We start from the raw sequence: 144,179 nt of genomic DNA on the forward strand, positions 1-144,179 counted from the left end.
AACGTAGCCATCCTCTCAGTTTTAGAATCCTTTGCTGCTCACAGTAAACAAGTAATAATTTTGCATAGAGCACTCGGTGGGCCATTTTATTGTTGAGGCCATGGTTTTGTCACAGAGGTCACAGATCATGTAAAATTAGAAGATATCTATGATGCCTTGAAAATTCCACCCGTAGGTCTACCATTTTAGGAGAGATAAATGTGAAGCTTTCATTTGTAACAGAAAGCTAAAAATCTGACCAAAAGGTCTGCTTTCAGCCTTCTTTTGCTGTGCTTGACTGCATAGCCAATATGATTATTTGTGCTTTACATTCTGTGAGCAGCATGCCATAGGTTTACATATCACAATGGAGAAACATTCATACCAAGGGGAAATGGGGAAATACCAATGGGGAAATATTCATACCAAGCAAATAATTTGAGTTATACCTAAATATGCAAAGTGTGAATGTGGTGCATGTGTGCATTTGTACAGCATGAAATTTCCCTCAGAAAATGTAAGCTGCAACAAGCACATTGAAAGTGCATTGTTTAAATAATCTTGCAAAAAAGCAGAGTCATTCAGTGATGCAACTGGCAACATGTTGGGCCATACACATTATACAGGCAAACTAATGGCAGAGAAATGAGTGAAAGAGCAGGCACATTGGTAACCAAACTGAAAGATCTTTCCCATGAAGTCAAAATACTGGTGAAAGTGAAGATGGTGAAAGGCAACCCATGTCTGTGAATTTATTATTATTTAGTAGTAGTAGTAGTAATTTTTAACATTGTGAGTGAATGCATGTAATAAATAAATTAATTTGCACATGCATGTCACATGGCTGACAACATTTGTTCCTCCTCCCCTTCAAATTCCCTCCAATATCCATTTTAGGAGAAAATGATGGCATCGCTTAGCACCACACTATCATTGTCAGTGAAACCCAGGCAGAGAAAAATCATCACGCTAGTACTTCTGTACAGGAGAATGAGCAGGAACAGTTGAGAATCTGTCAACTCTCAGACTAATGCAATTTTGGGAGCAATATGTCAGTGCAAGTAACATGAGTTGTAATATTCTCAGCTTTTGGCACAGACCCTCACCTAGAAGCCATGTGTCTCCACACTCACCCATTATGTCATCATGACATTGAGCTGTCATTGTAAACAACTCCGCCTTTTTGTATGTATGATGTATACAGCCCACATGAAAGCCCATCATGACAATAGCAATATATGTAAAACTGAGCTGTATGACTGAATCTTAGGTTTTATCAGTTTAAATATCTTCAACCTGCATGTCTGTTATAAGATGTTTTTAAAAGTCTTTTCTGTGTATTGGCAATCATAGCAATAAATTATAACACCAAAGTAGGTGGTGCATAGAATCAGTTCATTTTTACTCTGGAAAAACAAATCATTATGCAAATAATGATAAAGCTATGGCCATAAAAATAAAAGTTTTGCAATAGTTCAAATCACATTAAATTAATTAAAAACACATAAGAAATAAATAATTCTTTTTATTTCCATGACACTAAATATTGTATCTTTGCCACTACAAACATTTAAAGGGGAACATTTCCCCATGAGAGCCCTATCATACTTAAGAATTTACAGGGTGTCCTGTGAGTCCCATAAATCAATTTCAACCTGTACTTTCAAAATGCATTGGAATATATGCATTACAGTTAATGTAATGGATGGAGCCTGATGGAAACACAGATGTCATTGTTCATGGTGTGCATAAAAATGGATTCCACAAGGCTTCCAGCCACTTTGGCATTTACCATCAAAGACAGTAACACTGATCAAAATGCCCATCTTCCTGATTTGCATGTAATTAAAATGACACATATAAAGGACACTGCAACAACATCACTGTGCAAATTGAACACCTGGCCGTGGCTGGTCTTAAGCAGGCACAGGGCGAATAAAAATTGCTTATCTGGGGCACATAAAGATGACTTGTGTGTTACTGACCGAAGCTTTTCAAGATAACTGGTCATTTAAAACAGCGCTGCATGTAAACTAATATAAATGAGTAAATGCTGTGCGGTCTCACATTAATGGCAAGCACTGCAACTGTGGCAGATCACCCCTATTATTACACTGGAATATCCACTACAGGACAATTGGTGGATCTGCACAGCGCCTGTTAAGAACTGATGCATTTAAAGTTGACTGTGCCACCTACTCAATAGGAAGGGATGAAACTTGTAGATCTTTCTGCCAGTCATTTGTGGTAAGAAGTTTCACATAGCGTTCATTTTTAATGCGTTTTTCTCCTTCCTGCAATCCTGTTTGGAATCGCCAATTATACGTTAGGCCCATCTCAGGACGACAACATCTGCGCTTGTGCAGGAACACAGAAGTGAGACACATGCAGCCCCCTGGTATGCTTCCACGCATGCTCGTTTTTCCCCCTACAAGTCACTCAGTACTCCACAATGAAATGGCATAGGTGCTCACCCACTGACATCATCCTAAGAAACACACAGGCAGCTGACCTAAGAGTAGAAGGAAATACCGGCCCACCTACCCACCCCTATCCCAAGTGGAACAAAATTTGTTCTTGACCACTTTGCGGTCTTGTCATTAGTCATTATTAGTCATTAGTCATTGTTGGCAGTTTCAAACCCAGGCCATAGGACTGAGCCTTCAGTCAAGAGTGCTTTGCTGATTGAACCACTAGTGAGCCTGTACCACTCATTTGTAATGCAAAGGAAAGGAATGACTTATTTGGCCAGATATAGTAGGGTTTTACACGTATGCCCCATTGCCTCTTTTAGCAACTGTGAATACATGCTGTGGCAGAGCTAACAATTATATTATAGATAACAATTAGTATATCTGTGAAAGATATACATTAAAGGGACAGAAAATTAGTATATTAAATGGTCAAAAAGGCAATCTTCACTACGTGCACACAACAATAAAGTGGCTTTTTTAAAATGGCAGCACCAAATATAAAGAGTGTCAGAGTGTAATAAATACAGAGCAAATTCAGTAATGGCAAATACGTTCAGTACTGCCAATTCTAAAATTCTCACAAAAAATAAATGAACTGATTTTACTCCGTTTTATCTCCGTTCGAGTTTTTTTGGGGGAAAGAACTGACAGATAAAATTCTGAAATAACTTTTGAGTTTTTTCAGAGTATAATATGCTATGGACATCATGGCTTCAGACACATATGTATAAAAATTATTTCCGACAGATACTCAGGTCAAACGAAAAGAGAATAAGATCATTATACTGTCTAAAGTGAGTACTGTGTAATTTACATGTTTGATTACAGTAGTTCCCTCTGTTCAAAACTGAATGTGGAGTTGACAGAGACCAGAAAATTATTATAATTACTGAGTAAAAATGCATTTATTATATGATTCTGACTTATTATGCTATTTATGTGCATGCACATGCTTATTTCCACAATCAAAATAATGAAAACAGATTCTATTTGTTTCCTTAGCAAAACACAAAACACATTAAAATAGGTGAGCGTTCAGTTTCAGCTTCAGTTACTGTGATATGAATTTATTTGGACCATTCTTTCTGATGGCACGATTTTGCTTGCCGGGAAAGGTTTATTCTCTGCACAGGCAAAACCAGAACATACCCGAGGAAACAAGCAGCACCTTTGGTTCACATGCAAAGACATCCTATACATTCCAGTAACATCAGTACATTCCCCAAGTGATATGTACAGCCTCAGACATTTCAGCATTTTCCCTCTGCATTATTATTCTCAGTCTTTATAAATTTAGCTTTCTGCAGGAAACCTTTTTGGCATCTTACTTTGCTCCATGCTCGCAAGCATCCACTCTCCTCACTGGCGCAATGCCAGCATCACCTCTCTCTCTCTCTTAGTTGAGGAGTTGATGAGCCATTACTATATATATCTCTTTCACTTTCACACATTCACTGCCACTAAAATGTGTGGAGACCACCCCTCAGTACCAAGTGGGTATTCAATTCAAATTCAATTCAAAAATTTATCCAACCATAAACCACTAAACGCCATAGGAAAATGAGCCAATGCTTATACTGTATGTGTACAAATGGCCTTAGACACCTATATCATTCTCTACCAAAACAATGAAACTGTGATATCTGAAAAAAAGTGAACATTATCCCATAGCCTCAACTCATCTCAACAGTTGCAGAGCCATCGTATGGATAACATGTTAAAAAATGTATTATCATCATAATGATTTCCAAGGGAATTTTCAAATAATATATACAAGCATCTAAAAACATCAGTTATTAAAATAACAAAACGCATTTGCATGAGTAAAACCAATCTGATTTTAGAGTTTTTTTTATTGCTTATTAAAAAATGAGCCTACATACTTCCTTAAACAATTGTAGGCCAACAAAATTAATAACCTACAAAGCAGAGAAGAGGTAATTCAACTTTGAGTCAAATGAAAAAGATATTGCTTGCTGGTCAAATAAATAGTATAATGTCTGGATACAGATGGAGCAAGGCTAGAAGTGTTTTGTGACTTAACCTTTGTTAGTCACATTACATTGTACATACCTTTGTGGGCAGTAAAAAGAGTCATGTGGTTCCTTTTTGTCAGAAATGAATATCATGGGGGAAAAGAAATAAATGTGCACTCTATTCAAATTAATTTAGCAGCAAAATTTTCAGTGTAAAAATTATTCTTGCTTGTGAAGTTGTACAATACTTGGTCTACCAATTATGCGTGCTGTGATAGATTTGTTAAAACTATTGCTGTTTTTGTGGTCTGACTACTTAACGACCACAGTCAAAATGTTCAATACAATGTTTATATTTCATACCTATGTTTACATATTGCATTATGTTACATTACAGTTAATTACTGTATTTGCCTATTTCCTAATCAAAGCACAACTGCTGTGACTGTAAACTTAATGTCCCACATAATGCCCCTGTGATCATTGCCCATGGGCCACAGACATTTCATCGGAGCTATGCTTTGAAAATCTGCATGCTTGACATAGTAGTCAGATTTCCAATGCTGTGCTTTTGCAACCTGAGCAAAAAAGAGGCCTTTATGACAAAGTCTAGCATTTTTGGTTAAGGCGTAGTTGAGCAATAATCAGAAATCAATCATACTTTATTATTATAGAGCGTGATGTTTAAGCTATATTGTGATATGCAGTTTGGATGACAGAATGTACTGCCATTGAAATGCAATAAAACCAAAATGGTCTCCGTAACCAACTGCAATCAGGTGTTTACAGGAATGCATGCAAATCACCAACTTCAACTGGCTAGAAAGACCAGATTTTTGTCAGGGCACAAAAACACCACACAGACTTCAGTTCTAAGGCTGACATTCCAGCAACTAGCAAAATAACTTTCATATGAGAGAAAGGAATTTGGTATAACAACCATACGCAGACACAGAAAAACAAGGTACAAATAGATAGAAATAGATTTGCTGTACAGTAGATTGTAAAATCTCCACTACCACGACTGTAAAAGAGAGATACTTAATGCATTTTGGCTTCCTGTCATAAGATATGCTTGTTGTTTAATATTACTGACAAAGTTATAATAAATTATCGTGCTCATTTTTCAATAACATTAGATGTCCAATTTACAGACATTATTAAAGAGTGGTAACAAACTAGTGAGAATGAACATTCTGTTATCTTGAAAGCCACATGTGAACATAGAAATATCTCAATAGCTTAATAGAGTAATTTTAAAGTGTAAAACAAGTTGGAAGCTAATTCTTTTCCACATTAGATAGCAATCTTGTACAATATATCACAGAAACAGATGACTACAAAGGGAACAGTAACAGTAATTGTGGTGAATGTTTTAATAATTCATATTTTATTATTATCATATTTATTGGGATGAAAGATTTTAGACAGTAACAAATGGGAAGCTGAAAGTTTAAATAGTAGGATTTTTCCTGGATGCAGATGTTAACTGCTGACCTAGCCTACATGCACCAAAGGCTGTAGGCTAGGTATTTTCCATTTGCTGTATCTTTAGCACATGCAAATACTAAACATTGTGTGTTCCATCTTGATAGGACACCATATCCAAATTAGGATGAGGTGCTGACTCATCGCATTCTGATTGGTCAACTAAATGGGTGGTGAACAAACCGAAAAGAATTACACCATTGTGAAGTAGTTTAATCATCCACCTTAGAACAAGATCCACCATGCTGACATGAAACAGCTACTTGACTATTTTGTTGTAGTACATCCAACTATCGCTATTGCATCTCACTGAGTCTATGCAATGGCAGGGGCTGCAATTGCAAAAGTCTTGGCATCATGCACAGACAGCACACCATGGTAGGTGAGGAGAGAAATGCACATCCCGGATTTGTTTTCTTACTTTGAGAAACCACAAGATACAGTACTGTGCGGTGCATATGGTGGCAGCAGGTGGAGATAACTTTGCCAAGTGGTCTACACTCTATTTCAACCTGAGGTGACCGTATCTGCATTGGACAAAGTAGTTCTACAAGCCCATGTCAGGCTGAGGAAGTTAACTTTTTCAGTTGCACAAGAACAGTACTGCAATAATTATCATTTTATCATTTTATTTTATTGTATCACTATTTTGCTGCCTTAGCCAGGCAATTATGAAATGTTGCACCAAGCTGGCTGTCTTGTTTAAATTAAAGAATGGGTGTGTATCAGTTCATATTTAACTGTAAAACCTGGTGTCAATGACATGTTGTGTAATCCCATCTTCTGTTCATTGATCACTAAGCACAATTTACCTACATACACAGTGCCTGACCATGTCATCTGCATGATGTGAAATTACACCAGAAACATTACGGATGTGGTGTATGTAATTAACGGTTATAAATGATGTGCAACTTGTGATATAGTTGCATTCATGTGATTCAGAGCCTTGAACTTGCAATGATGCAACAAGGTATAATTTGTGCTACGCAGTCAAGTGGAACTGCGTGGTGGTCTCTGGCACACCTATGATAACTCTGCATGATGATGTCACTACACACTTGTCTAGAAATTAGAATTGCCTCACTAAATATCCAGCTGCGTAAATGGGTAACATGTAAAAAAAAAAAAAAAAAAAATTAACCTGCAAGGATAAGAGTGTCTGCTAAATGCCTTTAATGCAATATAACTTCATGTGAATATTCAATTACTATGAGAAGTACATGACAGTACAGAAAGAAAAAGGAAGGAGACAAGAACAGAGACCCATTAAAGGAAACACACACAAAGGCACAATGGCTACAAGAATAAAAGTCTTTCTTTCTAGGGATAGACACTTCCAAGTTTTTTTCAGGTACCATACACTAAGAGAAATGAAAACAGATAATCAAGAAATCATCAAAAAAAAGTAAACATTCTGCACTGTACTGAAGGGAATTTTTCAAAGATAATTTCTTTTTAGTGGTAATGTTCATACCATATGTGCAGATAAGCTGACAGCTAGTAACGGGCCATTTTTATTAGAATTTGCAAATTAAAATGAAAGTAGAAGTATATCTTCAAAATATCTGTTTTTCTCTATAGGTACATTCAACACTGCTATTATTAATATAAAGCCTTACATGCAGTTTGTATTCTTTCATCTGTGATCAAATATGAACGTTGGTCAATTATTGCCTTTGTAATATTTATGTCTCAGAGCTGAGGTCAAATGGCTTGCTAGCTAGGAAATTTCTGAATGAAGTAGCTACCGAAGCAGCGGGCAAACTAGCTTTAATTAATGGCCAGCAGAGGGAATGCCTGGTTGGCAGTTGCAGATTAACTGAAATCAAATCATGTTATTTAGCTAAATTTAATAGTCCCCCTGCTAATTCAATACCAGACATGAAAGAAGAATAAGATGAGGCCGCCACTCCCATGCCGATGTGTTGGCTCCATCAGTAATTTACTCTTTACACAAAGGACAACAACCACTTTCTAAACCAGGCAAAAATCTACTGTTGCTGTTGCTACGATTTGGTATAGGTGCTTTCTTCCCTTCCCTTCCAGCTGATCTTGGATCATATGCAAAATTTTACATTGAATACATGAAATTAGGTTTTGGGTCAGTACATTATTCTTGCATCTGTTGTCAAGGGCAGAAAGTATGCAGAGCCTTGGATTTCTGTGCAAAACAGCTTTCTTTTTAAGAGAAAATAAAAGAATCATGTTTGTATCTTTAACTGTGTGAAACAGATCAAACAAAAATGTTATCTACAATAATATGCCAATATCCCATATTATATTTGTATGTACAGTAAATTGGTGAGCAATTAACCTTGCCTATCCCCTCTTCTTTCTGCAGTATAGTCACACACCTATGCTATAATTCAGTAAAAACAAAATGCCTGTGTACCTCATTTTGTGAAGTAGTTCCATGGGGTCCCATACGTTTATTTTATGAGATTTTTTGTTAGCAGAGACATAGAAATGCACAGAGGCATGTATACTGTATACTGCAGGGATGCATTCTAGGATTTGGAAAAATGGGAGAGTAAGCAAAATTTCTTTAATTACAGCATCAGATGAGCCTTAACCATGAAACAAATTATCTAACACAGAGACAAATGCTAAACACAGATGAGAACAATTAGGTGTGACCTGACACATTACCTACAATAACAGAAACACACAGGAATGTTAGAATGCATTATGTATCAATAAATACAATGCACAACATATTACAGAAACATTATAGGTAAATAAAAATTACTATTAAACATACTGAGTGTATTTGAAGGTTTTAAAATACAGCAAATATAATATATAATGCATTAATCGAGACATATTAACGGTCCTATTTCACTCAAGTCCAGCAGTGTGATTGCCACTGCCTTAGCTCCGGCTGTTAATGTGAATAGTGAGTCTTGAACAAACACGCTTCACTTTTCATTTTCCCTGATTCTACTTTCCTTATGATCTGCTTTTTTGTTTATACAAAAATATGGACATAAATAAGGGCAGTCACTAGCAGTTTTATTAGATGTCCTTTTGAATGCCATAGTTACTTAATGCTATTAATTTCCCCACAATAAAGGCAGAAGTGAGACGGCCAGCGTTTATTTTGAAGGCAAAGTCACAAACCTCTGCTGGTTGCCTTTTGATAATGTAAGCAAACAACACTCTTTTACCATCAAAAAGTATGCTATTCTGATACTGAGGAGCTTCGTTCTCACAGGAGTCTTTAACTGAGGTGTACTGGATCCACAAAAAGGCCACTGGTTCAGCACTGGTCCCCTTAAATTCATGTATATTTCCTCATTTCTTCAGCCTAATTGTCTTCACTCAGTCTCTAATCAGTATGACAAGGATGTCATTGGTCAGTCAGAGTTAAATGTATTAAGGGTTTCTTCAATAAAACAATCATTGAAAAGCACTGATCACAGGCTGTGACTACTTTACTGGCCATTTTGCCAGTAAACATCGTTAACATCATTAGTGCCACTCACTGCAGAGGGAACCATTCAGTTTGTGAGTGAGAACCATGGGTTTTTCGCAGGCTACTTTGTCTGCTTACAGGCAAAAGAAACACCCTTCCTTAATGTATGTAGTATGGCACCATCCCAGGTTGGCTTTATATTCGTTTACATATTTACATTAGTTCTGCCATTAACAGCCGTGATATCAAAGCAATGGAAAGCTCCTACTACAATCGCTCCCTTTGATCAATATAAAGATCAAGTCAGCAGTATTTGAAACACTATGCTACCAAGTAGTGAAGTCAATGAAAACACATCAATCACGCATTTACTTTCTGCAGTGCTTTTTCCAAAGGACTTGCCAATGCAGTACTTCACATAATGTATTACTATATGTGAATGTAACACAATGGTAAAAGACGATGCACTAATAGTATACACAAAACATCGAGTAAGACAAAACATCGAAAACCCAGTAGCATGCCAACTTTCCTAATGGCCTGATAAATGCTAATCTTACAGAGGGTAATTACATTCAAATTTATACTCAGCTGAAAAATCAGATCAGCCAGTTCAGCTGATTTGTCTCCTTAGGTTCAGTCTGTGGTAGAATTATGCAGATGAATTCCAAGTGCAGAATGTAGAGTACACTATATCCAGAATGCTGACACATGAATATTAATAATTGCACATAAAAAATAAGTCATCGATTCACTTGTAGTATGAGAGAAACACACAGATGTTTTACACATATTAGCTAATCTTGAATGAACATTTATTAAATGATTATGTTGCATTATTAACAGCATTTCCTATTCAAATTATAATAACTGTACGTTTTGTACACATTTCCATCTGCTCTAGATTCTCATATTCTCACAGTAATGATCTACAAAAACTAGTTAGTATCATGTATGAATATTGAAATATATAGCCAACTATGGTCCTGAATTGCAGTGAAAATTCCAATAAAAATAAATGGGCAGTAAAAATGCACACAAAGTTAACTGTCATGGCTGCCTCTATCTTAGAACCTCATGACAATAGACATAGGTTTCATTACAGTTATATATAATAAAGTATGGAAGATGAACCAGAAGAATAAATTAAAAAAAAAAAACTATTGAAAAAATTCAATAGTTTGGATGGTACAGTGCCAGTTTTCCAGTAAGGCCCAAATCAAGCGGGATTTCCTGGTGAAATCTGGACAATGGCCATGCCTGTCATAAGCATACTGTATACCTGAACGTTAAGGGGCAAGTCAGTGGTTAAAAGTGCTTTGTTTTTCAATCAGACTTAAGGTTGTTTAAGTTATCTAATCATGCTTCTGCATATCAGACAACCAATTTAGAATGAAAATTAAAAACACAATCATTTAGTGTTGCTATGAATATGTTTTAATAGGCTTTTAATGACACAGCATCATAGAAAAGCATCAAGGACAAATCATATTGGCAGTACATATTTTCAAAATCCTTCAGAACTATATTACTATAATTTCCTGGCACAATGTTTGTAATAAATAAAGAAAGTAAGTAAGTAGGATTTTTTTTAACATAATGCAAGGCCTCATAGTGACTTTCTGACTGAATGCTTTCACATATTAACCTAATTATTGATTTATTTTGCTTGGGGACCAAGAGTTTTATTTCCTTTTGAAGCCACCTAGGCACACCAGAATGAACAATAGGAAAGTGGGCCAGAGAGTGAGTCAGAAAAAGAAAAAACATTTAATTCACCAAACCCGCACTTGCCTGTAAGCACTTCAGCAGAGGCTGGCGTATTTCAGAAAAACGTGTTGGTAAAGGCGGAGGGAACAAACAGTGTTTCTCTCGCTCCTCTTTGGGGGTCTAATTGAGTTGGCAGAGACCTTTGTTTCAGAAAAATGTCCCCTTTCATGCTTTTTTCAGTGGACTCTACACTTTCTGGTGAGTTTTACTTGAGTTATTCAGTTACGTTTCATTATTAAAATTGTAATTCACCAGAAGAATAAACAATTGAAATAGACCCATGAATATATAGTCTGACTTTCAATTACAGGTATGCTTTGAACATCACTACAACAGCTGGAGTACAATCCAAAATGCTTGACATTGCACATCAGTCAAGATAGAACCCTGTTTGATTTCCATCTGCCTCCTAGTGGTTGAAAATCACATTACACTCGCAGGGCATGTCCAGGTCCTGCTGTCCGAAATGAAGTTAGCACATCATATAGTCACCAATTCATCCTGCAGGAAACGTAGTCACCGGCTCCAAGACCACTGTAACTTCAGCAGGTCAAAGCCGATGCACCACCACCTCACTGGGTAGAATTTGGCAGACATCTCACTCCCTCACACACCACTCAACAAACATTAAGGCATCCCACACATAACCTTCTCAGTCACAAACCACCACTCCTTCACGAGGCCGCAAACCTGGTCCCCCTCTCAGCACGTAGTTCTGTTCAGTTTCCTCTCCTCTGGTCCTTTTTTTAAAAAGAGATGGACACTGTAGAGTACATGTGGTACATTTCTTTCATTGTCAGTAACAGAAGCAGGTCAGGTCAACCATGCAAAATGGAATGTAATTAAAAGTGTAGAGGGGAGGCTGAGAAATGACCATAAAACTGATAACTGGCCTGGACCTGCTTTTGTCTTGCACAATTACATAGCATGTCATTTTAAATGAGGCTTACCAATTTAGCAGCTGATCCCTTTTACATGATGGCACTCACTGTGATAACATTTCCTTTGTGTACTTCATATGAAAGGAGGGAATGAAAAAACTACAGGTTGCAAGTTAAAACCATTCTCCACGCTGTATTATAGTTAAAATAATGTAACCCAATCTCATTGGTATAACTACAATTATTCAGATGTGAAGTGCAAAAAGGTTCTGTAATGCTACAATATTAGCTACTATTAGATGAAAAGAAATCACCTTCATATGAGTGATCCTCTTTTAAAATGGGCAAATGTATTCATCCTGAAAATAAAATGGTATAAAAAATACATTTACAATAATTGTCAGTTTTGAGGCATGTTCTCTGCCCCCCTTACTTCTTGGTCAGGGGGCACCAATGATCCAGCTCATGCACATATGCTCCACATACATCCACTCTCCTCCCACAAAAGCTCCATGCATATGCATGTACACATTTTCACACAGTGATATACTTACCTGCAGTAGATATAGTACATAAACTATGCCATACCAATCCTATTAACCATCTCCACACAGCACCATGCCAATGGTATTGACCGTCAATTGACCATACAATGCCTACCTAGTCTTTATGGTAATTATTTCATAAAATACCTGAAATGTCAAACTAGTTGCTGTGAATAGAGCAATTCGGTTCTTTCGCAAGCTTACTAGAAAACAAGAAATTAGCCAGATTTATTGAATGACAAACAATTTTATATTTATTTATTTACTGTATAAGTTTCCCCTCCAAATGAAAGCTAATACTTTGTGCTATCATTCCCCTTGGAAATGACTTGGTTTGAACGCCTAGTGAACTGTCACTTAAATCAAATTATCTGGACAAACATTCTGTTGTTAACACTGGATTACACAGATATCATATGATATGATCAGTCCATTTCTATTAAAATGTTTATGTTTTGAAATGGGTCTTTTTAAATTTGCTATAGCAGAATATATCATTTGGTGAATTTTCAGAACCTTAAATGATATTACGCACATCATTAACTGCAGTTTGTGGTGCCAATTGGCATAATTGGCTAGTCCACAGATCAGTGCCTGGCCAAGTCAGATGCCTTTCTGTTTGTGTTCACTATCAGGAAGCCAGGCTGCTAGAACTGTGGAGTCACTTTTAAGTGTATAGTCAATTTAAACAAAATGTTCAGATCACAGTTATTACTCAACAATAAAGGCCTGTGTGCACCTGTTCAAATCCAATTCATATCAACAAAATAGCTGCTCTTAGCCATATGGCTACCCATCTTGTCGGCTATACATTTTCACTGGTTTCAACTGCGTGTAGACACTACAGTATTATTATTATGCCAGCATGTACGTTCCCATCCATATTCATAACACATCTTCAAAAAAAGGTTCACATTCATTAGAAACGCAAATTTGCACTTTAATACAATAAGGCGTGTAAAGCAGATAGCAGTTGCGCTATAAAATTTAACTGTAATGTATGATCATAAATAGCTACTATTTTTATAGCCGCTTTTATTCCTTTCGAAAAGACTAGTAAATGTGGCTTTTCTACAATATGTCATGCCAATCAGTCGTCTCGTGCTGAACTGTGCACCTGAGGCCCAACTTGTCCGCATTTGTTACAATCATTTTTGCAATGCCCTGCTCTCTAACCATGAAGTCTGCCGAGGAACGTGCCAAAACTGGTCATGAACCAAAATCAAAAAGCATGTCTTAATCAAACGCCTCTATATCTCGCAGACGAGTGATTTTTCTCAGCGATTAAGCAGAGGCGAATGCGTAGCGTGAAATGGGCGCGGTCATGGCGTTTGTCCTCATCGAATTTGGCACCCTTTTAAAGGCTAATCGCTATTTCAATTTTGTTTGATAAGGTGCATACGCTGGTGGAAACCAGATATATTCCGCGCTGAACACATTACTGTGTACACAACCCTCCATCTTGCATTTGCTGCGTTATTCAATTGTACGCTGCCGTCACGTGTTATGTTGGACCGTCTTGCCTGATGGTTGTCATGGAGATTCAGGCTGGATTTGATGCACTCTTTGCAACGCTGCAGAGAACTTGCTTAGCTGGGTAACTAGCCAGCTACCAAACAGTAGCCTAATAGAGTAATTTCTTCTTGGCTGTGCCTTTGGACCGATACCAACACGTCAGACTGATAGACAGCTGTAAGTATAGTAGCTCGTCGCCTGAATTTAATGAGCTGTTTCTGCAGAAGCCGTTCAGAAACCCAGTGATTTGTACTGGAAGAGAAAATAGCTAGCTGTCCAACTGCTAGCTGGCTCTTTAACACCAATGCCCATATCGATTTTTTTTTCTCACTCGTCCACTCGATGCTTACTGATTTAGGTAAATGGCATAACTTGTGATTTTCGTATAGCTAGCTCATTAACACATTAGCTGTGTTTCGCTGGATTTAGCTTTTACTTTTATGGGCTAACTTAATATTGATGTATTGTTACATTTTCTCTGATGCGAATTTCGAACATACAGTAACTGTTTGAACCGAATGTTTCTGCTTCATCGTGTGCTTTCCCCGCATCGTGTATTCGAATTGTATTTTTTTTATCCTCGTTAAGTCTTTTTTTGTTGTATGTGTGTGTTGGTTCCAACTAAAATCCGATGAACGACACAGTTGCGATAATTTTGAGACATGAAAACTGTATGAGCATCATACAGTTACGCCGGGGACGTTTGTTAAGTCAGCACTTTGCAGTCTCCTCCACGGCCAGCTTTTGAAGTCAAACATCTCATGATCTTGCCCCCTCCCTAGCTGGTAATTAGAGAACGACGAGAGCTAAAGTACTGAATGTATGTGTACAGGGCAGAGAGGAGCATGCAGTGCCGTGAGAAAGTTCAGGGTTATGGAAGTCGGAGAAAAGCTACCAAACTCAGTGCATTAGTACAGAAAGAGAGGTATTGCAGAGAGGTGGGACCCAGGTTTGACACACACAGACCGAGGTGAGGAAGAGTTAAATCGGGATATTCAGGGCATATGGTAAGATCTGATAGCTTAGCTGTGCCTGTGTCATGCAGTGCGGTCTGTCTTGTCCAACAGGTCTCGACATCACAGACACTGGCACATCAGCATGCAGGAGATGGCGAATGGGAAGATGCACTTCTCTGCACCAGTGAGCAAGGACAGGATCATATCCAAGTTCCCCAAGGTAGGCAGACGCCGCCAACAGCCAGCCAGATAGCACAAGTGAGATGAGGACAATTGTCAACTGTAGAGCATTCCATCTCCAGAGAGTCTTACATTGTGACCTAAGTCCCAAGAGGTGGTACAGATACCCAACATACGTTCATGTTTATGTTCATAGTTTACATAGGAGCTGTCTGTATTAATTTCCCCAATATAGATGCTCAGTGGTAGAAAAATTGGGTTATTGCTAGAATTTGCTGGTATACTGTGGCTGATTCTGAACTTATTCACTGATTAATTTGTTTAGATGAAAGGACGGTTTTGTGCCATTTTTAACATGAAATTTTGTGCCCAGCCCATGTGCACTGTTGCTAGGTAATTGCCTAGCCAGCAAAGCAGCTGTTCATTTTAAAACATGCCAGGTGTACCTCTCACTTAGATAACAGGCCTTTGGAATACCCTGGTGGCCAGCTGCTACAATATACAGTATGTGGTTCTATAAAATGCAACTCATAGACTACACAATGCAATGCTTAAGCAGCAAATATCACACAAAGCTAATTTATGTCAGCATTTATCACTCGGTGTTGAACAGTGTTAAATCAATTCTTGGTCAGCCCTTTGCTGTACTAATCTGCAGGACACAGTTACAAAAAGGAATACTAGTTACCACTGTTAGTACTGTTATGTTGCATATTGTTATGCAGAAGTGTTAAAGAAAACCTACTGATTGTAAGAATTGTAAATTTAGTACTAGTGTCACAATTATTTATATATATGTATAATTTTGGTTTTGAGTATGCATACTTTCACAACAGGGAGCTGATAGGTGACACCTTAAGGGTGTATTAGTGTCATATATTCAATATGGGAGTAGCAGCCATGAATATATTTATGAAGCACAGCAATACTTTAGGCACTCTAACCCAAATGTTGAAATTAGTCCACCAGTACTGAAAGTGCCAAAAATTGCTAGCAAAGTCAGCATCTTATTAATGTTAATGCTTGTCCTGTTAACCCCAGTTAGAGTGATCTTAACCTCAGCCAATAGCTGTGGGGCCTCTGTTGCCTTGGTTAGCGGACTCCATGTTAGAAGCCTTAGTTGAAACATCTGCTCCAACGAGGTGTCACTAGTCCAGCTAGACTTCACACGCAATGTACACAGAGAAAGCACACTGTCATGGTTTTGTGTTTATTCATCATAAAAATTAACCCAGTCATCCAATATGATAACAGACCACCCTCTAAAAGCTGGGAACTCTGCTGGTAGTAGAGAGCTGCTCCTACCTTGCCAGCACTGTACAGCCAAATACGCGAAGTGGTATTTTACTCAGACAGGTGCCGTGTGTAAACAAGCGCAATCATGGGGAAGATGGCATGTGTACTTTTTGTACATTTGGTAAACTACCTCTTTCACACACATGACAAGTCATCCATGAGAGTGTGGAGTGCACTGTGCAGATTTTGTGATTATACTGATACAACTACAGTACGTGCTTAAACTGTGCTAATATATTTGTAACGTTATCAGCAAAATGGTAAAAACATAGGTAATACACATAGCTAACAAATGACTCCAAATCTTACATTAGCTTGTCAATTGTAATGAGTGTCTCCCTTGAGACCATACCAGTGAACTTTCAAAATGTGTTTCACAATGATAAATCTTGTTCCCAATCAGACTGCATTTTTCCAGATTTTTGAATGTTCCTGTGACACACTGTCTGGTTTGGATTTGTGTACAATGTTATAATGTACGAAAAGACACATTTTTGTGACCACATTTTACCAGTTCTCTGCCACGACTCTCCAGAACAATTGATTAGTGCCACCCGTGATGACGTTTTAAAGGTGTATATGAATTTGAATATATGAATATATGATGTGAACATAAAAAACAAAAAACAACTAAAGGAATGTGAAACTCCACATCCATGACTAAAATACATGTATAAATGAGGAGGGGTCCTATTAAATTGCCAGTGATTTATCCATGTGTAGTAAAGCTCATTCACAGAAGTCCAACAAAATTATTACAAACATACATTTCAAAGTATAAAATACTTCCAAAGATTAACATACAGAAGGGCCAGTTCAACTATTGCTTACGCAAGCATACCCATATTTCCTGAAAGACGCCTGAATATTTGTTCTAGTGCCACATCAGATTAGGAGGTGTTGTAAAATGGCTGTTACACTTTGGGCCTGTAGAATGTGCTCAGATGGCGAGGCAAAGGGAGGAATAAACCGCTTATTGAAAACGTGTGACTCATCTTCACAGAGAGAGGCTCACAGTTGGACGTATGACTGGAAGATCACAGGACTGGAGCTAATTTGATGGAGGCTAATGTTTCGTTAGCTGTTTCCCACTGATCTGGGATCTGGATTTACACTGTCACTGTTCTGGACAGAGGAGTTTTCTGTTAGGTCTGTTTCACTGCCGAGAGAGAGGAGGTGCGAGTTATTACCAAGTGCTAAATGTAGTTGCAAATGTGCAGTACCTCAGTCATTTTCCCTGTAAACACTATTTCTCAAAACCAAATTGCAGCAATGCACCAGCCATTTTAGCTGAAAGTGAATAGACTTGTATTTATACAGGGACCTTCAAGCTTCATTCAGGGCTAATGTGAAACACTCATCTGGTTGATGCATGGCACACATTTTGCACTAGCAGCTTCACTATATGTCTGTTGCAGTGGAGGGGCCAGGATTTATACATTTAAATTTCTTTGTACTCTAGTTAAACATTGAGATCGTAAGATGGACAGTTTGTCACAGTCAGATTGGGAATGGGTCCAGAACACCTAGGAAAACCTCCTGCACTTTGTAAAGTGCAACAGGGTTTTAAAACCCAACAAGCAGGAATGTATGAGGTGTGGGCAACATCCATAGGAGGCTTTCAGAACCTAAGCAGGTTACTTCACTAGAGCAAACTTCTTGACACCCAGGAAGGATGACACAAGATTAAAAAGATATTGTTTTGTATTATTGCTAGGCTGTTTGTGCAGAATTTAGTTGGAGCTGTGTAATCATCAAATGATCCTTTTATAGCTTGGAATTGTAATATAAAACTATCTCATTCCATATGTTGTGTAATGTGTCTGCTTTGTGTAATATGTCTGAAATGTGGATGCTTATGTCAACGATCATGAGCCAAGTTTTGAAGCATCTTTTGCACTTGAGTCGAGTCTCCCACACCTTTTAATGAAATGATGGCCGCTCAAAGCATGTCTCACAATTCAGTGGTAAAATGTCAAAAAGGCTAAAAAGAGTCTGGGAGTGATGTTCTCTCATCAGCCGTTATAACTCAGTGCCTACCAACACTCTGAGCCTCAGATATGCCAGATGCATCATCGGCATCAGGAGGAGATTGTGTCCTGGGGCGAACGCAGCACATCCACTGGATGGATGTAAGTGTGTGATGCATACACTGGCAGTCAAAGGGAATTAGTCATGTATTGAAATGCAAAACTGTCTGAACTGCACAATTTATCCAAAAGCATCTGCAGAGATTATCATGGGCAGAACATTGATGGAGGGCTTAGGACATGTGTGCTGTTGGGGGCATAATATCACAGGACAGGATGACAGGACGGTGCCATTCATTTCTGTGGTGGCGATGCAAAGGTGTGGCTTGAGGAGGGACAGGTGACGAGTCCATAACGATCAGACAGCTGAAATCCCACTGTGAAACACTGGGGCCAGATTGCAGCCATATGATGTAATCTGAACCTTGAGCACCTGTGTGATTATGGATTGCTGTAAAGACTGAATGGCACTTCTTGTGGAAAGAATGCCCTCAGGCCTTGTTCAGCAGCATGCCGAGGAGCTGTGAGGTCATCTTTAAGATAAAGAGGAAAATCTAATGGGCTGTTTTACTGTGTGCGTGGTATGTATAGTAACATAAACATGTTTTCATTAATCAAGAAATTAACTTCTTGATGAGACATTCGTTTAGGCTAATACTGTATCATTCAGTGTTTCAAGTTACATTTCAGGTTTGGCCAGACTTTTCCTACAACTCCCTACAAACTTTTGTGGATTTATATTTGGATTTAGATTTTTAGATGTCTCTTCTTAACACAAATTGTGTAAATTATCTTCAAAGGAGCAAGTGCACTGCTTTTCATAGCTCAGTTATCTGTCTGTGCCCTGAAAGCAGTTCATCTTAAAATGCTGCTGCAGGAAGTTTAGTGCAGTTGATTAACAGGTCTTTTTGCTGGTTTGGACTTTGAATCATTTTTAATGCTAGCAAGAATAACTTGAATTGCAAGAAACTGTAGACAGCTGGTACAGGCACAAAAGTGGAACGCTCACAAACAGACCAGATGGGACTTAATAGGATGCAACTATTAAATTCTTCATTCTTGTTGAGTTTTGGCATGGTTTCATATATCAAGCGGTGCACAGAACCTGGACTTTGTGGACTATCAACATTTAAACCCAATTTGAAATGGTGATGGTAAACACTGAAACTCAATAAAAAAGTGTGTGAGCCATTTTTGAACAATACTGCACACATGCTGGACCTTGGTAACACTGTGTCTTTTTGCCAGTCTGAAATAAGAGGCGCCAGGACTGATTCAATGAGAAAACAGACTAGGGAAATGGTTGCTTTGACATACTTTGTATGTATATAAATTTCTATGCTAAGTCCAGCTTAACATTTAACATTTTCTGTGGTGGTCTAAGATATATTATATATAAAACTTAAAATGCTTCATAAAATAGCTTTGGCTGCCCATTAAGTGTTAGAAGACTGTGGAGTGATGGTCTGGGGAGCAGAGGTTAGACTATTAAAGTTGTAAAAAAAAAGGTTTATAGCTCAGAGGTTTATAAAGGTTTATTGTTGAATATTTTTCAGTGATGTCTGAATTGATACATCTGCAGGTAGGCTGTTGGAGTAACAAGCAGTTGACTTCTGACAGTGCGGTCAGTGGTTTTATGTAGAAGGCGACCGCTCCGTGTCTGCGTGTGATTCTGCTGTATGTTGCTGTATGTGGTAGTATGTTTCAGCTTGTGTTTGTGCGTGTGACCGTGTCTTGCAGTGGTACACCCCTCAGGCCTGCCTGCAGATGAAGGATCACTGGCACACCCGGGTGAAGACGGCCTGCCAGGACCGTACCACCCGCAACGTAGGGTGAGTCTCCGTCCGCTTTGAAACAGTGCCGCCATTAAGATTCTATGTGTTGACTTGCCCATGTTCCCATGTGGGGCTCGGGTAAGATTTTACCTCCACAGAGAGTGTGACGGCTGTTCTCCGTGTCTGCAGCGAAATGCAATTACAGCTCATGGGATGTTTTCATGGAGCTGTGCCGTTTACCACACAGAGACTCAATTCTTTCATCACCAGGATTTTAATTAAATCACTCTGCCGTCATAGGGGCAGGACAAGAGACCGTTGGAGCTTTCATTGCATTCAAGCAGTTGGTAGGTAAACCAGGCAACACGTAATGCTCTCTCACTGGGTGTTGTGGCAGTATTACTTCAGTTCACAGTAGTTCTCTAACAACAGCCAGCGTTATTTGGGAAGTAAATGACCTCTGTCTCTGTATGGCTGCCTCTGTCATGTAAATAGTGTTAAACCTAAACAGCAAGGGTTCATACAAAAGTTAGGCCTCTTATTTCTTACTTTCCATCCCAAGTGTCATAGGGAAACTACACAAGATCACAGCGAAAAGATTGTGGCTTCCTTCTGTTTAAAGTTCTGAGACACTTAGCTTGATCAGTATCAAGTGGCACCATGATTGATCAGATGCACACCAAACCTTCAAAATTGCTGCCTCACCAGATGTGCTTACAGCTCCAAGAATAGCCCACTTATCACACTGCATGCTACATTAAAGGATCTTACATATGAGTGGTCCTATTGGTTGATTTTCTTGTGTGTTCACTTACTGTCAGTTGCATCATTTGGAACATTGCAAACTAACTTTGGATTGTGTGCCAAGTATACCGTACCCACCTTATCACAGTGTGCCACAGAAAAATAACAGTTCTATATTTATCAGTAGAACAGTGTGATGCTTAGAAATGAGACTGTGCAACATCATTTAGTAACTTTCAATAATATACAATGGCATAAATGTGCCAAAGTTGTAACACAGACGTTAGCAAGGATGGTAGAATTTTTTAATAGCATTGGTGGTTACCCTCCATTTCTGGCTCAGCAAAGATTTCATAAGAAAATTTGAAAGTGAACATCTTGGGGTCTCATAACATTTGCTAGATTGGTTAGCTTGTCAGCTGTTACAAAAGTAAATAGTACCACTGTAAATTACAGCCCATCACACTGTTAACTAAAAATGCTGAGCTGTACTGATACGCTCAAGAACAGAACATTTTAGGGCAAAGATATTGTTTTAATTAATACATATTAAAATTCTGTTCATTATCATCTGTCACAAAACCACCAGTTTCTGAAATAGCCAGGAATAACATAAACTTAAATTAACACCAGGAGAGGCAAAGCATGATGGATTTTTGTCTTGTAGTTCACAAGGTCCCCAGTCAGTGCACATGTGTGCCTAAAGACAAGGCTTCTGACACAGTAAGCTTTAAAGGTGCTGGATTTTTGGCATAGGGAGAAACATGTTGAAAAGGTGACTAATAAACAAAACACTAGAGTCGTACCACCAACCATCACAAACACACATGGGACTGTTAGACAAGCTCTTCTGGAGGGCGGAATCTTGTCCTTGAATATCACTGACACATCAACACGAGAGTGCCAACTCAGTCAAGACTGAACTAATCAGGAGTACCATAGAGCAGATGGGTTTTATATCAGCTTCTGGTTTTGCTTGGGCTGGCACACTTCCAGTTCATTTGAAACCTGACACCTATGAAGGTGAGAAAATTGACACTAATTAAAAGTTATGGTGAGAAAAGCAGGTTGTGTGTGTTGGGGAGGGGGAGGAGGGCTCATCAGTTCCCCGAAGAAGAAAATAGAGAGGATGCACCTGAGGAGTTTTGTATTGAATGAACATGGCCGATGCAGCACAACAACAGCGCTCCATACTGTAATTTCACTGCACCACAGTGGCTCATTTTCAGCCATTCTGAAGTCCGTGCCCATTAGTCAGCAGGTACTAGCAGGGCTTAAGGGCACACCATGTAGCTCAGAGAAACAGGCCCCGTAGTTGGGGTGCCAGGAAATTACTGCAGGGAATCATGGGATGGCCCTGCACAAGTTCAGAAGCCACAGGCAAAGAAGGAACTTTGACAAAGTAGTAGCTTCACCTTTGTTTGACTTATAAAAAAAATAACCATATTTGGAATAATGTCAATGCTGTAACTTTTTTGTGTTGAGGAAATCATTAGGTTGGAGTTTTCTCAATCTTGCTGTGGCAACTCATACCAGGGGAAATATCTTGTACTTTTTTATGCAAAAAAAATTTAGAGACTTAAATGGATCAGAGTCAGACATGTCTACTGTAGTGTTTTTGTCTGTATTTCTGAAAAAATTAGCATATCAGTTTCATTTCATTATACATTTTATCTTCTGTATTGCTGCTTTCAACACTGTCATCCAGGTGCATTAATGTGTTTGAGGAAAAGGCATTTGTTACTTTTAGATGGTACCAAGTTATGGCCTGTTATGTATATATGATTATGTACTGTAGACACAAGTATTTGAGCCATATGACCCAACTACTACCCTGTCCCCCTATTCACTGGTCTTTCTTCTGACAATAGCGTGCAATATCCCAATGACACAGATCGTGGAGTTTACAATATCAGGATAATACTGTAAACTTCTCTTACACATTATACCTACAACCTGCATACAAGCTAACATCCATGCATAGAATTTTTTGACATGTTTCTGTCGGGACCTACACGTATGAAACTATCCAGATTATTATAGTCATTATTTTAGGTTGTCAGGTTTCATTGATCGAGGTTGGACCTTGCTACATTATGGCTGCGATGGACCCTAAATCTTACTCTCAGTAAACAAACCATGAAACGCAGTTCACAACAATGAAACAGTGAACTTAAGAGAACTTAAGTGAACTTAAAGAATCCCAAGGTAGCTCCGGAAACACTGAGTCGGAAAGGCATGTGACATGATGTTTTGGCCACATGGGATCAGAGTTCATTGTCAGTCAGCTGATGTTTAAAAAAATCACATAGGAATGAGTTTTTTCTGGGTAGTGTTACTGAAATTATACGTTTTAACAAATGATTTTATAGGACTTGATTTTTAAGAAAGTGAAACATGAATGAGGAGATGTATGCTCAACATAGTGTAAATCTTTTTAAAGAAAAGTGGACCGCCCCCCCATACGAATGTTTCATACATTTATTTTTCTCTTCCTGTGTTTTGCTTCCATCCATGAAGAATGAAAATGTCCAAAGTGGTGGTGGTTGGAGATCTCTATGTGGGAAAGACGTGTCTGATCAACAGGTAAAGCACGGAAGAGCTGTAAAACACCGACTGACACCTTCAGTAAGGGGTTGTTCTTTTCTTTTTTTTTTCCACCGCAAACAACAAATTTGCGTAATTACAAGGAAAACCGTCAAATGTAGAATATCACTTTAGATCTTCAGTGTGGTGAAGTTTGCAACAATTCAGTGTCCCCACGCAGTGTTTCGTGTTAAACGTTACATGTTAACTGCAACAAAAGGATTTGTGCTATAGCTATAAAAACAGTAAAACTGAGACTGGTGGTTTCACATGTGTGTTTGCTTTTGTTGTCGGTGCCCCCCCCCGCCCCCTTCCCCGGGTTTGTCCGCTCATAGGCTGTCTCCTTGTGCACTTCCACGCAGGTTCTGCAAGGACATGTTTGACAGGGACTACAAGGCCACCATCGGGGTGGACTTTGAGATCGAGAGGTTCGAGTTATCCGGGGTGCCCTACTCTCTGCAGATGTGAGTGTGCCTGTGTCTTATGCTGAGCATGCTGTTATGTCAGTGCATGTACCGGATCATTTCTTTCGGCTCTTTCCTTCTTCCTCCCATCGTCAGCATATGTAGCATGTGTTGATAGCTCACTGTGATGGTGCCTCTTCTGTATCCTTGTAGTTGGGACACGGCCGGCCAGGAGAAATTCAAATGCATTGCCTCGACATACTACAGAGGAGCTCAGGGTAAGAGAAAACATCATGCCCTCCCAACCCGCGGGTTCCCTCACTGCCTCCTAGCCATCTCTCCTTCCTCTGTGTCCTTCCTTCCCTTGATTTTTTAAAAGAAAGTCTCCTTTCTTTCCTCTGCTTACTCTCAGTCTCTTTGTCATGTCACACCACTTTTCTCCCTTTCATCCCTGATGCAGTGTTTTAATGTTAATAATTCAAAATTCACACAACACACTGGAATCCTGCTGAAAGAATGTGCGATATTTGGCTCGCCCGCTCACCCCTGGCCGCTATGTTCCGCTCTGTTTTTCGCAGTGATAATCATCGTTTTCGATTTGGCGGACATCAGGACTCTGGAGCATACGCGGTAAGCTGAGGGCAAGGCGTGGTGTGGCCAAGCTGCTTGACGGCAGTAGAGCAAGTCACTTCTCTCATCAAATGATTGAGTGCATCTGTCCAGGCCAGTGATTCTGAACTGGGCTGAAGCAGTGAAAGGCATGAAGTGTGAGCTGGGGAAAAAAAAGCGTATCTGTTCACTTCTTGTGTGAATTCAGACAGGGAAAACCTGCTGGTGCTATGTGATTGAGAGGAACAGCAGGATGAGGAGCATTTCAAATTTCAAGTACATTTCAAACATTTGTTTTCATTTGCGTTTTATTTTTATTTTATGCACTTTTACCTCAGCTACAGAGGCATAGTACACATATTTTGTGTAGGATGCATATATTGTCATGCTATAAAAATTTTTAAATGTTCTAATAAATTGTGTAGAATTGTTCTTAAATTGTCTGATTTTACATATATGATATACAATTATATTGAATAATTTGGAAATGTATATCATATGGCAATGCAGTGATAAACAACATATATAGCAGTGTTTCTCAATCCTACTCCTGCTGGCCCACTGTCCTGCATATCTTCTGTCTACCTTTGCTCTACCTACCTGACTGAACTCATCAGTGGCACTTTTGAGTAGCTGAGCACACCTGATTTAATCAAGCAGCAAGGATAGATAGAAGATACGCAGGACAGTGGGCCGCCAGGAGAGGTGTGAGAAACGCTGTATTATAGAAAAGACTGAATGAATATTTTTGTACCGTAGAAATGCCTTTTAAAGGGATGTTACTGTTGTATACTTGAATAAGCCGAACTGCAAATGTATGTTAAATGAATTTGGTTTCAAAGTAACATATGGAATCATAGTTTAAGTCAACTGGAAGTGTGTGTCCAGTTTACTTTTTCAAGATTTTAGCTTCAGAGCTAGTTGACTAGCTTCATAAGTAATCTAATTGCTATCCTGCACTAAATATGTATTAGTTGGTTGCCTAGCTGCTTCAGTTGTTAGATGCTTGCATTTGTGGATGAGTGGCACTGTTTGAACAGAGGAAAGCAAAGCTTTATTTCAGAAACACATTTTCAAAAAAAAAAAATAAAAAAAAGTTTGTGTCTTCTTTGAGACAAGGGGCTCCTTTGAGACAATAGCACAAGGCACACTGCTGCCACCTATGGCACTGAACACATATTACTTACAATCAAACGTGTGGCTACTTGTGGCTAGGAGAATCAGGTGAAATTTGGTGAAATTTCATATATGGCAGCACCAGTAATTTGTCATAGAACTAAAAATGTACACATGATTTCAATAATAACTGTTAGATGGTAAATTTGAGGATGTAGCCCTTGTAGGTGATTTATTTCCTCAGCACAGTATTTCCTTAGTGCTTTTGTAAGATTAAATGTATTGCCGGTGTCTCCTTCAGGCAGTGGCTGCAAGAAGCAATGAGGGAGAATGACCCTGGATCCTGTTTCATCTTTCTGGTCGGCACCAAGAGAGATTTACTGGTGAGAGTGCAGGATGCTGCTACGAGGTTCAGTCCTCACACATAAACACGTGTATGTACATGCACGCACACACACGTGTGCTCACATGCACAGTAAAAGCACTCACATAGATTTGCATATAGGTTTTCTGTGAGGCAGTTACATTCTCTCCCATAAGCACACGCACAGAGCTCTGGGGTGTTTGTCTTGCTTCCCTTGTGCCCTTGAACATGGTCACCTCCCTGTCCCCTGTGTGTACACAGTCCTCAGCAGAATGCCACAGGACCGAGAGAGACGCAGTAAAGATGGCATCCGAGATGCAGGCCGAGTTCTGGTCGGTCTCCTCCAAAACGGGTAATGAGAAGACACATTACATGACATGCTGTGACCCATTCGCTCCACACGTGGAGCTCCTACCGCTCCACAGTCTGACCCCAGAACAAATGCAATTAATGTGTATTCTCTTGGAAAACATAGTGATAAACGTGTGTGTGATGTTGGGTTTGAGTCTGCACACCATCACGGTCTGCAGCTGGGTGTGACGTGCTCTGTGGCTGGCTTCCAGGGGAGAACGTGAGGGAGTTCTTCTTTCGGGTCGCGGCCCTGGCCTTCGAGGGCTCCATGCTCAGGGACCTGGAGGGAACTGACACTCACTCTCACATCGGAGCTGGAGACCTCATCAGTAAGAGACGGGGAGCGCAAAAGTGCATGGCAGGGGTGAAAGAAAAGGGAGAGAGAGAAAGGGTGGGAGGGAAGCGAAAGATGGGGGGGGTGACAGAGCGGAGCGAAAATTGAGTGGAAGACTCATGAAGCACAGACATTTACAATAGACTGGAGGAAAGCAAAGGCTGGAAAAGATAGGTAACAACAGGAGAGAAGATGCTGCAAGGGGAGCAATATAGTGTACACTTAACCTCCATTCCTACTACGCGTCATTGTAGAAGGCTTAGGCCATACTGGTGTATGTCTTTAATATAACCTGACAGGAGCTGGCATTGTATTCCGTCACATGTGGATGTTCACCTCTCTGTAGGAATTGATCAAGGCACAGCTGAGGAGCCCAAGGCCAAAAGTGTGAAGAAGCTATCCTGCTGTTAAAGAGAGAGGTGTGGGGAGGGAAGAGAAAGGGAGTGAGAAAGCACAGCAGAGGAGAGACCTGCGGGGAAGACAATGATGAGAAGAAGGGGGGTGGAGGGCGACAAGGGCATCGGCTGAAATGATGCTGAATCGTGACCACGGTCCTCGAGCACAGCCCATGTTCCCCCACCCCTGAACCAAAGCAATCGGTCTGCCTCGGGTGCTCCATCAGCTCTGTGAACATCTGGGTGTTCATCCACCTTCCGTGACTCTTGACCCTTGACCACTGCCACTGATTTGGGAGCAACGGCCTAGACCTCTGCAGCATTTTCATTTAAATTCCAGGACAATTGGCAGTATTGTTACCATGTTGGAGAACCTGGTGTATTAATCACAATGCCCTTTTATTCAGTATGGCAATCTTACATGTAGTTTCATAGGGCGGAGTATTTTTAAATGTGTATAAAAATTGAATTTCTAAGCTTGGTTGTGAATATTCATTTCAAACAAACAAAGAAAAATCACCTAGCACAAATACAGGTCACTGAGGGTTAAATGCTGCTGAACCACTGAAGTTCTGATATGTTGTGGATTTGGTTGCTTATAAATTTAGTACACAGCTGCAGACATAAGTAATTCCCATCTCACATTCATACAGCTATGAAGAAAACATTGCCATGGTTTTTGGTTGTGACTACAAACCAGTCACAGTCATTATGCATGCACCATAGAGGGGTCTAAAGTATACAATCAACTGAGACCACCATTTTCTTTTGTTATAATCGGCTGGATTTGCAATGACCTCACTATGTTCTGCACAAATCAAACATGGACAAGATCTACATCTGCACAAGGCTAAAACAAGACTGGCTTGTCTGCTGTGTTGCTCTATCTGTTGTTCCAAACGAATCTCAGTTAAGATGGTACATAACTGTAGATCTTGTCTTCTCTAGTATACGGTATTTTAGTGCCATCTACTAGTCTCCCTCTAGGATAGATATGAGGTCTAAATTGAGACAAAGGGCAGGGCTGACGTAACACACAGGTGTTAAATAAGAACACAGGTGTGAACAATTTCTAATTAACACAGGTGAGACATTAACTAAATGAGACATAGAACCCAGGAAGTTATGTGGCCATCTGGTGGCCAACCTGGGAAGCAGGTGCTATATCCCTGACATAAGCAGCTTACTAAAAAGACTGGTTAGTCTTCAACATTGATCAATATGTGCTTGTGTAAGTGAGTTAATGCTTGTAGACCACCTCATTTTAGAATTCTAATTTGGACAGGCATATCCTGAATTTTTGAGTTTCTTGCAGCCTTTTGAAATGGTACAGCAAAAAGGGTTTGACACTGTCTGTCCACAAGAACAAATTAACAGAGATAAGTATCACCATATGTTTTTCTTTGCTTCTTATGTTTTTATGTTTTTCACTTTAACTCTGAAGTAACATGATGGCCATTTTGCATAGTTTTACTAAATTAAGGTGCTTTCCAAAAAGAATAATACTCAACACCCTATAAATAGATGAGTCATGCCGTTTCTAAATATTCTTCATGATGATTTAAATTAAAAATGCCCTAAATACTGGAGCCTTGAGAGGGAGGTCTACACCATTATAACCTCTGATATAGAAATGAGGAATAATACATTACATTATTACATTATTGTCATTTAATAGACACTCTTATCTAGACCGACTTACATATGTTACATTTTTTACATTCATGTTACCCATTCACATAGCTGGATATTTTTACAAAGGCAATTGTGGGTTAATTACCTTGGCCAAAGGTACAGCAACAATGCCCCAGTGGGGATTCAAACCATTTTTTTGGTTACAAGCCCTGCTCCTTACCGCTATGCTGCACTGCCACCCTAGTATTAATAATAGTGTTTTAGAACACAGTATTATTCAAGGATTATTACACCTATGCAACATAACCATCATTATCAAACAAAAAAATAGCATAACAAGACTGCTGCCTCATGCTATGCATGTAGACACATGTTCCACCGTGTCTGGATTTCATCCGTCAAGAATGAAACTAGATGTACGCACCGAAACATCCTTCTGTTCATTTCCAGAGCTTGATTTTCTACAGACAACGTTAGTAGAGTAAATACAGTATCCATGCAAAGTATTTTGTTTTAAAAACTATGAACACAACAGCCAAGTTACCAATAATTCTAAGTAGTCATAGGCCTTTTGCGTTATTTTCTGCCCAAGCAAAGCGGCTATTGTTTTACTTAAAGAGCTGGGCATCTCTGAAAATATTGTTGCATCTAACTGGATTTCCAGTAGACGACTTTCATCAAGCTATCCCCACAGGTTTTTCCTCATCTGAGTATTATCAATCCAGTAGGTGGGGTCACTACCAAATTTGCAATTCATTCATGCACTAAATAAATATGCTCAAGCAGACCAATTAAGTAATCGCCAACACCTGTGTACTGTAATAACACAGCCTGCCCTGAGCTTTCTGCTTAGCTCACAGCATGTTTGGTGAGCCATGGTTCTTTACCTCATTCACCTTTCCACCCTTCACATGTTGTCAACGATATCCACTTTGCTTCCTATGCAGAGCTATGCACATCAGCTGAAGGTACTACGTCTGCTCTCGCAGATGCAGCGCAGATTCAGAAGTTGAGGGAGACGTCCATGACTGTGGTTGTTGTGGGAAAGCTGTATGTAGCTTGCTAGAACACATTTTCATAATACAAAATGAACGCTAGCTTTAGCTGTTTCTGAAACAAATGTTTTTTTTCAATGTTTCGAATGATTTGTCCCAAGTGAACCTTGAATAGCCTTGAATAGCTTGAATAGCCGATTCTTCATAATCACAGTCGTTTTGGCCAAATGGTCTCTCCTCAAGCCACGAAGGAAATCCAGTCCTGGATCTAGTGATTTGAGCCCAAAAAGGAGAAAAATAAACTACAAGACACCACAAGTCATATTTAGACACCCCAAACCCAGGCTGGATAACTTAACTCTCATCTTTATTCACATGATTCGGCTGATTTCATTGGCTCAAATGATTCGATTCAATTGATTTCAGGCAAACAAAGAAAAGAGTCTGCCCCCCCCCCCCCCCCCCCCCCCCCCCCCCCTCCCCCCCCTCCCCCCCTCCTGTTCACTTGTTAGCCTTGATTCAAAAAGCCTAGTCCTTGACCTCTTAGTTTGTAGCAGAAAGTGTGTTGGGGCGCAGTTCCCCTCAGGGGGCGCTAGCGTTCATCTTTTCCACACAGCTCTCCCAGAAGCTGAGCAGTCGGTTGTCTTTGTTGGCGCAGAAGTCTGTGAAGTCCCGGAGCAGGCGGTCGGCCAGCCTCTCGTCCCCCAGGACGCCCGTCCGCCACGCCTTGGTGAGCATGGTGTTGTAGGCCCAGTTGTAGCCCACCCGCTCCTCTGTGCCGAACAGGCTCTGATTGGCTGATGTGGTGGAGTTGCGCCGACGACGCTGCTGGCCGCTGGAGTACTTCCGCTTGGAGTAGGGCAGCTGCAGGAAAACTGTTCCTGAGAGAGAGAGGAGGGCCAGAAAAAATGGATGAATGGAGATTATTTGGGTGCCGTGTATTGATAGAGGACACCTTGGTTTCCAACACAGAAGATGTGTATAACAGAATGTGCAAGCCAGCAAGCAATGCTTTAGCAATATAAGTGCAGCCAACACTAGACTTCATAGCACATGACATCAAGCTACAGAGAAGGGTGGACGTGTTTGGCTATGGGACCCTGGGAACCGTGAGGGTGAACAGTTTTGCAGGTGGGACTGAAAGTGACACTGCTGAGCGTTTCTGTAGAGGAAGAAATGCGGCGTGAAGGAACGGACGAGGAATGGAGGTGGAGACAGAGGAGAGAGGGAGAGAAGAAGAGAGGCTGGGCTGACGGGGGGAATGGCGGCCTCCCGGAGAGGACAGGAGTGGGAACAGAGCAGGGTGAGGAAGACAGACAGGACAGAAACTGAGGCAGGGGACATATCCAGGAGCAAGGAGATTAGGAGAGGTACGGTGGAACGGAGAGACATGCTCTGCTAGTGTCTGAAAGTACGGGTGGTGTAGCCTGCTGTCCGACCAGCAATCGAATATTTCAAAGGGAATCATGGAGAGTTTGATTCTGCTTTTGCAGGAATCACACGTGGTGAAAAAAAACAAAAAAAGTGAAAAAGTGCACACACACAGAGACACACACCTGTTACGTGGATGTACTGGGGCTTGTTCTCTGATGGGAAATTGAACGCAGAGGCTGAAAACTTGTCTTGAACAAAACCAAACCTGTGAAAAAGGGGGGGGGGGGGGGGGATTACAAAGGTAAGAAGCAACTCATCAATGTCCTCTGCCACCAGTTTTAGCACTACTCCACTCTTTGGAACATATTTCACATTTGCTCTCATGTAAGTCAGCTATTTAGATCAACACTGACCTGTAAAGTATGGCCTCCTGAAAAAGCTGCATTCTATCCCAGTATGTCTCTGGTTCAAATCCTGTCAGAATAGAGAATAGGTCACAAATAAGAGTTATGGGTGCAGTGTGTCATAAATACTCATTACTTGCATACAACACATTTAAAGATGGGGTAGATCCGAAAAGGGAGGACTGACCATTCATTCATGTTTAATGGGCATTAGACTGTGCATGAGAATACTGCAGCAAAAAAGACTGTAAGGAAGATAACTGCACAGAGGACAGTCATGATTAGAAAGTAGCTGAAACCCATCCTGGCATCCTCCACTTTAGACACATCATGGTAATAAAATTATTTAGGAGAAACAGGTTCTGCATTACGTGCACTAATAATTTATCTTGAAACTCATTTATAAAGGTTATGCGCGTGTGGCTGAATGGGCGTGAGCTCCTGACCCTCGAACAGGTTGTCGCTGCCGTCCCTCAGCAGACACTGAATGTTGAGCGGGATGAAGAGCTGGGCCCGCAGCGGGTCGCCGTACAGATAGGAGGGCAGGGCGAAGGGCACCTCCAGAACCGGCACCAGCAGGAACCCGCACGACGTGGCCTTCCTGTGCCAGCCTTGTACCTGCGGGAGAGAGGGGGAAGACCAGCTGGTCATAGCAGGTCCCCATTCTGTCCAAAGTCACACACGCCTACCAGCTATGTGTAATATTTCAACCATGGGAAAGTGAGGGATGCTTCTGCTGGAACTAATTGCTAATTTGAACTTATATATACTATAATACTTATAGTATTTTCAGTTGAATTGACCTAATGGGGTTGGTGAGGGATAGAATTTCTCACAAATCCCATCAGGTCTTATTCAATTGCACTGAAAAAGCTTTCATAACTATCAGCTGCAGCATAGATTCCCAGAGCTTAGAAATTCATAAAAATATCTGCCTCACTGTCTGTCTTTCCCAGCATGACTTCATGGCTGACATTTTTTTTTACCTTGCTTAAAAACTCACCTTAGTGCTGGTGTCAAATAGTAGCTGTGGTTTAAACCCACTTTAGCACAGTACTTAAGATAAATGCACTGCAGTGTCTCAATGATAAACTGTAATTGTCCCTAGAAAATGAACTAATAGAGTAATTACCTCAGTACTGTACATTTGTACAGTTGGATATGTTCTGGATATGTCATGTAGATTAAGCACCGTACTCAAGAGTACAACAGCTGTGCCCCACCGGCAACATGATCCTGTAACCTGGCAACAAGTCAAGCTCGCTGATCACTATGTCATGCTGCTGCTGCTCTGTACATTTATAAGGTGTATATTAACCCTTCGGATGCTGTCAATGCAGCATTAATACCACAATAATGGCAGACACCCCCCACCCCTGCTCTCCGCCTCACCATCTCAAAGAGCACGGCCGCAGTGACGGCCATCCAGTGCAGCTTGATCTCGAAGGCGGCGTTGGGCGAGAAGTTGCCGTGGTAATAGCAGCTGCACCACTCGGTGCGGTCGCTGCGGTTGTTGACGTCCACGTCCAGGGTGACCGTCTTCTGCTCCGGCACAGTGGCGGCTGCGGGAGGGACGTGCAGAGAATGCGAGAGAGGAAGAAACGAGACACAAAAAAAAAAAACCAGCAAGAGGAGAGATGTAAGGAAGAGAAGAGGGTGAGACAGAACGGAAAGCCTATGGGGAAAATGTGGTGGTCTGAGGTCAGCTCATGTCCCAGCAAATGCCATCGGTCTAGACCTTGACATGGAAAACATGCTTACTGTGGAAGGCATGATTAATCTAAGACCACTTACCTTCACAGAGGAAAGCCACAGCAAATTTAACAAGAAAAACTGGAGTGCAGTCAGTTTTTGACATAGCATTCTCTCTCTGATCAATTAGACCATTTACTTTCTCTTTTTCCTAGCTCAGAGATTTTTTAGAATGAAACTAACTGTAATACAGGAAAGGTGAATATCCTGCTCATCTTAAGATTAGACTTACAATGTCTAAGAATATAAACGTTGCTACCTGGCGTAATGTAAATTCAGAACATTCAAAAGTCACTTCAGTGGAACAACATCTATGATTCAGGTATTCACCGCTTTAGTTTTGAAAGAACATTGAAATACATATTGTATCAGACCCAAATTTTTAATTATAACCTGTTTAAGAAAAAATTTGGAAAAATACTTCCCAAATACCCACAATGACACTATGTCACTATATAGGCTCCAAAGTTCCAAGGTTAATTATTTTAGGAAAATAACTGTATTGCTGTGTGACTTCTGAAATGCTCCTGGACAAACAAACCTTTAAGGTCAGCGATTATCTTCTTCCTTATAAATCCATTTAATAGGATCATTTGTTCAAATTTGTCCTCACTGGGGTGCATACATCAGCGTTATATTTTCACTACAGCTGAAAAAAATAGAACTAGGACCCCAAGGGGCATCAAAGTGCCCATCACAGTTCAGTCACCATGGCAAAGGAACGGACACATGCCGCCCGCGGAGGATGTCCTTGTACCTGACGTGCTGTGACAGTAAAAGGCTAATGACATCATCGGTCCCCATGCTCCCCACGCCACAGAGCCAGGCTGCGCAAACCCGGTGCTGGGGATATTGGACATCCTAAAATGTGATGAATTAGCCCTCGATAATGACCTGCCCTCTATAATAGACTGACTGACAATTGGGATCACACTGGGGCCACCTGGTCCCCTGGTGTGGACACCTGTTTCCTGCAATTACACATGCACCTGTGGAAAAGGAGGAGCACATCGGGAGGCAATGAGCCAAGCCTACATTTAAAAAGACACATAATTACAGTAATATTTAAATTCATGTCTTCAAAAACCACAACTGATTAGGAGATGGGGGGAAAACAGTATACACACAGTATTGAGTCTATGAGGCCCTGTCTTGAGATGACTAATTCCAATCCCTACCTTTCAGCTCTGATCTTTCCAGCATGACTCACGTTTTATCTTTAACAAGGCATTGTAGCTTTTGCATGTTGAATACTCTGAAGACTCAAGATAAAGACTCATTGCATGTTCTACTGATTTCTACAACAAATGTTATTTTCAGCACACAATTTCTTCTTGATCATGCATTTTTCCCCTTAATTTAACTGCTGCAATTCTGAACAAATGACAGAAATGAATGGTTTGTGACTGTATGCAACTTGAAAGGTTGTTTAACATAAGGGACCCAGGCTTGTGTTGTTCGCAGACCTAATTTACTTTCTTTAGAACACCAAACCAAGCAGGAGGCAATGCCTTCAAAGCTCCTGAGATACAAATCGGCCCCCTCAAGGAAACTGGCTTAACCCTGGCCCAAGTGAAATCAAGCTGCCATTGTGCAGAAGGTTTAGAAATTTCTCCCGCTACGGCAGGCTCTCAGACAGCCTGTAAACAATGACCTGTGAACAGAAGCGGACTCTGTCACACAGGCAGACTGAGCAAGGCAGTTATGTAGGTATGAAAACTGGTCACAGTAGGGCATTCTGCAATAACCTATATAACCTAAATAAAATGTGAATATTTACAAGACGGAACGAGCAAACCAGGCTTGGGGCAGGGATGGGCAACTCTCGTCTTCCAGGACCATGGGGTGTGCTGATTTTCTTAGATCTCTGCTCTTCATTTTACTGTTGTAGCTGCTGATTTGACAGTTTAGTCTGAAAGGTAGCCCATAAACACACTTGTCTCTGGACCTAGAAGACTGTAATTGCCCACACCTGGTTTAGGGGATTGCCCTTTCTGCAATTCATCACACTTCCATATACAGTACCTGTCAAAAGTTTGGACACACCTACTCATTAGGGTTTTTCTTTATTTTTACTATTCTCCACATTGTAGAAGAATAAAGACATAACAACTATGAAATAACACAAATGGAATAATGCAGTGACCAAAAAAGTTAAACAAATCAAAACTATATTATATTTTAGATTCTTCAAGGCAGCAAAAAAATATTTTTTTAAATAAAATTTTTTTTGGAAAGAATTTCATACAGAAGCTTTGCTCTCAATGGTGAGCAGCTGGGCTGATGCAGAGTGATTGACGTGTATTGACATGTGAGTGATTGATACTATGTGAAAAGTGAAAGCGATACATAGACAAATATGAATAGTGAAGTTGATGCCTAAGAAACCAAATTTCTTTAAAGTCTTTAAATGTCTTTGAATGCATGTTATCTTAATCAGGTGTGTCCAAACTGTAGACTGGTACTGTATATGTACATACTTGCACATACATACACACAGAAGACTCTACAAGCATAATGAAGTGAAACAGAGAAAGAAGGGGCTAACACATAACACTGTCACAGCGTTGCTGACACGCTGTGAGAATGTTAGGCATTCGCTGGAGGGAAGGAAGAGAGAGAGAGAGAGAGAGAGAGAGAGAGAGAGAGAAACAGCCCACACCACTACACTACAGTACCACAGCCACTACCACAGCATGCACTAGATGCTACCACACTGATTAGTGCTCCGATTCGAGGAGGGGGAGGGGGGGGGGCGACGTCCAGGGCAGGAGGCAGTGAGGGATGGGGAAGGTTTTAATCTACAATCACAATCACAGGGTGTGAGGGGAGGGGCATGTGACATGATGCTCCACCTTCTACGAGCTGGACCAATCATGGACAACGGCATGCTACCCAAGGTTGATGCCAGAGGGGAGGGGCTATAAGGTCCAAGAGGGAGGTCGCACGGAGCCAGAGATGACATCATGGGTATTAGAAAAGAATGAAGAGCATCGAGATTTGCTGTCGTCGCAAAGGATTTTGATTCTTTTGGGTTTCAGTTCAGAAGTCGTCAAGGATGAGAGGGCAAATATTGAGAATCATGATTGGGAGTGTTACGGGCATGCGTGTAAATGCATGTGTTAGCATCTGTGTTGTGGAAATCCCTCCACATGTGTGAGTGCATGTAGAGGTATAATATGCCGGGTGTGTGCGTGTACACATGTATGTGTAAGTGTGTCTATAGGCCATTACAGTCTTATCAGACAGGCTGGATCCACTGCTGCTGCAAACTATAGCTGCCTTCTCGTCTTCTGTAGTCTCCTCTATTCCTGTAACTGATCACCCTACAAGGCAGCACAACCCATGGAGAAACAGCATGCATCACCTCAATATATTCAGAAAATGGATCTCACCTAACCACTGAGGCCATCACATGAAGGTGTATGCATCTTATATTTAGCTATGTAGCTAACTTATCAATTGATTGTGCTGTTCTGAATCTGTTTGAAATATTTGCTAAGGAAATATTGAAAAATATTTATAATATTTATAATATAAGAAAAATATTGTCAGGGTGGCATAAAACAGCTTTTAAGTAAGCCAACCAGTAAGCCAATTCACAAGCTAGTGAAATTCATAGAAAAAAATCAAGCTATCCTCAATGAAACTCCATCTGTAAAACCTATTTATTTGAAAAACAAGATAATGCTTTGACAAAGTATATTACAGTGTTATGACCAGAGTGATGTAACACTGTTCTATAAAAATGTGGTCATTGTGGTCAAGGAACGTGTTTAGTGTTGTAGTAGGGGAGGAAAGGGTTTATGAGGAATATGTGTTACAGCATGGATCAAGAAGCAGCACTGAGGTAGGTTTGTTGGACAGCGAACATGTATCTGGCTGGAATTGGAATACCACTGAGGAGACTGCAGGCTGCGGAGCGGGTTGGGTTTATACGTGGCGGCTCCATGCGACGGACCCCCTCTTGGCGCTGCCCGGCCCCAGGGGATGCTGGGAGAGGGGGCAGGCTGTGTGTACCTAGCAGTGCTGCGGCCTGGCTGCGTCCTCCGAAGCTGCGGCTGAAGGAGCTGTGCCTACTTGCGTACGAGGCCGGGCGGCTGGGTAGCCACGGCAGCAGGAAGGCGGGCAGGTCACAGGGGCGCCGCTCCTCCAGCACGAAGGCCACCTCGAACCACTTCCGCTGGAACAGGGCGAAGTCCTCCAGCGCGGCCGCCGACCAGCCCCCGGCCGCTCCGCTGGGGAGCTGGTTCGCTGGGCCTGGGGGGAGTTGGACAGGAGTGAGACAGAGGATACAGGGATAGGTGTAGGAATAACACTGTACAGTATTATTAATACTGGGGTGGCAGTGTAGCATAGTGGTTAAGGACCAGGACTAGTAACCGAAAGGTTGCTGGTTCGATTCCCCCAATTGACTCAGTAAATATCCAGCTGTATATGGATAACATTGCAAAAACCTGTAACTGATGTAAGTTGCTCTGGACAAGAGCATCTGCTAAATGCCAATAATGTCATGTAAAATGTAATAATGTACAGGGGAGCAGGACATTTTCAGACAGTGGACCGGTGTACACTGAAGGCTAGTAATGGGGTCAGAATCTGACTGACAGAAGATGCATCAAGAGCTGGGACAGAAGCTTTGCTCTCAATGGTGAGCAGCTGGGCCGATGCAGAGTGATTGACATGTATTGACATGTGAGTGATTTTACTATGTGAAAATTGAAAGCGACAAGATGTTGGACGTCAGTTACAAGAAAGTGAAGTGGAAGGAGTCGAGAAAAGGTCAACTGACCCCCATTCCTGCAAAGGACTAAAGACACGGTTATGAAACCTCAGCCCACTAGTGCCACATCCTGTGTGGACAAGTGAAGCTGCATGGTTGCAAAGACACACTCATTATGAGAGGCAGGAGAGCAACATATGCCTCCACGCGTTACTTTTCCCTCAGCAACAGATCTGGGATCAAACCCAAAACTAGGTTAATGGTTGAGCCACCTATTAGATCTTGTTGTTAATGGTAAAAGAACTGAAGATACTGTTCCTCTTCCTCATATGTTTTGTAAACCGCATGGAAGAGGAAGACGGAGCAGGGAGTGGTGAGAAGAAGACAGCAAGAGAGAGATGAGAGAGAAGTGAACATGTGGGAGATCACCCCGATGCTGAGATGAGGAGGGTGAGACTGGGATTGGTTTGAGTGATGGGCAATGTTGTTTTGGTGTGTGTGTGTGTGTGTGTGTGTTTGTGTGTGTTTGTGTGTGTGTGTGTGTGTGTGTGTGTGTGTGTGCGTGTGTGTAGGCATATTGATACTATAAGCCTCACCCCTATCAGTGTCTCTCTCAGGCACAATCCTGTAGAAATAGAAGCCGTAGACGAAGGTACGCATTGCATCCCCTGATGCATGTGCTATCAGGCCCTCCTCCAGCATTTTCTACAGAGGGAACATACAATATGTGAGAAACACACACACATAAACAGATATATACACACAATGACATACACCATCTCATCAGACAAGTATCTGTGACAAGCATTTTACCTGCATGATGTCCACGGCCATCCCCTGTGTGGCCACACCCTCAACATTGCTAACCAGCCAATGGACAACCTCGGCGCTGATGAAACAGTGAGGGGTCAGCCCCTTCTGTTCAGGTAAGAGCTGCACACCCGTCCTGCACAAAAGACGCATGTAACTCAAGCATCATCCCTGATAGCAAGCATGCAGTTACTACTCATAAAGCCATCACACTTCACTTTGGGTGGCGTCCGTAACACAAAAGAAGGTCACTGTCACACACATGCACCGAGTTCTGCTCTTACACACACACACACGCACGCGCGCACACACACACACACACACACACACACACACACACACACACACACACACACACACACACACACACACACCAGTGGATTGAGTCTCTTATCCAAACATATATATACACACTAGTGATGAGGGTCTCACTCACACACACACACACACACACACACACAGTCTCATCTGGTGGGTGTTTCTCTATCTGTCTCATACACACAGTCTAGTGAGGTGGGTCTCTCCCTCTCTCTCTCACACACACACACACACACACACACACACACACACACACACACACACACACACACACACACAGTGAAGCGGGTCTTACGTGGGGTGCTTGATGGCCTCCAGAATTTCCATCAGAGTGGAGGAGGATGACAGGCTTGAGCCCCCAGCACCAGACTGTCCACTGAAACACAGCAAAACACCGCCACTTACCATTACCATTACAGCAGCTTCCAGCATGACCACTGCTTCTGCATTTCCTCACAATCAGTCACCATGGGTCACATCACCCACTCTGAGTTTACTAAAAACACTCACTCCACATGTCAGAGAAACTGGCCCAATCATGATTTCCTGAGAAGATTCTGTTCTGAACATGTTTGCTGTGTTGGATTTTGTTACAACAGTTTTTTGTGGAATGAAACCCTGCAATGGATCAAAGTGTTCTGCAATGAAATAAATATTTCCTTTTCCTCAGGACATGCTGGTACTGAACTCTCACCTCAGCCCAGCCTCCCCCTCCCACCTCACCTGGTCTCCGTGGCAACCCCAGGTGTTGTCCCTGCCTCCCCAGCAGCCAGAGCTGCAGAACTGGCCCCTGTGGCAGTTCGGTCCCCTGCCTGAGCAGCCCCCCTTTCTGCCGTCCCACTCTCCACAGGATTGGCTACTGCCTGATCGACTGCCATCTGCAGGAGCCAATCAATGAACATCAGTTCTAATGAAATCGATGTCAGCTCAGGATGGGGAAGCAGACAGTTACATGCATTACAGCTCTCTTCATGTCTGCAGCAGTGGTTTATGTGACTGAGAGAGATTGACAAACACTTAGTTTCACACTGGCTATTGATCCAGACCATCAATATATTTCTTAAAGTACTATACCTTCCCTAGCTTTAAGAATCAGTGTATTTGGATAAAAGTACCTAGATAATTTACAAGTTGTTCACTACTTCAAACACAATTTAACTCTTCCATCCTAAATGTGAAACAATGTATTTGCATATATGAACAAGGAATTACTTTAGTTTAATAATTTAATAATTTTCAAAAAATTTTAATTGATAAAGCTTATATTTAAAGTAGACCGTTACTTTAAATATAGGGCAGCTTGGTGTAATCCCTCATTAAATGATCATTTTGTGTGTCCATGCAATGCACTAAAAATAAGGGCTAAATGACAGTAGGGTTCCTGCTCAAATCAGATTTACACTTCCCATAACTTCTCATGTTTTCAGGCTTACCATGCAGTCTTGTTTTCACCGCTGCATTAAAATCCACATTTCCAGGTGCGCTTTTAGGTTTTACCATTCACCAGTAACTTCAACCATTGAGCTGAGCAAACCTGTCAGCAATATCACCTCAATGACAGTGGACGAGGGAAAATGACATCACGCTAGCGAGGTGGCAAGACAAATAAATGCACTGCGGTCACCATTAAAGAAAACAGTAAGAGTAAACTCCTTTTCAGACAAGGGTGACATTAAATGAAGGTGGGGCCGCTCTACGGGATGGTGGGGTGTTGGACTTTGCGGATCTGTGAAGACATCGTGAGCCCGCAGGCAGTGAGAGAATGACTGGAATGGACCCCTGGGCTCCCTCGTCACACTGACAACGGCTGAGACGTGGGACCTGTGGGACGCTCCTGTGTTCATTTCCCGTGGGCAGACGTGCGGCCACGTCGGTGCAGGCCTGCGCAGACACGCAAACGTCCAACCACGTGGCACGACAGAGATGCGGTGGGCGGAGCAGGCGCACGGAGAGCCATGCGGTTAATGGAAGCTGAGGTTTACAGCTACACAGAGAGCTACTCTACCGGCGGGGGGGGAGGGAGGGTTAGAGGTTTGGCTGCTCCCTTAGGCTTACTGACCTGAGAATGATAGATGTAGGACGAGCGGGGGCTACGGACAAAGTCCAAAAAGAAGGCAGCATCCTGTCAGCGCAGGGGAAGAACGGGAGAGAGGGGAGCGGAGAGAGCGTCAGAGGAGGCGGAGAAAGACAAAACATGTGAAGAAGGAGAGGCAGAGAGAAAGGAGGGAGAGAGGGAGAGGAGGAGCAGATGGAGAGAGAGACAGATGTCAAAAAGGAGAGGAAGGGAGGAGGGAAGGAATTAGGGGAGAGGAGGAGTAGAAGGAGAGAGAGACAGATGTGAAGAAGGAGAGGAAGAGGGGAAGGAAGAGGGGAAGGTAGGAGGGAAGGAGAGGGGGAAGCAGAAGGAGACAGAGAGACAGATGTAAAGAAGAGGGAGGAAGGAAGGAGAGAGGGAGAGGAAGGAGCAGGAAGGAGAAAGAAGGATGTGAAGAAGGACAGGAAGAGAAATGAGGAAGGGATGGAGAGGAGAGAGGAGGAAAGAACAGTAAGGGACAGAAAATTGAGAGGAGGGAGAGCAGACGAAAGACAGGATAAAATACAGAACAAACCAGAGAGAGAATAAACCACTGAAGGGCGACGCTACCACAAGCACCAGCACATACCGTGGAAAAAACCCACACACTCCACACATACAAGCAAAGACATGCGCATTTAACACCAAAAGCCCAAATTTACTCAAGACTATAGAAAAGAGAACACGCAAACACACAGATTTCTTAACTGTCCAAATCATAGGACTCATACCTTCATTATTTTGATAAAAATAAAAAAAAGCTAAAAGAGACATCTCTTGCAGGTGACAGAGACAGTGATCCCACAGTAAGAGTGTAACTTGCTCCTAAGATGGCATGCTGACATGTTCAAATGGCAATCAGGACAGCAGCTAACTAATCTCCAACGGTATTCCAAAACATCCTAAAAGAAGCAATAAACTCTAATCCAACAGTGCTGTCCTCAGATACTGATGAAGGGGACCTAGCCCTGACCTGAACTTGGACCATTTCTATACATAAGAAAGGGGAAATGTCTTTTATCTGCAACTAAACGCACAAAGAAACCCTAAAGGTCCTCCAGAGGTCAGCTGTGCATGAGAAGTGAGTGAGACTGGATCAGCTTAAATGCAAACTGCCATATCAGGTCGCATTAGAATGACTCAGATACAGGCCAGGCAGATCAATGTAAACAACGGCCTACAGCTTCTAGCTATATCAGCGACATTCACTTGAGCCCCCAACACTAACTCACGCACCAAATCCAGAAAGCACCTGTTCTCCACAGCGGCACTCACCTTGCGGGGGCTGTCCACATAGGTTGTCATGCTGACGGCTGTGGATTCATTGGAGGGCATGGTGGACTTTCCAGCAAAAAGTGCAGCCTGCTGCTCCTCCAAACTCCTAAAGACAGGAAATGATGTAATCAATGATGTCAAATCAGGCACCCACCATCCAGGAGAGGACACCAGAGTCCTCAGCAAATCCTGCCCTTTAGGAACTTCAAATGGCGGCTGAGCTGGAGCCAGGACTTCCACGACCAAAACTGTCAACCAAATGTATTTTTCCAGCGTGCCAGTCACCACATGACCTGGAGACCGACTCACTTGTGGTTGGCCTCCATCTCCAGCAGGGCTGATAGAGCAGAAGTGCCCTTCTTGCCTTGAGGGGGTGCTGTAGGCTCAGGGGGATACACCGCGAGGGGTCCCGTTACCTGCAGGCCCTTCATCGCTGCTCCTTTCTATAGGGAAGGAGGGAGAGAGAATATGTTGGAGAGAAGACACATAGGAGCACTGTGATTGTGTGTTCTGTAAAGGATCTGGGTCACTCTCCTCTTCTGTATGGTCTACACCAGTGGCTCTCAGCTTGTTATCAAGCAGCTGCAGCAGTTAATACTCAGTTGATCATTTGAATCAGGTGTGTTGGAGCAGGGAGGCATCTAAAACATGCTGGGCAGTGGGCCCCCAGGACCGGAGTTGAGAACCACTGGTTTACACTACACAGACTTGAAGTGAAAGGAAAATAATACAAATAAAGTGAAGGGGAATATTTGCAACCAAAACCAAGTTTATTACAACGGTTATTTTCAGCACCCTCAAAATGTATGAAATAGGGCCATGGCCATCTGGTAAGGAGAGAATTGTGCTTCCTCAGCCTTGTCAGGCCAAAAACCCCTCGGAAACAGATGCACCTATTTTTTTTTTTTTTTACTCAGCTAGCTCTGTAAGGTTTCAACCACTGATGCATCCTGACCTCACCTCCAGCTCTGGAAGCAAGACCCTTGACGGTAAATGACACACCCTTGGAGACCAAAATGCCCCAACACAAAGCTGAAGGCTGTCAGTAAAGACAGCTCTCACTGATTGCGACTATGTCTCCTCTTCCACTTCCCTGTGTCGATGACATTTCTACCTGGCATGGATGCCAGAAGACCTAACTGCAGGTAATATGTAGTGCTTTGGCAGGAGTGTGACGCAACATGAAGCTGGAGGCTGTCAATGAAGACAGCTCTTATAGATGCAAAGACAATGGGATCTCTTTGACCTCCCCCCGTGTGAGCGGTAAGCAAGCCAGGCACACAGGCCTCCAGTGACACTGACATCCAGTCTGTTTCCCCTGACCTACACACCACGCTGTTCAGGATTGCTCATTGGATTTTTTGTGAGTAGTTGTGGTTTCAGTTTTGGTATCAGTTAGCCCCTCCCCCCCTGCTCGTTGCTACCGGCCTACCCGGATGATGCGATCGGAGCGGTGCCGTCTGCGGATGCGGTTCAGTCCCTCCAGGAAGCGAATGAAGCCGTCCAGCAGGGCCCAGTCCCCCACCCCTGCGAAACCTTCGCGTCCCGCCCCTGGCCCGTCCCCGTACACGTCCCAGCGTCCCTCCACCTCCGTCACGCGCCGCGCCCCCCCGGCCGGCAGCAGCAGGAAGCGAGTCCGCCAGAACTTCAGAGAGTCGATGAGGCTGAGGGAGGGAGAGGGAGGAGACACAGCGAGGAAAAGAGTTTAACATCTACCTGCACCTCTGTAGCTCCGGGGACTCCATCACTCTGGCAAATGCAGAAAACCTAAATCTTGCCCTCAAAACTACTCTCATGCCACACAGAGATTTGCAGGAGGTACATAAATGAACTATAAAAGCGTTTATAAGAAAGAAGACACTGCTGAGGGAGTCTTTTGTATTTTGTTGAATGTTATTATACTTGGAGTTGAATCAATTCACAATAATGCCTTGCACTGAGCATCATCAGAATGGAAAATAACTACATGTTCTTCTCACAGGTAAATGTAATGTATGCAGAATATCTACATGTACTATATCCTTTTCATTGCTAAAGTTTCAGGTGGGTTCAGAAAGTTTCAAATGCTCTACATTATTGGCCTAAAACTGTAAACCTAGTACCTATGTGAAAATAGGAACATATCAGACATGTTCTCAGAAATAATAGTCAATATACTCTATATGTACCGCTTTCATGCTTTCAGAATATTATCTTTGAATTTTTAAACCATGTTAAGTGGCCAAAACTTTTGCACACAGCAATAAGTTTTTCATCTTTCAGTGGCCTTATACCAAAGGAAATCACACTGAATCTTTCAGACGTATGCAGGGTCAGGGATTCTCATCTTTAACAGGACTTGACAGTTAGAACCTGAAATCCTCCGAGCCAGCAGAGCAGATATACTGGTCCAGGTAATTCCACTTGTACTCCTCCAGTCGCTCGTGGCCGAACTCCACCCAGCAGGAAATGAACTGGGCGTCTGAGTGGGGCGGGCACAGGCTGTAGCTGTACTGGATCTGGGCAGACTCATAGGGATACCTTTCACACAGAGCGAAGCCCCCAAGACACACACAAACAAGGACGGAGATGCACAAGGACAGAGGAGACAGAGGGTGTAGGTAAGACAGCAAGAACTGACACTGATACTGACAAGTTTATCAGATCTACAAGGCAATGATGTGTCTCACTCATTACATTACATTATTGTCATTTAGCAGATGCTCTTATCCAGAACAACTTGCATAGGTTACAATTTTATCCATTTGTACAGCTGCATATTTACTGAGGCAACTGTGGGTTAAGCACCTTGCCCAAGGGTACAGCAGTAGTTCCCCAGCAAGGAATCAAACTGGCAACCTTTCAGTTACTAGCACTGCTCCTTACCACTACACCACACTGCTGCTACCAAACATAATTTGGACGAAGGCTAATTTCAGAATTCATGACCGTCTTAGTTTTGATTTCAAGTCTTAATCAACTGTTAAAAAAAAAAAAAAAAAATAGCTAAAAACAATGTAGCATCACACTGTTGTTGACTTTAGTGAACGGCAGGCCATCAGGACGATGGTTCACCGTTGTACATCTTCTCAATATCAGGGGGCTTTGGCAGAACTCACTTGGGCAGGTAGCGGGTGACTGTGATGATCTTGTCCTTCAGGCAGACCTTGTGGAAGGTGCGACCCATGCTGAGCCAGTACAGGCTCTCCTCCTCCTCAGGCCTACGCCGAGACACCAATCCTGGGGGAGTAAGCACGAGACAGAATATCGTAAGAAGAAATTTAGCGAAATCAGAAAAATTACAAAATGTTTCATGGCCTAGAGGCCATTCCACAAAATAAAATGACAGCCTGACTTATATTAATACTGGTTAGAATACAATACACATTTTTCCTCAAAACATCCTGTTACGGGATTTTTTTACATGCCTTTACATGTCCTATCCATTACTCCTCTTAAATGCTGTTTGCATTTTTGTAGACACTTAAACTGCTTTGTGTTACTAGCACCACCATTTTAACAAGCACTTTATTTTAAATAAGACTGCATTTGTACTGCCATTACTAGTTTTATTTGATATGTGAATAAAGGAAAGACAAAGAAAACAAAACATGTTCAGTCATGTTACATTTTTTGTTTTCCCTAACAGCATCATTTTTCAATATTGTTTCAGGATAATTTGGTATCGTGAACTCAGTTTTATTAAACATGTCATATCTTGAGCTGAGTGTTTCGTCTCATGTCTATGAGGGAGAGATACCAGCCTCATTTACATATAATTTCCATAATGCATACAAATCTGGACCTTTGGTTACATCCTGCTGTAAAGCTGTGGGTGTATGACTGCAGTGGAAATATATTAGAGCAGGATGGTAGAGGAGGAAGACTGAGAGCTTGATAATGGAGCAGAATGTAAGAAAGGCAGGGGGCTAAGAGGGAGGGAGAGAGAGAGAGAGAGAGAACACCTCTGGAGTAGAGAGGGCTGCTGCTCAGCGGGGGTGCTGCAGTGGGCGGGGCCTTTCTGTTGCTCGGCTGGACGATGATCTGGTAGCCCTGCATCAACCGCTGGCAGATAAACTCCTCGAAGACCTGAGGCGCGGTCATCACAGGGCCCTCGTCATCTCGCCTGAGAGAGAGCGTAGAAACAGAGAGGGAGAGCGAGAGACAGAAAGAGAGAGAGCAACAGACAGAGGGAGAGGGGGAGAACGAGAGAGAAGGGGAGAGTGAGAGATCGACAGACAGACGGAAAGAAAGAGTGAGAAACAGAAAGAAAGAGTGAGAGGAGAGAGGGAGACAGAAAGAGAGAGGCAGAGCAATAGATGGAGAGAGAGAGAAAGAGAGAGAAGGGGGGAAATGTAAAGCAGAGAATGCAATCAAAATGAGAGCTACTGTACACAACAGAGGTCCATGACCACGGCCTACCACACAGCAATTCTGGTTGATTAAATGGTGATTTAAAAGTGTAGCCATTGGTTTACAGACAATACACTCTTAAAGCACCTGTTAAAAAAAACATCATTTGCAAATTTTAAATGGTGGAAAAGAGGTAACATGCACACAACGCCCACACCCAGGATGCTTAAACCGCATAATTTAGAGCATTTATCCAACAAATAAATATGTGAAACAATGCATAGTGATCTGAATTACCTATAAAATTTACCTGCAACCACTGTAGCTTGTTAACATTACTTAAGACTACACAATATATACTCTTCAGTCTACAGCCAAGTGGAAAAATATGTCAACACATGGTAGAACCACAAATCCAGACATATTTCAAAATATAGCCAATTACACTGCATTTTGAGCAAGAAATCTGACCACAGCCCTCATAACCAAGACGCTACATCTGACAAAGCCTGCTTAGCTCGGCGAGATTAACACCTGTGTTTTCTGGTTGGCCTTATCACTAACTGCCTTCTCTGCTGCGATGAGTCACTCAGTAGCTGCACATTTAGAAACTTCAGTTTCAGGGAGAAAATAGAAACTAAGCAGGCTGTCGCCAAGCCTAAAGTGGGTCACCCCTACCCATCTACTCTGAGGTACAATAAACAGTGAGCAGAAACATTAGCACACTGGCTGAGCTCCCAATGTCAGATGGGAATGTGGAAAATAACCAGCACGGGGCCTTAATGGGTCTCATTATGGACTCCTTGACTTTCTGCGACTGTCTAGGAAAAAAAAAAAACTATTCTACAAACAGAAAGTATTGTTTATTAACACCGGACTAACAAAAACAAAAATTGTAGAAATTTTCCAGGGGCAACAAAATGGAGGTGCAATTAATGTGTGTTCACATTATACACTAGGACCACAATTCAGCTCGCCAAAGATCATTAACAGCCCATTGATCATCTATGCTCATTTTATATGTGGCTAAATACTGGAGAGCAAATTAGAGATCTGGCAACCAAGCCTAAACTAGTCCACATTATTAACTCACCAGACAGCCTACAGATTTCAAAATACATTCCCATTATAATACTGTCTCACAAGGTTACAACTGGGTATGCCAGAGGGAACTCTCCTCCATCCACTTCAACAAAGAGACCGCTGCCACTGCATGAAACCACACCGGTAGCTACTAGCCAGCTAATGCACCTTTCTGTTTATATTTGTTAAAATATGCAAAAATACTCTACAAACTGTTCAAAATCCACCAATGTAACCAAGTAACAACATCAGAAATTTTGAATAGTTCACAGCAAATTCACCACTACTGATAAAACTTTATCAACCAGCCATCAAAAAAGAATGGCTGACACCATTTTGATTCGCAGACCCCCAGGAGGGGATGATAAGCAGGTTCCTAGCGAGATATAGTTTTCTCCTTCTCAGACTGTGACCCCTCATGGGTTATGTGACCTATAGAGCAGCTTCACGGTCGTTATGCTGCAGTGTGTGTAGGGTGGGCATCCTCAGTGAACCTGTCCAGGTCGGTGTGGGGCAGCAGGTCATAGCAGCCCTCCGTGTAGTCGTTCTGCAGGGCTTGTCGGTCAGGAAAGTAGTCGGTGGTGAGGGGCAGGCAGGCCGGCGTGGTCAGGGACTTCCAGTCCACCCCCACTGTGCAACAGAAGCTGGGCACTGTCGGGGGAGCAGACAGCAGGAGGGCTTGAGGGAGACCCCCCACCGCACACGCACACACAAACAGACACACACACAGACACAACACGGACACAAAAAATACACACACCACCGGGCGGGTGGGGAACAACAGAAGTGAAAGGGGGTGTAAAGAACAAGAAGGGAGTACGACAGGGGACGGGGTGATGGGGGAGGGGGGAGAGAAAAAGGGTCAAACGGAAAAGAAATGCATGTGTTGGGGAGCAGGATTCAAAAAGGTAGAGGCAACAAAGGAGTGTGCAGGAAATCAAGGAAGTTAAAAGTCAGGAACACAGAGGGCAGACAGAAACAGACAAACACAAAAACAAGACAGAGAGAGGGGAGAGAGAGAGAGAGGGAGAGAGAGAGAGAGAAAGAGAGAGAGAGAGGGAAGAAAAAAAGGAGGCATGTTATTCTCATTGTCCTCATTGCTCTTGATGATGATTGCTTCCAGTGGCACTGACAGTGCAAAGCTCAGATCAACACATGCAAGTGATTAAGGAATTACTGTGACAATTGTAGGGCCCTGTCGTGTGCAGAACAAAGGAAGGGAAGAAGCAGCCAGAGTGAAGGTGCGTTGCATGCTCACATCCACACACAGGCATGCAAACATACACAGGAAGAGAGCACACACACTGAGGGAGACAGGAGGGAGAGAGAGAAAATGGGTGCAGGTAGAGGAAGGGGGTATGCTTTAAAGCCCAATTAAAATCCAATTAAAATCAACCAATTAAAACACCAATCTGTATCTTAATTACAGTGAAACTCAAAAGCACTGCAAACACTCTCACACAAACTAGAACTGGGAATGAAAAATGAACACAGTTCCTTCAATTCTACCGTACTCACTCGAAGCTTGAGTTTTACTGCACATTGTATTTTTTTTCCCCATGAAGAGTTCTTAGCTGTACCTAGTAGAGAGTACCATTGATTTATCTCAGAGCTTTAATGTTTTCTAGTGTATTACAACAATCTCTGATTTTTTCATACTGAGTTGGATTCCTGATGCTGTATAAATTACAATTAATGTAAATTACTCAGCAGGTGCAGAAGGAAACACCCCAAGAAACTCATACTGTGTTGGATTCCTGATGCTGTATAAATTACAATGAATGCAAATTACTCAACAGGTGCAGAAGGAAACACCCCAAGAAAACATGAGAGAAGAGGGTGTGAGAGAGAGAGAGAGAGACATGCCAGGTGATTGATACTGGGTTATTTCAACGCATTTTCCAGAAATCAGAGAAGTCTCATTTCTTGTACAGTGAAAAAAGCTGTGAGTTTGCATTGCTGAGTCAAATAGCAGTTGGTCAGATATGGGGGGGTGCTTACATCCATACCCCCTCCAGTGTGTGTGGGGAGAAGGAGAGAGAGATACAGAGATAAAGATACAGACAGAGAATGATGGGAAAACAAGAGAGAGTGAGGAGGACGAAACTAAGAAATAAGACATAGTAAGGACAGTAAGACAGAGACAGAGAGGGAGGGAGGCAGAGGCTGACAGAGAGTGAGAGGAAGATAGGGAGAGGTGAACAGAATTCTCAGAGCTCCAGTCCTGCAAACACACAAGCAGTGAGTGACCACAAAGAAACCCAACAGAACAAAGCAGACCTCGCTACACCAGCCTTTAACTGCAGTTAAAAAATCAACACTGACAGCTGGAACACTCAGTATGCACTGAATGAGTAAAAGAACACCTACTGCATTCCTTTTTCTAAATTCTTCCCTCCCTGCAGACAAAAATACCTGAGCATCTAATCAGGCACCACTGAGTGACTTGCCCGTTGTGACTGTGTGCTGGGGGGGGGCTGCTGCAGTCTTAGCCAGTACATTTCAAAGGTAATTCACCTAAGGTCACCTGACCAAAGGCAAACCAATAAAATCAAGTCTAGAAAACAGTCCCGCAGCCCACAGAGGCAGGGGCAACTCACAGGGCTAGTTGACAGCAACCCAGCCCTGGCCCTGGAGGGCCACAGCATGCATAGGCTTTGGGTCCAGCCAGTCACTTAATCACTGGAGACGTGCGACAGGCTTGTCAGTTGTCTTGTCAGTAGTAACAGTACAACCCATTTAGTCCCTTGTTCTGAGATACATTTGTCATTTAAATTGACCTGGTAAAACAGCTGGACTGTGGCACTCCAGGATTGGACAAGCCATGAGCGAGAAAAGTAAACACCACTCCCTACAGAGTAAAAGTCTGTACATCCCTAAACGCATCCCCATAAAAGCCCTGCATGCTTTGCACCAATCTTTTTCAGAGTTGCATTATGTAATTTCCTGTGTGCGTGGAGTGCAATCACAGATAAACAGGCACATATCACAAAGTGCATATTTAATGGTTCATCGTTTGGGTCATGAGTTTTTCTCAACCGGTTCTTCACCGCATTGCCATCCTCCATTCCAGCAGTGTAGATTAAATTCAACGTTTAAATCCACAGACTGATCAAATCTGCAGACGGTCTTGAGCACCGCATAGATGGAAGATCAAAATGCACAAGTGAGGAAAAGTTAAAGAAAAATTATAAAAGCCCATTCAAACTCAGCTGCAATCAGAAACATAAAATGCAATGACTAACAACAAGATCATGCATGACTTTATATCAAGACTGTTCGACACATGCTGACGGAATTCAGTGAATCATGTGAGTGGCTTAGGGATCGCTGGATGTGGTTACTCATGGTGTCTCTGATAATCCTGTGTGACAGTGTGCCCAGAACACTGTGAAAGTGGTGTGCCCTGACTGTGAAGGTGTGTGTAATTTCAGGTGACGGTGTCACTTTGCAGTGCGTGTCCTAAGGAATATGACTCCGCTGACTCACTTGGGTCCGGACTGCTGGAGGAAGAATCTTCAAAGGAGGACCCACGGTTGAGAGGCGTCCCTGCAAAAGCATCGTAACTGTATCAGGTTTGCCAGCCGTCAATTTGAATTTTCATTTTCAAAACTAACAGAAAAAAAGTTTATCCTACTGCTATGATGTCAATGTTTCTCAACGTTTTGCAACTGCAGTTACTCATTTACATTTACATTTATTCAGTACATCACAAGTAAAAAGCCACATAAGGAGTCAACAATATTAGAAGCGCAGCATGACCAAGTTTCAATAGCTGGCCAGACAAAGTACAAGCTAGCAGGTAGATTTAAAAGCTAGCTGGTAGAGATAAGAGAGTTACACAGCAGCTTCACTCCTTGACAATATGTTTAAAATATTCCATGAGTTATGAGGTATGAGTTAGACTAAAGATACAACTAGTAAAAGGCAGGGATCAGCCTTTGATTATGTTTTATGCATGTGAAGAAATGTAACATCAACATGGAGAGAACTGCAAATAAGAATGGCTTGGAGGTGGTAATGTTAACATACAGAAATACATACACCTAACCCTGCTAAGCCCCAGAACCACCATCATTACCACCACCATCATCGTCATCATCATGTTACATGCATATTCAGTGTGTTGGGAGACTCTGGACTGTGTGTACCAGTGCTGTTGCTACTGCCCGGGCTGCCAGTGAACTCATCGGTCCCAGCGCTGGTGTAGAACCCACTCTCTCCCACTTGACGAGACGCTGACCTCCTACACAACAAGACACATACACTTCAGAGCTTTGCCATGGTATTCCTCCTCTGGGAGCCCCTTGCATTGCCTACACCCCCTGAATAAACCAAGCCCCTCCCACGCGTGGCTTTCTGACCTGCCCGTGGCCTCGTGATAGGCCAGCTCCAGCAGCTCGGCTGAGGTGTGGGCGGGGTCTCGCTGCTCGCTGCCCTGCAGCTCAGCCATGTTCTGCCGGGTCTGGTGGTGGATCTGGATGGCTTCCCCCGACGGGCCTGGAGCAGAGCCATGCAGCAACAAACCACACGTTTCTCTCAGGGTGGACGCTATCTCACTGTTCTGTTTGGGGGTAGCACTCCATTTGAATAGCATTATGACAAGTTCCGTTCTGCTGCTGACGCAGCTTTTGTGTCTGCAGTATCTGGCCACCTAAATCATTACTGTTCATCACGTAAAAAATGTGAACTAATAAAAACGCAAGTGTGCGTTAAAATGAAAATGCATGCATGTATCTATGTGTATGTGTGTGTGTGCGTGCGCACGCACATATGTGTCTGTACTTCTGCCTATATGCATCTGTGTGTGTGTGTGTCTGTCTGTCTATGTCTCTGTCTGTCTGCGCATGTGCCTCTGTGCGTGTGTGTGTCTGTGCCTGTGTCTCTGTGTGTGTGTGTGTGTGTGTGTATATGTGTGTGCCTGTGTCTCCGTGTGAGTGTGTATAAGTATGCCTGTGTCTGTCTCTCTGTTTGTGCCTGTGCCTGTGTGTGTATATGTGTATGTGTGACTGTTTGTGCCTGTGTCTGTGCGTGTGTATATGTGTATGTGTGTCTGTTTGTGCCTCTGTCTGTGTGTGTGTATATGTGTGTGTGTATGTGTGTCTGTCTCTCTGTTTGTGCCTGTGCCTCTGTGTGTGTGTGTCTCTGTGTGTGTGTCTCTGTGTGTGTGTATATGTGTGTCTGTCGCTCTGTTTGTGCCTGTGCCTCTGTGTGTGTGTGCCTCTGTGTGTGTGTATATGTGTGTCTGTCGCTCTGTTTGTGCCTGTGCCTCTGTGTGTGTGTGTCTCTGTGTGTGTGTCTCTGTGTGTGTGTGTATATGTGTGTCTGTCGCTCTGTTTGTGCCTGTGCCTCTGTGTGTGTGTGTCTCTGTGTGTGTGTCTCTGTGTGTGTGTATATGTGTGTCTGTCGCTCTGTTTGTGCCTGTGCCTCTGTGTGTGTGTGCCTCTGTGTGTGTGTCTCTGTGTGTGTGTATATGTGTGTCTGTCGCTCTGTTTGTGCCTGTGCCTCTGTGTGTGTGTGCCTCTGTGTGTGTGTCTCTGTGTGTGTGTATATGTGTGTCTGTCGCTCTGTTTGTGCCTGTGCCTCTGTGTGTGTGTATATGTGTGTGTGTATATGTGTGTCTGTCTCTCTGTTTGTACCTATGTCTCTTTGTGTGTGTGTATATGTGTGTGCGTGTGCCTGCCTCTCTGTTTGTGCCTGTGCCTCTGTGTGTGTGCGTGAGTGTAAACGTATGTGCGTAAGTATACTCACCCACAGGGAAGGTGTGCATCCAGCGCCTGCGGTTGGAGGTCAGCTTCATGGGCATGCGAGAGGGGGCGAAGGGGTTGATGAGGGCCCTCTGCGGGGTGTAGCCCCCGGGCCGCACGTGGAGGGTGGACTCTGCGCTTCCCACGGTGAAGCGTCCTGGGGCACTGGAGTCCCGCTGAGACTCCATCATCTTCTCCAGTAACTCTGCGGAGGGCAGAGGCTTTCAGAATCCACGGTCACACTGAGGCACTCTCAGGTACATCCACACTGAATTGTATTTATATACAGCCACACAGTTACATTCAGTCACACTTACCCTGAAAATTACACTCAGTTACAGCTACTTCTATTGTGCAATGACACACTGGGTAACATTCAATCACTCAATTACAGCAGACACACTGTTAAATTCAATTCGACTCAAACTAAGGCACATTTCGCTTACAACCAAACTGACAGTTACAATCACACTGACTATTACATTCAGTTACACAAAAGCCACTAATAGTTACAAGTGAACTGACTGTTATGTTAAGGGCTACAATACCACAGACAAAGATACATTCAGCTAAACTCCAATGGAAAGTTATATTCAGTTACACGAACACTGTGCCATTGTGAACAGGGTGCCATTCAGAGACACACACACTCACTGCTTATTTCCATCAGACACTCAGGCCAAGTTACTTTCACAGAACTTAACACATGTGGACAAAGTTAAGAGCTCACGCATTATATGCTGTTGCACGCACACAGCCAGATTCCGACTGATGCAGTTGCATTTGTGTATACATATGTACACGCTCCATATAAGCACATTAACTAATGCACAGTGTCATGTAGTGACTCTGGCAAACACAGGGGCGTGTATACGGCGATAGCGTGCGCAGTACCTCTAGTGCTGGTGTAGCCCAGGGAGCTGCTGACCTCGTACTGGGCCGGGGGCAGGCGGGGGATGAGCAGGATGTTGGAGACTTTGCCCAGGCTGTCGTCCGAGGCCAGGCTGCGCTGCTCCTCGGGCCCTGTGGTGCGCGCGGGAGGAGACCCCCCACAGCCCCCTCCCCCGCTCACGTCCACCGACCCCCAGCTCTTCCGCCCGCTGACCTCCCTGTCCCGCACCGCCCTGATAGGCCAGCGAGACAGAACAGGGGCGAGGAGAGAGACAGAGGCCTACAGTATTACTGTGTTCAGAGCAGTGGTAATGTCATCATTGACATACTGTCCAGTGGTAATATCAGTATTGATGTGCAGTTGTACAGAACGTTTTTTTTTGCTTGAAGTGACTAGGAATGAAGCAGGCAACCTTGGGGCTACTAGTCCTGCTCCTTACCACTATGCCACATTTTTGCCCTGACAGTATATATGTCCTTGTAATGGCATAATCTGGATGTGCAGCAGAAATATTATGCTTAACAAGCAGCAGTTGCGTTAGTGTAGATGAACGGCTGTGGGCTTGGCCTGCACCTGAAGTTGGTACTCCTCTGAGCTCGAGAGGGTCCTGGAAGTCTAAACACCAGGGCATCATGGGCATCGTAGTCCACCTGAATGGGCAGACTGTTCTCTGAGTCCTTTGGGGCCCCTAGAGCTGATGAATAAGAGTAGAGAGGGACGGTTACAGTATCATGTTAAAGACATTGGGAGACAGAACATGAGCATATCTACAGTTCAGGTGTAACATACAGATTCCATTACAGGTTGTTTTTAGAACAAAAACAATTTCTACCCGCAGGGACACTTTGTGTGAAGATATAAAAAATGGAACCAAGCTGTTCATTTTTGAAGAGACAAAAAAGGTGACATTTCTTCATCTGTCTAGAGCCAAATTCAGGCAATCTCACTGAATAAATTAAAGTGTGCCTTAAACACACTGCTTAGTTGCACAAAGTGGCACTGTACACAGCTCAGGGTTCCGGTTGCAATCCAGATCCCAGGAGTGTGAGCCGATTTCTAAAGGTGAAAGCTTTACATACATCAAATTTTGACAGCTCCTCAATATTACTGTCATTCACATGATAATCATAAAAATGATTTGACAGCCCACTGTACTACCCTGTACTTTAAACATGTACATAATTTTGTGCTAGTTAGCTTCCTTTACAAATCACTGCTAGTTTTCCATACTTTGTCTCCACACTTATCCAACCACCTGTCCTTATATTGCCTCCTAGAAGAGCTTTCCAAGTTGAATTTTCCTAAAAATACAGCAGATGCAGCAAGAACCAGTCAACATCCAATCAATTATTCCAGGTGACATGTGCATCTCCACAAAGATTCAAGGTAGATTGCCCATATAGTACAGCTTGATGCCATCACTCTTTATCAGTTAAGATGCTGCCTTCAGTGGCAGGAACATCTACAGTGTTCCTTAGTGATCGGCCACCTGCAACCAAATCACCCAAGTGTGTACGTGGCTCAGTCTAAGACTTTACTCATTGCTCTCACAGATGCCTGTCTGTGACTCACTCACAGCAATCCCCTGAAGCTTGTGAAGAGCGTCTTTGCACAGGCAACTGGCAAAAAAATCAACAGGGACAAATGATCGGAAATAAATGTGCTTGCTTACTGTGGTCTTTGTTGCTCTTGAATTTTTCTGGAAGGACCTGCGTTTGGCCAGATGGGTGGAGAGTAAGTTCAGCGAAAAAAGACATTTTATACTTTATACATACTGAGAAATACAATGGAAACCGAAAGTGGAAATGGCAATCATACAGTAAAGAAGGAATCAAACGCAATGCTAGGGTTCACCTAGTCTCTTGTGGAATGCTGGGTGTTGCATTTGAATACTACTATCCAGCTTATCATAAACAAACGTATTAGTACAATATGTGTTTGCCATATATAGTATAACGTGTAATGCCTTCACAGGGCTAACATAAATAACTAGCACCATTAAAGATACGTGGCATTTTCTGTTAAATGGAATGGCAAATACACATCACTGCTCTCTGCTCACGATCATGGAGAAGCTACGTGCTGTAAACTCACTCCATGGCCTGCCCGAACACGGACTGTGTGACTGCAGTGAGGATGAAACCAAAAGCGGTCCGCCCATGTAAAGGTCACAGAGCAGCACGATGTGGCAGCCATGCGATATGCAGCAGGGCTCCACATGAGCCCAGAAACCATGACTAAAAACAGCACCCGCGGCCCCCCTGGATGGCTGTTACCTTGCGGCCTGCCAGCTTGATGCGTGGAGTGAAGCAGTTGCAGGAGCTCTGGCTTTTGGATGTGTAGAAGCTGTGATCACAGAAATAGACAGGGAGGGATCTGAGAATCACAGCAGGCCCCTTTCTCTACACCCTATCCGTTATTACTGCTTGCTGCTCTCATCCCTCCTTCCGGACTGCTGTAGGGTAGCTCTCAACCCCCTTCCAGCTCCCCTCAGTGAAACTCGCTCGCTGAATACTGATCTGAGATCAGTGTTGCAGAAGGGGGGTGGTCTGAATTTAAGTTGATTCCCAGGTCTCCCTCTCCAAACTCCCATCTTCCCACCTCCCTCTCCCTATTCTCATATACACAACTGGTTCTTAACCCCAAATCTCTCTCCAGTCCTGTCTTCTCTCACTACTTCAAATGCTCCACACCCACCCATCCGTCTTTCCCCCATCCCTCTTAACCCTAACCCACCTCTTTCCCTCTCTGCCTCCTCCTGTTTTCTCCTGTCCTTCGCCTCATAGTCTCAACAAATTTAATCCCCCTCTTTCCCCCATTAATTTAGTCGACTGCTTGCCTGTCCCTCTCACTGCCCCCCTCTCTCTCACTCCTCATCACCTGTGGTTGATCCAGTGAGGCAGGTTGTAGTCATCGCCCAGCCTGGAGTCTCCTGGCACTGTGCGATTGTGCAGCTGGTGAGACAAACCCCTTTAGATGTCAGAAGAGATGAAATCTGGCGGTAGGGTGGTACAGCGGTGAGGAGCGGGGCTCATAACCGAAATGTTGCTGGTTCAATTCTCCACCAGAGCAATGCTGTTGCACCCTTTGGCTAGGTATTTACCCCAAAATTGCCTCAGTAAAAATATCCAGCTGTATAAATGGATAGAACTGTACTCTATCGAAGTCATATCATATATGTTATGCAACAATTTGCAAAGACAGTCATAGACAGGCACTCGTTGATTCTCTCGAAAGAAAATTATTTTAATTACACTGACCTTTAGAAACAGTAAACTGGTAAATACTATACACCTCAAAAAATAACTATTTATAGGCACCAAGCTGCCATTTTATTCTGGGGTGCTGATAAACATGTTTAACATATCAATCATTTACCCTTTTCCAAAGACCTTTAGATCAAGCTCTGCTATGTTGGGTTTTTGAAAAGAAAGGAAAAAAAGAAAAAGAAACCTCTTTGTGTTTAAGGTATACTGTACACTCCAGAAAAAAAAGGATTGTCCTCACATCACTGCTGTATTGCTGTGTTGTAGTGAACACGTATGTTATGATGCATGATATGTACATTTCATGCTCGCGAGAACACCAAGGTAGGAGCAGTGACCAGTGCTTACCTTGAAGAGAGGAACGGCGTGGAGAGGCTGCTCCCCCATGCACACCAGGTCCACCCCGATACCTGCCTCACAGCAAAACACAGTTACCTACCCTCCATTTTCACCACCAACAGAACCCTCGCTCTAATCAGCATCTCTGCTCAGAGCCCGCAAGAAATCCATTTCACACTCTCCTTTATTGCTGTGTGTGTGGGTACAAGCGAGTGCTAATGAGAATGGGAGCAGATTATCTTCAAATAACTTTTCACCACAGTTAACAGGCTATTTATAATGTTATTAGCCTAGTGAGCCAGAAAACCTGTTTGTGTCATTGCATCACGATCACTGCCTGGGGAAAAGACACCAGATTGTTCAAAAAACAAATTTTGTGTCAACGGGTCACATGGTATGGCTAATGAGGTTTAGACTGCATTTTTTATAGCTTGTGAAAAAACACGGTCCAAAAACAGAACTGTGAAAGGCAGATTCTTGCCATTCTTTTCTAAATATGGCTTATGATCACACACATCACACCTGATTGGTCACATGATCTGGCAGAAATTCTGATTGCCGCATAAGGCTTCGTGAGCTGCACACGAAGAAAAACGCACCGTTGTCGATCATGCGCTGCTTGGTGAGGATCATCAGCAGGCGATCCACCTCAAACACACCTACCCCGGGTGTGATGACCACAGACATCTGCCCAGTGCGGTCGAAGTTCCGGTTGATGTAGTGTTTGTCAAACACTGGGGGGGAAATGCACACACACGTGGTTACGGTATCCAGGGAAGAGCAGAAACACACACACACACACACACTGCAGAAGTAATATATCTCGGTGCACTGTAGGACTGGTAGTGTTAAAGTTCGTATAAACAGCTGTTGTTGGTATGCAAGTATGTCAGTAGATTGCATTCAATTTTTAAATGAGGGAAAAAAGACAAAAAAAACTCACCCATTTAACACTAAGTACCTGAATGCGTTCAGAACAGGCTGCAAAACAATTCTGGCTGTTTGCTGATGGCTCCATTAGCTGTTCTTTTTAAGTACGGCAGGCACTCACCATTGAAGGAGAGGTTGATGGCCTCCAGGTAATTCCCCTGAGCTGCAGTGGAGTTCTGTCCACTGGGAAATCCATCTGTAAAACAATTACCCTCATGATGGATGTCCATTCAAGAAATATCTCTTCACACATTTTGTTCTTTTAAGAGAGCTAATATTGTTTGATGTCGAGCCTGAACATACGTCCCCATGCTTACAGCTTAAAATAAATCAGTGAAAAATGAAGACTGGCCCAGAGGTTTAAATTTATTACTTTGCAGCTGACGTTCAAGTCCTTGTTTCTTTTAGACTCCCACGTTGCATGATCACATAAAGACACTAGAACAGGGACTCAGAGTGAAAGTCACATGGTGTGTTTGTGTATGAATGTTTGAGCTTGCGTGCACGTGTGTTCAAACCTGCTCCCTGCAGCCGCACTAACACAGGATACTGAATGAAGAGCTTCTTGATGGTCACCAGCAGAGAGGTCCACTCCTCGCGCCTCTCGTTCTGTGCCACAACCCTGAGTAAAAAACACAGCATGAGTTCTCACCAGCTCGCCAGCACCTCCAGGCTCCCACAGCACTGAGTGGGTCATGCCGTTTAGAAAGCTCATCAAGTGAACAACACAAGTCAAATGATGAAAAAGCACCAGGATCAACTTGTTAATCTACTGACAATTTTCATTTTCAGTTTGCTTGATGCGTGCTGGTTTTCCAAGACACCCTCTGTTGGCATGCCAGAATGAGAATTTTGAGCTGAATGAAGTCAAAGGGTGAAAAATTACCACAATTTGTGCCTGTCCAATTTCTAAAACGGGTGAATGATTGATTATTAGCCTTCTACTATACCCTGGAATTTCCAAGAAATAACAATCTTAATAGAAGTTTCATGAGTTGCTGGTCATTCAGGTCATATTTTAAATAAACTCTCATTCAAATTGATTTAACAATGAATAACCCGTTGTGATTTATTATGAAACGAGCTCAATACGAGATGTAACAACAACCTCTAGTGGTAACATATTGCTATTGCACTCGTTAAATGTGCCATATGTGCCAGCTAAATGTAAAACCTAAGCTAAAACATCTAGCTAGTAGGGACAATGCAAGTGTTGTGTGCTAACCTCATTATATCAATGCATTTTTCATAATTTTCCCCAATGTGTGCACCATGCAATTAAAAAATAAACATGTCTGAAATTCATTCAGGAATGTGGATGTGTGTGTTGAGATGTGTCAATTGTGCGTTCATACAAGATAAGTACATTTAGGAGTGTGTGTGTATACACCTATGACAGAGAATTTAGAGTATTTTTGAATGTTTGTAAGCCATATAAATGGTTATGTAAAGGGCTGCCATGCTAGATGCCAGAAACATCTACATGTGGGACAAAACCAACCTGTAAAAATCCTCATAGAAGCGTCCCTCATGGTCCTGCCTGATGGAGCCTCTAAGTATCTCTGGAAATTCATCTGAAAGAGAGCAGGAGTGTAAAAGCCAGGCGGGGCAAATATGACAATATGACATGTGTGAAGACTCACTTGTGCACATTTATAATCCACTGTTAAAATGTGAACAGTGAAGCAGCAAGTTTGACCTTGTTAAATTTTAACATACCCATGCAGGAGCAAATAAATCTCACTGTGGCTGAAAATTGGGAACTAAAGAAGACAGACTCTACCTCGGTAAAGTACAAACCATGTACCTCTAAGTTAGAACATTAGGGTAGGTGAATTTCTAAGCTCAACTTTTACAGCATTGGACAGAGTAAAATCCACTGTGAAGAGTAGCGAACATGAAGGCTGTGGAAATGAACGTGTAGGAACGGCGTACCGATGGTTTTGGCATTGTAAAAAGTACGTGAGAACAGCACCACTGTCACCTCATGGCTGCAGTTCTTCTCCTGAAACAGAGACATTAGCAAGACCATCAATACAGACGAGCTCATCAGAATTCTAGGCTTTATCCTCCATCGAATAAGAGGTGGAAAAATCTAGGATAAAGTTACTTAGCAACGTGTTAATACAGGTGGTCCCCAACTTACGATGGTTCAACTTACAATTTTTCGGCTTTACTATGGTGTGAAAACAATACGCATTCAGAAGAAACCGTACTTTGAATTTTGAATTTTGATCTTTTCCTGGGCTAGCGATATGTGGTACGATACTCTCTCACGATGCTGGGCAGATCGCACGCGATCACGAGGGTAAACAACTCTACAGTGTACTGCGTTGCCAGCGTTTTTTGGGTTTTGTGTTTCTGTTTTTCACTTTCAGTACAGTATTCAATAAATTACATGAGATATTCAACACTTTATTATCAAATAGGCTTTGTGTTAGATGATTTTGCCCAACTGTTGGCTAATGTAAGTGTTCTGAGCACATTTAAGGCAGGCTAGGCTAAGCTATGATGTTCAGTAGGTGATATTTTCAATTTACGGCAGGTTTACCATGACATAACCCCATCGTAAGGCGGGGACCACCTGTCTGTTGTTGGCAAGGCCAACTAGGTGAAATATGAGGATGCCTTCAAATTCTGAGAGACATTTGCATATTTGAAATAACCGAACCTCTCTTTTTCATTTGTCCTTTCTGTTAAAATAATCTGCATTACAAGATCAGCAATATGGTGCACCTGCGCCATCCGCCTTTAGCTTGACTCTGCACAATAAAGCTGAATGCTGACCTCACACACATGCTTTACAGTGGAAACAGGAAGCAAAAGTGCTGCGAAAGTTAAAAGAAACTGACGGTTAAAATGGAGGGCTAGCAGGTGGGCTTGGACAGCTGCGGTGTCTCCAAGCTTGCTTTCCAGACAAATGTGTTGGCCACTTGGGTTTAAATATCCATTGTCAGAACTAAACAAATTCTGCTTCCCTTGCCAACTTTGAGCATCTTAGCAATTAGCAATTTTAAGAGAGGCAGAAGGCTGTCTGGGTTGTGGTTCTCTGGGTGTGGAGTCATTTAGTCCAGCTCTGGAATCCAGAGCTCAGTCCCAGCATGGCAGCCTAACATTAGCAACCTCCATCACCTACTTTCTTCAGCTCATAAAACCAATTAAATTCCTGTTACATTATATTAACACTGGTCTTTTCTGACAAGCCACTTTAAAATCAAACTAGCAACCCTGTCATAGTGAATCACAGTGATGGCACATCACTGCCCCAGCAGTTCACATGCCATTGGTATTTCACCAGAACTAAAGGACAATTAAAGGCCGTGTAATTACAAATTTAAAAGAGTTTTCAACTCCAAAAATCAGCATTAAGACTAACTGAACCCAAGTTTGATTAAAACATTACATTCACACAGAACAAACAGTAAATAAGAGCCCATACACGCCCACAGACAGACAGACAACCTACACCCACCTTCCATTTGGCGAAAAGGTCCGACAGGAATCCGTTGACTGCCTTCTCAAAATACAGATCACCTACAACAAACATAAAAAAGCCAGCATAAAACCGGTCACTCATATTCTGAACCACGTTCAATAAGTGGAACCATGGACAGTGCACACAAAACATATTTTAGAAAAGTCTGCCATAAGCTTTCCTGCTAGAAAATTTCCAATTAAATTGAATCTGACAGTTTTCATGTGATTTCATGCTACAGTTGAAGTTAAAGTTGAAGGCTATGTACACTGCCTCTTCATGCATCTGTGAGATGCAACTCTTGTGTGCTATTCTACCTTCCCTATCCTACAGTGGCAACCACGGATATCTTGGGAATGGACCTGGAGGTGGGACCAGTGGACTTTGTTAAGGGGATCTGTCATCCAAGACTGCACAGTTAAGACTATGCTTGCTTTACCAGCTAGTTTTACAAGGGTATCTATTTAAAACTTTCTGTATTACACACATTCTTCAATGAGAAAAACACATTTACTTTTCAATGAAAACCAGAGAAGACAAAAGAAGACTTTCAGAGTTTAACTTCAAAAATGTAATCAACTACAGCATATTAGTATGTAGTGACAAACATCTTGCCATATATATTAAACATAAATTAAAGCCTACCATAGATATCAAAGTCCCACATTTCACAGCTCATCTGGATGAAGATGTAGACCATTGCTGAGGTAGACCGAAACACCACCTGGTGATACAAGTAGGAAAGAGACAGACAAGGGATGGTAGAGTGAGAAAGATCCCATCAGAAATTCATCAACAATCCACAAGTTATTCCTAAGTACAATTAAAAGAAGCAAGTTAAGAAAAACCCTGGAATCTACTGTTTCACATTCCCAACTTTAGTGCTCACCCTGGTGTCTTCACTGATGTAGCCACAGGTAACCTTTTCTCCTTTTACCCACAGTTCACTGGCTTGTGCCCTGGCGAGATCAGAAAAGGTGAAAGGGACATGAAGCAAACACACAAGAACCACACAGGCACACACACACACACACACACACACACAAACACATACATTATACACATACAGTTACCTGATCCCAGCAAACTCGACTTTCTGGGTCACATAAGCGCATGTGCTCACCTAAACGAGAAAGAAAGTCATGGATCAATGCACAATATAGTGCAGAGAGATGAATCGTCTAGAGACACTGATATAGAGTAGACCGAGCACACACAGGTATGCACACACGGGCACATGCCTACACACAAACACACACACACACACACACACACACACACACACACACAACTAATTCCCTCACCAAGCTCTTCTTCAGCCGCCACATGTCCCCTCGTCCAATGTATTGATCCTTGAATGTCAGCTCTACAAGGTCCAGCGTCACATCCTAAATAACACATACAATGTCATCACCACTAACCTCCACCATGATATTTGTTGATCCCTGTCACGAGACTCATAATCCATTATTAGGTTTTAGGTGCATTTGATATATTTTATGCATTGAAATTAAGTATGGAGAGACTTCACTACTGAGTCTGATCATACATTACTTACAGGTATCCCTGAGCCCAGCTGAGCATCAAATTTACATGGTGTGGGTGCTTCAATCATCTTATCTTTTGACACTTAACCTTGTCACCTCACCATCTTGGTGCAAAAAATAAAATCCCACAGTAGACAAGGAAGAACCTTGGAAACACCACCTGAGCTCCATTTTAAGCTACTCTGAAAATTCTGATGCTCACCTTGGGATCCACAATATTGATAAATACATCCTGGTAGGCTCGGAGTTTGAAAGCCTGCGCCACCGTCTGGTCCACACTAATGGTCTCTGAAAACCAAACATCGAGTTTCATTACTTAATCACCTCAACAGTAAGGGAAAAATGTTGCTGTATGTGCTGTGCACAGAACAAATGATACAACACAGTATTATGTCTGGGGAAAGGAAATAAACTTACATACATGTTTTTAGTGGTAATTGATTTATTCATGTGGGAGAAGCCCTTATTAAGGGGGGTTTACTGAACAATACACTAGATTACTTTTTTGTCACTAAATGAGGATCTTCAGTCCACAGCTCATATAGAAAATCAGATCTGACAGTGCAGTACATTCATGCATGGAAAACGCTGTTCTTTCTAAAGGGATCTAACAGCAGAGGAATACAGGATTAAATGGTCTGATGTGAAGCCCTGACATTCGCTCACTGTTTACACCTATTCACAATACAATGCAAAACGATAATTGTTTCGATTTCCCTTGCTGGATGCAAAAGGATGATGCTCTAATCACAAGCATACACCCCATACGGTAAGAGGTAAAAACATGTAAAGATCTACCTTTCTGGAGATCTTCTTTCAGGCTCTTCACCTGTAGCAAGAGTGGGCTGACGGGAAAGAGGCAGAATTAGACAAGTTAGAAAAAGAGAGGTTTTCTAAATGGCATCATCACAGAGGACAGCTGTCACTTCTACAGCTCAGCAGGGACTTTTCTATTCCCCTGCACTTTGCGGGCTTGGCATTTGCACACCAATGCTGTTACCTGTATTCATCATTGGGGTGTGCAATCTCAACAATGTCCCCTATGGACACCTGAGGGAACACTTTGGGGTTCACCATCAGCTCATCATCTAGGGAACAGGAGGAGGCAACAGAATCACACAAAGTCCAATGTAGCAACTGGTGGACAAGTGCATTGAATTACTAAAATTTAGAAGGAAGAATTAAACTTTGTAGACAGAGTATTTTTTTAAAAAAATCGCAGAGGACCATTTCAAGCTGGCACCATCTTGCACCTTGGATTTCATTAATTCTTTACCACAGTAATCCTTTTCGTTGTAAATGACACCATTGTAATTTTTTCAAGTTTGAATACACATACTACAAAACAGCATGTTGATTTACAATGTTCAATAACTATACAATCTATTAAATAAGTGGACCTTGGGTAAAATGAAAAAGGATTTTTCTTGCATTACAAATCCTCATACAAAATGCATCTTACCAAACTTCCTGCTGTTCTCCAACAGCAGTTCCCCCAAACAGTCATTTGGGGATGGTACATTGTGGTAGTCTGTACAACAGCTGTGTCTATAACTGTATCTAATTCTTAACTGGTGTTAAGTATGGCATCCAGCAACTGTACTCAATGAGCAAATTTTTGCACAGAGCATGGCATATTCATTCATCATATCTGAGTACTAAGGCAATTTATGGTATTGTCAGTCAGTGTTTCTTGATATAAATTCTGCATTAGGTCAGATCATGACATCCTTTATCATATCTGCTATTTACTCTGTGTGAAATTGGACTTTGTCAAGACTTTCTTAAACTTTCTTGCAAGCTGGGACATACATTTGTCTGAGGATATGCAAAATTTCCTATTAATTACTCACAAATTTAGTGGTGATTGAAGTAGTCTTTCGCCTACCCGGGCGTTTCACATGAACGGTCTCATGTCTTGATTTAAAGATCACTTTATTTGCAAATACTTTTAGGCAGTGTGATATCATAAAACACAAACAATCATCATCACGAGCTCCAACTAAGTGCCACTTACCGCTCCCTCCGAAGCCTTTCTTGTGGACCACCAGCTTGTAAGACTTGTTAGTCTTCATGTCGACGGCTGGTCACGTTGGGAGAGCAACAAACATAATCACATGACAGATAAGATAGTCTTCCTCCGAAGGAGAAACACAGGCCTTCTCAAAGTTCTAACATGCCTCTCTTCAGCAATGGCAAATACTAAAATCTGGGGCACTGATTGTCACCGTATCTTAAGGTGTTAGTCGACAAAGATGTGCAAGATAAAAGAATGATTTCATCTTCTTCTACCATTACTATAACACCGATATTATACGAAAGCATGATGCAGAAAGACGACCACACATTAGCAATAAGCGGTGCTATGACTAAGTTAATTTCTCTAAATTGAGATAATCGTCTCTGACTGAAAAAAGCTGAAGGGCGTTTGGGACATCTTTTTTAATGGTCTAACTAACGTTAACTCACACACTCCTTTCTATCTCAACCCCCTCTTGTCAAGGGGTTTGGTGGAAACGGCATGATGCAAGGAATCATGGGTATGTGTTGGTCTGCCTTTTATTTTGTTCCGTCCTTTTAAGAGCTGTTTAAACATTGTTGTACATTTGTTCAGAGAGTGAAGCGAAACTGCCTGGTATGCTAGGAAATTGCACTTCTTTTCCTCTGGGATGTTGCATGATTTTTTATCCTCACATATAGTAAAAGAACCGTGACAGACCATAAAGTGGGCCGTTGCCTGCACTTCCAATGATTTCTTTATTAAATACTAAGGTGCACCGCCTCTCTTCGGATGTCTTGTCGGTTTTTTTATCGTCTTAACGCCCACTTAAACAAGCCAGTGGATTCTCGTGTTTTTCCAATCCTCCTCACTTCGTCGTCATTACCGTGGAGGTAGCGATGGTTCTCTAGCTAACAAAGACGGTCTAAAAAGTCTAAAAAGTAAATCATTAATGGCAATCTATCTAACTCGCCTGCGAGCAGTTCCTTTTGAGGCAAAATATTTGCCTGTTTTACTAGACCACTGCTTAAAAGAAGTTTTCAGTGTTAGTCTAGCTACTCTGTGAGGTGTCGGTAAAAGCCATGCAACGTACCGTTATTTATGACCATGCGCTTCTATTTGCACTTGTCTTCAGGGTTAATTGACATTGTAAAGAGCGTATTCCTGGACTTAAAAGCACCAGAATGTCATCGATGAGTTTCTGCGAGTTCCTTTCTGAGCCACCCCATTTGTTTTGATACCTTCTGATGGGGGCGTTACATTGTTTTCAGTCCGGAGGAGAACAGCAACAGAAGAAGCTAGTGTTCCGGTAGCTAGTTTCCTCCAGTTCCTCCAAACGTTGGCTTCCTAGGAGTATTACTGCCATCTACTGTACTGTAGTTCAGACAGTTTCAGTGTAGTGGCAGGTTAGACCTGGAAGCTTGCACGCAAGTCTTTATCACGCAGGTCGGTTGCACCTGCTTTTTTTCGTTGGTCCAAAAGGAACTGACCACTAAAGGCATGTACGTTAAAAGCCATGCTTGCCAAAGGGAGATACACACAGTATAAAAAATGGGATGGTCATGCAAATACCCATAGATGGATATAATTTCTGTACCATACTGTTGAAGTACCATTACCACCTGATCAGCGCTTTAATTAGTTTCAAAAAGTTAATTCCATAAATTGTCAATTTATTTGGCTGAAAAAGTGAGGAATGTATCAAAATGAAAAACAAGTATCCGGAGAACTGAGAACTGTTTCTGTAAAGCAAACCGATTAGCATATAACCTAACCTGTTACTGGTACTGTCAATGGTAACCATCAGTATCATAATCAGACCAAGTGTTCTGAGGCAGCTGATACAATATTTTTGAAATTTGTATATTATAGTTATGTTCAACTGCATCCCTTCTTTGAAAAAACTGTGGACTTACGCAATTTGTGCTTTTTTATATTGTGATCATTTGAGCAGTCTGTGTGCAGAGTGATCCATTGCAGTATTATAAATGGCTCTGAAGGAAGTGCGAATGATTAGAATGATCTGCATTCAGTGCCCGACTGGTGAATAAACACAATACAGCCCCAACACCCCCCCCCCCCCCCCCCCCCCACACACACACACACACACAAAAGATTCTGAAAACATTCTTTTCATTTTCTACATTTACTGAAGCAGAAATCATGTGTGCCATATGCTTTCATAGTTTTGAAAAGTGAGCAGATTTGTCCACACACATAAATACACTGTGAATAAACGGAAATTTGGCAGGTCTGTCTGCTAATGTTTGCCATTAACTGAAAGACCTGACAAAAACACTAATGTTGAAACAAAAGGGTACAGAGGTCATAAAAAGAGGTCAAGGGTCAGTGTGTGCAATGGTTTACTAATTCCTCAGCATAATGAGTCAAATTATTCACTTTGATGTGTACTTACTAACTATATCCAGTCTTCAAAATATAGCAGCAGGACACTGAATTGACATATAAGTGTAAACTTACTGGCACATTTAAAATCATCAACTGTAAAAGTGGAAAAAAAGTCATATTGAGCTTCATAACAGCTTCGTAAGTTCAGAGCTGTGGTCCTCTGTGACCAAAATTTAAAGACCTCTGAGTCTGTGTATTCAAAAGGGCCCATTAACATCACTAAACACATAGTAAAGTCAAGTTAACACAAGTCAACAAAAATGAACAGTACATATATATGGCAATGGGCTTCTTTTCAGCCAAAGTAATACAAACTCCACACAAACCTGTAACTAGAACGTTTATCTATACTTTTTCCCAGCATTTCTTGCAACTCATTCACTGAATCCTGGAGTCAAACTGATAAGCAAAACAGCTGAGGTGCTGATAGGAGTTGAAGTCCTTAAACAGTGTACTGTGAGTGTACTCTATATCCCAATGTCTCCCAGGCCTGATTCTGTGACCACACTGCATTTACAGGGTTTTATTCTAACTATCTCTTTGATGATTTGATTTGATTGACATTTGAACTGTTAATCTGGGTTTGAACACATCTGCCATTAGTCTTTTGTGAAAGAAGCTGTATGGGTTTGATCAGTGTTCGAGCAAACAGAAACATATGTAAAGGTGTTTCTTCAACTTATTTCTGTTCATTAACAAAACTGTATTACAAGATAATCACAAATTTAAGATTTAAGCTGTTCAATTAACAGTTTCTGGACCAGGAATAACTCTTTTTCTCATTTCACTGAAGCATCTATGTCAGTCTTGTTTAAGATGCATATTAACAAAGCAGTTGAATAAACACCTTTATTTTTTACTTTTTATTAGTATTAAATGTTCCTTGGACAACATATTTATTTAACAAAGGATTTGCAGGAGATAAATAGTGAAGACATTAAATACAGGTCAGTATTCAGTTAGTATCCCCATAAAAATTAAGGGAATAACAAACAACTTGTGCCACAGAACTGCACTGTAGACATCACCTCTTGTCAGCACCATTGACAAACTTTGCAGAATATCTGACAACTGAACTCACCCCTGTCTTGGGGGCCGTGACTGTTACCCTGCCTTGCCTATGAGTTGTTCAGCCAGTTTTCAGTGTTTGGTTTCTTCTTCTCCACAAAGCACTACATGTACATGTATTAGAAATCAAGGTGAATAAATAAGGATGGGCTTGGCACGGCTCTGGCCCAGATGAAGAGGAGAGAGAGGCAGGGAGAGGAAAGAACAAAATGAGCAGCTGAAAACTAAGCTATACTTCAGGTGGATCTGAAGGTGCAGGCCAGGCCGGGTTCCATTCCAGTGGACTGCACTTGGTGCAGGCCAGATGGACTCGCTGCTGATTGTTTTGCTTATACGTGTTTTCCTGGCAACAGAGGTAGACTTACAATAAGGCTAGAGAGAGGATCAAGAGAAAAAATATACTGTGCATTCGGGTGGAAAATCCACAGCGTCTGTCTTTCAGCAGCCTACCCTTTCCCAACATGATAGGGATTCTTTACAAGTTTACTCCATCATCATTCCTTGTAAATGTCTCCCTTTCCTCCTCCTTATTCCTCTTATTCAAACCTCTTACTCAAATAAAAGACAAACAAGCTGAAGATGTGCTTTTTTAAGTTCATCTTTTTTTGGTTTTTGGCAAGTGGAGGAATAGAAGGTGATGGACTCTCCTACTGACCAGCCTTTTTTCCTCTTTCTTTTCTTTCTCTCCACAAGCTCATCCCTCTTACTTCCCTCTTTTACCCCGTCCCTTCCTGCCCCCCACCTTCCCCGTGCCGGCAGGGGAGGGGCCGGGCTGGGAGGGGGCGGAGGCGATGTTAATCTGCCCCTCCTGGATCTCCTGGCGGGCGTCGGCGGGCATCTGGTTGATCTGCTGCTGGGTCTCCAGGTAGAACATGACGTCGCGTAGCTGCTCCTGCAGCTCGGCGATGCGGCCGTCCTTGCAGTCCCCGGCCTCGCGTGCCCGCCGCTCCTCCTCGCGGAGCTGCGTCTGCAGCTGGGCCTGGTTGGCCCGCAGGCACCGGTTCATCTCCTGCTCCTCCTTCAGCTCTTGCGACAGCTTGGTCACCTTGTTGCTCAGCTGGGTGCACCTGGGGTAGGGGCGGGGGTTGAAAAGGGAGGTGTAAGAGGGGGATACAGGGAGTAGAGGAGGGGTAGAGAGCCAGAAGAAGGAATGTTGGTGGTAGGGGGGCCGAGGGAGCAGATGGCACTAAAATCATGACCCTGCAGACCATGTGACCTCGCCACAATGAGCCGGAATGGCATTCCCGCTGGGGTCTTACTTCTTCTCCACGGACTGCTTCTCCTTGGCCAGCTCGCCCAGCTTGCGCTCCAGGTTATCGCACTTCTCAATCGTCTCCTTGAACTTGGCCTTCATGTTGTTAATCTGTACGCGCAAAGGTGCTCATTAGTGGAGTTTCGGTGTTTCCTTTTTCATAAACTACAACCAATGCACATTCACATTTACTTATTTCCTCATACACACCAGTTTCAAAAAGGTAATTAGATCAGCTCAAACCAACAAAATGTGTTCATATGAATGAACTGATCTGCACTGTAAACTAAGTAGACTGTTTGGGAATGATTTATAAATACATGGAAATCTTGGAAGGGCTGAGACACAGAATTTAATCAATCTTAGAACATGGCCTTCGATTAAATAGCTTACACAGTACAACCTAGAGGAGTATCACAACAAGTGTGTGGATGATTAATTGCTTTTGACTGTGGGAGGCTATTTACTTTAGTCTGCAATATAACGGATTGCATGGGTGTCATTTTCTGGTGATACGTAGTATTGCGATTATAATTCCAGTTCTGATTTTAAAAAGTTAAACATTTTCAGTCTTTTCCCAGCAATATGGCATATTATAGAATATGTGTTTAATTGAACAACCAGGCGATTTATATGCTAACACAGCTAATTCTCACCTCCTCTGCAGTATCTTTTTCCAAGTGGACGATTTTGTTTTCCCAGTAAATCCTCTGGGATTCCAGCTGACTTGTCAGCAAGTAAGAATACTAGAGAGAAGGGAAAAAAAACATATTACTTTAAATAGTTGACCCTCCTGCACACGCAAAAAAGAAAAAAGTCGAAGTGTCTCTTTACTCCCCCTGTGCTTGGGCAAGAGGGTGGCATGTTTTGTCAGCCGATATAAACAATGACACTGTTTGCAGCAGAAGGATGCTAGAACACCCCACCCTACCTCCAGCTGCAAGGCGTCGATCTTCTCATCTTGGCAAGAGTCCCCCTCACATTCATACTGCACCATTTTACCGTCTGTCTTGCTGGCCACCAATCGGTGGACATAGTTATCTGGACAACACACAGAACAAAGACAAAAAATCACAACAATGTTTAAAACAACACAAAACACAATACTATTATCATATGTATTGCATTGAAGTATTGTTATCTATTGTCCTTGCCATTATATACAGGAAAATAGATGAGCTGTGTCCAGTAAAACCTCATGAGCTGTGTCATGACAATAATGGTTCAGTGCTAATATGCACCGGGATATATTTATCAGTTTTGGGCACTGCTCCCGCCCCCTGTACCTCCAGCGTAGTCCCACACGCGGTGATTGGTGAGCTGCATGGCGTAGGTGTGCTGCGTCTCTTCAAAGTGCTTGTAGGCGTGGCGGCTGACGTAGCGCCCGCAGCCAATGTGGCCGCAGATCAGGCAGATCCACAAGTTCTGAGAGAGGGAGAAAGAAAGGGGAGTAAATGAAGGGCAGAATGCGAGCGGGGTAGAGGGGGTAAAGGGGGACAGACAGAGGAGAGGGTGGGGAAAAAAGAGAGAGGGGCATTGGGAATATCAAAGAATTGGTGCAGTTAGACCTCCAGCCAGCACTAATACTTGTATCAATAACAGAGAGCTTTTGCAAGACAAAAGAAAGGGGTGGTCTCCATACCTCCTGCACGCCACACTCGAAACACTTGTTCTCCTCTACAGGTTCGGGGGTCTGGCAGTACCTGCAGACAGGGCACCTGGGAAGAGGGGGGCACCGGTGAGGGCTCTTAAATACAGTCCCACCCACATCGCCAGCTCCCCCGAACACCTGCAGTTAGCATTTCCATTGTCCTCAGTGTGTGCGCTGAAGAGTCAAAGCCATATTGTATACGCGGTGTTCCACGAGGGCCGTCCAGCGTGATGGCACAATGGCAGAGCGCATGGTGGCCGCTCACATGGCAGAAAGATGGAGAACAGAGGAACGGCCACAAAAACATTTGTGCGTGCGGCTGAGGAACTGAGTAGAAGCAGATCAAACAAATGAATGGGTGAGTGAGTCAATGACAGCGGTTGTTTGGATCACTCATGCCACACAGGTGCTCCACTGAACGGGCGAAGGGTGGCATGAGCTGCGCTGGAGCTGCTTGAAGTATGTGGCACAATGAGGCGAAAGTACATTAGGGTTGTGGCACAGAGGTGACTGTGTTAAATATACGGTATATAAAATGCCTTAAGTGGATTGAGGGTGATGGTTGGATGAAGTTTGTAATAAACTGAGGGTAGCTGGAGTGAGGTATGTCACATGGAAAGGGGAGATTGAGTGAAGTGTGACACACAATGAGGGGAGACGGCATGAGGTTCACAGTGAAACACCGGGCAGGTATTGATATGACTCCGGATGAACGTGCAGCAGAGTGTGAGCCGGGGAGTGGGGGGGGAGGAGGGCATGGTGAAGACGGTCCAGGTGGCGTGACTCACGAGGCGTCCTCCCAGCGCTGCAGACACTGGCTGTGGAAGCTGTGGTTGCAGAGGGTGGTCAGTACGCCGTTGACCGACTCGTCCATGCGCTCCAGACACACGGTGCACTTGGGCAACTCTGTCAGGTCCATCACTGGCAGACTGGCTCCCTATAGGAGGGTAGGGAAATGGGATCAAATCAACAGGGGGTGCTAGCATCCGTTCGTGACTAGGAAAATGGTCTAGATGGCATCAGCTCAGTATTACTTAGCACAAACTCTTATCCAGAGCGAATTTTACATGTTAGATGTTATCGGTTCAAACAGCTGAACATTTACTGAAGCGATTAGGGTTGAGTATTTTGCCCGAAGACACAACACAAGTGCCTCACCAAGGAATCAAACCAGCAACGCTTGGGTTAAAAGCCTTGTTCTTTTTCACTACACTGCACTGGCACCCCTACCTTTCACCTGCATGGTCAACATACTGTACCTCATCAGACTTGATGACCTCTGCCCTCTCCACGTAGACCAGCTGGCAGACTGCGTCCTCGATGGAGTTGAACTGCCGGCCGTTGCAGGTGGTGTAGAAGCTGTCGGCGTCAGCCTGCATGAGGGAGACTGGGTCAGGACAGCGCAGCGGGAGAGCACTCCATAATGCAGCAACAAAGCCAGCGCTGAATACAACACATCAACTGTGCTGTTCAATAACACAAAACATGTGCGCTTCTCTTTGGGCAGTCATGCCAAAGAAACAACATCTGGAATATGACCAGAAATAATAAATAAAATAGATAAATAACCTCTACAGTTCATTTAAAAAGAGTTAACTATCATCCCACTGAAAGAGAGCAAAATTATCTCTAATCTGTTTTGAGAACACAATATTGTGATAGAGGTGACAATCTCTAAGTAAATCATACTGATATCCACATGATAGGACTCTCTTTGACAAAGCTGACCGTACAGCCAGTACAACAGTACAACAGTGAAGTCAACATGGGAGCAAGAATACTGTGTAATTCATCTGCATTTCAGCAATTATAAACTGTTATAAAGATGGCATAATCTGACATATTATCGTGGATAATGGCATTACAGTGTAAGAACAATACTGCCACCAATGCTTGTGATAATAATAATGGTAACAATTCCAAGAGAAAATATAATCACCAAAAATAACAGTAAAAATGCACACAGAAATACGTCTATTTCATCTACTGTAGTAGTAATATGATTAATTACACTACTTCTATGACACACGTTGTATTAAAAGGATTTTCTCCACCCTTACCTGAGCACTGAACTTGATCAGCACCATGTACTGGTTCGGCGTGGAGTCGCGAATGATCTTCATGTGCTCCATGACATCATTGAACGGCGCCACAAATTTCATGAGGTCGTGGCTGGTCATGGTGGCAGGGACCGTCAAGATGCAGAGCATGGCGCTGCGCCGCACGTCCTCAGTCAGCGATGTCATCTTGCTGCAGCGGTCACATGACAAAGTAGGCACGGGTAGGTCAGATTTACTCGGGTGATGCCGCATCGCAGGCCTTCTGGTGTGCACTTCAAAGTGAGGCTTTCAGCTTTTAATTTACAGTGGCAGTAAAAGCTATGGTGAAAGGCTTTAGATTGCAGTTTTTATTTTTAAAAACCACCCTGGCAATGCACACTGCTTCATTGTCTAGCAATAATGTGGTGAGCGCCTAACAGACCTGGCTCTATGACAAACTCATAGGTCATTTTCAGAACTGAACTGTATTGATCCTCCACCATTATTATTACAATCCCAAGGTAATTTCTACCATCAAACTCAACACGGTCAATACATCACGGAGAACAAACAGCAGGGAATGTGTATTATTTGCACTTTGTCATTTCAACTGTTTCTTTTCAGTTCTGTTGAATAGATTACTGCTACTTATATTTACTGAGGTCAAGGTGTGTCCCCAATACCACAGGGTAAAAGTGACTCGAACTTAAATTCTAAAGTGAATTCTCCTTCACCCACAGATTCAGGCCTGTTCTTAAATAAAACAGATACCTTTTTTAAATTCAATAATAGATGGATGTCTATGATAACCTTACAACATCTGCTTCAAACATGGTAACAACAAAAATCTAAATGAAAATTATGAAATGAACATACACATAAAGACTGTATGCCTAGCACACAGCTCCAAAGTTTCTCCCCTCCCAGAATTTACCTCAGTTGCCTGTGGCATACAACCTGACATTCCTACATTCATTCAGCTCACAGAAACCCTTTCCCAGAATGACTAACAGTAGCCACTATTACCTATTAACATGACTGAACTGTCCCTCAGTGGTCAAGTATTTTAGTGAAACATTTTTATCTGGGGCCAAACAAAAGTGGCTCACCTGTGGTTTGAGAACACGAGAACACACACTTACATTCAGGGTCCAGTACCGTAGCTGCTGCTCCATAGTACTGCTGCAACAAGAGTGGTGTTGGCCCCATACAACCATTATACAGACAAGCACCCCCCCCCCCCCCAATCAACAGGAAGATTCGCACCAGAACAGGCCAGCACTGCCCACCTACAGCACTCACTTTGTCTTGTAGAGATGCATGATGCCATGGACAATCTCGACAGAAGGGTTGCCACTGAAGAAGGAGATCTGGTCAGGCAGTTGCTTGGAGGGGGAGTCGGGGGTTGTGCCCCCCTCTGTGGTGTCTTTAGCACCTCTGCTGCCAGGCCTCTCCTCTGAGGGGCTCGGGTTCCCCTCTTGTTGAGGGGACTCCTCCTCTCCATCATCAGTTCCTCCAGAGTCTGTCTCCACACTCTTATCTGCAGGTTATGAGTTTCAGAAAGCACAGCAAACCACCCAGAGTCTTGTCAGACTAGCAAACAGTCCATAGTCGTTTTTCAGCTTTTACTGTGAAAAATATTGTGAAATGGGAGACTTTCACACTAGAATCCACTGGTCCAGTTCATAACGTATCCCAGAATGCACCGGTTTACACCAGACCACTTTATTTGGAGCTGTGGGGTGCTGCTGGTTACCTGAGCTGGGGCTGAGGGTCTCGATGACCATGTCCGTCATGGCCCTGCTGCCGATATGCTGATGCAGGATGGCCGTCCTCTCCAGGTCCGTCTTCCCGCTCAGCGTGGCCTTGGCGGACCCCAGGGCCTTTTCCTCGAACTCCTCCTCTGACATGTCTCCAACTGCGGGGTGAGGCACGGGGGGTTTGACACGAAAACATCAGACGGGCAAAGGCCAGGCTTTAGTCACCAAGAGGTCCCATGGACCTGCGCTACCATGCCCTTTTGGGCTGTAGTCACACCCACCCCTGCGGCCAGTCAGACGGCTCACAGCACCCCTCCACCTGTCAGTGAGATCTTTCCTGTCCCCGTGCCACTGCCCAACAAAACACCTGTCGTCACACAATGAGAGATCGCTTCTGTTTTGTGCCGGCTCCATCTTTGTGTGTACAGACAATGTGCTTTGCTGTGTCACGCGCTCAGTTCAGACACATTTATTCTGGAAACCCTCCTGGGACCTCCATAAATACAGCAGGTCAGGGAACGGGATTCTCTTCTTTTAACAAGCAAGTGAAAACTTTTAACAATGACGGGCCATCATGGAGTCAGTGTTCTATAAGATAAGAAAGATCTATAATATCTGTGCCTATGAAACGTTGAAATATTTTTACTTTCCATCTATTTGGGACTTTCAGCAAAGCACGACAGGTATTTGCAAATGTCATAACCCCTTTACCTTTCTGTGTAACCTAAAGCTTTCTTCATTCAGCTGACTGCAGCTCTGTCTATACTGACAGGTTTAACTACCATTAGTTTATTGTTACTTTGTAAAAAAAAAAAAAAAAATCAACCGAGTTTCATAATTGATTATATGCAACTGTTGTTGCTCAGCAACATAGTCTACAGTGGGCTCTAGGTAAGTGGACCAGCCCGTATGCCAGGACCTAATGACTACCTAGTTAGTTAAATAGCAATTAGTAATGTATACTGTTTATTCAATAGAGCGCCATAAGATGGACTGAAAGTGTTTATTCACAACGATTATAACTTGCATTATTGTTCTCGGCCTGATATGACTGTCGTCACTGTAGGAAATGAAGTCACGTAACGTTAGACTAGCAAGATAGAGCAGCTTCTGGAAGGTGTGCTAGCTAGGCTAGCTAGCTACAATATAACTAATAGCCAGCCACTAGCCAGCTAAAACGGGATGTGCAGGCCTTAAAGTACAATTTATCTAGCTAAATTATATATTCGTGACATTCACTCACCAGCGTTGTACTGAAAATCTTGTGGAAACAGAGATTCGTCCGCTAGCTCCAAACGGATAACAACCAGTGACACACTCATGTGTTAATATAATATGACGACACCTCAAACTAGGTAATGTCAAAAAGAAGAAAACATCAACACAAAAGCAACACACAAGACCACACTAGTGGACTAAACAATGTAAAAGAGAATACTGTATTTCTGAACGCTCGGCTAGTTATTAGCTAGCTAGCCGGCCTTCGAGCACTTCATATATCAACAATATAGCTGTGTAAATCCAGTGACAATAAAAAAATAGTAACATCTACTTCCTGTGCTCATCAGGAGGATCCTTTTCAAAATAAGAGTGCGTTGTTTACGTAATGTACGCGCGTGCTCGTTTTCATGGCTGGTAAAGTTTATATGACAAATAGCCTACAGAATAGGTTTCTTCTTGTCGTAGAATAAGCCAGCAACATTTTTTAGAGTAGCCTGTACATTTTCATTGTCCTTCAACCAAACCTCTACCAAATCTGGGTTTCAAGTCTAAGGATAACATTTTAACATTTTCATTTTCTGCTGTATTTACAGAAAATATAATTTAAAAATGTATTTTACAACCAACGAGTGACGCTTTTTTTTTAAATCGTAACCACAATTAACAAGAATGTATTCAACACGTGTCGCAGGCTACCTTTTAGTACACATATCATTGTCTTAACATCTGTGTCTTGGTATCACGAAAACGTGGTCAAAATGTTTGCTGTTTTACTTACTATGATCAGCACAAAAACCGTTTCATGAACTGTGCATATAAACTGTGTTTATACATTCCGGTCGCATTTGATCAATATCTGGCATTATGTGTTCAATTAACAATGAAAACACTACAGTCTGCACAGACAGCGGCTTTTACTGTGTCGCTTTTCTGCAGAATTTCGCCCAGTAGTAGGGCTTCCGGTGTCAATTTTGCTTTATGTTTCAAGTAACGTAAACCTCTTCTGTCGTTTTGTTACACCGTGAATCCCTAGTGATTTTTATTTTCCCTCCTTCACATGTAGTGGAAAGTTTCGAACAAATCCCACAAAACTCCGCTATAATCTGCATCCGGGTTATTGAACTGTTCTCTTTCGTTGGGCTACGTCTAGATGCAGGTACAATTTATTGAAAGGATATTCATAGCCGTGTGTTTTACATTCTGAAGGCTGAAAAAAAAAACATGTACAGGTGACGGCCCATTGCAGTTACACTCAACAAGACAATCTTAATTAAAATGAAACTTCTTACTCATCACTCGTGTGGTTTCACCTAAATTGAATTAAGGCACATTAAGGCCACTTTTCCTGTGGCATTCCTTGTGGATTGTCGTTCCTCAGGAAATTCCTGAGAATTTAAATGTGATGTGTGCAAGTAGAAAATTTTTTCTTTAAAATATTGTCTTGCATAAAACCAATGTTACCTTAAAATAATTAATTTTGAATTTCAATGTTTTTAAATAAAATCACACACAACACAATTTCAATGTATCATTTCTGATCTAAAACGGAAGGATTGGAGAAAGGCATGTTGATTGGGCATGGCAGCCTTCCTGAAACAGCTCTACAGATATTCTAAATTATGCCCTGCTATGCTATCCTTTCCTTCCTTTTTATTGCCATGTCCCAGAGACCCAAACTTGTAACAGCAGCATGACGTCTACATTGCTTTGATGGTTATGGATGCTGTATTTTAGATCACAACCCTTTTCATACCAAGCAAGCAAACAAGAATGCTTACAGCATCAAAACGGATAAGACAATTATGTGAAGCACATAATGCTGACTGGCTGTATAATAAATAAATGTAAATGTAAATAATATATACAGTATCTGTGACAATATCACAGACTGTTCTTCCTCACTGTCCTGTGTTATTCCCCCCTGTGAAGGAGAGTCTTCACCAACCTCTTCCTTGGACTAAATGGCAGTTGTTGTCAATTGCTAGTTAATTGTTGTCAATCATTGTTAACTGGGTGCACCTGTGTTAATTTGTAAGGGAACAGCCTATTGGGTAACGAGCCACACCCTACTAATGGAAGCCTGATTAAGGTGTGGCTGGAGAACAGGGACAGTTCATTGTGTCCCTGCTTTTGGTGCGTAGGCTGGATTCCTTTGTTTTGTTCATTGTATTTTAAGATAAATTATTGTTTGTTTTAACCTTTTGTTCTTTTCAACTCGTTAATGAGAGAAGTGTAGGCCAGCTTCTCTACACCCCCAAAGAAGTAGGTGGCACTGCAAAAGTTTACCTGAGTATACTTTTGTTTATCCTCAGGTTTGTGTACTTTGTATACTATAGTTTTGATTGATTCCTTTTTATTCTTTCCCAAGCAACTGTAACTTTTAGGTGCTTGTACCTGCACCATCTTTCTCTTCAACACCACTGACAACCAAACTCTTACAAGCAAACTGTGATTTTTTTTTTTTTTTTTATATATATACACCTTGTAAAAGTTTCTATGCATAGCTGTGCCCATTTTCTTTTAGAAGACTTCAAAACCCAAGTTCCAGCATAAATTGTTTTTTGTAGGTCGGATATGACATTTCATAAAATATATTTTCACAATTGTAAAATGTCAGTTTATTTTCATGTTTATGACCAATACAATGCATGAAAGTGTGGCTGACTAATTATATCATTCCACAAATACACTTTAATTATATCATAAACATCATATATGTAAACCACATTGTAAAACTAAAAAGAATTGAACATAAAAAAACTAAAAATACATGATACAGAGGGATTGAACACTATAATATGCAAACCAGTATCACATTCTTTCACAAACTCTGCTATTCTTAAGTTTACCATGTCATGAATAAAAGTGACTTGAGACTGTGACATGCACAGACTAGAGTAAGTAATCCACCATGAAACAGGGAAAGCACAAGTGTCCCATTTAATTGAACTCTTACGGGTTAGACCTGACCCACCTGTCTTTCTTCAGCTCGTCTTTTTTCAGCTTGGAGTAATGAATCTATGAGAAACATTACTGAACATATATTTACAGTGAAAAAGACCTAATGTGAATTCCTAGAATAGTTGGGTTGTCAGTTTGTTTCAAATCCTTGTATCTTCTCCCTTCTCTGGACTTTTCTAGGATTTTCCCTTTTATTGATCAGGATAGTGTAGCAGGTATCACTGCTGTATAGCTGTTGTAAGGCAAAGGTGTGTGCGTGGGAAATCCCTAACCCAGCACACAGTGTGCTGGCTGGTGAACAGGGACTCCATCATCCTCTCCCACCTTCATCCACTTCAGTCTGTTTCAGTAAAGGTCGTGTAGTTTCTTGTCTTCTGTGAGCGCAGCAGAGGTGTCTGGGTACCAGCGTCTCTCTGCTCCATAGCATTCATTGAGCGGATGCGATGCTGTGCCCATCCATATACCACGCAGTTGGCCAAGCCCTGGGAGGCACATGTGAAGGCCTGCAAACACACATATACGCAAATACAGATGAGAGGCTGAGTGAGACTGTAACCACTCTTGCCTCATATAAATCATATAAACCTCCATTTTTCCACACGTATTATTTATATGTTTAACAGATGCCTGTACACAATCACATGCACACGACTACACATTCACACCTACTTGTAGGGTCAAAAGGGAGGAAGTGGCTTACCTGAAAGATGTAAAGGACAACATACATTGTGTCCACTTCCTGTAGGTTGAACAGGATCATAACAGCAAGTATGAAAGCTGATTGGCAGGATGGAAAAAGCACAAATTAAACTGGGGTCAAACTCAAAATGAGATCACAGTAAAGGGAAGCTTGTATTTATATGAAAGGTGTTTATGACACATAATCTGGTATAAGGGGATCCAATGACACTGCACATGCTAAAATAAAAAAAATAAATAAATAAAATGTGGGACCTAACTATTTCCAGGATATTGAATTTGAGTACTGCATTCAAAATTAAGCATGAAGAAATACTACAACGTGTATCAATACAAATACTTAAATGTTAAAATGAAATGCATTTTACTGATTACATGCACATTCAGCTTCATTCCCATTGATTCACATTCAGGCACTGTATTGTGTAATTGTGCTTCACCATAATACATTTACTTCACGATCAAACATCTGCAGGTTATAGTCAAGTGATGGCTTTCTATGGACTCTTAAACAAGTTAAATTCACATATTCTAAGTTTAATTAAAATAAAAATGTGTATATAAGAACAGAAAATGACTGACAAATTGTGGCTTGTACCCTTTTATGTAAGTTGTACTACCCCAATATGGAAGTGTCAACAACATAATTTAGCTAATAGCAGAAATGTATCATTCTAGCTTGAAAAATCTATAATAAAAATTTATTTCTATATAATGTTTATTTGCAATGATGCATGGTACAGTATGTACAAGCAGTTCAGTGAATCAATGTGTTGCTATTAATTCATGCCACAAGCGTTAAAATCACTTTAAATCTCACTTTGAATTAGCCTCAAGGTTAAGAGGCAGCTCCTTGTATAGTATTATACATCCCCATACAATACTGCTTTTCTGAGAGCATGTTTATGTGAATTGTCAGTTCAAGCAAAATAATTTTTTATTGTCTGACGTATTTAATTTGAAAATTTGAACAGTGTTCAATCTCTTTTCAGTGTTCAAATTCTTCTGTACATACTCTGCACACATAGAGAGAAAAAAAAAAAACATCTCAGCTGGGATTATGGCTATGTGAGTTCAGCAATGGAGTCCAACTGAATTGCGTTCTAGGGGGTTTGGTGGAGCAGTACCTGGGCCCCAGCAGACTATGAAGGCAGAGGGGTAAAGCAGCATCTGCCCCAGCAGCAGCCGGAGGTTAGCCCACTCCCTTTCGTCCAGGACACCAGTGGATGCGATGCAGCGTTTGTACAGGGAACGCGCCTTTGCCATCAACACCTGGGGGTTAAGAGGAACACACCGAGGGACAATTACACTTACAATTACAATTACAGAGGCAGTGGCATTCAGCTTTTACAAACACTTTGAGAGAAACAAGAGCTATATTGAGGGGATATTTTGTTATGGTATAAGGACATGGACCATAGGGGACTAGTTATTTTCATTCATACAGGAAGAGAGTTTTGTACAGCACTGTATTCCTTCCCAAATTAATCACAGTGTTCAGACACAGGTTTCCAATAAAAGAATGAATCAGACCAATTAGAAAATATTATTGTCTACATTTTTTACTTACTTGTAACCCACAGTATGCCATAGTAACATGTAGAGATATGGAACCAATACCAAGACATTGATTTTGGTTAGGTGAAGCACGCTGCATACTTTCACTACTAATTTCAATGTTGTCTTCTTGGGCAGACAAAACCACTGGGAGGAGCTATAGAGACAATTTATTTTATTCTGTTGCATACTGTTGTGTAAATCAGGCATTATGATGTACATAACAGAGTGTAGTTTTGGATATTATTTCATATTGAACTAATATAAAACAGTGTTTCCCTCTCCTGGACCTGGGAAAACAGAATGCATGCCTCATTGTTTGTTTGATTAATTGGGATTAAAATTGATTTATACTAATTGAATGAGTATCTGTTTACATTATTCATCTAATGAAGGGATACACAGTCACAGAACTTCAACAGAATGAACGCATATACTTGTAGCACCATTCCAGGTGTGCAATACGGTCATAGCCAACTCAGTAACACCTCAATAAACAGAACAGATAAAAAGAGTGCATTTGAAATGAAAACCAGCATACACAGAGCACCACGAAGCCAGGACAGCAGACCAAAAACAGGTCTGCCCCCCTTCGACAGGGGGACAAAAGGCACAATAGGCCCCACTTCGTTTTAATGGAGCTCTTCTCTTTCAAGTCCTGGTGACGGTTTACAGTGACTCACCGAAAGTCCCACTAAGGTCAAGATGAAGGTGATCAGGAAGATGCAGATGCTATAGACATGGATGCTGTGACAGGGGCGGGTTTCCAAGCTGCGCCCTGAGGGGGAGTACAGGGCCCAGGTGTGCAGCAGAAGACACCTGCACAGCAAACACCACCACACTGGGAATGACAACAGTACCCCATGCGTGCCATCCCAACAGCCTGTTAGGGTAGTTAAATCGTGACTCATTGGATCTACACAGAACAAAGCCTTACACATACATTCACTTTCAGCCAGGCTTTCCAGGCAAAGTCAACTGATCTAATTATGAACAACTTCCAATATTACTTCAGGCATTATGAATGATTTTTTTTTTTTATTTATTTTAATTTTTTTATTTAATTTATCTACGCATTTGTTGAGACACCTCATAATACTCATATAAAACAAAATATCCAATAAAACGATACACATAGTCTCAATGAGTCTTGCTAAGAAAAATAATTTAAAGGCCCCTGACAAGATTTGCTGTCCTTTTTTTTTATCAGTCATATGAGTAGATCGAAACACAGAACTTGTGCCGTTTTGAACAATAAGACAGAGATGAACATACTCATAGGACTGGGTGAGGTTCCTGTAACAGTGGTCCACGTTCCCCACAGCAAAGACTGGCATCATGAGCAGCATGGGCAGAACACTGGGGGGGAGAGGGGACAACAGAACATCACAGAGGGCATAAGCCACCACTGTCCACCACTTGGCTAGTTTGAAAAATCTAAAATATAAGACAGTTTTGATTTAACACCTTTTTTTGGTCTCTACATGATTCTATTTTCATTATTTCATAATTTGATATATTTACCATTATTCTAAAATGTGGAAAATAGTAAAAAAATAAATAAATAAAGAAAACCTCTTCTGCTGTACATCTACTGATAAGTTCTTAATATACTCATGTACCTGTCATTCTGTGCTACAGGTGGGACAGCGGGAAAAAAAGAGGCTTCCTGAATTCACTGAGTGGAAAAGTCATACACTCCATTGACTCTTACCATGACAAGAGTGTGGCAATTTTGCTTAATGAGCATGTCCTCCGCACAAACTGCAAGAGACCGGAAGTGTGCCATGTTAATGAGTGGAACAACAGCCACATAGTCTTTTTTTTCTTTATTTTGCAGCCTTTAGAGAGGTGAAATCACTGCCAGTCATGGACCTACCAGAATGGCATGACCTGATATGCTCCTGTGGTACTCCTTGAAGCTCTTGTATAGAGCCCACGTGTAGTTCAGCGTGTAGAAAAAGGACGACATGTAGAATATCTGGAAGTGAAAAGGGAATTGGAAAGTTAATGGAGAGCTTCCCCTCTGAGGTTTGTCTCTTTGAAGTTTGTGGCTCGATCACACACACACACACATGACCGTTATTTGGAGTGTTTAGACTGTGATTAGAGGAAGCTGAAGGAAAAAGGGGTAGCGTCTCATTGCCTCTGTACGCTGATCTCCTCCTGATGCCCTGCTAGTGGCTGGGATGTAGCTCAGATGTACAGAGGTCTGGGCATGATGACAGAATGAACAGGTGTTCTGCTTATGACAGTTAATTTCAAAATCAAAATAGAGCTGAGTAACTCCCCTTGACATGGGAGGAACACATAAACATAAAGGGAATTATGTCCATTTCATTATTTTCTTCTTTTGTTATTTCTTATGTTTTTATCAATTTACCCTTCCCCTTTTTTATTGGAATCTCCCATTTTACCTCTTCTGCCTTATTTTTGGCCTATGAGAAGATTGTAAAACATACATTCAGTAGGAGGAATTGCAGACAGTATGCATAACCGATCCACTTTTCCAGAGTAAGACAACTATCTCCATTTCAACAGGCTATATCTCCCTAATGACCAGCCACCTGATAGCCTGTAGCACAGAAGCACATCATGTTAATGCTGATATTGAAGATTAAGTAGGCAACACACGTCTGCAGTTCAGCAGATAATTCAATGAGCATACATCAGGTTTAACTGCTTTCTTTTCTGGGCCACATTTTTCATATGAAAGAATTGCTGATAACAACCTGCCCTTCGCCTGGTTTCAGCTTCATTTTCAATATGCAGCTTTTCTGTGCAACTGGCTATGAGAACTTTCACTCTGTCCACCTGGTATCAGTCTATGCCAGCATGTCAAAAGATTATGAGAGACAAAATTAGACAAAAAAGGCAAGGGGAGATTTGAAGACAGGAACAAGGGTAACGGGTGGTGGTGGCAGTAGCTAGCCTTCAGTGTTCTCTTATTTTATTAGATAACTGGCTCACAACCCTCCTGTGTTGGTAGCTATGCGGACGACAACGTCAGCAGAACAGGTCTAACTCCCTGTTGCATAATCTAAGCATCAGACTCCCGCATGACGCCCAGATATGCAAGGGAATACATACCTGAGCTGCTACACTGAGTACTCACAAAGGTAGAACACTCGACAGAGTTCTCCTTTTAGTGTGTGTTTGTATGGCAGTTAACACAGGCACACTGTGCATTTGTCAAGTAACAGCCTGCAGAGAACAGGCAAAACGTTAACAACAGTGACGTTAAACATGACTACCATCTGTATCCTTCTCTCTCTATGTCATCCTAACTGTGGTTTCCTGATGTCATAAATATTTTCTGTTATGAAATCAGTGCCATTGCTGAACAGTACATAGACCCAGACCTACATGGTGAGCATATGTGTGCCGCTTTCCAGGTCTGATCATTCACTCTAAAATCATCATAAAGTCATCATATTTTTCGTCCACAAACAAATGAAGGCTCTTCTTCCCCTAATTGTATTAAGTCACATCCTCCTGTATTTGGCTGCATACTCTTCACCTCCAAACACCACCCCCCAGCAATAAAACATCACCACAGAAGGTGACGCTCTGTCTCACACTCACAAGGTAAGGCTCATACCCTAAGACACACAACACAACAAAAGAAAAAAACACCAACCCCACCATAAAAAAACAGAGTAAAGTGAAAATATCAGAGTATTCTTCTCTGTCTCACTGATTCTGATATCTACTGGGTTCACATCAAAGACAGATGTGATAACATGTGCAAACAAGCAACAAAGCACTGGAATGCATCAAAGAATGAACTCGTGATAAGGGCAAGTGTAGCAGAGCTGAAGTGATTAGCTCGTGTGAGTCCTGCGTAAAGCCTTAGGTAGCGGGTAGAAGGTAGCCGAGTGGTTGCAGCGGCTACGTCACTCCCCCGAGACCTGGTTAAGTAGTGTTGTTGCCGACAGGCTAAGAGCAATTTGCCTTTAGCTCAACTGACAACGACGCTGGCTGTAAGGGGTTGGCAGCGAGCAGTAAGAACCTTGGTTCGAAACTCGCTCGCTCGCTGACCCACGTAACATCAAATTAAACACAATGCAAGATACCACTGGTTATACAAGGCCCTGTGTACATGTGAAACATGCAAGTGGTGCAGGATTCCGCTTGTTCCTGAATTACAGTACCATGAAACCTTGAACCAAAACAGAGCTGCTAGATCAAGAAAGCCTCTTTACCTTGAAATGAGATCAGGAGAATGTGTTACAATGGCCTAAGTGGCACAATAAAATATAAAATAAGGTAGGATATGTCAGGGTGTGTACAGAACTTAATTTCATTATGGTGGAGAAGAAGATGTTCAGGTATAGAACTACATGAATTGTCATCAAATGCTAAAAGTATCCATGCGAAGCAACTGACCTGTTCGACGGCATGCAGGTTGTAACAGGTGGTATGGTTGTCACAGGTCTCCTTAAACAGCACAGCTCCAACGAGCCAGGTAAAGCAAAGCAGCAGGTCCGTCACGCTCAAGAAAAACAGGGCTCGGACCTGACAGAGGAAGAAACGCGTTCAATCAACGCTCCCCTCGTAAAATACTGGACCTTAGAATGTTCAGTGACCAAAAACAGGGAAATCCAAATGACTTATAGTATAGTATAGACTATATAGTGTTTCTAGTACTGATACTCAAAGAACAATTGTTTTTCTGTTTTTTTTTGGGAGAGTACTGCAAGGTTCCCCATGATTGCAGATTGCTGTGGAAGCATAGTAGTAAACCTACTTGTCATACAGCAGCTCAGCAAAGTAAATGTCTTCAGTTTGTATCCTATGAACATCAGCGGGAACACAAACCCTATCATGCTGAGAATGAATATTCATAAAGCTAGCAGAGCCAGCATGCAGATGTTGAGGTTTCTGAGGAGGAACACACCGATTCTAATTATACTGATGGCGCTGGTTTGCATATCTGGCAGCGCCTAGCCAGCTATCTTGACACTTCTGAAAGCCCAATGCAAATCAATGATTTGGGACAATGAAATGTGAATAATGTGTAAATGATGACTAAAACATAGTTTAATTCAAGGTACAACTAATTTCATCAACAGAGTTAGAAACACTACCAATACATACCTCAGAAGTGCCAAGCAAATTATGGAAAGCAGTAAATACAACAATGGAGCCTGATCCCACAATGCTGGAAAGAAAAAATAAAAAAACAAAGAACTCAGTGCCAATCTTCTCTAAATAACCTTTCATTATAGTGAAATTAAGTGTTTTATTTTCTATTTAACTTACCTTAGAAATGCCATGACCAGCTGAATCCACAGAAACTTATGACACATCATGTCAAGAAAAAAAAATACATGTATTACTTGATATTGAAAACTTCTACTGTAAACATATATTTTCATCATACTATTTTAATGCGTGGCAAAATGAACTTTAAGCAACTAATAATAGGCAAGAAATTTTCCAAGTGGAGCTATATCAATGCACCTTCCAACTTTGAGAAGTATTAGTGAATTAAATAATAAGAGCAGGATGTAAATCTAAATCATAAATGAATTGCTATTTACATCAAGAACACTGTGCTAGTCCTCGCACGATAAGATGATAAGCCTGCTGTATCGCTATCGTCTGGCTGCTGCTAACATGTAATCTCGTTTCATATTTAAGACTGAATACCACGTTTTTCAACCCAGAAACATATAGCACTTTAACATAAATGATTTCTCCATGGCTACCAATATTCACGGTCATTTACTGAAAGAATATAAAAGACAGCAAATATGAGGGTAAAACAAGGTGTCTACCAACATGTGACCACGAGTAGCACAGACGATTTAAACACATTCTTGGAAAAAGTGTCAGTTTTTGACTTGTTTACTTATATTTTAATCACTCTATACTTACTTTACTCCCATTTTCGAAAAGCTGTGTTGAATTTGTCACAGCATTGCTTGAAAACATATCCCGCATGGCTGCAGATGTGCTAGTAGACTAATAGCAATAGCTAGACAACTTCTGTTAGACAACGGACCGTTTTACCTCTTCCTGTTAATCTGTAATTTGGCACGGTAAGTACATATCACACGTTAGGCCTATTTTATAATTCCTCCTTGGTTCTTTGCGGTAGACACAGCATCAAAGAAAACTACAGCATACTCAAATAACACTCTGCAACTGGTACCCTGACTACAGTGCCGAAAAGACTTAAGTAGGCTACTTCCCCGCCCACAAGTCTAGCTGTCAAAACTTTGTGGGGATTTCCTCTTTGGATACATGACAGTAACAGCTCGTACATTCGGCGTTGACTATGTGCGAAGAGAGATGCCACCCTTGAACAAAAACGCAGCCCTTCCCCCTACAAACCTAAATATAATTTTGAAAGTGAAACTATGTTACCGAGATTCCCTTATCCTTCAAAGTACTGAACCACCGATTTAAGATAATCTAAGGCTTTATGTTTTTCATTTCAAAATTCAATTTAGCGCGATTTAATTGTAGTGCTTCTTGCATCTTCTACAAATTCAGATATTATTCATATTCTGTAGTGGCACAGATCCGTTTATGTTATGACATTTGTGCAGCTCGTACAAAAACAAAACACGGACAACCAATAACACCATAATACATGTATATAACAGACTGCCTGGTTGCTACTTTATCAGACCTGGAGGTGGAGGAGACATCAGAGGCACTGCAAACCCCCGGCATCATCCTGGCTGTCAATCATCATCTACAACCTATGGTTTGTCCCAGGAAAAAGAAAATCTATGCAGAAAAAAAAAATGTCATACTTACCTGTTTACTGGAGGCATTGACATTCGCTGGGCAGCCAAACCCACGTCTGAGCCTGGATACATCAATGTGTTGAAACTTTTCCTGATTTGTGTATTGTAGAGCTGCTCAATACACGAGTCAGCCCCAGGGACTAGATTATAGCCCGTGCTTAATTCCCCCTATTTTGTTAAGAGTTGACCAGTGTGGATTTACTATTTGGCAAACATTCCTCCCATTACTTTCCATTTTTTCTCTTTTTTTACCTAGATTTTTTGTTTCCTGCAATTTGTGATTATTAGCTGCCAAAGAATTGTTTTTAAAGTTGTTCTTTGAGGGCAAGGAACATCTTCAAAATTGTGCAAGTAAATAGGAATCTACTTGCTAGAAGTAAGTATCTAAGTGTAAAATGAATAAAGCCTGCACTTCTGATACAGTGCAATTTTTCAGGTTAAACGAGTCATTGAATTTTCATTTATTATGTTTATTATATTGTATGTTCTATATTTTGTGTTGTTTTATGAGTTAAATCATTAGCAGGCAGTGATAAATGTAACATTAATTTGCAGTTGTAAAAATGTTCATGCAAATACTGCAAGACACATCATCTGGGTGACTCATCCCTTGAGATAAGAGTCACATGCTGAAACCGTTGTCTTTTCACCAAAGGAAAGATCTTATGGGTAGAAAGCTAGACTACCCTGGCTGAGATACAGTATATCCTGGTTTATATACAGAAAACAAGCCACATGTGATCATTTGGAGTAATGGGCCAGTGAGTGCAAACTACAAAGTTGAATGGGCGCTATAGGTATGGTCCGGTATGGTACTAATCCATTTAAGCCAATTAAATGGTTATTTAAGGTTATTGGAAGGTTTGAACAAACATTACCTGAAAGAAAACTGTATCCATGTTTGAGTATTGTGGGGAACCATCTCAGACATTAGACTAACAGAAACAATGGCAGTTTTTTTTTTTTTTTTTTAAAAAAACACTACTTACATTATGAGGTGTCCAGGGAGAACTTTTCAGATGAGTTTTATGCTGCCTAGCCACGATTTACTTAAGATGCAAAAAGGTTAAAAGATGTTTTACAAGTCATCATGCTCAGGGAGCAATCATGTTCCTACAACTGATCATTCATGAGATGTTTAGCTACTTTTTAAGTTAACAAACCATCTCTGCAGACAGCATCCACCTGTATTCCACAATATTCTGCATGTCACACAAGCCCCACGTTGCCCCCGAAGCCATTAAGTTAATTTTGCGACTTGTCACGCTACTTGTACAAAAGGAATGAACAAACAACATGAAATGTATGCAAACTTCTCAACACCTTTTCCCCCAAAGGGCTTTATTTAAAAAAAAAAAAAAAAAAAAAAACTCCTTGACATTCCAGTGTGGTGTTTCTTTTTCGGCTTTTCTGACAAAAAAAGTTACTCAAACCAGATGACAAACATCACACAGATTGTCAACCACTTTTGTCTCTCAAAGTGAGTTCCATAGAGTCCAGATGTGCTTCCATCAAAGTTTTAATCCGGGAACTTCTGGATTTGGAATCCCTTCAAAACAGCTTCCGGAGTGTGTACTTCGAGAGAGAAACACCAGTTGCTCATAAACACAACGGTCCTCAGTGTTCTACTCCTCCCCTCGGTTTTAATTTAAAAAAAAAACAAAAAAAAAAACAAAACAAAACTATTAACCCTACAATAAAAAAAGCATAAATTACTATGATACTCCAGAATGCGCACATTGATTGGGGGGGGGGGGGGTAAAGAGAAGAACACAGTCTTTTAAAGCCCTAGGGGTAGTTGTAAACATGAGCAGTGTTCGCTGGTCTCTTCTCTCTGGACACATTTGAAAAGCCTTTCCTGACACTGTACAACAGCAATCCTAAGGTCTGTAAATGGCATTGCTACATTGTAAAGCTGTTTTTTGGTATACGTCCACACAGACACACAAAAAAAGGAGAAAAGTTGAAATGAAAATGGGTTTGGCTTCAAAAATGATTTCAGGAACTCAGTGCAACTGACAGAACTGGTAACTTTTTACACAGGGAGACAAAAATTCAGACAAAATAACCAAACAGAAAGCGTGGCAACATGTAGATAGGAGTTCTCTTTTTTACCCATCACTGCAAAACAGATTTTGTCCCCATAACTGAACAGCATAAATGTTTTTTTTTTTTTCCTTTTTCAATATCTTTAACTGTAAACTGTTCATTGGATGTCAACCACTTAAAACGACAGCTTGTCAGCTACAATATAGTGGCATGACTGCATTTACCTTCCAAAAGAGTGAAATACCAAGGGTGGGTGAGCAGTCAGACGAGAAATACCACCTTCTTTGTGTGATTCTATTAGAGATAATACTATAAAAGTTCCCTTCCCTGTCATTTTCCACCATCTGTAAACATGAATGTGCAAACTAAAAATGAATCAATAGCTTTGCACACAAGTATCAGAAGTATATAAAACACATAGAAGTATTTCATTGCTTGTTTGATGTGATCCAATTTAAAAACACAGACCATCAGGGAGGGGTGTACACTTAGAAGACAAAAACACTATATGCTCAAACAAATGTTCCCAGAACTTTCCGCGGTTAACAGCAGATCTTAGCTGTGAAAACACCACTTCATTCCACTAGGGCAATATGTGTACAACGTACGTCAGGAACCGTTCTGTTCTCTTGATATCGGTCAAACACTTTCACTTTTAAAAAACACACATCAGGGTTGACTACACTCTGGTTACACCACTGAAGCTTTGTTTTACCCAGACAGAAGAAGCTGGATCCAGCTGGTGAGTGCAAATGGACAAGCGATTTACCAGCTGACGCAAAATGCCTCCGCCATCAGTCTTTCTGTGAAGGGGAGCCTGAATAAATGTAACACCACAGTCCTTGTAGTGGCTCTTCTGGTATGAGTTTTATTGAATAACTGTACAGGAGTCTGACTGTACCCATAAGCCCCTGCCTTGCTGATGTAAGGGTGAGGGAAGAGATAAAACAGGAAGTGTTTGTAGGTCAAGTACTGCAGAGATGGTGGGAACGGAAGTTGGGGGAGGGGAAAAAAGTCATTTGTTTTTGTTCCTTCAAAGAGTTGCCATTGTGTTCTGCCTAGCAGATTATGTACAATAATTTACTTGAGTAGTTATTCTAAAATTGCTTATTTACTAGCTTAACTATGTGTCTATTTACTCATTTTAGGTACCCTTTTGTTTCTTGCTTTCCATTTCAGATCAAAGTCGGAGTACCCCATGCTTCTGTGCAGAGGAAGAGCTGTGGATTTCACAGGTTGTGTGTGTGTGTGTGTGTATGCGTACATGTGTGCATGTGAGAGAGATATGGAAATACAGAAAAACACAAACATATACACACACACACACACACACACACACACAGAGACAGAGAGGAGAGACAGAGAGAAAGAGAGAAAAAGACAATAAAAACTGGTAAAGAAAACTACAGAGGTAGAGCAAGAGAGGAAAGGATTACAGAGATAGCAGCAGATAAAGAGGGGCGCATGGAGAGTGAGGTGGGTGAGGGGATGGGGTTCAGATCTTGAGGCTCCTCATTGTCTCTGCTCTCTTCCTTAGCAGCTCTCCCAGCTCCTGCATCGACCGCAGGTAGCTGCTCTGCACCTTCTCCATCGCTGACTTAACGAACGTCCCCTCCTCCTGTCGCACACACGCACAAACAAACAACAAAAACTTAAGAACGTGAGCAGTTGCATCTTCTAACACAAAAGGAAAATGATATTCTGCAAGTGGGGCTGGTGAGCCAGTAGGGGGCACTCTTTCTTCAGTAGGTCCCATGCAAGTCCCATGCCCCATGTGCAGTGACAGGGTCACTGAATGAGATGTTAAACTGAGGTCTTGACTCCCTATGGCTTTAAAGAATTACAGGGGTGTTAACCACACTAGTTCTCCGCCTCTGCCCGGCAAGTCATTCACCTACAGCTGACAGGCTACGCAATCCCCTGGATTGCCCGCCAACCATGACTCTCCTGCACTACATTCCTTTACCTTTTACAGCCAAAGTCACCAAGCCCCTTTTCTCCACTTGCCTTAAAGGCGAAACACCCAAAACAGTGACAGAGCAAACATTCCTCTCGCTTGAATCAGCATTTTCTGGAGCTCAGAACGGGGGTACGAGAGAGGGCACGAAGGGAAAGAACATCCACGATGTGCTTAAACATGAGCACATCTGTAATATCTGGCTGTGTGTCAAAGTACCCTCTGACAGAACAATGAAAGATAAATGAGGAAGCCATATCTACATTCATCCCTTAAAACATCTGCGATTGCTTATGCATGATGTTTGCCCACTCTGACCATGTTAGAACAGAAGCTGTTATTTTTCTTATTCTGGAAAAAAATCGATCAGAAAATATATTCAAGAGCGTGACTTCCAAAATGGAGTAGCAGTAGGCCCTTCACATATTAGCTAGCATAAAACAAAGACATGGAAATTATCCCAAGGAAATTACTTGACAGACCTTGTTTTCTGCTAATTGGCTACTGGAAGTTAAATTTAGGAGAATTACCTTAAACTGTGCTTGCACTATTAATTCCTGGCTTTAGGTTCATTCAAACTACGAAATTTCTATGTTTTTATGTATACACTGCTAAAAGGCTTTTTTGCCGTTAGATGGCTGACAGAGTATGTTCAACTACCTGGGGTGTGGGAGGTCAGCTTTTTATAAAGGTGAATGGTACTCTGCAGACATTATAACTCAGTGCTGTAAAAAGCATGCTGCCAGAAAGTCCTTACTGAAATATGAAAGCAAAGCTGGTATTCTTTAGTTGGTAAAAGGCTTCCTTTAGTTGCTTTGAGCTGTAATGTATGTGGAAAATGCCCCCCTTTTTTCCCTCTATGCAACAGTGAGATGTAATTACAGTACAGTGCCCTTATTGGCAGTGTGGCTTTCAAAGGGAAGAAATGAATGGTCTGAGGATACATGACAGCCTGTGTTTTGACTCACCGACTGTCCTAATGCTGTCATGATGCTTTATGGATAGGCAGCTTTTGAATTCACATTTGACAGCCCTCAACTCCTGTCTGTCTTTTGCTAGACATTTCTATGCATTTACTTGCAAGCTCCAGTGATGTTTGTCTGTTCTCTGTAATTAAGGCTGATACAAAACTGAAGAGGCAGGTTCATTATCATATAAAGCATATGAATTTGTCTGATCACCTTACAGTTGTAATTTTTTGCTGGATTTTTATAGTACTTTTTGCTCCTTTCAAGGTTCACAAACTGCTTTAGAGGGAATGTGTGTGTGTGTGTGTGTGTGTGTGTGTGTGTGTGTGTCTGTATACCAGCAAGCTCACCACAGATCATTACAAGTGTAAAGGCCAGGATTCATTTAAGAGAACTCAACAGAGAGACTTTTAGAGGGATTACAGGCTGGGATGGGACTTTGGTCCAGATAAATGCGACCCCCCTGTGTAATACCCTTCCTAGTACCAGAGTGAGTCAGGGCCCAGGTTAACGTCTCATTCAAAAGAAAAACTGTTCCAGAAAGAAACGACTTTGAAATCTTATAACGACAAGGACCATACAGTGTAACTGAAGAGCGCCAAGTTCCATGACACAATTCCATGGCCATCTGATCATTTCCACACAGCCTACTTTTAAGCTGACAGGCAGTTTTAACTAGTGGGCCCCAGGTGGGGATCAAAGCCATGTCCTGCTGCATCCAGAAATGGACAGTGCTGAGTCTGGAAAAGAGCTGGATTTGACATGTTCTTGGAAGAGAAACCTGGACTTTACACAGCAGACTAGAAAATTTTATGTCTCTTTTTGGAAAGGTGTGCTGTGTGACTATGAATGTAACCCCTGTGGTGAAGTGCACACTGAAACTGCAACAGAGATATGGACCATAAATAAGGAACCGACACGATTTCGGTTTGCTTAAATATATTAATTTCACTATCCTGTTAAAAAGCTTTATTACAGTGGCATAAGGAGAGTCTGTGGTATATAATTATGAGTGCACTTGTAAATCACAGGTAGTTTATTTAGGTATGTTCTGAATTAATTTCAGTCTCTATATATTTGAAACATAACTTAGAAATGTTTGCAATGTAAAAGAATGATTTTACGGTTTACGCAAAAACAAAATATGCTCAGCATGTTTATTACAGGTTTCATTAATTAATGAATCAATTCCTAATAACAATTTTGAATAATTAACAATTAGTTCACATGAATCATCGAATCATATTTTCACCTTAAATATGATAATATTTGCAAGATATCACAGTTATGGGATTTTGTATACTTCGTATTAAGTATTTTGCTTTTTGAAGTCAAATGTGTTGAAGCACACATTACCACAGTAGGCATCACATGTGCACTCTTACTCTCCAGCATTACTCTTCCTCTTTCACACTGTAAGGAAGTGAGCAAGAAACACATCTGCATTCGCACCTCTTCCTCCCTGAGATCCTGTCTGCCTTCTCCCACACTATGCAAAATCCTGATGCGGAGCAAACAGTGCTCTGCCCAACATGTCTGAGATAACCTAACTTGCAGTTGTAAAGGTAGGCCACTTCTAACTCACTAGCTGCTAAAAGGTGTCTGTGAGGCTGTCAGACTCATGCTGTTGCAATGGCTGAGAGGCTGCCACTAGGGGGCAGTACAACAAAGGGAAAACTGGAGAACAGAATATGATTGCCTTGCTTTTTAAATTACCTGCAGAACTGCAGGTTTTTAATTCCATTTTTAACAAGGACATTATGATGCCGAAAAGCATTTTAACGGACTGCAATAATCCTCCTCAAATTCTTAAATCCTTGTTATTCTACCCATAATTATGACTGCATTTATTAGTTGGGCTACTAGTCATAGAAGCACTTGTCTTATTATCATTACTGTTAGCTTTGTATGTAGTCTTTTGCAATCAGAGAATTAGAAATATCAAACACGCATCCCAGAGGGAAATCTGGCTTGCCAACTCCCACAATCACTCAGACTACCTTTAAACTACATTTGTAAGGCACTCATAATTCTTTTCATTGCTTACCAGACACCCCTTTCTAAAATGGCTTACACTGTGTACTACTGTACTACTGTATTACTCATTTATAGCTGGATATTCACTGCAGCTATACAGGTAAAGTACCTTGCTCACAGATACAAGAGCATTTGACTGTGCAACCTTCTCCTTGCACTCTCATCACAGCTTCCATCAGTAAATATTTTAATCGCATTTAATTTGGCAGGATTTTGTAAGGCAAAAAATTTGGTTTACATCTGATTTGCAAATAGCAGCTAGTGATCTCAATGGGTACCACTTGATAATTCAACATCCTATGGGTGAATAAAGCTGAATTCTATTGTAGCCATGACAACAGGCACTACCAAACACCCCACTGAAAGCTCTCATTCACAGGCAGATTGTGGTAAAAAAAAAAAAAAATTACAGAGCAAACTATGAAAAATTGCTCAACTTTCCATGATCCAAAAAAACCACAACCTTGAGTTTCCAGGTTTGTAATAGCACATTTTCACATAAAGCTGTCCAGAAATTTATGAGCTCTACAGAGAGTGGATGTTTTAAAAAGAAGTATGAGGACACACTCGTACACACACACACACACACACACTATACATACCTCTGAAAGTGCTCGTCCTTCCAGTGACAGACCCCCCAGTTTCAGTGCAATCAGACTGGCCTCCAGTCCCTTGATGTGGTCCACGACCTGGGTGATTAACGCCTGCAGACTGCCCATGTACTCCTGGTACACACTGAACACTGCGGGCTGGATCAGAGGAGCAATTATCAGTACTAAACACTTTTACCTTCAAAGGCCATACAAGCAGTAAATGAATTTAGTTCAAAGACACCTAGGGTGGTTCACTGAGAAAAATAATATCCAGGGAAAATGCTTGGTAGGCTGGAACTAGCTTTATAAACAGTAGTGACAAACCAAACTCATTCCAAATACATTTTTATGTAAAAGTAAGCTCAGCACACTAAGGGCACTTATTAAGAGCGTTTTTCTGGACACACACGTTAACAAAGAAAAGGAAGGGAGAACTTATTCTCCAGAAATTTGGTGAAGGTCCACAAGATGTCAATGAAAATCATTAAGGTAAATCTGTAACCCAGTCCAAACCGGATCACAAATTTACCCCCATCTGGGTAAAGAAAACTTCCATTACCAGTTCTGTCAGTTTACCGTGGCTGTATTGGTCTCCTTTTTCTTCTTCTTCTTCTTCTGTAAGCTGGACTTTAGCGGCCGAAGGACGTTACCACAGTAACTAGACACCCACAGGACCACACAGACGGTCTGTGGATGGGAAAGCAGGGCGACCTCAGATAAGACGGCGCTACATATTACGACTGTGTTATTGCATGTTGTTTTGTGAATATGTCTGCCTCTATCTCTGTCGTTTGAAATGATCACAAGCTTTGATTCAGAAAGCAATAATCTGCTGAAGGAGATTAGTGTGGAATCATTCAAACATGGGGACAGCTCACCTCAACAAAGAAGACTAGGTTTTCTAATAGTGATGGCTGGGTCTTACACTGACTGTCATTCACCTCCAACAGATCGCCTTTGCATTTATTAAACATCTCTGGAAGAGCAAACAGAAAGAAAAGAAAGAAAAGCATAGAGCTTACTGGGGATAAAGGAATGATAAAGCATTCTGGCTGCTATCAGCTTAAAGTCTCTCTAGGCTTACTGATGAAGCCGCTTTCCTTAATGGGGTTGAAAAGTGGGGAAAAAACCACAAATTTTCAGAGAAAAATAAAATTCATTCACACGCAAACCAAACACATTTTATGTATTATGAACATTTTCCTTTGATGTTCATAAGCGAATAAGTACATAGATGTACACAACATGTATTATATGCATACATACACACAGATTCAATGTGTGTGTGTCATAGTAGGAAGACAAGTTAGAAAAAAATGCCCACATTTTAGAGAATATTATATTTTTAATGCTCTCAAATATGTACTTTAATGAATGTGCTCAAGACAACATTTTGATCTAAGGGACTTCGTGAACCATATACTTAAATGAACTTCTAGATATTTCTATCTAATGAGACAGCAAATAAGAGCCATTACATCAAAACATGTTCACTAAAATATACATTTGGGAACATGAAACAGAGAAGAGGCATTCTCTTTGTACTTTCCTATGTGGCCAACAACTTTATTTATGAAAAGACTGAATTCAGACAGACAGCACAGAGCATGGTGTGCCCTCTATTCAGGTATTACAACTTTATAATACTTCACACAGTCTATTTGCCACCTAAATGAATTCATCCTGGTCCAAAAACAATATTATGAACTATAATAAAAGTGTAAAGACGTATCTATGAGTAATTAACACATCCCCAGTTAGACCAGCTGATTTTGCGCAAAAAACATCTACACCCCAATCACTCGACCTACCTTGTAGCTGCGCTATTAAAGATTTGAAACTATTCTCTATTTGCGTTTGGACCTCTGATGCATCTTCTGCAAAAAAAGAGAACGGGCAGTAAGTTAACTTGACAGTCAGTCTCCCTCACCACCCATCCCTCCGCTCCTCGACTGTCTTCATCCCTCCATCTCTCCCTCACTCACCCAGGCCCGTTGCATCCAGCTCCTGCAGGTGGGCAGCTAATTGGAAGGCAGTGGCCTGGCACTGGCAGCTTCCGCTGGCCAGGGCGGGCACCAGACGAGTGGAGGGCGGGCCAAGTAGTGGGTACTGCAGCAGTGGGGAAGGCGAGTCACATCACTGACAATTACATCATCAACATCCTCTTTTAATAAAGTGCCCCCTGATACGGTGCTCCATTCAAACTGGCCCACCCATTCAGTTTGACATGAATGGGAGGGCTTGTCACAAATGCTAAGTCATGCGTCTGAATGACGTGATAAATGATATCTGTAATAAGAGAAGAGAAGGTTTCTTTGTGCAGACAGAGAAAAGCAGGGGGCGGTGTACCTGGATGCCCTTTTCTGTGAACTGGGCTGCGTTGTGCAGTGCAGTATCCAGCTGGGCCAGCAGGGGGCGCAGTGTGTCTGGTTTCACTGCCACGCCATTCTCAGCCGTCTTCTCCGAGTTGCGGGGTGCAGGGGAGTGGCCCAGTAAGGCCAGGGAGCCAATCAGGCGCAGCGTGAGGGACCGCACCTTCAGCCACGCAGACTCCTCCTCCAAGGACTGTCTCCTGTGCTCCTCTGAGAGCTGCCTGGTGGGTGACACACATACATGTGAATATGTGTATACTATTACGGTAACTCACAACACCATACCTGCCATCAAATACCAAAATACATATCTGTGTTACTGCTAGCCTTCGTAAAGCATTTGAATTCCTATGCCTAACTCAATCTGTGGATGCTATGGATGCAAACATACGCTACACCTCAACCATACTAAATACACGTACGTTAGCACAACATAACTTACAGTAGTGTACCTTTATCAAATGCTCCAATATAGATCTGCATTACTTATATCCAAGAAGACAGAAAACAACACAATTACATGTAAAGTTACTCCTGAAACTTCACCTCTCTAATTGTTATTCTTATTCTTCATTTTCTTAGCAGGCACCCATATCATAGGGAGCTAAATAGCTTACAGTTGACACATCACCATTTACACAGCAGGATAATTACTGAAGCAATTCAGGTTAAGTGTACTGCTCAAGGGTACAATGCCAGCATCCAATCCAGAATTCAAGCCTACAGTACATACTTTTGGTTACAAGCCCAGTTTCCAATCTGCTTTTCCACACTACCAAATGGATAAATGATGCGATACAAATGAATGGATCAGCCTTTCCGATCAGGCACAGGAACACCGTCAATGCATTCAAGGACAGGAGCAGCCCCTACCTGTCCTTGGGGTCCCAGCTGGTGAGCACAGTAAGGTCCCGGTTGTCCCTCATGTCCGCCCAGGGGATGTCGTCCTCCTCAGGACACAGGCCCATGGACTTCACATTGTCCTCGAGGCTGGACGATCTGTGTGGGCCCAGGGTAGCATCACAGACACAGACAGACACAAAGCGATTCAGATTCAAAAGCTGCATTGCAAATTCTGGTACTACACTGCAAAAACTATAAAGCTATGACTACAAATCTAAACTGCAGATTGTACATCCAGCAAATGTGATCAACCAACTAATCACATTTCAATGCATATGAATACACGTGCACAAAGGTGAACAGTCACAGATGTAAGTATGGACAGATATCCATGTACACAGAGGTCAATGCTTACAGATGTGAAAAGCCTGCATGTCCAGGCATGCAGACGTAAAAGTAAACGTATAAAAATTACGCTATTGTCATTTAGCAGATGCTCCTATCCAGAGCAACTTACACAGGTTACAATTTCAGCCATTTATACAGCTGGATATTTACTGAGGCAATTGTGAGTTAAGCACTTTGCCCAAGGGGACAGCAGCAGTGCCCCAGTGGGGAATCGAACCAGCAACCTTTAGGTTAAAAGCTCTGCTCCTTATCACCACACCACACTGCTGCATACACATTACGTTACTCTACTAGGCAGACACTCTAATTCAGAGCAAGTTCCATGGCTTCTGTTTTACATGATATTTCTCTCAACATGTAGATACTTAAATGTAAGGACCCTGTTCAAAGGTACAATAGCAGTATCCCACTGGGGAAGTGAACCAGCAACCTTTCAGGTTACAAGCCCTGCTGCTTGCCATAACGTTCAAGCGTGCAGGCTTAATTCTGTTCAGACACAAAAGGGCGGTGTGCAGTTGTGCAGTTGTGAACGTGTACGGATGACAGGTGTGTGGGTGTGGACTGCCCAGGGTCCCAGGCGCGAGTCGCAGGGCTCACATGTCCGCTTCCATGAGGAGGTCCAGCAGCATCCGCTCCGTGCGCACCTGGGCGAAGTGCAGCGAGCGATTCAGCCGGCTCCTGAAGGCGATGAACTCCGGGATTTTCTCAAATGCACCATACTTATAAGCTTGAATGATATATTCTGAGGTCTGAAAGGAAGAGAATGCGCCCGCTTAAAAAATGGAACCCAAACATAAAAACAGGCTTGCTTGGGCAATTACAAAAGAAATATGCATGAATGGCATTTGAAAAAAGAGACTTATTTAAGTCAACCTGGAGTTGTCAAAAACTTGTCAAAAGGAGATTATTTTTAAAATCTGGTTTAAAAAACCAGTCAGAGACTGTAAAATGTTAAGACTATTAGTGTTGAATGAATAGTTGATTCTAAGCAGTGACATCGTCTGTGCCTTTCAATGCGGAAAATAAAAAATTTGAACAGAAGCACTTACATCTTTCTGGTTCGAGTGGAAAAACCTGAGAGAGAAATTACATGACTGGGAGGCAGCTGCGAAGTGGCCAAAGGACTCTGCATAGCGGGTCAACAGGTACCTGCCCACAGAGAGCGAGAGATGGGACAGGTGAGTGACAGTGACCTGTCATATTAGTGCCCAATTATGTGGTTCATGATGTCTTTGCTCTGGAAAAACAAACTTTTCTTCAGGAAAAATGGTCTCATTTACTCCTTTCTTGTTTCTGTAAGGTAATATAAAAACTAAAAACTGTACAAAGCTACCCTACATTTTTGCAATCAAAATCAAGAGCAGGAATCTAGTGTGGCCTTCCTGAAACAATGCCACACCCCCTTGCTGCCACTCACCCGATGGTGTCGTGCTGCACATGCTTGGCGTCCAGGCTGGAGTACAGGTCCACCACGGGTTCGAAGGCCCCCAGGCGACAGAAGAGGAGGATGAGGAGCAGCTTGAACTGGGCGTTGGAGGAGCTGTGAGTCAGGCCTTCCTCCAGCAGGCCCAGGCACTGCCACAGCATGCCCTCGTCCCCTGCGCAGCGCAAAAAGGGACAAGGTCAGGGGCTGCCACTTCTTTCAGAAGCAGGGTGTCTTTAGTGACCAACACAATAGGTGACAGGGGCAGGCTGAACCTTATGAAACATAATTAAGATGAATGGAATGTTCAACATCAATCAGGGCTAATAAATGGAAGGTTTGATCACACTATTGCTAAAACCAAATTTTAACATAAGAATGCTATACGTGCTATGGTGTAATTCTGCCCCTCAAACATTGATTCTGGACCAGTTTCCACCCATCAGACAAAATGGTTTAAGTTAAGGGCTTGCTGATCCTGGATCAGCTCTGAGGGTCTGTGGGGCGAACACAGTGTATAGAAAGAAGCATATCGTAATGAGGATAATCTTCCTGTGAGACAGAAAGAGAACCACAGGCCTCACCAGTTTCCCTCCAAAGGTCAATATAGACGTGGGCAGCCATGAGGCAGTACATATCGGAGAACTGCAGCTCTGTCTTCAGACATGACTTTCCTGGTGGCAGACAGTGGGTAAAGAGTAACACACAGATGCCTTCAAAGGATCAATCCTGCATGGTACCAAGTGTTACAGCACAATCGACAAGAATGTAGGAGCAGTGCACACCCATTAAAATGCACTTAAACCATCCTTAAACATCCTCATACAGGTACAGGCATCTGACACACTGGCCACTCAAATGCTTGACTCCTGAGGCAAACATTCAAATTACTATTCATGTTAAATGCGAGTCAGTAGTGTGGCATTAAGGTTAAGGGACTAGACTAGAGAGCTGATCATTTCCGGTGATCTCCGGTTGTACCCTTATACAAAGCACTGAATCTGATTTGCTTCAGTAGATATCCCAGCTGTATGAGTGGACAGTGCATACAAAATGTAAACTTTGTGAGCTGCCCTGAATAAGGGCATCTAAGAAAAAAAATGGCATATGTAGATATACATTTGCACAGACACACACACACACATATGACCTGATGTTTTGCTCAGCCAGGATCCAGCCTGACCAATAAGCTCCACCAATAAGCCCCTCTCTCTCCTCTTCAGTAACAGTGCCATTAAAACTGCAAAGAGGCAGCCTAAGGGAAGGCCCCCCGTGGGGGTCGTCGGCTTACCAAACTGCAGGCCGTGGCGGTAGTGGACCTTGAGCTGTCGGATGAGGTCCAGCTTGCCGGCGGGGTCCAGGGCGTGCTGCAGGCCCAGGGAGCGGCTCAGCTGCGCCACGCACAGGTGCCTCTGCAGCGCCCGCGTGTCCCCCGGCAGGGCCACCCCGTCCTCCTCCGACACGGCGAGCGGCACGGCCTCCATCAGCTTGTTGATAAACTGAGGGGGAGGACCACACTGATTTCCCAAACCGGTACGTGACATTTTCAGAATGTTTCCACAACGCTTTGGCAGTGCGGTGTGGAGGAAGCAGCATGTACAGTATGTGTTCTGAGGAGAGCTGCCAGACTGAAGCGTCACCCTGCAAGTGTGCTCACCTGCACGTGCTGATCTGGCATCAGGAGGTCCAGGAAGATCTTTAGGTCCGTGATGCAGCAGGGTTTCTCCCCAAACTTCACAAAGTACTGGAACATGAGCTCCAGGGGCTCTCCTGTAGACAGAGCGAAGCTAATTAGGCAAGCATAGTGGCAGTAGGTACCCAGCCATTGGTATTACACGGCTGGGGACTGAACCCACAACCTTATGGGGACAGGGCAATGCAAGGTCAACAGTGGAGCTGTGTACCTAGCTGGAGCTCCTCTGGGCAGCCCCTCCCTCTTAACCGGCGAATCAGCTCCAGTCGGGCTAGGTAAGGTCCCCGCAGTGGCCGGGACTCCTTTCCCTCTTCCACAGCCAAACGCTCCTCTACAAAGCTGATGGCCTGAGCCACAGAACTCTGAACGTCTCCCTCCACGCAGCTACGACACAGAGGGAGTCACAGGTGCCAAAGTCAGGAAAAAGAACAAAAATGCAAGAGGAAAGCATACACAGAGTGAGTGAGGAAAGAAAAACAGTCAAAGGTGCAAATGAAGGAGAGAGAGGAATGTGAAAACAAGTGAAAACGTGGCTTTTCACGCGTCTTTGCCTTTTGCGTCACTCAGCTGTCACACGTTTTTTGGACAGTTACTTATTCCTCCAAAATCCACCGATGTGCTAAGAAGGCAAGGCGACACGCATAACAGCAAGCCCTACTCTACCAGAGCAGGCCTGTGCTGTAAACCAACGCGAGCACTCACTGCTCTCCTTCTGCGGGCGGGGTCCAGGCCAGGTCGATGAGGTGAAAGAGGGAGTCGAAATAGGACATGTAGAACTGCCAGTCATCCGGGCTGCGGAGAGAGCGGGAGAGCAGAACAGACCGGTGATGGCTCGCAGAGCAGGCCTGATCCTTATCTGTGTTTGTTTGGCATTCTACCAATCAGTGCCACTCAGCTACATCAATTACCATTTCATTACGGATTATCAAGACAGATCTAAATAACGATATGAGAGAGTGAGTGAGAGAGAGACAGACTACGAACAAAAAGGAATACAAACGTTCCCTGCTGAGCGTGAAGTGAATCATATTATACTGTGTGGCACAAAACACTTTGAGCTCAAAGAAAATGCTAAGTTCCTATAACATATTCTCAGCACAGATTATAACCCTAATATACGGTATAAGGCAAGACTACCCAACCGTGATGCTACAAAGGCACTGCCAAGGTGCCCTCTCCCTCCACCAAATATTACACAACCCTCAGCTTCCCTATTTGTCTTACTGGACATATGCAACTCATGAATTAAGAAGATGATCAGTGGTGTTATAAAAGGAAAAAAAAACAGTGGACACTGTGGCTATCTGGGAAGAGGGTTGGGTGATTCTTGGGGAGTGTTCTGGTGTGTATGGGGTGCTTACTTCTTGAGTAGCAGCTTGCGGGACAGGGCATTGCACTCTGGCCAGCGTTCCAAGCGCCGGTAAAGCACCATGCACTTGTTCTCCCGGCTCTGCAGTTCACTGGTCAGTTTCTCTGGGGGGTAGTGGGAGGAGGAAAGGTTACTGCATGACCTTTAATCACTTGACACAGACAAGTGCCATTACTAGGCACAGGAAAAAATGCAGATGGACAACCACCCAGATGGATAAGATGCTAAAACTATGCAAAGACGAGTGCAAACCAGCAGCACAAAAACACTGACTCACAGCCTCTCGTTTCCACGTGACACCTCTATTATTACACTATGAGACCTCCATAAAGCACAATTACAAAGAACTTAACCCAGACACAGACCCAGGATGACCACTGACAAACTTGACAAAAACCAGTGACAGACCAACCTTGCTCTGTAACAAAGGACACTGTATGAAAACTCTACTCTACTGCTAATGTCACCAGTGTAGCAAGGGTGTCCTGAGGTTGGATCCACTGTAATTGGCAAACCCCACAAGCACATGTTGTATACTACCAATAACATCTGTTTACTCATCTATGCCAGAAAGAACCAAGTCCCAGGTGGTAAAGACAAAACTTGCCTATCATCTGTAGCCACACCTGACAGGCTGACTACAGGTGACTGTACTTGATAATGATACAGCATGGCAAATGGCACAACTACACACAAGATAAGCTAACAAGAAATCTGCTTCTGCACAGCCAAAAACACATGGCCTTATGGTCACTGGAACTGCAGATTAAAACAGTTAACAGCCCTGAATCTCCAGCAGCTGTTGCCTCCAGCGCCTCTTACCTCCCAGTGGCCCTCGCACCACCTCCAGCGCCTCAACGTACTTCCCCAGGCGCTCCAGGATCATGAAGTACAACTGTACCTGTGGAGCAACCACAGTGAACACAGAGTGAGGCCTGGGCAGGCTGCAGGGCATTCCTGTGTGTGTGTGTGCGTGTGTGCGCGTGCATGCACGCATATGTGCGCATAGGCGTGTTTCATACGCAGTCTCTCCCCACCTCCGCTTCTGCCTCGATCTTCTCCTCCTTCACCATCTTCTCCACCATGCGCTCAGCCAGGGGCAGGAACATCGTCTGGGACAGCTTCTCGTCCTGCGCCGAGATGGCCTGGGATATGCAGGGACCCAAAGAGCATACAGCCAAGAGCTTATGAAATATAACTGGTATAAACATCACTGTGACAATATATCTAAAAAAATCACGTGTACATTTCAATTTACAAAAGTTGTGATTTCGTGAATGGCTGACCTACCTGCATCACTAAGCTCATAACAGACCAGAAGTAATATGGGTTTTTGGGAACAATCTTATAAAGTGCCATTCCAGCCTGTGAAAACATAAGACAGACATTCCAACTATTTCAATCTGACATTAAAAAAAAAATCATTATTAACAGCACAAACCAAATGGCATAACTTTGACTGTAGATAATTGTAGAAATAAATGATTATGGATAATCATGCGCAGTAATTAGATAATTAAATGCCTATAATGGACTAATGAGCGGAAAGCAAATGTTGTCTCACTAACCTGCTGCATCTTCTTGTACTCCCCAACGCGAGCGTAGGCCATGAAGAGGTGAGAGTGGTACTCTTCACTGCTCGGTACCTTTCTCACTGCTGCCTCATAGAGCTTTGTCACTAACTCAGCTGCAGAGAGGACATCACAGACACCGACTCAGTATATGGAGCCTATATCTCAACGCCTGAATCCTAAAGGTCACCAAGCAAATCCTGAAGATCACCAAGTGAAATCTACTGCCCCACACCTGAACCCTACAGCTTGGCATTTGGATCTTCAGGGCTTAGCACCAGGATTCTCAGGACTCAACACATGGAGACTATAGCCTACAACTGTATGGCTCAGCATGTGAACCTGACAGTTCATTACCTGGACCAATCACAGCTCAGAATCATTGTCTCTTACTTAAATCACATGAAGTATCCCTGGACACAAAAGCTGAACCCTAAACTGCTAACAAAAAAACCTGATCTGTACCATGTTCTCACATTTAACCACTACTAAACAGCAGTACCTTATATTCACTTTAATGTTACCAGCTAACTCGTTAATCACTCACTATTGAAACTGGAACTTTATCTAATTCATCACCCAAAAATAAAACATCTGGGTATCCCCCATCAAAAACAACAACTCCACGAGGGCTTCCTTAACAGCTAAACAATCAGAACTAAACCAACATATACTGACACAGATACTAGCACCAGAAACAGAGCAAACATTAAGGTATGTGACTCACGCCGGTGCATCTCTCTGTACAGTATGGTGAGTGCTTGAAGTGAGTTGTCATCGGTGGGCTCCAGCGTGGCCACTTCCTGTGCCAACAGGAAGGCCTCATCCTGCTTGCCAGTGCGCTGCAGACCAATGGCCTTCAGGACCTAGGCCCCAACAAAAGCAAAGGGCTTAGCCACAGCAGTGAAGCCCAGATCATGGAACAAGCAGCACAGAGTCAGTAAGAACAGCAGAGCCCAGAGTCTGGGATGAACTGTACAGCACTGGAGCCAAGAGCAAGAAATTGTACCACATTATTTACAGCAGCAAACCAGTGCAATCCGTTGCAAACAGACAGACACTATGAAAATGCGTTAAAAGTGCTTATTTTGCCTTTACAACACAGACACTGAAGAAGAGACACTGCTTCTGAGAAAATCTCGGGACGAAAATAAGTTTTATGTTTGTAATTCCAACTTTTGCTTTAGATACACGCTGTCATTTAATGAGCACCCAAACACTTGATATGTTCCCTTCCTGTTAACCTTTAAAAACTACCCACCTTGGCACAATGAAGATCCTTGTGCTTCTTGAGCAACTTGTCGGCCTGCTGGATTGCCATCTTGTTATTGCCATTGTCAAGGTAATCTAGAAAGGCAGCATATCACTCCATTTCAGTGATCCAAGGACCTTCTCAACAGAGACAACTTTTCTCCTTTCTGCAGTATATTCCCTCTTTATAGAAACATATAGGAATTAATTCAGCAAAATGCTGTGCTCTGAAACGATCAGCAAGATGTTTCACAATGCCGCTCAAATCAATTAAAAATAACAGAAAACAAATGAGGTTAGTAATGCAGTTTTTCAGTGGTGGAACTGATGCATTGGGCAATGGATGCAGTGGATGCCCCCCACTGCTGCTTGTCTGAACACTGGCCAATCAGCATTCGCCCTGCCATCCAGACAAGAATTCTTCCCTGGGAACATATCAGTGACAGGACCAGCTGCAATCCTCCATATGACAGAAAGACAGCATAAAGAAACAGAGGGAAGATCGAGAAAGAGAAAGGGAGAGGAGAGAGAGATCAAGTGAGAGATGAATACGTCACCATCCCCCATGAGGGAGCCTACAGGACTGTGAACCAAAGCAGCATGCAGGGTCGTGCTTCACGACAGCTGGCCACCAAAATTACCCGTGCCAGACGTCCAGACTATTTTACCCTTGTGTTTGTGTTCTGTGATGCCTGCACCAGCTGAATATAACACCAGCTAGTAACACATCTCTGCGTGCAGTAAGCATTGAAGCTCAGCTCTTTCATGGACCTTTCCATGACACACATTGCTTCCTCTCTTTAATCATGTTCTGTGTGTTTCTGCAATGTTAAACCCATAGTGTCTATCCACAACAACTCTAGAATATCCTTTATGGGTAAATGCTGCATATTTCATGTGGAAACATTCCATGGGAATTTTAAGGAGTCAAAATCTAGAGGCTTGCAGCATTCACTAAAAAAAGAAGCAAAACACGATGTACTATAATCTCGCCGGTTCTGTTCACCTGTTTATCTCCCATTGCACTCAGTTATTTGAAGTCTGTGGCAAGGTCAGATAATACCTACAGCCAACCCTATGTTCAGTAATCCCTTCAGCAAGTGTGGTTGCTCTACATAATCACAAGTGACTTCTTCATTGATAAAAATAACCTGTCCAACTTCCAAGTATATAGAAAAGCGTCGAGAATGTATTTTAACTCTTGGTGCAAACGAGGATGAACCCTATTAGGAGGCCACAAGCGATATACGCCTGCAACCACAAGACAATGATACTCCGGACAGCAACAGTAGAAAGCCTGTGCTTCAACACAACAGTTTCGAGAACTTCAAATCGTTATAAGCAACGAGAAACAGATCTTGCTACGCTACTCAATTACTTGTGGCTAAATTAGAAACATACATACTTAACAAAATCTCCTACCAGTCAATACCATTAATCTCATGGCTGTTCTGCCGCTAGTTGTTAAAAGTTAAAGTTGTTTAAAAAGTTGTTAAACTGAGATACAAATAACAACACTTCTGGCTAGTTTCACCTCTTGCGATAAGGTCAAACAAGAACAAACAAGCAAAGCATGTGGCAGCCGACAGCTGAATCAATGACAGGACAGCGGCTAAATTCAGCCAGAGAGCTAGCGAGCTAGCTAGTAAGCTTAGCTTACTTGTCAAACGAGCTGCTACTGTGCGATTACCAGACAACGTTGGTTCAAATGAAGAAACGACAAGTAGCAAGACAGCTTAAGTATTGTAGCTAGCAATACCCAGATAACCTCAGTAATGTTACTGACAAACACTGCTTTGAAAAGCAACGGGTCTGTCCCGGACAGTGACTGATAAACTAACTTGCAAGTCAGCAAGCAAGAGATGGTGACGAATCACACTTAACTATTTCGCTAACACCTGGACACTGCGCTAGTGATGTGTAGCTATCTAGGCAGCTAGCTAACAGTGCAGGATCTGTTAGCTTGCTATCATACAGGTCAACAAAAACGTTTAGCCTAACTAACAGTACAGCAGCATATCAACACCTTCTCAGTCACTTCCTTGGTGGCTAGCTAGCTACAATCTCCAGGAAGCGATACACTGGCTGAATAAACCGCTAAACAGCAGGTCCAGTGTGCACCTTGCCCCGCTTAAACACCTGCATCTGCATTCCCCCGCTAGCGAGCTAAGTTGGGTAGCTAACAATCCGATCATAACAGTCTGTCTGGTTATCCAGAGGGGCTATTTTTACGTTTGCAATAGAGCGTCCGATGCATTCAGCTAACTGACAACAGAGTCCTTGCTAGCTGCACATTCCAATAATTACACGAGGACAGCTTCCAACCGCGATGAAGCGGCAATGACATTCCGCGCAGCCGGCAAGCTAACTGAGTCCGAGGCTGGAGCCTTAGGCCCCCCGAATTTTGCGACCCTCCACACCCCAAAGACAAGACCCGATACCAAAGCCACTCTCCCTCAGGGATTCATATATTTCGCCGCAAAACCCACCTCTCTACAAAAACTCTCATTTGCAGATGACAATGAATCATTACCGTAAATAGGTCTGAGTCTCCTGTCGTTTGGGTCCTGCACATGGCCCCGCGCAGCCATGTTGGGGGAAATAGCGATTTTTTGTACGCATGCGCCGTACAGTCAAGCCTGAAATAATTAAAGAGCCAGTGAGCAGTTCAAATGTACACAACCAGCTCAACAGATGTGTTGCTGTGAATTGTACAGTCTAATAGACAAATTAATAATATAATGTAATACAGCTTTATGATAAACTAGATTTTATGTTTCATCACCAGTCCAAGTCCAGAAATTTGAAATGACACCCGAATACGTAGTATAATTATTATTGTAATTACGAAATGACATGTTTTTTAGTTAGTTTCTTTAACACATTTTGTAACTATGCGCTCATTTAAAAACCTAATACAACACTCCAGACTGAATTGGGAAAAATGCCCCTTTTCACTTTCAGATATATTGAGAGATGATGAAATTTGTTGTTCAAAATGCGTCATCCCAATGTCCTGATTCCTCAAATTATATATTACTGTCTGTTAGGGGTCGCTGGAACCATCTTCCCAATCACCGGAGATCAGCGGTAATGCTCAGATCTGATGCATGAACGCATAAGGACATGGCAACGAAATAAGGAATAGTCTGTAGATAATATAACAGTTTATTAAACTTGGACAAATACATTTCAACCTATTTTAACAAATAAAACACATTTAAATACATTTAAAATACACACAAAACATCTGGAGCTCCATTTACTGTAGCTGTAAACAACGTTAGGTGATTATATGGAACATGCAAATGAAACAGTGTGGCTTCCACTTCCATTCAAACCCACTGGGTAACTGCTTCATTTATTTACACACATATCACCTTGTGGGGAAGATAAAGAGAGATTAAATATTTCTATACCCATATTCAAGGGCATCATACAAATGGAAATACAAAAAAACAGCTGGTACTACCCAAAGCTTCACAGCATTAGCAGCACTGCGGCAATCCCCAGCAGCATCCTGTCCGATTCCTTAAGAACTCCATGCCACAGGCAGTGCAATGTAGTCCCCCTGATCCTGTGAGGAGCTTTTGCCTCTGCAACAGCACTGTGTAGCACTAGCTCCTCAGGTCCTTCCGTGTCTCAACACTTACAAATATATTTGTCACAGATGTGCCATCATGTGCTGCTGTGACAGCCTAGAAAGTGGATAAGTCTGTCATAGCTAAAGGCCTCTGAGGGGAGATTAAAGGATATGAGAAAAGGGGAAGGTTATATAAGGGTCCCCCAAAGATGGATATTACTATTGTAGAGTACAATGCAGTACAGTACTTGCTTTCTATCCAGTAAAGGTAACTAGCACCAGGACAAAAAGGTTACCCCAACAGAAAAGTTCCCCCGTTACAATGTACTGGTTTCTGTGTCGCAATTACCTGTGTTTGTCAGTATTTTAAATACGCAAACACACTTCATTTCCTTGGCCAAGCTAGCTTTTCAAGTGGTCGTGGGCATTCATTGCAATTAAAAACAAAAGAGCTAGCTAGTGATCTAATTTAATTTGCATCAATTTCACAGCTAAAATCACAAACACAGTTACTAAAAGATTTCATGTATAATATGGCCACTCGTCTTTTGTTAGTTAAGTCTTTTTATCAGGGACAACACACTACCAAAATGTACACATTTTGCTATGCAGCCTATGTAAGTGTGGCAATATGATCGAGACCGAAACAAACCTTTTTAAGACAGCTCATAACAACATCATAAAGAGAACGAACACATCTCTTCCTGCCCGTACCTGGCCACAGGCCTACCCACCCTAACCCGCTGATTGGAGCCGCGAAGCCCACATGTAAAATACAGAAAGAAAACCTGCAGCAACTGTTTGTGCAATGGAACTACTTCCTAAGGGGATGTTGTATGCCAGTTTAGCATAGTTAGCCAGATGACTGTTGGTTAAAGAAACACCTGTGGATAACAGCGTCTGCTAATTAATGATAATGTAAATGTAAATAAAACGACAGTCAGAGCTAGCTACTGAGACGATATTACTTCATATGGTTACTCAGCAACGCTAGGTTAGCGTTGAAACTTGAAATTGACGTGTCTTGAGATTTTGCTATTTGGCCAGCGTGGTAGATAGCTTATCACTTCGCCTGCAATTTAAGATAAAATGCTATTATACTATTACTATGTGACATAAATGATGTTGAGTGAGAACTTTTGTTGCCCTAACAACCGTTGAAGTTGGGGGGCGTCTCCCGCGCAACCCGCTGGTGACATCATAAGTCACAATAAGACTGCAGAGCTTTGACAGCAGGTTGATGCTACTGTGAAGTCATCAATGAAACGTCTGCTTGGGTGTTTAAATGTAGATGCTGCATAGTATTGTCAACACTGAATAACTGAGAGCCACAGGACGTTGAGGTAGCCTAATATCGTGTCGATTATGCTGTGCTATCCTGAATTCCTAACCGCACAATATGGTTCATTGGCAGGTAAGTGGTACAGGTAAGTCAGTGAATTTTTTAAAAGGTAAGTTAAGTTCAGTCTGAATGTAGTAGGAAAACAAGGCTTTTCGAACACGGAAGAAAAGCCTCTTTTCCGAAATTGGTGTTACAGCAGCGCATCATATTCGCATGCCATCTACCGTGAACTTACACATAATTCTGGGTGTCTGTGGGTAGCATCTGCCTGGGTATTTGTCTCAAGATAGCTAGTTAGCTAATTTGCACAGACTGTAAAGCTAACCAATTGTATTTACTGTGGCTAAGTGGTTAGCAAGATGGCTTTGTTGCTTGCTAGGTAATGTTTAACTATGTACTGGTAACTAACTGCCGCGATATTGCACCAACTTTAAATTTAGTGTGCATGTGCTGCTTGTGGAGGAGCTAGCTAGCTGTTTAGTTAGTTAACAAGTTAATCCTAAATACCTCGGTTCATCACGAGTGGATGCCATACGAGAATGTTATGATTTCTTTTCAGGAAACTAGATTAACAATTTTATATACTCATGACTTTGAACGATTAGTATTGTGGTTCATCTGGATTTGAGGCAGGGTTAGTAGTAAATAGTGTAAATATTGAATATTGGGGCAGTAATAATATGGGGCAGTCTTCAGTATTACCTTACCATGGCAAATGATGTTTATAAAAACGTTTTTAGAGATTTTAGAGATTTTGTTAGAAAGCTAGTTAACTGAACTCATTTTGAAGTTTGTTTCTGTTGAGTACATGAACAATATTTTGAGTGTATGTATTGATGAGTGGGATGGGTGCAGGGATAGTTTTGGATGGGAGGAGCCGCCGCGCCAGGTGGGATGGAGGTGGTGATGCCCAGAGATTGGTATTCCTGATAGCTAGGAGGACGTTGATGATCCATTGTGTCAAAAGGCAACAGACGGGTGTAGCAGGAAGAGCTCTGATAGATTCAGGCCTTGATTTATGTTTGTCTGGCGAGCTCTCTTGCTAATCTTTTCAGCACTGATACACAGATAAATTTCAAGAAGCTGCCAATGTCCATGTAGCTAGATAGGTGCTTATAAGGAAGATGCAAAGCGTGTGTGAAACTACTGGTTACCTCAATCACAACCATTGTGGTACCATAGTAACTGCTATGGTTATAATTTTTTTGGGCATGTTAGACAGATAGTTTGCTTAATTGATTTTCTTGTTTGTTGAGCAGATGAATGCATTGAGTAGATGTCTTGCTGAGTGGGGCTGTTATGTTGGAACATTTTAGATGGGGAGCACAGAATGTGTAGAGGCCAGGTAGGATGGAGGTGATGATGCTCAGAGATTGCCATTCCTGGTAGCTAGGAGGATTTTGATGATCCATCGTGTCAAAAGGTAGCAGACTGGTGTAGCAGGATGAGAACTGATAGAGTCAGGGCCTTGCCGTGTGTTTAGGCAGCTAGCTATCTTACTAATCTTTTAGTCTCATATGGCTAGCTAGATAGAAACAAATAATTCCATAGCAATTGCTATGTTTACCATTTTTGAGAAATATTAGATCCCTACTTTCCTGAATGAACACTTTTTGTTTTTACTTTTGTTTGTGTTGTCGAAGGGGCATATAAACAAATGAGTCCCTGGGGACTACAGACAATATTTTGTCGAATAAAGCAGTCCTCCGAAGAGGGGGGGGTGGTGGCGGGACCAAAGAAAAAGCAGTATATGTTCCTTCTTATCCACCGGTGTCTATGTCTTTATATGACTATCTGTCTGCCAAGATACATGTGATAGAGAAGCACAGAATTACTCTATGTATGGGTAGGTTGCAATAGATTTGACAAGATTTTTATGTAATACAATCTCAGGTCTCCAACGTAGACCCTATGGTGGTATTATTCTCAACTACAGAATGCAGGTTTTTTTGATATCATTGCAGGTGAGCACTGTAGTTATACTTGCCATCGTTGTTAAAGGTAGGCCTTAAAATGTTCAAATGTTCATTTTTCTTGGGTATTTGGAACGAGTATCAGGTAATGTTAAGTTTAATCTTGACATTCATAGAGGTTGTTATGTTGGGAATTTGTTGAAGTTGAATTTTCCACAGTGCTATCCTGAATTCCTTATGCGGAATCTGGATGGATCTTTCTTCTTTGTGCTGCTACTCTTCCAAGGGCCATGTGTTACAGGAACATAAAATTACAGTTCTTGTAGCTGTAATGGATTTGACAAGATGTTAATGTAACATAATTTCAAGCCTGCAATTTAGAGCCAATAATGGTATTGTTCCTTACTACAGAATCGAGATGAATTACTTGATGTCATTGCGGGTGAGCACTGCAGTTGTTGTACATGCTAGCGTGGTTAAAAGGTAGACCTTCAAATGTTAAAATATGAGTTTTTCTCAGTTATTTGGAGCGAGCATCAGGTAATGTTAAGTATAATCTTGACATTCATAGAGGCTGTTATTTTAGGAATATGTTGAAGTTCAGTTTCTCCACAGTACTATCCTGAATTCCTTTTGCGGAATCTGGATGGATTTTTTTTTCAGACAGTCACAGTTGAGTGCTATATGTGAGTAATAAGGTGTATGCAACTTTGTAGGTGCTTTTTATCTGTACTGTTACATTCAACTTTCTGCCCCCTGTATTTTTGGGCTTTTCAACATGCAGTTGGGCTGTTAACACTTAAAATATGAGGCCATTATCTGGTCCAAACAGTTTTATATTTTCCTGCCAAAATGTGATTCTGTAAGTATAGATTGCCATGAGACAATCTTCAATATGATAGTACCGTAGGAAATGATGTTTTTATGATTTTTGGCACGTATTAGTTAGCTGAATTCATTGTCAAGGTTATTTATGTTGAGAACATGAACAATATGTTGAGTGGATGTATTGATGCGTGGGGTGGGTTTAGGGATAGTTTTGGATGGGAGGCACTGGGTGGGATGGAGGTGATGTTACCCAGAGTTTGCTATTCCTGGTAGCTAGGAGGGTTTTGATGATCCATCATGTCAAAAGGCAGCAGACACGTGTAGCAGGATGAGGACTGATAGTGTCAGTCCTTGCTTTGTGTTTAGCCAGCTAGCTATCTTTCTAATGGTTTCATCACATATGACTAGCTAGGTAACAAGAAATGATTCCATAGCAATTGCTGCAGTTAGCATTTTTGAGAAATATTATATTGTTACTTTCCTGAATTACCTTTTTCCTTTTTTACAATTGATTGTGTTATCAATGGAGAATTTAACTACAAACGAGCCCCTGGGGAATACAGACAAGATTTTGTTAAATAACGCAGTCCTCCGAAGAGGGGGGGTGGTGGCGGGCCTAAAAAACTAGTATATGTTCCTTGTTATCTACCGCTATCCATGTCTTTGTATGACTTTCATCTGCCTGCCAAGTACATGTGATAGAGAAGCACAGAATTACTCTATGTATGGGTAGGTTGCAATAGATTTGACAAGATTTTTATGTAATACAATCTCAGGTCTCCAACGTAGACCCTATGGTGGTATTATTCTTAACTACAGAATGTAGGTTTTTTGATATCATTGCAGGTGAGCACTGCAGTTATACCTGCCACCGTGGTTAAAAGGTAGGCCTTAAAATGTTCAAATGTTCATTTTTCTTGGGTATTTGGAACGAGTATCAGGTAATGTTAAGTTTAATCTTGACATTTGTAGAGGTTGTTATGTTGGGAATCTGTTGAAGTTGAATTTTTCCACAGTGCTATCCTGAATTCCTTATGCGGAATCTGGATGGATCTTTCTTCTTTGTGCTGCTACTCTTCCAAGGGCCATGTGTTACAGGAACATAAAATTACAGTTCTTGTAGCTGTAATGGATTTGACAAGATGTTAATGTAACATAATTTCAAGCCTGCAATTTAGAGCCAATAATGGTATTGTTCCTTACTACAGAATCGAGATGAATTACTTGATGTCATTGCGGGTGAGCACTGCAGTTGTTGTACATGCTAGCGTGGTTAAAAGGTAGACCTTCAAATGTTAAAATATGAGTTTTTCTCAGTTATTTGGAGCGAGCATCAGGTAATGTTAAGTATAATCTTGACATTCATAGAGGCTGTTATTTTAGGAATATGTTGAAGTTCAGTTTCTCCACAGTACTATCCTGAATTCCTTTTGCGGAATCTGGATGGATTTTTTTTTCAGACAGTCACAGTTGAGTGCTATATGTGAGTAATAAGGTGTATGCAACTTTGTAGGTGCTTTTTATCTGTACTGTTACATTCAACTTTCTGCCCCCTGTATTTGTGGGCTTTTCAACATGCAGTTGGGCTGTTAACACTTAAAATATGAGGCCATTATCTGGTCCAAACAGTTTTATATTTTCCTGCCAAAATGTGATTCTGTAAGTATAGATTGCCATGAGACAATCTTCAATATGATAGTACCGTAGGAAATGATGTTTTTATGATTTTTGGCACGTATTAGTTAGCTGAATTCATTGTCAAGGTTATTTATGTTGAGAACATGAACAATATGTTGAGTGGATGTATTGATGCGTGGGGTGGGTTTAGGGATAGTTTTGGATGGGAGGCACTGGGTGGGATGGAGGTGATGTTACCCAGAGTTTGCTATTCCTGGTAGCTAGGAGGGTTTTGATGATCCATCATGTCAAAAGGCAGCAGACACGTGTAGCAGGATGAGGACTGATAGTGTCAGTCCTTGCTTTGTGTTTAGCCAGCTAGCTATCTTTCTAATGGTTTCATCACATATGACTAGCTAGGTAACAAGAAATGATTCCATAGCAATTGCTGCAGTTAGCATTTTTGAGAAATATTATATTGTTACTTTCCTGAATTACCTTTTTCCTTTTTTACAATTGATTGTGTTATCAATGGAGAATTTAACTACAAACGAGCCCCTGGGGAATACAGACAAGATTTTGTTAAATAACGCAGTCCTCCGAAGAGGGGGGGTGGTGGCGGGCCTAAAAAACTAGTATATGTTCCTTGTTATCTACCGCTATCCATGTCTTTGTATGACTTTCATCTGCCTGCCAAGTACATGTGATAGAGAAGCACAGAATTACTCTATGTATGGGTAGGTTGCAATAGATTTGACAAGATTTTTATGTAATACAATCTCAGGTCTCCAACGTAGACCCTATGGTGGTATTATTCTTAACTACAGAATGTAGGTTTTTTGATATCATTGCAGGTGAGCACTGCAGTTATACCTGCCACCGTGGTTAAAAGGTAGGCCTTAAAATGTTCAAATGTTCATTTTTCTTGGGTATTTGGAATGAGTATCAGGTAATGTTAAGTTTAATCTTGACATTTGTAGAGGTTGTTATGTTGGGAATCTGTTGAAGTTGAATTTTTCCACAGTGCTATCCTGAATTCCTTTTGTGGAATCTGGATGGATTTTTTTTCAGACAATCACAGGTGAGGGCTACATGTGAGTAATAAGGTGTATGCAACTTTGTGGGTATTTTTTATCTGTACTGTTACGTTCAACTTTCTGCCCCCTGTATTTGTGGGATTTTCACCATGCAGTTGGGCTGTTAACACTTAAAATATGAGGCCATTATCTGGTCCAAACAGTTTTATATTTTCCTGCCAAAATGTGATTCTGTAAGTATAGATTGCCATGAGACAATCTTCAATATGATAGTACCGTAGGAAATGATGTTTTTATGATTTTTGGCACGTATTAGTTAGCTGAATTCATTGTCAAGGTTATTTATGTTGAGAACATGAACAATATGTTGAGTGGATGTATTGATGCGTGGGGTGGGTTTAGGGATAGTTTTGGATGGGAGGCACTGGGTGGGATGGAGGTGATGTTACCCAGAGTTTGCTATTCCTGGTAGCTAGGAGGGTTTTGATGATCCATCATGTCAAAAGGCAGCAGACACGTGTAGCAGGATGAGGACTGATAGTGTCAGTCCTTGCTTTGTGTTTAGCCAGCTAGCTATCTTTCTAATGGTTTCATCACATATGACTAGCTAGGTAACAAGAAATGATTCCATAGCAATTGCTGCAGTTAGCATTTTTGAGAAATATTATATTGTTACTTTCCTGAATTACCTTTTTCCTTTTTTACAATTGATTGTGTTATCAATGGAGAATTTAACTACAAACGAGCCCCTGGGGAATACAGACAAGATTTTGTTAAATAACGCAGTCCTCCGAAGAGGGGGGGTGGTGGCGGGCCTAAAAAACTAGTATATGTTCCTTGTTATCTACCGCTATCCATGTCTTTGTATGACTTTCATCTGCCTGCCAAGTACATGTGATAGAGAAGCACAGAATTACTCTATGTATGGGTAGGTTGCAATAGATTTGACAAGATTTTTATGTAATACAATCTCAGGTCTCCAACGTAGACCCTATGGTGGTATTATTCTTAACTACAGAATGTAGGTTTTTTGATATCATTGCAGGTGAGCACTGCAGTTATACCTGCCACCGTGGTTAAAAGGTAGGCCTTAAAATGTTCAAATGTTCATTTTTCTTGGGTATTTGGAATGAGTATCAGGTAATGTTAAGTTTAATCTTGACATTTGTAGAGGTTGTTATGTTGGGAATCTGTTGAAGTTGAATTTTTCCACAGTGCTATCCTGAATTCCTTTTGTGGAATCTGGATGGATTTTTTTTTCAGACAATCACAGGTGAGGGCTACATGTGAGTAATAAGGTGTATGCAACTTTGTGGGTATTTTTTATCTGTACTGTTACGTTCAACTTTCTGCCCCCTGTATTTGTGGGATTTTCACCATGCAGTTGGGCTGTTAACACTTAAAATATGAGGCCATTATCTGGTCCAAACAGTTTTATATTTTCCTGCCAAAATGTGATTCTGTAAGTATAGATTGCCATAAGACAGTCTTCAATATGATAGTACCATGGGATATGATGTTTTTATGATTTTTGGCATGTATTAGTTAGCTGAATTCATGGTCAAGGTTGTTTATGTCGAGCACATGAACAAAATGTTGAGTGGATGTATTGATTAGAGGGGTGGGTGCAAGGACAGTTTTGAATGGGAGGTTTTGGGTGGGATGGAGATGATGATGCTCAGAGATTGCTATTCCTGGTAGCTAGGATGTCAAAAGGCAGAGGATGGGTGTAGCAGGACTTTCCAGAGGTAACTTTGTTCATTTTGACTTTTATTTGTGTTCTGTAAGGGACATATAAAGACATGAGTCCCTGAGGACTACAGACAAGATTTTGTTAAATAAAGCAGTCCTCCGAAGAGGGGGGGTGGTGGCGGGCCCAAAAAACCAGTATGTGTTCCTTGTTATCCACCAGTATCCATGTCTTTATATGACTTTCATTGTGATAGCGAAACACAGAAGTACAACTTTTGTAGGGGTAAGTTCCAATGGATATGATAAGATTTTCATGTAATACAAGGTCTCCAACGTAGACCCTATGGATGGTATTGTTCTTAACTACTGCATGTAGGTGAGTTTTTTGATATCATTACAGGTGAGCACTGCAGTTGTACGTTCTGGCGTGGTTAAAATGTAGGCCTTAAAATGTTTGACTGTGAGCTTTTCTCAGGTATTTGGAGCAAGCATGAGGTAATGTTAAGCATAACCTTGACATGCGTAGAGGTTGTTATGTTGGGAATCTGTTGAAGTTGAATTTTCCACAGTGCTATCCTGAATTCCTTTTGCGGAACCTGGATGGATTTTTTAGACAATCACAGGTGAGTGCTACATGTGAGTAGCGCGATATATGCATTTTTGCAGGTATTTTTTATCCATTCCTTTACATACAATTTCCTGTCCCCTGTGTGTTGGGGATTTTTAACATGCTTTTAGGCTGTAAACAGTTGTAAAATTGGAGGCCATTTTCTGGTCTGAACAAGACTGTATTTCCCTGCCAAACAGTGATTCTGTAAGCGTAGATTGCCATAAGACAATCTTCAATATGATAGTACCATGGGAAATGATGTTTTTATGATTTTTGGCTAGTATGAGTTAGCTGAATTCATGGTCAAGGTTGTTTATGTCGAGCACATGAACAATATGTTGAGTGGATGTATTGATGCGTGGGGCGGGCGCCAGGACAGTTTTGGATGGGAGGCACTGGGTGGGATGGAGGTGATGTTCCCCAGAGTTTGCTATTCCTGGTAGCTAGGAGGGTTTTGATGATCCATCATGTCAAAAGGCAGCAGACACTTGTAGCAGGATGAGGACTGATAGTGTCAGGCCGTGCTTTGTGTTTTGCCAGCTAGCTATCTTTCTAATGGTTTCATCACATATGACTAGCTAGGTAACAAGAAATGATTCCATAGCAATTGCTGCAGTTAGCATTTTTGAGAAATATTATATTGTTACTTTCCTGAATTACGTTTTTCCTTTTTTACAATTGATTGTGTTATCAATGGAGAATTTAACAACAAACGAGTCCCTGGGGAATACAGACAAGATTTTGTTAAATAACGCAGTCCTCCAAAGAGGGGGGGTGGTGGCGGGCCTAAAAAAACTAGTATATGTTCCTTGTTATCTACCGCTATCCATGTCTTTATATGACTTTCGTCTGTCTGCCAAGATACATGTGATAGAGAAGCACAGAATTACTCTATGTATGGGTAGGTTGCAATAGATTTGACAAGATTTTTATGTAATACAATCTCAGGTCTTCAACGTAGACCCTATGGTGGTGTTATTCTTAACTACAGAATGCAGGTTTTTTGATATCATTGCAGGTGAGCACTGTAGTTATACCTGCCATCGTTGTTAAAGGTAAGCCTAAAAACGTTCAAATGTTCATTTTTCTTGGGTATTTGGAACGAGTATCAGGTAATGTTAAGTTTAATCTTGACATTCATAGAGGTTGTTATGTTGGGAATTTGTTGAAGTTGAATTTTCCACAGTGCTATCCTGAATTCCTTTTGCGGAATCTGGATGGATTTTTTAGACAATCACAGGTGAGTGCTACACGTGAGTAGCGTGATACATGCATTTTTGCAGGTATTTTTTATCCATTCCTTTACATACAATTTCCTGTCCCCTGTTTGTTGGGGATTTTTAACATGCTCTTAGAATTGGCAAGTATTAGTTTCACTGAATTCATGGTCAAGGTTATTTATGTCGAGCACATGAACAAAATGTTGAGTGGCTGTATTGATTAGGCGGGTGGGTGCAAGGACACTTTTGAATGGGAGGTTTTGGGTGGGATGGAGGTGATGATGCTCAGAGATTGCTATTCCTGGTAGCTAGGATGTCAAAAGGCAGAGGATGGGTGTAGCAGGACTTTCCAGAGGTAACTGTGTTCGTTTTGACTTTTATTTGTGTTCTGTAAGGGGCATATAAAGACATGAGTCCTTGAGGACTACAGACAAGATTTTGTTAAATAAAGCAGTCCTCCGAAGAGGGGGGGTGGTGGCGGGCCCAAAAAACCAGTATGTGTTCCTTGTTATCTACCAGTATCCATGTCTTTATATGATTTTCATTGTGATAGCAAAACACAGAAGTACAACTTTCGTAGGGGTAAGTTCCAATGGATATGATAAGATTTTCATGTAATACAAGGTCTCCAATGTAGACCCTATGGATGGTATTGTTCTTAACTACTGCATGTAGGTGAGTTTTTTGATTTCATTACAGGTGAGCACTGCAGTTGTACGTTCTGGTGTGGTTAAAATGTAGGCCTTAAAATGTTTGACTATGAGCTTTTCTCAGGTATTTGGAGCAAGCATGAGGTAATGTTAAGCAAAATCTTGACATTCATAGAGGCTGTTATGTTGGGAATCTGTTGAAGTTGAATTTTCCACAGTGCTATCCTGAATTCCTTTTGTGGAATCTGGATGGATTTTTGAGACAATCACAGGTGAGTGCTACACGAGTAGAGCGACGTATGCATTTTTGCAGGTATTTTTTATCTATTCTGTTACATACAATTTCCTGGCCCCTATGTTTTGGGGATTTTTAACATGTACTTAGGCTGTAAGTACTTGTAAAATTGGAGGCCATTTTCTGGTTCGAACAAGTTTGTATTTTCCTGCCGAAAAATGATCATGAAAGTGTAGATTGTCATGGGACAATCTTCAATAATGTAGTGCCATGGGAAAAGATGTTTTTATGATTTTTGGCAAGTATTAGTTAGCTGAATTCATGGTCAAGGTTGTTTATGTCGAGCACATTGACAATATGTTGAGTAGATGTATTGATTAGCGAGGTGGGTGTAGGGATGGTGTTGGGTGGGAGGCACTGGGTGGGATGGAGGTGATGATGCTCAGTGATTGCCATTCCTGGTAGCTAGGAGGGTTTTGATGATCCATCGTGTCAAAAGGCAGCAGATGGTTGTAGCAGGATGAAGACTAATATAGAGTAAGGTCTTGCTGTGTGTTTAGCCCGCTAGCTGTCTTTGTAATGGTTTCATCACATATGACTAGCTAGGTAACAAGAAATATTTCCATAGCAATTGCTGCGGTTATCATTTTTAGAAAATATCAGGTAGCTACTTTCCAGAGGTAGCTTTGTTCGTTTTGACTTTCATTTGTGTTCTGTAAGGGGCATATAAACACATGAGTCCCTGGGGACTACAGACAAGATTTTGTTAAAGAAAGCAGTCCTCCGAAGAGGGGGGTGGTGGCGGGCCCAAAAAACCAGTATGTGTTCCTTGTTATCCACCGGTATCCATGTCTTTATATGACTTTCATCTGTCTGCCAAGGTTCGTGTGATAGAGAAACATAGGATTACAACTCTTGTATGGCTAAGTTTCAATGAATTTGACAAGATTTTTATATAATACAATCTCAGGTCTCCAACATAGACCCTATGGATGGTATTATTCTTAACTACGGAATGTTGGTGAGTTTTGTGATATCATTGCAGGTGAGCACTGCACTTGTATGTGCTAACGTGGTTAAAAGGTAGGCCTTCAAATGTTTGTTTTTCTCAGGTATTTGGAACGAGCATCAGGTAATGTTAAGTATAATCTTGACTTTCGTAGAGATTGTTATGTGGGGAGTCTGTTGAAGTTGAATTTTCCACAGTGCTATCCTGAATTCCTTTTGCGGAATCTGGATGGATTTTTAGACAATCACAGGTGAGTGCTACACGTGAGTAGCGCGATATATGCATGCTTGCAGGTATTTTTTATCTATTCCTTTACATACAATTTCCTGTCCCCTGTGTGTTGGGGATTTTTAACATGCTTTTAGGCTGTAAACAGTTGTAAGATTGGTGGCCATTTTCTGGTCTGAACAAGACTGTATTTCCCTGCCAAACAGTGATTCTGTAAGCGTAGATTGCCATAAGACAATCTTCAATATGATAGTACCGTGAGAAATTATGTTTTTATGATTTTTGCCAAGTATTCGTTAGCTGAATTCATGGTCAAGGTTGTTTATGTCGAGCACATGAACAAAATGTTGAGTGGATGTATTGATTAGCGAGGTGGGTGCAGGGACGGTGTTGGGTGGGAGGCACTGGGTGGGATGGAGGTGATGATGCTCAGAGATTGCTATTTCTGGTAGGTAGGATGTCAAAAGGCAGAAGATGGGTGTAGCAGGACTTTCCAGAGGTAACTTTGTTTGTTTTGACTTTTATTTGTGTTCTGTAAGGGGCATATGAACACATGAGTCCCTGGGATTCTACAGATAAGATTTTGTAAAATAAAGCAGTCCTCCGAAGAGGGGGGGTGGTGGCGGGCCCAAAAATCCAGTATGTGTTCCTTGTTATCCACTGGTATCCATGTCTTTATATGACTTTCATCTGTCTGCCAAGGTTCGTGTGATAGAGAAACATAGGATTACAACTCTTGTAGGGGTAAGTTTCAATGAATTTGACAAGATTTTTATATAATACCATCTCAGGTCTCCAACGTAGACCCTATGGATGGTATTATTCTTAACTACGGAATGTTGGTGAGCTTTGTGATATCATTGCAGGTGAGCACTGCAGTTGTATGTGCTAGCGTGGTTAAAAGGTAGGCCTTCAAATGTTCATGCATATGAGTCTTTCTCAGGTATTTGGAACGAGTATCAGGTAATGTTAAGTATAATCTTGACATTTGTAGAGGTTGTTATGTTGGGAATCTGTTGAAGTTGAATTTTTCCACAGTGCTATCCTGAATTCCTTTTGTGGAATCTGGATGGATTTTTAGACAATCACAGGTGAGTGCTACATGTGAGTAGCGCGATATATGCATTTTTGCAGGTATCTATACTGTTACATAAGAGTGACCTGCCCTCTATGTTTTGGGGATTTTTAACATGTACTTAGGCTATAAGTACTTGAAAAATTGGAGGCCATTTTCTGGTTCGAACAAGTGTGTATTTTCCTGCCGAAAAGTGATTCTGTAAGTGTAGATTGTCATGGGACAATCTTCAATAATGTAGTGCCATGGGAAATGATGTTTTTATGATTTTTGGCAAGTATTAGTTAGCTGAATTCATGGTCAAGGTTGTTTATGTCGAGCACATTGACAATATGTTGAGTAGATGTATTGATTAGCGAGGTGGGTGCAGGGATGGTGTTGGGTGGGAGGCACTGGGTGGGATGGAGGTGATGATGCTCAGTGATTGCCATTCCTGGTAGCTAGGAGGGTTTTAATGATCCATCGTGTCAAAAGGCAGCAGATGGTTGTAGCAGGATGATGGCTAATAGAGTAAGGTCTTGCTGTGTGTTTAGCCAGCTAGCTGTCTTTGTAATGGTTTCATCACATATGACTAGCTAGGTAACAAGAAATATTTCCATAGCAATTGCTGCGGTTATCATTTTTAGAAAATATCAGGTAGCTACTTTCCAGAGGTAGCTTTGTTCGTTTTGACTTTCATTTGTGTTCTGTAAGGGGCATATAAACACATGAGTCCCTGAGGACTACAGACAAGATTTTGTTAAAGAAAGCAGTCCTCCGAAGAGGGGGGTGGTGGCGGGCCCAAAAAACCAGTATGTGTTCCTTGTTATCCACCGGTCTCCATGTCTTTATATGACTTTCATCTGTCTGCCAAGGTTCGTGTGATAGAGAAACATAGGATTACAACTCTTGTAGGTGTAAGTTTCAATGAATTTGACAAGATTTTTATGTAATACAATCTCAGGTCTCCAACGTAGACCCTATGGATGGTATTATTCTTAACTACAGAATGTAGGTGAGTTTTGTGATATCATTGCAGGTGAGCACTGCAGTTGTATGTGCTAGTGTGGTTAAAAGGTAGGCCTTCAAATGTTCATGTATATGAGTCTTTCTCAGGTATTTGGAACGAGCATCAGGTAATGTTAAGTATAATCTTGACATTTGTAGAGGTTGTTATGTTGGGAATCTGTTGAAGTTGAATTTTTCCACAGTGCTATCCTGAATTCCTTTTGTGGAATCTGGATGGATTTTTTTTCAGACAATCACAGGTGAGGGCTACATGTGAGTAATAAGGTGTATGCAACTTTGTGGGTATTTTTTATCTGTACTGTTACATTCAACTTTCTGCCCCCTGTATTTGTGGGATTTTCAACATGCAGTTGGGCTGTTAACACTTAAAATATGAGGCCATTATCTGGTCCAAACAGTTTTATATTTTCCTGCCAAAATGTGATTCTGTAAGTATAGATTGCCATAAGACAGTCGTAGCAGGATGAGGACTGATAGTGTCAGGCCGTGCTTTGTGTTTTGCCAGCTAGCTATCTTTCTAATGGTTTCATCACATATGACTAGCTAGGTAACAAGAAATGATTCCATAGCAATTGCTGCAGTTAGCATTTTTGAGAAATATTATATTGTTACTTTCCTGAATTACCTTTTTCCTTTTTTACAATTGATTGTGTTATCGATGGAGAATTTAACAACAAACGAGTCCCTGGGGAATACAGACAAGATTTTGTTAAATAACGCAGTCCTCCAAAGAGGGGGGTGGTGGCGGGCCTAAAAAAACTAGTATATGTTCCTTGTTATCTACCGCTATCCATGTCTTTATATGACTTTCATCTGTCTGCCAAGATACATGTGATAGAGAAGCACAGAATTACTCTATGTATGGGTAGGTTGCAATAGATTTGACAAGATTTTTATGTAATACAATCTCAGGTCTCCAACGTTGACCCTATGGTGGTATTATTCTTAACTACAGAATGCAGGTTTTTTTGATATCATTGCAGGGAGCACTGTAGTTATACCTGCCATCGTTGTTAAAGGTAGGCCTAAAAATGTTCAAATGTTCATTTTTCTTGGGTATTTGTAACGAGTATCAGGTAATGTTAAGTTTAATCTTGACATTTGTAGAGGTTGTTATGTTGGGAATCTGTTGAATTTGCTGTCCTGAATTCCTTTTGCGGAATCTGGATGGATTTTTGACACAATCACAGGTGAGTCCTACACGTGAGTAGTGTGATATATGCATGCTTGCAGGTATTTTTTATCTATTCCTTTACATACAATTTCCTGCCCCCTGTGTGTTGGGGATTTTTAACATGCTCTCAGGCTGTAAACAGTTGTAAAATTGGTGGCCATTTTCTGGTCTGAACAAGACTGTATTTCCCTGCCAAACAGTGATTCTGTAAGCGTAGATTGCCATAAGACAATCTTCAATATGATAGTACCACGAGAAATGATGTTTTTATGATTTTTGGCAAGTATGAGTTAGCTGAATTCATGGTCAAGGTTGTTTATGTCGAGCACATGAACAAAATATTGAGTGGATGTATTGATTAGCGAGGTGGGTGCAGGGACGGTGTTGGGTGGGAGGCACTGGGTGGGATGGAGGTGATGATGCTCAGAGATTGCTATTCCTGGTAGCTAGGATGTCAAAAGGCAGAGGATGGGTGTAGCAGGACTTTCCAGAGGTAACTTTGTTTGTTTTGACTTTTATTTGTGTTCTGTAAGGGACATATAAAGACATGAGTCCCTGAGGACTACAGACAAGATTTTGTTAAATAAAGCAGTCCTCCGAAGAGGGGGGGTGGTGGCGGGCCCAAAAAACCAGTATGTGTTCCTTGTTATCCACCGGTATTCATATCATTATATGACTTTCATTGTAATAGTGAAAACACAGAAGTATAACTCTTGTAGGGGTAAGTTCCAATGCATATGTACGTGCTAGTGTGGTTAAAATGTAGGCCTTAAAATGTTTGACTGTGAGCTTTTCTCAGGTATTTTGAGCAAGCATGAGGTAAAGGTGAGTATAATCTTGACATTCATACAGGCTGTTATGTTGGGTATCTGTTGAAGTTGAATTTTCCACAGTGCTATCCTGAATTCCTTTTGCGGAATCTGGATGGATTTTTTTACGCAATCACAGGTGAGTGCTATATGTGAGTAGCGCGATATATGCATTTTTGCAGGTATCTATACTGTTACATAAGAGTGACCTGCCCTCTATGTTTTGGGGATTTTTAACATGTACTTAGGCTGTAAGTACTTGTAAAATTGGAGGCCATTTTCTGGTTCGAACAAGTTTGTATTTTCCTGCCGAAAAGTGATTCTGTAAGTTTAGATTGTCATGGGACAATCTTCGATAATGTAGTGCCATGGGAAATGATGTTTTTATGATTTTTGGCAAGTATTAGTTAGCTGAATTCATGGTCAAGGTTGTTTATGTCGAGCACATGAACAAAATGTTGAGTGGATGTATTGATTAGCGAGGTGGGTGCAGGGATGGTGTTGGGTGGGAGGCACTGGGTGGGATGGAGGTGATGATGCTCAGTGATTGCCATTCCTGGTAGCTAGGAGGGTTTTAATGATCCATCATGTCAAAAGGCAGCAGATGGTTATAGCAGGATGAAGACTAATATAGAGTAAGGTCTTGCTGTGTGTTTAGCCAGCTAGCTGTCTTTGTAATGGTTTCATGGACTTTTATTTGTGTTCTGTAAGGGGCATATAAACACATGAGTCCCTGGGGACTACAGACAAGATTTTGTTAAATAAAGCAGTCCTCCGAAGAGGGGGGGTGGTGGCGGGCCCAAAAAACCAGTATGTGTTCCTTGTTATCCACCGGTATCCATGACTTTCATCTGTCTGCCAAGGTTTGTGTGATAGAGAAACATAGGATTACAATTCTTGTAGGGGCAAGTTGCAATGAATTTGACAAGATTTTTATATAATACAATCTCAGGTCTCCAACGTAGACCCTATGGATGGTATGATTCTTAACTACAGAATGTAGGTGAGTTTTGTGATATCATTGCAGGTGAGCACTGCAGTTGTATGTGCTAGCGTCTTTTAAACGTAGGCCTTCAAATGTCCATGTATATAAGTTTTTCTCATTTGGAGCAAGTATGTTCAGTGCTATTCTGAATTTCTTTCTGCGGAATCTGGATGAATTTTCTTCAGACAGTTACAGGTGACTGCTACACATGAGTAGTGTGTTATATACATATTTGCATGTATATGCATATTTTTTAACTGTGCTCTTACATACAACTGTCTTACCCTTGTATTTTGGAGATTTTTACAATGCACTCTGGCTCTAAATACTTGAAAATTTTAAATTATTTAAATTTCCATGCTAATCTTTTCAACCATATGACTACCTAGGTAGCAACAAATAATTATGCAATTGATGTAGTTGGCATTTTTCTTAAATATTAGATAGTTGCTTTACTGAATGAAGTTATACTTTTTTACTTTTGTTTGTGTTCTCTAAGGGTTGTATAGGGGTTGTTCTTGGGGAGTACAGACAATATTTTGTTGAATAGAGCAGTCCTCCTAAGAGGGGGGGGTGGTGGCGGGACCAAAAAAAAAACAAAACAAAACAGTATTTGTCCCTATATATCCGCTGAGATCTGTGTTTTTATGTGACCTTGATTGCTTTTGTCTCTGCTTTGAATTATCCAAGCTTTGATCTAAGGTCTCCACCCCTGTAGTGGTTTCTTTCCTTACTATACAATGTAGATGACTTCTTTGGCATTGCAGATGAACACTGCAGTTGTTGTACATATTAGCGCAGTTAAAAGGTAGGCCTTACAATGTTGAAATGTCAGTTCTCCTCAGGTATTTGCACCCAGCAGCAGCTGATGGTAGGTGTAATCTCAGCATTAATAGGGCTCGTTAGATAAGGAATATGCTTCAATTGAAATTCTCCACACTGCTATTCTGAATGCCTACTGTAGAATCTAGATGGAAGATTTGTTGCATCTTGCATGCAGGTTTGCAGGTATTTTTTAAGTCTAAGTGTGTCAGGCGCTCAGCAGGATTGCGGTCATGATTCCCAGGGGTTCTCATTCCTGGTAGCCAGAAATTTCTTGATGATCCAGCCTCAGAGACAGCATACCCGTGGAGGACAGAACTGAGATGGAGAAAGGTGGTAGGGAGGTACTGTAGTGTCATGGAAGATGACGTGATGATGGCTTAACATTAGGGACAAAACATTGTTTATGAATGTCTAGTTTGTTGCTGGTTTTGTGGGTGAGTAAAGCTTATATGCACCCAATGACGTTATTATTTGGATCACATAAATTGGTCTGGCCTGGTGATTTCCACCAGTATGCTTGTGTCACTTTGCGTTCAATGTAATTGACTTTTGTTATACTACATACTATCCTTTATTGCATTAACTAGTAAAGCCATTGTTATGTGACTGCCGAAAGTGTTCTCTATGTGTAGATCCTGTGTGTCTGTTGTCATTTTAGTTGCTAGCAGAGTTCAGTAAATGCTGCATCAATGTGATGATACTTACTGGTGCATTTTGTTGTGCTGGATGGTTCAAATGTAACCAACTGTTAACAGCCATTATTTGTTTAAGACTACATTAACAGAAGAATGCTTAGAGAAGTCCCCTGACATACACGCAAAGGTTTTAGCACAACTTCACATTTCTAATTTAGTATCAGCTTGGCATGGCTTTATGTAACATATTTTGGGACAAGACCTCTGCAGACTTGCTGCTAGAAGACCCAGAATGCACACACCACACTGCCCTTCCCAGTGCCTGCACGAAGGTCTCTGTCAGCCTTTGCTCTGTTGCAGTGAGATCACAGAGATGGCAGCACTCAGGACAGTGCTAGATCCTCTAAAGCAGCAGGAACAAGCAAGGGTGGTATGGAGTCTGATGACCTCGACCAGGGGCTTGACAGTCCTCTTCTACTGAATAATTAACAGTCCTGAAGTATTTATACGATCACATGCCACATAGCATCAGTTATTTTAACTAGTCATCCAAATAATAACAGGCCTTAAAAATGTGCTTGAGGCAGTCTAAATACAAACAAATAAACTGCTCATTACTGGGTCAGTTTATGGTTCTGGTATGTTGCACCCATATGTTTTATACATGGTGCAACTTCTGTCAAATGCATATGAAAAATGTAAATAAGTGAAAACTAAAACACACTGACACCATTGAAATTCTAAATAAAACCCTACAGCATTATTATCTAGCCAAAAATCATCTCTGTTCTTTCTATCTGGGGGTTGGCCAAAGACAAACATCTTTGAAATGGCAAAATTCAAGAAAATGCCTTACCATCTGCCCTCGCTCTCTAGCAGAATGTTTGTCAGATGGGAATCATTTGGCAGTCTGTGATATGCAAACTATTAGCATGGGATTCAAAATTTGTCCAGGCACTATTTGTGCTATGTAAATAGCCTGTTTGGTGCAAGTGACCACAGACCACAGTTTCCTCAACAGGAGAGTACATCTTTTAGAATTTAATGAGCTCAGTAACTCAGCTACTTGTTCACTTTGCGCTTCCAAAAGGCATCAGTTACCACGTGCAATGAGACATTAACATGTAAAGCGTTCACAATCCTATTGAAATGTTAAAAATGTACTCCCTTGTTGCTGCGTTACATACATCAACACCTTCAAACAGAGCTCTCTCTTTTTTTCTCAAACCTCTCCTGGAGGGCCACTTGTCCTGCATGTTTTAGATCTCTCCCTGCCGTAACACAGCTGATTCAAATGATCAACTCGTTATGAACTCCTGAAGCTGCTTAATAACAAACTGGTCATTTAAATCAGCTGTGTTGGAGCAGGGAGAAATCTAAAACATGCAGGACAAGGGGTCCTCCAGGAGAGGTTTGAGAAATGCTGCTCTAAACTTTCAGTTATGGAAAACCCTTAAGACATGGTCAGATGGCTCTGCATGCAATGTGTGAGGAGCAGCAGGGGACCAGTCCAATTTTGTGTGGTGTAGCAGCTGAGCACCGTGGGGGAAAGCACCATGTGACATTATTAGAGGTCCGGGGGAGGTGAGGATCACTGAATGTCGGGAGCAGCCCCCAGCCCACCCTCACTCCTCCAGGAAGCATTCGGTTAACGCTGTCGAGCTGCTAAGGAATGGCTAACATTTCGTTAGGATCTTACAATGCATAGTGAGACACAACTTGATCTCCACTGCTGTGTATACAGAATAATCTATGGTGAAAATACATAAAGCGAATTTCATCCTAAATCACATCTTCAGTGCCACATATGATGGGGCACATTGACTCGGTTATTGTTTATGAAAAGGCACAGGTGTAAATGTTAATTCATATTTATTTATGCTACTTATTTAATGTCAATGCCTTGCTTTGCAGTAAAACCCAGATATCACTGAATTATTGTTGCTAAATGATGGAATATTGGTGATGAATGCAATATATTCATCAGTGAAACAGAGAAGCTAAGCTAAGTCAGCATTTTTTATAGAAGTACCAACATTTATACACACAGGACGTAAGATGTCAATTAACTTGGACAACATGTCTTCAGACACATTGACACAGGAAGATGTAATAGACAGAGTGGTAATCTGACTTGGAGCCCTGGAGCAGTGAGGCTATCGTGCTTCCCGCTGTGTCAGTATCCTTAATGCAGATGCATTTCCATTAAGGTGGAATTGAGTGCATAGAAGTGCTGGATCCGTGCAGGGTCAGTGGCTTTCATGAATAATAATTGATTCATACTTCATAATTGTGTCTTGTGCTTGAGAATATTTTAAATTTTATGTTTTAATGTTCAGCAGTAAGACGAGTTCATGACTGCAAGGAAAGATGAGCACTCAGCATTACTTTAAGAGGAAGGCTTATTTCTCTCAGACTCTATGGAGATAATGAGATAGGAAGGGTGAAAATATGAACCACTTCTACCCAGAATCCTACTTCTCTCAACACACAGACTTTCATTATGAGTCCACCTGAGTACAACCACAAGGGTGCAACAGGCAAACTGATTTTTATATAAAAGAACAATACTTTTTCCCAGAGTTCGTCTGTGATCTAAATTTGGAATTCTGGTCAGAACATGCATCTGAATACTTTTACTGTACAGTGAGCTTCAGTGTTCAGTTATACATACGTTTTTACCAAGAAAAGGGTAAATTTATGATGTACGTTTTTCCTTCGCTAGAGCCACCCACCAGATTGACTCCATTAATGAGGAGATGTTACTCATTCAAGCACCCTGTAATACCATAAATTAGTGGCAGCTTGTCCAAAGAAATTTGTTTGTTGAACAAAGAGTGTCCCTAGAAGCTTTGCACCACTTTATTATTTTAAGTCAACAGGTCAATCCAGCAAACGTTGCTAGCCTTAAACATTGCTCTGGATGACAGCACGTGCCAAATACATAATTAAATAAAATGACTAAAATCATCATTTTTATCATCAAAGCTTAATATTGTAGGTTGGTATACAGGGTTGCATGGGGCAAGGCTTGCTGCTTGGTGCTGCCACCTGGAGTTTGCAGCCCAGGAGAAAGAAATGCAGTGTTTATATATGGAGTATTTTGCAAAAGTGATGAAGAAAAAAAACTGCTAAGGCAAGCCATCCATGAAAAAGGCACTGTAGCTTCCGACTATGGGAACAGATGGTGGCTGTGACCTGAGAAAAACTGAAGGGAAATGCAGCGCAGGAAACAATTGGGAATGGTTCTGCTGCTTTTTGGTCCTGTGTTAGTGCTCCGTTTAGCGCGAAAGATAACGCTGAATGTTTCATGAGACCTGCACCCCGCAAGTGCGTGGGGCCTGTGTGGGCAGGCGCTGCAGCGTCGCTCTGCGGGATTTACAGACGTGTCAAGCTTCGAGCGGAGCGACAGCCAGCACTTTCCGTCACCAGCCTCTTGGCTGTTTCCACCGTACAAATGTGTTAATTAATTTCAGATGATATTGATGGACCTCTCATAATGTGAACCCAGGTATCACACACTTTTTTTGTAATGTGCTGTTACGCGTTCATGTCCAATGTCCAACTCTTTCACATAAGGACTGGAAAGCGGTATCGCAATTCGGCTGCAGGGAATTTCTCATTGTGGCCTAATCCACTTGTCCGTTATATTAGCGAGCATGATGCCAGAAGGTCCCATGAGCTCTGCATTCCACCCCTGGGACATCACAAGCAGATCAAAGGCTCTTCTTGAAATCCTGCTCCTTCATTCGTCTCCTCTGGGAGGCGATGGCTGCAGTCGCACAGCGTGTGGCCGAGTAACTCCAAGGGCTTTCATCTGAGGATGACACTCCTCAAATGCTTCAAACAGGGCACAGTGTGTGAGGTACAGCTAGGCTTTATTAAGATAAGTCGTTTTTCAGGAGTGAATGGTATTTCTGCTAAGTACCCCACAAATCAGAATTCATAATCACTTACTTGTTGACACATCTGCTCAAGAGTTCTGCTATTTAAAGCTGTTGAGTTTAATTAAATCTCCTAATACATGTATTGCATGTCAAATAAAAGAACGAAGTAGCACTTATCTGTGAGGGATTTAGGTGTAGTGGGAAATGTGTGGGTTGGATGCAGGGTTGAATTCTTAATGCAAGCTGTGTATTGTTGCTTCAGGGCAAGACTCTGAAGTGGATCAGTCCCTCCAGCACTTCCTGGTCCTCTATCTTGTCCTGCACAACAAAGAACCACAAGGCCAACGTAAGCATTGTTACTGTGTCTGTGATCTATCAGTCTAATTGTGGATGGGCTGAAACTGCATTGGACCGCAAGTTCAAAGGCAGAGTCAAATCAATGCTTTTACATCGCACCAGTTAAGTTCTACTGCGGCCTGTGACCCACAGTCCTTCAATGGAATGTTCCTGGAATAAGAATCTGGAATAAACTGTACTCTTCCCTGGTTTTGTGGCTAACATAACTCATCTGTGTTTGGAAAGGGTGAATGCCCATTACTGCAACTCCATAAGGACACTTGCATCTAAGTCATTTTCATATGATATCATTCAGACTCAGACTTGACTAGGCTTGAGGATTTCAAATAGGTGACAAGTGATCCTAGGCATCAATGAAAAAAATAAGGTATGGAGAGGAGTGGTCATCTGAGCAATTATATACTAATAGCAATTAGTTCTCTATCATTTGGTTCACATTTCAATGTATAAACACTAGGTGGAGACATTTCCAAGTATTTAGTTTGCATCAACAATGCTGATATAAGTGTGGGATTTTTATGCTAATCCAAATGTTAGCATGATACAGAAAAGGGATTAAATCACAGCAGCCCAGTACTGTGTTTATTGAGGTGTCATTGAAACTTTCCATAGTCTGTTTGACAAATTGGCATGCTTAGTAACAGTCAGCCAGTAACAGCTAGCACTGTTATCACAACGACCTTTTAAATTCATTTAGCTTCAGAAAAATTCATTCATCCATATGCACCCAGTATGTACATTGGTTAAATTTAGAGGTATGTGCGTGCTTGTCTTGTAGCTGTGACATTTTCCTCCTTCAATGTACCCCATTTTCCTCCTTCGATGTACCCCATTTTCCCCCTTTGATGTACCCCCATTTGGCCCATTACATGACAGCAGCTCAGTGTCAATGTGTGATCGAATTTTGACCAGCATTGTTCTGTACATTAATACAGTGCAGCTGCTGGTCTTAAAAAATGTGATTAATAAAACTTCAGATACACATTTTTATGTACTATATTTATGTGATGGTAGTCCCTCTTTTGGATGACCATTTTGTTTTAAACCTTTTGTTGGTGCTCAGTTCTTGTGGGTTCAGGCCTGTTTTTGGGGTTTGGGGGACAAAATTGCAGATGTAATGTCCAAACATGCTGTGAAACTCAGTCACATCGAAATCGAATTCTCCCCGAATAGGGCTGAGGGCACAGTTATCATTTATTACTGTGTAGAGCTTTGCGCTGGGACTAGAATCACTGCAGCCCCTGACCTAATAAGTACCCTCTCCAGGGAAAGTCACATTTCTCATATATTATCATATGTTACGTTTGCTTGGCAGACATTATTAAATTAAGCAACATACATCTTTTTTGTTGTTTTTTAATTTTTTTTTAAACCATTTCATCAGTTTATACATTTGGGTGTTTTACAGACAATTTGTGTAATTACCTTGCCCAAGGGTACAACAGCAGTGCCCCACCTGGAAATTTGTTCAACAACATTGGGTTACAAGCCCTGATCCTTACCAGTAAGTGACACTGCTATTCTTATAATATCCATTCTTCATGCAACACTACTTTTGACCCAATTAGTTTTCTATAATTGCAAAGGAGAATAGATTATTATAACTTCAAGGACTATTAATTACTGCAAATGACCATTAAGTCAGAGCTCTGGGTTCTTTCTGCCCTTGACAACAGATTTAAGATCAGCGTGCCCACTTCTAATCCTAACAGCAGCCACTGAATTTAAAAACTGAACTCTGATCCAGGGTCAGTTTCTAAGGGTGAAAAGCCTACCTACACCAAGTCAGACAGTGTGTTCACGTTTATGTGCAGTGAATGAGCTGACCAGACCATCATACATTATAGGAGACCTGGACAGTAATGTACATTTTCAGCTTTATAATGATCTTGCCACAGTAGCATGGCAAGCTGTTTTAATATTTAGTAGGCTTTGTGACATCCACCATTAAATCTCAAGTGTAGCTAGCTAGGTAGTATGATTAGATATATGTTTGACTAAACTACCAGAATAGCTTGCTAGGTAGATATGGTTGACATGGTATTTAGGAAGCCTGTCTAGCTAGTTAGGTACTTAGCATAGGCTAGTATTTAAAAGAGTGTTTAAAGAATCGCTGCACAAATACTCAAATGATAATTTGCATATTACAAAATTGATATTCAAACAAAAAGTGTTATTTCCCATTTCTGTTGCTGAGATATTCATAAATAAATATTTGTGTTCAAACCCTTCTCATAGTGTGTGTTATTTAGGTGTAGTTAGGTAGCTATTCATATAAAACTAGTAACATTGCTGGTTTATTCTATATTAAAGCTAGAATAAAGTATACTCTCTGTATGAGCACACTACCTTTTAAAGTATGTGCTTATTTGTGGGAACCAGTTCAGAGTACATGCCTTGCTAACCCATTGATCTTCATATCATTTGGATGGAATAAGAGCGGACACATTTATTATATCAACACATCCCCATGATGTAATTTAAATTGGATCTGTCAGCACCTCTTTTCTCATTATTTGAGTGTGGCTTTCATTTGTGTCACTGGCTGTTGGCTGGCTAACCAGCTAAACGGTTCTGTGCTTGAATGTGGCGTTCATGTGACGACACACTGTTCTGCTTTGCACACACCGCTGCAAGCCAAGCACCAGTCACGTAAATCATCCAGTCAGCAAGGGAGTCCAGCCTGTGGGAATCGGTGTCCTTTTTGCATGAGCATCCAAGGCCAGTAATTTATAACATTGTATCAGTTGAAATTCAATCATTGTTCCATGGGTATTGCTGAAACCAAAGAATATATGCAGTATAGTATTGAATTTTGTGAACTATATTATTTTAAAACATTATCAATTTTTACTATTCTTACTTTTAAAATGAATTATTTCAGTTTTAAAAGCGATTATATCCTACCATTGTACCCAAAGTCATTGTACCCAGACCCTTTACTGTGGCATATAAAAAACCTTTATCTGAATAAGGAAAACATGATTTATTTCAGTAAGTTACCATAAAATTATTGAATATTTACATAATGAAATACAGAGTGTATAAAATAAGTACAGGAGGTAAAAGATATGTACAGGTAACTGTGCATTCAGACAAAATCTAACATCTAATCAAAAACTAACATCCGTTGGTACCCATTGGGATCATTATTGATACCTGCTCATCTGCTATTGAGTTTTGGGTGTGTGTGAGAGAGAAAGAGTCAGCCTTATAACAAGCAAGAAGTGCATGCATTTTCACGGTTCTGATTCCACATCTTCCTGCTAAATATCTACACAAATCCCCACTTGTACCCCTTTGTTTTCCTGTCACCACGCCACAATGGTTTGGGATGGATTTCAAAAGGGGGGATATGCAAAATAGGAGTGTCCATATAGAACATGCAGTGGCTATAAGGTCAGTTAAAATGCATTAGATTCAATGTACTGCCGAGCAGGAGCTGGGAAGATTTGCTACACACATAGAATTCTCCAAAATGGCAGCAGCGTGTTCCCTCTGAAAGCCGTAGAGGTGGGAATAAATTAGCTATGGATACGATTTCTAAATTTATGCAAGAATTATGCCCAGCCTTTGACCGTATAAGATGAAGGGAGGGAGGTGGAGAGGAAGAGGGTGCTGGGTATCCCCACGAGAGAAAAGAAATAGGAAAAAAAAAGGAGGGGAGAGAAGCTGAATGAATCCAAATGGTGTCTATGGTAACCAACCTTCTCAGTTCTCAGAGGGAAGTTCAATAAGTAATTTCTCTTCTCTGACGGAGGCTGGGTTTGAATTAAGAGCGAGGGAGAGAGAAAAAGTATGAGACGGGTGGGCTAAATGGTGAGGGTTGTAATAACCTGCAAGGAAAGGGGGGGACAAAAAAGCTGGCCAGCAGAAAACAGAGATGGAGAAGCATACTAACTGGATGTATTATATGGATGCATATAACAAATGAATATTACAAATGTATTTTGATAGGCCTAAGAGAAGGGTCCATACATTAGATAGATATTAGATATAGATCAAATAAATGTACTCTGTTTTGCAATTTCCTGTTGTTTTACTCAGATTTGTTCCCCTTTTATTGTGGTACAGGCCTGTTTCTCTAATAATAATATGTGCAGACACCAATGGTGACAGCTGGTCAGGGTGACACATGTGCACATTGTAACTACCAAATGTTTTATTTTTTTCATGTCCTTGAATGAAAATGAACCTATTTGCACAGTAGAGTAATATAGTCAAATTCATTATTTATTTTGATGCTGCGCAGTTAAAAGGCTTCTTTGAAGACTGTCCTTGTGGAGTAACGCCTCCTGGAATTCAGCAAAATCAGGAAGACTGCGTTTTAGCATGCTTGTCCAGGAGGAGTTGCCATAATTCAGCAACATGTCAGGAGGCATATTCCCTGCCTCCTCCCTGCCCTCTACCCACTCCCTCTTCTGCCCCCACCCTGCCTAAACTCCTCCATGTTGGCCTCCTCCACAGCCCTACCCAAACCTCAGCATTCCCCCTCCCACCTCCACCACCTTCCCCTCTGCACCAGGTGTTCACGACACACAATAGTCCTTCTGCTCTGAGTTAATTAGCTCCCATCACACCACAATAGACTCCTGCTCTCCCTGCTCCAACTGCCCGGCAACCACAGACAATGTGGATCAACAATCAATAGGTCTGCAACGGAAGAAGCCAGCACGGTGGGCTCCTCTGTAATTTGCTGGCTGAAAACCTCATACGGGCACATCGCATTTAGGTATGGCGCTCGGTTTGCCAACCTTTGTCATACCGGCGTGTTCTCTGTCACCCTCATTGGCTATTCAGTCGTGTAGTGATGGCATGTAGCTCTGGCATGACTTGCAAGCAAAATAGTGCAATTTGAACTGAGCGTTGGACTCTGGCTCTCACTGCTGGTCCTGTTACTCTTCAAAAGACGAGGAAAAACTCTGGAACACCTCAGGAGGATAACTACACTTTGTAACATTAATACGAAGAAGATATACACGTATACATATATACGTACTATACAGAGGATCCACGACACATAAATTAGGTGATATATTCATGAAAAGATCTGTAAAATAAATATGTAAATGAAACAAAATGGGTGTGGAGCAGAGGCCATGCTGAATTGCGATTGCTTTATTTGAAGTTGTGTATTAATTGGATCTGTACTTGCTGTAATTGATATGAGGAGAGAAACATATTGCTATGGGAGCGGGCTGGGGGCTGGCAGGGACAGAGGCCATTCCCTTCCCTGCTTATAGGATGGGTTTTTGCTCCTGGTTGCCCAGGGAACGCAGATGGTTGTTTGAGCTGCTACGTGGCTCTTGTCAAGTTGCATAAAAATGGAAGGTTAACATGCTATGATGGGGCTCTTTATACACAGAGGCAGATCCAGGCAGTTGCAGTTGGGTAAGTCCTTCCAGCATGCCTCTTTGGTTTATAGGTTTTGGCTACATATTTATGCTCCTCATTAGCCACATAACAGACAGCTGTCCAGCACTCAAGCCATGTTTTCATGTTGATCAGCTAACAGCCTTTTAATGGCGGAGCATTTTCTCTTTTATATTTATAAGTATATTTGTATGTTTATGTACTACTGTATGTAGTTAGTCTATAATTTTAGCAAAAAATACAGCCAGGCTTAAATAGTTCTGAGCTGGCTGTGGAAACGCTGAAGTTGAAAAGGAGAGTGGCTTTCATGTAATCTTTGGGAAAATGTGAGAACTGAACATTTACATTCTAAGAGGAAAAAAGTGTTGCTTTTGTTTGGCTGGGCTGTGGGAAGTGCCTTGATGTTTGGAAGCCCTTTCAGTTGCAGGACATCAATCTGCATGTGTGTACATTTTATACTTTTTTCCCTTCTATGCAACACTATTTTGTAAATGTCAATTGCTTGTTAGGCTTGCCTTATCGTGACAATCTCTGCAGTTGTGCAGGAGTGCTGAAGTGACACAAAATGCCATCTTTCAATACACTCAGATGCAACCAATGGCAATTTTCACACTGAACGTCCCTCAGTGCAACATACACACACAGTGAAGTGGGCAGCAATTAGACCATACGCTCTTGTCCACTGACATCATCCGAGCAACTTGCAGGTGGCTAACAGTTTGCAAAGTGAGAGCAGTAAGGGAACACCCTGACGACATAATCACCCCTACCCCACTGGCACCAGGGCTATTTCATTCCACCCTTTGTGAGCTCTTAACAGTGGTCGCTGTCGGTTGATGACATGTCTGAGATCAAAACCAGGTGGTAGGGCTCAGCCTGGACGCAAAATGAGCACCTTGCTGACTATAGTTATAGTTGACCCTCCCACAACCCTGATGTGGAAAAACCGCATAAAATTTTCAGCCCCTCTAGGAAAGCAAAGTGAGCACATCCAGCTGGGGGGCTTGGGGAGGCGGCAAAAAATGACATTTTTAAGGCTATTTTGGATGGGTATTTGGTCGTATATTAAGGTCAGTGTTAAGTAAACATATGAGAAAGATTTTCACAACAAATATTAAAAATACAATTTATGTCAGAATACCTGTAATTAACAATCTATAATACTGTACTGTACTTATGCTAGCCTACATCGAATCGAGACATATCTAATATCATAGCCTAGCCTACCTTAATAAAAAAAATGTCGTATGGGTACTCACCATTAATGTACACGGTTGAAATAATTCTGCTGTTGAAGACTTTTCTGTACAGTAATCTTGAATTAAAATTAGGTCTACGTAGGCTGAACACGATGATGATTGACGAGGAATTAATTAAACAAAAAACTTACATACATCTCTTCCACACACAGTTCTTGCTGTACAGTTATGGGACTTGCACACTGTGCTAATACATAAACACACAAAAAACTAATAATTAATACACTAATGATTAATAACTAAATTACTGTACATTACACTACACTAATGTTTATTAACTGTATGGCATTATTATGACTTACTGAAGAACTGGTTCTGCATTGTCAGGGTCTTTGTTGTCGTCTCGTATGTGTTGGGTTATTACGGATATCCACAGTTTTTTTTTTCTTTTTTTTTCTGCAAAGTCCAACTTTTTACAAAATTTAACTTAAAAAATGTGTATATTTATGGTATTAAATGATAAAATACATTAATATTATACATATATTTTATGCATTTTTGACTTATTAAACTTTTTTATTTTAACTTTTTAACTTTTTTTACTTTTCGTTGGCTACATGCGTTGTTTGCAGTGCTCCCGCACAAGGCCACAAAACTCCCAGAAAATTCCCATTTAATTGTTTGTTGCCGACCCACGAAAAATCGAAGCCACGTTGTGGAAAGCCATGCTGTGGAAAGCCATGCTGTGGGAGGGTCAACTGTATTCTCAAAACATATTCTCTTGTAGCCCTTTTCCACTTGAATGAGAACAGCTTGCTTAGCTGAGGTTTTCCATGATTTTTGCCCATTGTTAGCTCACCCCACATACTGCTGTACTGGTGCTGGCCTACTTACAAATTAACTGTGGGTGGAGTTGGCAAGCTGCGTAACTCCATTGCTTATGTATGTTGGTGTCAATAGTAAACTGTAAGGAGATAAACATGTAAGAGAACAACAGCACAACATTATTGCTAATCATAGCAGAAAACTAGAGGTAGATGTAATACTGAGCCTAGGTTTTTATGGCCAGAAAATTCTCTCAACCTGGGATTTGTTTGCTACAGTTGTGTGTAAGGGTAATTAAAGGGTAAAGGAAAAGCAATCATGCTATTCTGGGAGAGCCAGCCTTGTCTCCAGACAGTGGGAGCCTGGTTGGTAGCATCAACGATGAATGCTAAAATGTATCCATTTACATTTGTGGGCAACATGATGTTGCCATAATTCAGTAGTTCATTCTTTCTTATACCTTCAATGAAATCTCCCACTATTGTTCAGCAGCCTCTCAGGTGAAAAAGGCAAGCAAAGGCAAGATGTATTTTCCTGTCAAGTGAACATAGTCTGAAAATGTGCAATTGTGAAAAAGTGGGCATGTTTTTATAAAAAACACAAAAGTGCTTTTTAGTTACATATAAAGTGAATGTATACAGGGTCTTAAATGTGCCTTGGAATAATATTGGGTTCAGCCTTCTTTGTTGGACACAGATATACTGTAGGTAGCAAATCGGAAGGTTATCTGCATACTGTGCATATGTTCAAATAAATCCTGATAACAGTTCATGAGGACCTAAGCTTGTGGAATGATGTGTGAGAATTTAGCATGTTTTTGATATCATAACTGTAAAGTATGGGATTAACTTGTCATGCCCTCTTTTAGTGTTTAATGAATATGCATTAAAAACCACACTGAAGGATCACTTTCCAACCACATCCCCAATTCACTGCATGGCTCCAGCTATCATGCACATATGACAGTGCCATGAAAATCAACGATGAATGATAAATTGTCAACAGTTTTGTAAATCTCAACAGTTTTTGAATCTAAAATCATTTACGTAACTAGTAACGGATATACAAAACCATGGGAGTCTTGGTTTATCAAGTACATATTCAGAACACTTTGACAGGGTAATATGATTGAACAAGTGATATCTTTCAAAAATAGTAATTCATAAATTTAATCCATTTGAATATATTCCCTAAATTTTGCATTTTACAATTTTAACGCATATTAAAAGTTCCTCGGGGGAACTGGTCTTCCTTGATTATCACTCTGCGACTCAATTTGCATTGCAAACTCAGTACTTCACATTCAGGCAGACACGGAAATGGCATGCAGGAGGTATGCCTAATAAAAGTATGACATTTGTTTTACAAGGCTCGCGCACACAATGTTTACAGCTGGCGCTTATTTGCATTCGGTTGCTGTGGATACTATCTCGGTGATATCCCAAAAAACCTGAGCGTAGTCCGTCAAATTCAGGGCACGGAATCGTTTGACTTAGACACAATGTCATTAAAGTAAGCACGCGATTGAGAAAAAATGGAGTTCTACCGAGGCATGTGGTATATGATGAGCGACCAAAGAAGACAGACAAAAGGTGCTAAAATTAATGGTGGAGGGGCGGAGGGGGGCGGCCGTAATGGGAGGAGTTCATTTCGTAATCTTGCTCCTCTACATCTCGCGGCTGATCAGACGCAGACTTTTTTAGACGAGCTCTCAGCATTGTGTACGCCCTGACAAGGATGCTTGTGGGGACGATCAAAACGCTACATGCAAACTACAGCTGGCCTGGCGACAGACACGGAGGAAGACGAACCTTGAGGTACGGTAAAAATGTCCTGTCCGTGCGCTGTGTAACCTCATGATGAAGAGAACAGCCCTTTGAAATAAAGCCTGTCTAAGGCATATCAGACACTGTTTTTTTAAAAAATGTTCTTAAATGCATTTTAAAACCCACATTCAAAGCTTTGGTGCAGGCAAAAGAACAAGTGGAATAA

The 144,179-nt window shown here is 41.8% G+C and overlaps 5 protein-coding genes and 1 long non-coding RNA gene across 9 annotated transcripts in view; 2 read left to right on the plus strand and 4 right to left on the minus strand.

The window, feature by feature from the left end:
* The first annotated feature begins 14,171 nt into the window (after nucleotides 1–14,171).
* Nucleotides 14,172–27,551, plus strand: rab36 (RAB36, member RAS oncogene family). Its single transcript, XM_036529634.1, has 11 exons — nucleotides 14,172–14,223; nucleotides 15,114–15,222; nucleotides 20,249–20,340; nucleotides 23,548–23,613; nucleotides 23,976–24,077; nucleotides 24,231–24,295; nucleotides 24,596–24,647; nucleotides 26,044–26,125; nucleotides 26,368–26,458; nucleotides 26,670–26,786; nucleotides 27,138–27,551. The coding sequence occupies exons 2-11, from the start codon at nucleotides 15,145–15,147 to the stop codon at nucleotides 27,200–27,202; spliced, it is 810 nt and encodes a 269-aa protein (XP_036385527.1). The 5' UTR covers nucleotides 14,172–14,223; nucleotides 15,114–15,144; the 3' UTR covers nucleotides 27,203–27,551.
* A 2,782-nt stretch (nucleotides 27,552–30,333) lies between these two features.
* Nucleotides 30,334–67,406, minus strand: depdc5 (DEP domain containing 5, GATOR1 subcomplex subunit). Of its 4 annotated transcripts, none has more exons than XM_036528281.1 (43): nucleotides 67,250–67,406; nucleotides 66,175–66,240; nucleotides 65,158–65,245; nucleotides 64,956–65,002; nucleotides 64,360–64,445; nucleotides 63,915–63,998; nucleotides 63,684–63,733; nucleotides 63,500–63,569; nucleotides 63,256–63,334; nucleotides 62,608–62,669; nucleotides 61,071–61,140; nucleotides 60,637–60,709; nucleotides 59,654–59,757; nucleotides 59,257–59,331; nucleotides 58,805–58,939; nucleotides 58,215–58,276; nucleotides 57,481–57,554; nucleotides 56,877–56,946; nucleotides 56,273–56,309; nucleotides 55,174–55,294; nucleotides 54,603–54,832; nucleotides 53,713–53,913; nucleotides 52,326–52,461; nucleotides 52,113–52,207; nucleotides 51,451–51,510; nucleotides 48,456–48,612; nucleotides 46,491–46,651; nucleotides 45,645–45,765; nucleotides 44,899–45,066; nucleotides 43,979–44,210; nucleotides 42,856–42,989; nucleotides 42,547–42,652; nucleotides 41,257–41,319; nucleotides 39,921–40,075; nucleotides 39,493–39,573; nucleotides 38,883–39,015; nucleotides 38,666–38,774; nucleotides 37,367–37,606; nucleotides 32,987–33,156; nucleotides 32,041–32,212; nucleotides 31,604–31,664; nucleotides 31,373–31,455; nucleotides 30,334–30,697 (listed from the first exon to the last, which is right to left on the minus strand). In XM_036528281.1, the coding sequence occupies exons 1-43, from the start codon at nucleotides 67,263–67,265 to the stop codon at nucleotides 30,399–30,401; spliced, it is 4,836 nt and encodes a 1,611-aa protein (XP_036384174.1). In that variant the 5' UTR covers nucleotides 67,266–67,406; the 3' UTR covers nucleotides 30,334–30,398. The 4 variants fall into 4 exon arrangements, with proteins under 4 accessions (XP_036384174.1, XP_036384175.1, XP_036384173.1 ...); XM_036528282.1 differs by having other exon boundaries at nucleotides 37,427–37,606; nucleotides 48,456–48,639; XM_036528280.1 differs by having other exon boundaries at nucleotides 48,456–48,639.
* A 923-nt stretch (nucleotides 67,407–68,329) lies between these two features.
* On the minus strand, nucleotides 68,330–77,727 carry LOC118778554 (BRCA1 associated protein). Its single transcript, XM_036530147.1, has 12 exons — nucleotides 77,579–77,727; nucleotides 76,332–76,493; nucleotides 75,878–76,115; nucleotides 74,597–74,786; nucleotides 73,796–73,909; nucleotides 73,325–73,473; nucleotides 72,528–72,603; nucleotides 72,172–72,310; nucleotides 71,817–71,926; nucleotides 71,542–71,631; nucleotides 70,893–70,996; nucleotides 68,330–70,700 (listed from the first exon to the last, which is right to left on the minus strand). The coding sequence occupies exons 1-12, from the start codon at nucleotides 77,655–77,657 to the stop codon at nucleotides 70,337–70,339; spliced, it is 1,815 nt and encodes a 604-aa protein (XP_036386040.1). The 5' UTR covers nucleotides 77,658–77,727; the 3' UTR covers nucleotides 68,330–70,336.
* A 2,920-nt stretch (nucleotides 77,728–80,647) lies between these two features.
* On the minus strand, nucleotides 80,648–88,912 carry LOC118778571 (transmembrane protein 116-like). Its single transcript, XM_036530184.1, has 11 exons — nucleotides 88,657–88,912; nucleotides 88,039–88,073; nucleotides 87,874–87,937; nucleotides 87,163–87,291; nucleotides 84,653–84,754; nucleotides 84,488–84,537; nucleotides 84,049–84,132; nucleotides 83,457–83,592; nucleotides 82,344–82,488; nucleotides 81,218–81,294; nucleotides 80,648–81,020 (listed from the first exon to the last, which is right to left on the minus strand). Exons 1-11 carry the CDS (start codon nucleotides 88,720–88,722, stop codon nucleotides 80,853–80,855), a joined length of 1,056 nt encoding a protein of 351 aa, XP_036386077.1. The 5' UTR covers nucleotides 88,723–88,912; the 3' UTR covers nucleotides 80,648–80,852.
* Nucleotides 88,913–92,988: 4,076 nt separating this feature from the next.
* On the minus strand, nucleotides 92,989–110,667 carry naa25 (N-alpha-acetyltransferase 25, NatB auxiliary subunit). Its single transcript, XM_036529087.1, has 24 exons — nucleotides 110,605–110,667; nucleotides 108,082–108,167; nucleotides 107,548–107,686; nucleotides 106,818–106,936; nucleotides 106,540–106,614; nucleotides 106,287–106,394; nucleotides 106,072–106,150; nucleotides 105,242–105,353; nucleotides 104,583–104,672; nucleotides 104,092–104,264; nucleotides 103,845–103,957; nucleotides 103,479–103,686; nucleotides 102,772–102,861; nucleotides 102,182–102,362; nucleotides 101,814–101,913; nucleotides 101,362–101,513; nucleotides 100,387–100,512; nucleotides 99,491–99,734; nucleotides 99,127–99,250; nucleotides 98,953–99,018; nucleotides 98,020–98,117; nucleotides 97,718–97,828; nucleotides 97,151–97,297; nucleotides 92,989–93,204 (listed from the first exon to the last, which is right to left on the minus strand). Exons 1-24 carry the CDS (start codon nucleotides 110,660–110,662, stop codon nucleotides 93,082–93,084), a joined length of 2,922 nt encoding a protein of 973 aa, XP_036384980.1. The 5' UTR covers nucleotides 110,663–110,667; the 3' UTR covers nucleotides 92,989–93,081.
* A 32,834-nt stretch (nucleotides 110,668–143,501) lies between these two features.
* Nucleotides 143,502–144,179, plus strand: part of LOC118778063 — a 6,018-nt gene continuing 5,340 nt past the window's right edge. The window contains exon 1 of the long non-coding RNA XR_005004981.1: nucleotides 143,502–144,004. This is a non-coding gene — a long non-coding RNA (uncharacterized LOC118778063). The remainder of the gene's footprint in view (nucleotides 144,005–144,179) is intronic.

The sequence above is a fragment of the Megalops cyprinoides genome, chromosome 5 (assembly GCF_013368585.1).
Source record: "Megalops cyprinoides isolate fMegCyp1 chromosome 5, fMegCyp1.pri, whole genome shotgun sequence".
NCBI classification, from domain to species: domain Eukaryota; kingdom Metazoa; phylum Chordata; class Actinopteri; order Elopiformes; family Megalopidae; genus Megalops; species Megalops cyprinoides.

What these genes read in the sequence shown, in the direction of transcription:
- depdc5 (XM_036528280.1), bottom strand. An exon ending in TCAATATTGTGGATCCCAAG is followed by an intron (nt 63,999 to 64,359) that starts GTGAGCATCAGA and finishes TGTGTTATTTAG; the next exon opens with GATGTGACGCTGGACCTTGT. An exon ending in GGCGGCTGAAGAAGAGCTTG is followed by an intron (nt 63,734 to 63,914) that starts GTGAGGGAATTA and finishes TTTCTCGTTTAG; the next exon opens with GTGAGCACATGCGCTTATGT.
- naa25 (XM_036529087.1), bottom strand. Translation starts at nt 110,662, where the DNA reads ATGGCTGCGCGGGGCCATGTGCAGGACCCAAACGACAGGAGACTCAGA. An exon ending in GTACAGAGAGATGCACCGGC is followed by an intron (nt 106,937 to 107,547) that starts GTGAGTCACATA and finishes TCCTCTCTGCAG; the next exon opens with CTGAGTTAGTGACAAAGCTC. An exon ending in CTCCTCATGGAAGCGGACAT is followed by an intron (nt 100,513 to 101,361) that starts GTGAGCCCTGCG and finishes GGGCCCACACAG; the next exon opens with ATCGTCCAGCCTCGAGGACA.
- rab36 (XM_036529634.1), top strand. Translation starts at nt 15,145, where the DNA reads ATGCAGGAGATGGCGAATGGGAAGATGCACTTCTCTGCACCAGTGAGC. An exon ending in AAGACGTGTCTGATCAACAG is followed by an intron (nt 23,614 to 23,975) that starts GTAAAGCACGGA and finishes ACTTCCACGCAG; the next exon opens with GTTCTGCAAGGACATGTTTG. An exon ending in AGGACTCTGGAGCATACGCG is followed by an intron (nt 24,648 to 26,043) that starts GTAAGCTGAGGG and finishes TGTCTCCTTCAG; the next exon opens with GCAGTGGCTGCAAGAAGCAA.
- LOC118778571 (XM_036530184.1), bottom strand. Translation starts at nt 88,722, where the DNA reads ATGCGGGATATGTTTTCAAGCAATGCTGTGACAAATTCAACACAGCTT. An exon ending in ACCTGCATGCCGTCGAACAG is followed by an intron (nt 84,755 to 87,162) that starts GTCAGTTGCTTC and finishes TTTCACTTCCAG; the next exon opens with ATATTCTACATGTCGTCCTT. An exon ending in TATCAGGTCATGCCATTCTG is followed by an intron (nt 84,538 to 84,652) that starts GTAGGTCCATGA and finishes GGTCTCTTGCAG; the next exon opens with TTTGTGCGGAGGACATGCTC.
- LOC118778554 (XM_036530147.1), bottom strand. Translation starts at nt 77,657, where the DNA reads ATGAGTGTGTCACTGGTTGTTATCCGTTTGGAGCTAGCGGACGAATCT. An exon ending in AGATTTTCAGTACAACGCTG is followed by an intron (nt 76,494 to 77,578) that starts GTGAGTGAATGT and finishes CTCACCCCGCAG; the next exon opens with TTGGAGACATGTCAGAGGAG. An exon ending in AAGCAGTCCGTGGAGAAGAA is followed by an intron (nt 70,701 to 70,892) that starts GTAAGACCCCAG and finishes CCCCTACCCCAG; the next exon opens with GTGCACCCAGCTGAGCAACA.